At 50.8% G+C, this 134,819-nt stretch overlaps 10 protein-coding genes and 1 long non-coding RNA gene across 45 annotated transcripts; 5 read left to right on the top strand and 6 right to left on the bottom strand.

Annotated features, from left to right (window-relative positions):
- The first annotated feature begins 45,747 nt into the window (after positions 1 to 45,747).
- On the top strand, positions 45,748 to 60,073 carry LOC308056021 (uncharacterized protein). 7 transcript variants are annotated; one of them, XM_080370780.1, is made up of 7 exons: positions 45,748 to 46,123; positions 46,820 to 46,856; positions 47,781 to 47,900; positions 51,728 to 51,821; positions 52,951 to 53,107; positions 54,836 to 54,898; positions 59,890 to 60,073. In XM_080370780.1, the coding sequence occupies exons 1-7, from the start codon at positions 45,782 to 45,784 to the stop codon at positions 59,983 to 59,985; spliced, it is 909 nt and encodes a 302-aa protein (XP_080226906.1). In that variant the 5' UTR covers positions 45,748 to 45,781; the 3' UTR covers positions 59,986 to 60,073. The 7 variants fall into 7 exon arrangements, 1 of the variants encoding a protein (XP_080226906.1); XR_013924678.1 differs by lacking the exons at positions 51,728 to 51,821; positions 52,951 to 53,107; positions 59,890 to 60,073 and adding an exon at positions 55,824 to 58,296 and having other exon boundaries at positions 46,021 to 46,123; positions 46,820 to 46,984; XR_013924675.1 differs by lacking the exons at positions 51,728 to 51,821; positions 52,951 to 53,107; positions 54,836 to 54,898 and having other exon boundaries at positions 46,021 to 46,123; positions 46,820 to 46,984; positions 59,890 to 60,024.
- Positions 60,074 to 60,162: 89 nt separating this feature from the next.
- On the bottom strand, positions 60,163 to 61,740 carry LSM2 (LSM2 homolog, U6 small nuclear RNA and mRNA degradation associated). Of its 2 annotated transcripts, none has more exons than XM_080370782.1 (5): positions 61,636 to 61,740; positions 61,478 to 61,545; positions 61,212 to 61,242; positions 60,910 to 60,969; positions 60,163 to 60,456 (listed from the first exon to the last, which is right to left on the bottom strand). In XM_080370782.1, the coding sequence occupies exons 1-5, from the start codon at positions 61,636 to 61,638 to the stop codon at positions 60,382 to 60,384; spliced, it is 237 nt and encodes a 78-aa protein (XP_080226908.1). In that variant the 5' UTR covers positions 61,639 to 61,740; the 3' UTR covers positions 60,163 to 60,381. The 2 variants fall into 2 exon arrangements, with proteins under 2 accessions (XP_080226908.1, XP_080226907.1); XM_080370781.1 differs by having other exon boundaries at positions 60,163 to 60,507; positions 61,636 to 61,727.
- Positions 61,741 to 61,801: 61 nt separating this feature from the next.
- LOC308056023 lies at positions 61,802 to 63,956 on the top strand. Its single transcript, XR_013924681.1, has 3 exons — positions 61,802 to 62,677; positions 63,222 to 63,308; positions 63,799 to 63,956. It is a non-coding gene; the product is annotated as an uncharacterized lncRNA (long non-coding RNA).
- Positions 63,957 to 65,457: 1,501 nt separating this feature from the next.
- Positions 65,458 to 83,480, bottom strand: LOC308055980 (uncharacterized protein). Of its 4 annotated transcripts, none has more exons than XM_080370673.1 (3): positions 83,338 to 83,480; positions 67,119 to 67,922; positions 65,458 to 66,898 (listed from the first exon to the last, which is right to left on the bottom strand). In XM_080370673.1, the coding sequence occupies exons 2-3, from the start codon at positions 67,918 to 67,920 to the stop codon at positions 66,099 to 66,101; spliced, it is 1,602 nt and encodes a 533-aa protein (XP_080226799.1). In that variant the 5' UTR covers positions 67,921 to 67,922; positions 83,338 to 83,480; the 3' UTR covers positions 65,458 to 66,098. The 4 variants fall into 4 exon arrangements, with proteins under 4 accessions (XP_080226799.1, XP_080226800.1, XP_080226797.1 ...); XM_080370674.1 differs by lacking the exon at positions 83,338 to 83,480 and adding an exon at positions 69,589 to 69,657 and having other exon boundaries at positions 65,458 to 66,895; XM_080370671.1 differs by lacking the exon at positions 83,338 to 83,480 and adding an exon at positions 68,437 to 68,493.
- On the top strand, positions 68,527 to 82,981 carry LOC308055982 (uncharacterized protein). Of its 4 annotated transcripts, none has more exons than XR_013924668.1 (5): positions 68,527 to 68,658; positions 71,916 to 77,444; positions 77,788 to 79,094; positions 79,847 to 80,873; positions 81,027 to 82,981. XR_013924668.1 is itself a non-coding variant. In XM_080370678.1 (5 exons), exons 3-5 carry the CDS (start codon positions 77,255 to 77,257, stop codon positions 79,865 to 79,867), a joined length of 1,518 nt encoding a protein of 505 aa, XP_080226804.1. In that variant the 5' UTR covers positions 68,527 to 68,658; positions 71,916 to 72,103; positions 72,221 to 77,254; the 3' UTR covers positions 79,868 to 82,981. The 4 variants fall into 4 exon arrangements, 3 of the variants coding, with proteins under 3 accessions (XP_080226804.1, XP_080226805.1, XP_080226803.1); XM_080370678.1 differs by having other exon boundaries at positions 71,916 to 72,103; positions 72,221 to 77,444; positions 79,847 to 82,981; XM_080370679.1 differs by lacking the exon at positions 79,847 to 80,873.
- Positions 83,481 to 83,540: 60 nt separating the features above from the next.
- On the top strand, positions 83,541 to 86,480 carry LOC308055984 (uncharacterized protein). 3 transcript variants are annotated; one of them, XM_080370682.1, is made up of 3 exons: positions 83,541 to 83,627; positions 84,055 to 84,161; positions 84,379 to 86,480. In XM_080370682.1, the coding sequence occupies exons 2-3, from the start codon at positions 84,083 to 84,085 to the stop codon at positions 85,668 to 85,670; spliced, it is 1,371 nt and encodes a 456-aa protein (XP_080226808.1). In that variant the 5' UTR covers positions 83,541 to 83,627; positions 84,055 to 84,082; the 3' UTR covers positions 85,671 to 86,480. The 3 variants fall into 3 exon arrangements, with proteins under 3 accessions (XP_080226808.1, XP_080226809.1, XP_080226807.1); XM_080370683.1 differs by lacking the exon at positions 83,541 to 83,627 and adding an exon at positions 83,635 to 83,831 and having other exon boundaries at positions 84,382 to 86,480; XM_080370681.1 differs by lacking the exon at positions 83,541 to 83,627 and adding an exon at positions 83,635 to 83,831.
- A 3,499-nt stretch (positions 86,481 to 89,979) lies between these two features.
- On the bottom strand, positions 89,980 to 92,928 carry LOC308055976 (uncharacterized protein). The gene is made up of 3 exons (XM_080370665.1): positions 92,722 to 92,928; positions 92,254 to 92,371; positions 89,980 to 92,055 (listed from the first exon to the last, which is right to left on the bottom strand). Exons 2-3 carry the CDS (start codon positions 92,330 to 92,332, stop codon positions 90,467 to 90,469), a joined length of 1,668 nt encoding a protein of 555 aa, XP_080226791.1. The 5' UTR covers positions 92,333 to 92,371; positions 92,722 to 92,928; the 3' UTR covers positions 89,980 to 90,466.
- Positions 92,929 to 93,351: 423 nt separating this feature from the next.
- Positions 93,352 to 100,849, bottom strand: LOC308055987 (E3 ubiquitin-protein ligase TRIM7-like). The gene is made up of 8 exons (XM_080370689.1): positions 99,828 to 100,849; positions 98,687 to 99,148; positions 98,135 to 98,230; positions 97,819 to 98,049; positions 97,680 to 97,702; positions 97,160 to 97,275; positions 96,927 to 96,986; positions 93,352 to 96,617 (listed from the first exon to the last, which is right to left on the bottom strand). The coding sequence occupies exons 2-8, from the start codon at positions 99,101 to 99,103 to the stop codon at positions 96,103 to 96,105; spliced, it is 1,458 nt and encodes a 485-aa protein (XP_080226815.1). The 5' UTR covers positions 99,104 to 99,148; positions 99,828 to 100,849; the 3' UTR covers positions 93,352 to 96,102.
- A 131-nt stretch (positions 100,850 to 100,980) lies between these two features.
- LOC308055989 (uncharacterized protein) lies at positions 100,981 to 120,611 on the bottom strand. 20 transcript variants are annotated; one of them, XM_080370706.1, is made up of 46 exons: positions 120,472 to 120,611; positions 118,002 to 118,601; positions 116,618 to 116,675; positions 116,284 to 116,304; positions 116,000 to 116,020; positions 115,887 to 115,907; positions 115,754 to 115,774; positions 115,378 to 115,404; positions 114,695 to 114,715; positions 114,043 to 114,063; positions 113,758 to 113,778; positions 113,499 to 113,519; positions 113,174 to 113,194; positions 112,841 to 112,861; positions 112,631 to 112,651; positions 112,471 to 112,491; positions 112,016 to 112,036; positions 111,620 to 111,640; positions 111,494 to 111,514; positions 111,182 to 111,202; positions 110,830 to 110,850; positions 110,675 to 110,695; positions 110,556 to 110,576; positions 110,425 to 110,445; positions 110,095 to 110,115; positions 109,622 to 109,642; positions 108,990 to 109,010; positions 108,724 to 108,744; positions 108,166 to 108,186; positions 107,888 to 107,908; positions 107,578 to 107,601; positions 107,224 to 107,244; positions 106,860 to 106,880; positions 106,736 to 106,756; positions 106,084 to 106,104; positions 105,789 to 105,809; positions 105,483 to 105,503; positions 105,045 to 105,065; positions 104,749 to 104,769; positions 104,605 to 104,625; positions 104,445 to 104,465; positions 104,313 to 104,333; positions 103,840 to 103,860; positions 103,255 to 103,275; positions 103,135 to 103,155; positions 100,981 to 102,902 (listed from the first exon to the last, which is right to left on the bottom strand). In XM_080370706.1, the coding sequence occupies exons 3-46, from the start codon at positions 116,628 to 116,630 to the stop codon at positions 102,391 to 102,393; spliced, it is 1,416 nt and encodes a 471-aa protein (XP_080226832.1). In that variant the 5' UTR covers positions 116,631 to 116,675; positions 118,002 to 118,601; positions 120,472 to 120,611; the 3' UTR covers positions 100,981 to 102,390. The 20 variants fall into 20 exon arrangements, with proteins under 20 accessions (XP_080226832.1, XP_080226830.1, XP_080226828.1 ...); XM_080370704.1 differs by having other exon boundaries at positions 118,002 to 119,575; positions 120,472 to 120,588; XM_080370702.1 differs by having other exon boundaries at positions 118,002 to 120,260; positions 120,472 to 120,585.
- On the top strand, positions 120,584 to 124,656 carry RACK1 (receptor for activated C kinase 1). The gene is made up of 8 exons (XM_080370728.1): positions 120,584 to 120,800; positions 121,415 to 121,586; positions 122,176 to 122,323; positions 122,653 to 122,748; positions 122,941 to 123,051; positions 123,478 to 123,618; positions 124,066 to 124,176; positions 124,515 to 124,656. Exons 1-8 carry the CDS (start codon positions 120,692 to 120,694, stop codon positions 124,578 to 124,580), a joined length of 954 nt encoding a protein of 317 aa, XP_080226854.1. The 5' UTR covers positions 120,584 to 120,691; the 3' UTR covers positions 124,581 to 124,656.
- A 965-nt stretch (positions 124,657 to 125,621) lies between these two features.
- Positions 125,622 to 133,197, bottom strand: TRIM41 (tripartite motif containing 41). Its single transcript, XM_080370654.1, has 6 exons — positions 131,971 to 133,197; positions 130,097 to 130,192; positions 129,453 to 129,683; positions 128,740 to 128,762; positions 127,897 to 128,024; positions 125,622 to 127,255 (listed from the first exon to the last, which is right to left on the bottom strand). The coding sequence occupies exons 1-6, from the start codon at positions 132,898 to 132,900 to the stop codon at positions 126,738 to 126,740; spliced, it is 1,926 nt and encodes a 641-aa protein (XP_080226780.1). The 5' UTR covers positions 132,901 to 133,197; the 3' UTR covers positions 125,622 to 126,737.
- Between the last annotated feature and the right edge of the window lie 1,622 nt (positions 133,198 to 134,819).

Below are 134,819 nucleotides of genomic sequence, written 5' to 3'. Positions count from 1 at the left end.
TCTAACCCTAACCCTAAGAGCCTGAATCTAACCCTAACCCGAAGAGCCTGAGTCTAACCCTAACCCTAAGAGCCTGAGTCTAACCCTAACCCTAAGCGCCTGAGTCTAACCCTCACCCTAAGAGCCTGAGTCTAACCCTCACCCTAAGAGCCTGAGTCTAACCCTAACCCTAAGAGCCTGAGTCTAACCCTCACCCTAAGAGCCTGAGTCTAACCCTCACCCTAAGAGCCTGAGTCTAACCCTAACCCTAAGAGCCTGAGTCTAACCCTAACCCTAAGAGCCTGAGTCTAACCCTAACCCTAAGAGCCTGAGTCTAACCCTAACCCTAAGAGCCTGAGTCGAACCCTAACCCGAAGAGCCTGAGTCTAACCCTAACCCTAAGAGCCTGAGTCTAACCCTAACTCTAAGAGCCTGAGTCTAACCCTAACCCGAAGAGCCTGAGTCTAACCCTATACTCTAAGAGCCTGAGTCTAACCCTAACCCTAAGAGCCTGAGTCTAACCCTCACCCTAAGAGCCCGAGTCTAACCCTAACCCTAAGAGCCTGAGTCTAACCCTAACCCTAAGGGCCTGAGTCTAACCCTAACCCTAAGAGCCTGAGTCTAACCCTAACCCTAAGAGCCTGAGTCTAACCCTAAGCCTAAGAGCCTGAGTCTAACCCTAACCCTAAGAGCCTGAGTCTAACCCTCACCCTAAGAGCCTGAGTCTAACCCTAACCCTAAGAGCCTGAGTCTAACCCTAACCCTAAGAGCCTGAGTCTAACCCTAACCCGAAGAGCCTGAGTCTAACCCTAACCCTAAGAGCCTGAGTCTAACCCTCACCCTAAGAGCCTGAGTCTAACCCTAACCCGAAGAGCCTGAGTCTAACCCTAACCCGAAGAGCCTGAGTCTAACCCTCACCCTAAGAGCCTGAGTCTAACCCTAACCCTAAGAGCCTGAGTCTAACCCTAACCCTAAGAGCCTGAGTCTAACCCTAACCCGAAGAGCCTGAGTCTAACCCTAACCCTAAGAGTCTGAGTCTAACCCTAACCCTAAGAGCCTGAGTCTAACCCTAACCCTAAGAGCCTGAGTCTAACCCTAACCCTAAGAGCCTGAGTCTAACCCTCACCCTAAGAGCCTGAGTCTAACCCTCACCCTAAGAGCCTGAGTCTAACCCTCACCCTAAGAGCCTGAGTTTAACCCTAACCCTAAGAGCCTGAGTCTAACCCTCACCCTAAGAGCCTGAGTCTAACCCTAACCCTAAGAGCCTGAGTCTAACCCTAACCCTAAGAGCCTGAGTCTAACCCTCACCCTAAGAGCCTGAGTCGAACCCTAACCCGAAGAGCCTGAGTCTAACCCTAACCCTAAGAGCCTGAGTCTAACCCTCACCCTAAGAGCCTGAGTCTAACCCTAACCCGAAGAGCCTGAGTCTAACCCTAACCCTAAGAGCCTGAGTCTAACCCTAACCCTAAGAGCCTGAGTCTAACCCTCACCCTAAGAGCCTGAGTCTAACCCTAACCCTAAGAGCCTGAGTCTAACCCTAACCCTAAGAGCCTGAGTCTAACCCTCACCCGAAGAGCCTGAGTCTAACCCTAACCCTAAGAGCCTGAGTCTAACCCTAAGCCTAAGAGCCTGAGTCTAACCCTAACCCTAAGAGCCTGAGTCTAACCCTAACCCTAAGAGCCTGAGTCTAACCCTAACCCTAAGAGCCTGAGTCTAACCCTAACCCTAAGAGCCTGAGTCTAACCCTAACCCGAAGCGCCTGAGTCTAACCCTAACCCTAAGAGCCTGAGTCTAACCCTAAGCCTAAGAGCCTGAGTCTAACCCTAACCCTAAGAGCCTGAATCTAACCCTAACCCGAAGAGCCTGAGTCTAACCCTAACCCTAAGAGCCTGAGTCTAACCCTAACCCTAAGCGCCTGAGTCTAACCCTCACCCTAAGAGCCTGAGTCTAACCCTCACCCTAAGAGCCTGAGTCTAACCCTAACCCTAAGAGCCTGAGTCTAACCCTCACCCTAAGAGCCTGAGTCTAACCCTCACCCTAAGAGCCTGAGTCTAACCCTAACCCTAAGAGCCTGAGTCTAACCCTAACCCTAAGAGCCTGAGTCTAACCCTAACCCTAAGAGCCTGAGTCTAACCCTAACCCTAAGAGCCTGAGTCGAACCCTAACCCGAAGAGCCTGAGTCTAACCCTAACCCTAAGAGCCTGAGTCTAACCCTAACTCTAAGAGCCTGAGTCTAACCCTAACCCGAAGAGCCTGAGTCTAACCCTATACTCTAAGAGCCTGAGTCTAACCCTAACCCTAAGAGCCTGAGTCTAACCCTCACCCTAAGAGCCCGAGTCTAACCCTAACCCTAAGAGCCTGAGTCTAACCCTAACCCTAAGGGCCTGAGTCTAACCCTAACCCTAAGAGCCTGAGTCTAACCCTAACCCTAAGAGCCTGAGTCTAACCCTAAGCCTAAGAGCCTGAGTCTAACCCTAACCCTAAGAGCCTGAGTCTAACCCTCACCCTAAGAGCCTGAGTCTAACCCTAACCCTAAGAGCCTGAGTCTAACCCTAACCCTAAGAGCCTGAGTCTAACCCTAACCCGAAGAGCCTGAGTCTAACCCTAACCCTAAGAGCCTGAGTCTAACCCTCACCCTAAGAGCCTGAGTCTAACCCTAACCGGAAGAGCCTGAGTCTAACCCTCACCCTAAGAGCCTGAGTCTAACCCTAACCCGAAGAGCCTGAGTCTAACCCTAACCCTAAGAGCCTGAGTCTAACCCTCACCCTAAGAGCCTGAGTCGAACCCTAACCCGAAGAGCCTGAGTCTAACCCTAACCCTAAGAGCCTGAGTCTAACCCTAACCCTAAGAGCCTGAGTCTAACCCTAACCCGAAGAGCCTGAGTCTAACCCTAACCCGAAGAGCCTGAGTCTAACCCTAACCCTAAGAGCCTGAGTCTAACCCTAACCCGAAGAGCCTGAGTCTAACCCTAACCCGAAGAGCCTGAGTCTAACCCTAACCCGAAGAGCCTGAGTCTAACCCTAACCCTAAGAGCCTGAGTCTAACCCTAACCCGAAGAGCCTGAGTCTAACCCTAACCCTAAGAGCCTGAGTCTAACCCTAACCCTAAGAGCCTGAGTCTAACCCTCACCCTAAGAGCCTGAGTCTAACCCTCACCCTAAGAGCCTGAGTCTAACCCTAACCCTAAGAGCCTGAGTCTAACCCTCACCCTAAGAGCCTGAGTCTAACCCTCACCCTAAGAGCCTGAGTCTAACCCTCACCCTAAGAGCCTGAGTCTAACCCTAACCCTAAGAGCCTGAGTCTAACCCTAACCCTAAGAGCCTGAGTCTAACCCTAACCCTAAGAGCCTGAGTCTAACCCTAACCCGAAGAGCCTGAGTCTAACCCTAACCCTAAGAGCCTGAGTCTAACCCTAACTCTAAGAGCCTGAGTCTAACCCTAACCCTAAGAGCCTGAGTCTAACCCTAACTCTAAGAGCCTGAGTCTAACCCTAACCCTAAGAGCCTGAGTCTAACCCTCACCCTAAGAGCCTGAGTCTAACCCTAACCCTAAGAGCCTGAGTCTAACCCTAACCCTAAGGGCCTGAGTCTAACCCTAACCCGAAGAGCCTGAGTCTAACCCTAACCCTAAGAGCCTGAGTCTAACCCTCACCCTAAGAGCCTGAGTCTAACCCTAACCCGAAGAGCCTGAGTCTAACCCTAACCCTAAGAGCCTGAGTCTAACCCTAACCCTAAGAGCCTGAGTCTAACCCTCACCCTAAGAGCCTGAGTCTAACCCTCACCCTAAGAGCCTGAGTCTAACCCTAACCCTAAGAGCCTGAGTCTAACCCTAACCCTAAGAGCCTGAGTCTAACCCTAAGCCTAAGAGCCTGAGTCTAACCCTCACCCTAAGAGCCTGAGTCTAACCCTAACCCTAAGAGCCTGAGTCTAACCCTAACCCTAAGAGCCTGAGTCTAACCCTAACCCTAAGAGCCTGAGTCTAACCCTAACCCGAAGAGCCTGAGTCTAACCCTAACCCGAAGAGCCTGAGTCTAACCCTAACCCGAAGAGCCTGAGTCTAACCCTAACCCGAAGAGCCTGAGTGTAACCCTAACCCTAAGAGCCTGAGTGTAACCCTAACCCTAAGAGCCTGAGTCTAACCCTAACCCTAAGAGCCTGAGTCTAACCCTCACCCTAAGAGCCTGAGTCTAACCCTAACCCTAAGAGCCTGAGTCTAACCCTAACCCTAAGAGCCTGAGTCTAACCCTAACCCGAAGAGCCTGAGTCTAACCCTAACCCTAAGAGCCTGAGTCTAACCCTAACCCGAAGAGCCTGAGTCTAACCCTCACCCTAAGAGCCTGAGTCTAACCCTAACCCTAAGAGCCTGAGTCTAACCCTAACCCTAAGAGCCTGAGTCTAACCCTAAGCCTAAGAGCCTGAGTCTAACCCTAACCCTAAGAGCCTGAGTCTAACCCTCACCCTAAGAGCCTGAGTCTAACCCTAACCCTAAGAGCCTGAGTCTAACCCTAACCCTAAGAGCCTGAGTCTAACCCTAACCCGAAGAGCCTGAGTCTAACCCTAACCCTAAGAGCCTGAGTCTAACCCTAACCGGAAGAGCCTGAGTCTAACCCTCACCCTAAGAGCCTGAGTCTAACCCTAACCCTAAGAGCCTGAGTCTAACCCTCACCCTAAGAGCCTGAGTCTAACCCTAACCCGAAGAGCCTGAGTCTAACCCTAACCCGAAGAGCCTGAGTCTAACCCTAACCCTAAGAGCCTGAGTCTAACCCTAACCCTAAGAGCCTGAGTCTAACCCTAACCCGAAGAGCCTGAGTCTAACCCTAACTCTAAGAGCCTGAGTCTAACCCTAACCCTAAGAGCCTGAGTCTAACCCTAACCCTAAGAGCCTGAGTCTAACCCTCACCCTAAGAGCCTGAGTCTAACCCTCACCCTAAGAGCCTGAGTCTAACCCGCACCCTAAGAGCCTGAGTCTAACCCTAACCCTAAGAGCCTGAGTCTAACCCTAACCCTAAGAGCCTGAGTCTAACCCTCACCCTAAGAGCCTGAGTCTAACCCTAAGCCTAAGAGCCTGAGTCTAACCCTAACCCTAAGAGCCTGAGTCTAACCCTAACCCGAAGAGCCTGAGTCTAACCCTAACCCTAAGAGCCTGAGTCTAACCCTCACCCTAAGAGCCTGAGTCTAACCCTAACCCGAAGAGCCTGAGTCTAACCCTAACCCGAAGAGCCTGAGTCTAACCCTAACCCTAAGAGCCTGAGTCTAACCCTAACCCTAAGAGCCTGAGTCTAACCCTAACCCGAAGAGCCTGAGTCTAACCCTAACCCTAAGAGCCTGAGTCTAACCCTCACCCTAAGAGCCTGAGTCTAACCCTAAGCCTAAGAGCCTGAGTCTAACCCTAACCCTAAGAGCCTGAGTCTAACCCTAACCCGAAGAGCCTGAGTCTAACCCTAACCCGAAGAGCCTGAGTCTAACCCTAACCCGAAGAGCCTGAGTCTAACCCTCACCCTAAGAGCCTGAGTCTAACCCTAACCCGAAGAGCCTGAGTCTAACCCTAACCCGAAGAGCCTGAGTCTAACCCTAAGCCTAAGAGCCTGAGTCTAACCCTAACCCTAAGAGCCTGAGTCTAACCCTCACCCTAAGAGCCTGAGTCTAACCCTCACCCTAAGAGCCTGAGTCTAACCCTAACCCGAAGAGCCTGAGTCTAACCCTAACCCGAAGAGCCTGAGTCTAACCCTAACCCGAAGAGCCTGAGTCTAACCCTAACCCGAAGAGCCTGAGTCTAACCCTAACCCTAAGAGCCTGAGTCTAACCCTAAGCCTAAGAGCCTGAGTCTAAGCCTAACCCTAAGAGCCTGAGTCTAACCCTAACCCTAAGAGCCTGAGTCTAACCCTAAGCCTAAGAGCCTGAGTCTAACCCTAACCCTAAGAGCCTGAGTCTAACCCTAACCCTAAGAGCCTGAGTCTAACCCGAACCCTAAGAGCCTGAGTCTAACCCTAACCCTAAGAGCCTGAGTATAACCCTCACCCTAAGAGCCTGAGTCTAACCCTAACCCTAAGAGCCTGAGTCTAACCCTAACCCGAAGAGCCTGAGTCTAACCCTAACCCTAAGAGCCTGAGTCTAACCCTAACCCTAAGAGCCTGAGTCTAACCCTAACCCTAAGAGCCTGAGTCTAACCCTCACCCTAAGAGCCTGAGTCTAACCCTCACCCTAAGAGCCTGAGTCTAACCCTCACCCTAAGAGCCTGAGTCTAACCCTAAGCCTAAGAGCCTGAGTCTAACCCTAACCCTAAGAGCCTGAGTCTAACCCTAACCCGAAGAGCCTGAGTCTAACCCTAACCCTAAGAGCCTGAGTCTAACCCTCACCCTAAGAGCCTGAGTCTAACCCTAACCCGAAGAGCCTGAGTCTAACCCTAACCCGAAGAGCCTGAGTCTAACCCTAAGCCTAAGAGCCTGAGTCTAACCCTCACCCTAAGAGCCTGAGTCTAACCCTAACCCTAAGAGCCTGAGTCTAACCCGCACCCTAAGAGCCTGAGTCTAACCCTAACCCTAAGAGCCTGAGTCTAACCCTAACCCGAAGCGCCTGAGTCTAACCCTAACCCTAAGAGCCTGAGTCTAACCCTAAGCCTAAGAGCCTGAGTCTAACCCTAACCCTAAGAGCCTGAGTCTAACCCTAACCCGAAGAGCCTGAGTCTAACCCTAACCCGAAGAGCCTGAGTCTAACCCTAACCCTAAGAGCCTGAGTCTAACCCTAACCCGAAGAGCCTGAGTCTAACCCTAACCCGAAGAGCCTGAGTCTAACCCTCACCCGAAGAGCCTGAGTCTAACCCTAACCCGAAGAGCCTGAGTCTAACCCTAACCCTAAGAGCCTGAGTCTAACCCTAACCCTAAGAGCCTGAGTCTAACCCTCACCCTAAGAGCCTGAGTCTAACCCTAACCCTAAGAGCCTGAGTCTAACCCTCACCCTAAGAGCCTGAGTCTAACCCTAACCCTAAGAGCCTGAGTCTACCCCTCACCCTAAGAGCCTGAGTCTAACCCTAACCCGAAGAGCCTGAGTCTAACCCTAACCCTAAGAGCCTGAGTCTAACCCTAACCCGAAGAGCCTGAGTCTAACCCTAACCCGAAGAGCCTGCGTCTAACCCTCACCCTAAGAGCCTGAGTCTAACCCTCACCCTAAGAGCCTGAGTCTAACCCTAACCCTAAGAGCCTGAGTCTAATCCTAACCCTAAGAGCCTGAGTCTAACCCTAACCCGAAGAGCCTGAGTCTAACCCTAACCCTAAGAGCCTGAGTCTAACCCTAACCCGAAGAGCCTGAGTCTAACCCTAACCCGAAGAGCCTGAGTCTAACCCTAACCCTAAGAGCCTGAGTCTAACCCTAACCCTAAGAGCCTGAGTCTAACCCTAACCCGAAGAGCCTGAGTCTAACCCTAACTCTAAGAGCCTGAGTCTAACCCTAACCCTAAGAGCCTGAGTCTAACCCTAACCCTAAGAGCCTGAGTCTAACCCTCACCCTAAGAGCCTGAGTCTAACCCTCACCCTAAGAGCCTGAGTCTAACCCGCACCCTAAGAGCCTGAGTCTAACCCTAACCCTAAGAGCCTGAGTCTAACCCTCACCCTAAGAGCCTGAGTCTAACCCTCACCCTAAGAGCCTGAGTCTAACCCTAAGCCTAAGAGCCTGAGTCTAACCCTAACCCTAAGAGCCTGAGTCTAACCCTAACCCGAAGAGCCTGAGTCTAACCCTAACCCGAAGAGCCTGAGTCTAACCCTCACCCTAAGAGCCTGAGTCTAACCCTAACCCGAAGAGCCTGAGTCTAACCCTAACCCGAAGAGCCTGAGTCTAACCCTAACCCTAAGAGCCTGAGTCTAACCCTAACCCTAAGAGCCTGAGTCTAACCCTAACCCGAAGAGCCTGAGTCTAACCCTAACCCTAAGAGCCTGAGTCTAACCCTCACCCTAAGAGCCTGAGTCTAACCCTAAGCCTAAGAGCCTGAGTCTAACCCTAACCCTAAGAGCCTGAGTCTAACCCTAACCCGAAGAGCCTGAGTCTAACCCTAACCCGAAGAGCCTGAGTCTAACCCTAACCCGAAGAGCCTGAGTCTAACCCTCACCCTAAGAGCCTGAGTCTAACCCTCACCCTAAGAGCCTGAGTCTAACCCTAACCCGAAGAGCCTGAGTCTAACCCTAAGCCTAAGAGCCTGAGTCTAACCCTAACCCTAAGAGCCTGAGTCTAACCCTCACCCTAAGAGCCTGAGTCTAACCCTCACCCTAAGAGCCTGAGTCTAACCCTAACCCGAAGAGCCTGAGTCTAACCCTAACCCGAAGAGCCTGAGTCTAACCCTAACCCGAAGAGCCTGAGTCTAACCCTAACCCGAAGAGCCTGAGTCTAACCCTAACCCTAAGAGCCTGAGTCTAACCCTAAGCCTAAGAGCCTGAGTCTAAGCCTAACCCTAAGAGCCTGAGTCTAACCCTAACCCTAAGAGCCTGAGTCTAACCCTAAGCCTAAGAGCCTGAGTCTAACCCTAACCCTAAGAGCCTGAGTCTAACCCTAACCCTAAGAGCCTGAGTCTAACCCGAACCCTAAGAGCCTGAGTCTAACCCTAACCCTAAGAGCCTGAGTATAACCCTCACCCTAAGAGCCTGAGTCTAACCCTAACCCTAAGAGCCTGAGTCTAACCCTAACCCGAAGAGCCTGAGTCTAACCCTAACCCTAAGAGCCTGAGTCTAACCCTAACCCTAAGAGCCTGAGTCTAACCCTAACCCTAAGAGCCTGAGTCTAACCCTCACCCTAAGAGCCTGAGTCTAACCCTCACCCTAAGAGCCTGAGTCTAACCCTCACCCTAAGAGCCTGAGTCTAACCCTAAGCCTAAGAGCCTGAGTCTAACCCTAACCCTAAGAGCCTGAGTCTAACCCTAACCCGAAGAGCCTGAGTCTAACCCTAACCCTAAGAGCCTGAGTCTAACCCTCACCCTAAGAGCCTGAGTCTAACCCTAACCCGAAGAGCCTGAGTCTAACCCTCACCCTAAGAGCCTGAGTCTAACCCTAAGCCTAAGAGCCTGAGTCTAACCCTCACCCTAAGAGCCTGAGTCTAACCCTAAGCCTAAGAGCCTGAGTCTAACCCTAACCCTAAGAGCCTGAGTCTAACCCGCACCCTAAGAGCCTGAGTCTAACCCTAACCCTAAGAGCCTGAGTCTAACCCTAACCCGAAGCGCCTGAGTCTAACCCTAACCCTAAGAGCCTGAGTCTAACCCTAAGCCTAAGAGCCTGAGTCTAACCCTAACCCTAAGAGCCTGAGTCTAACCCTAACCCGAAGAGCCTGAGTCTAACCCTAACCCGAAGAGCCTGAGTCTAACCCTAACCCTAAGAGCCTGAGTCTAACCCTAACCCGAAGAGCCTGAGTCTAACCCTAACCCGAAGAGCCTGAGTCTAACCCTAACCCGAAGAGCCTGAGTCTAACCCTAACCCGAAGAGCCTGAGTCTAACCCTAACCCTAAGAGCCTGAGTCTAACCCTAACCCTAAGAGCCTGAGTCTAACCCTCACCCTAAGAGCCTGAGTCTAACCCTAACCCTAAGAGCCTGAGTCTAACCCTCACCCTAAGAGCCTGAGTCTAACCCTAACCCTAAGAGCCTGAGTCTACCCCTCACCCTAAGAGCCTGAGTCTAACCCTAACCCGAAGAGCCTGAGTCTAACCCTAACCCTAAGAGCCTGAGTCTAACCCTAACCCGAAGAGCCTGAGTCTAACCCTAACCCGAAGAGCCTGCGTCTAACCCTCACCCTAAGAGCCTGAGTCTAACCCTCACCCTAAGAGCCTGAGTCTAACCCTAACCCTAAGAGCCTGAGTCTAATCCTAACCCTAAGAGCCTGAGTCTAACCCTAACCCGAAGAGCCTGAGTCTAACCCTAACCCTAAGAGCCTGAGTCTAACCCTAACCCTAAGAGCCTGAGTCTAACCCTAACCCTAAGAGCCTGAGTCTAACCCAAACCCTAAGAGCCTGAGTCTAACCCTCACCCTAAGAGCCTGAGTCTAACCCTAACCCTAAGAGCCTGAGTCTAACCCTAACCCTAAGAGCCTGAGTCTAACCCTCACCCTAAGAGCCTGAGTCTAACCCTAACCCTAAGAGCCTGAGTCTAACCCTAACCCTAAGAGCCTGAGTCTAACCCTAACCCTAAGAGCCTGAGTCTAACCCTCACCCTAAGAGCCTGAGTCGAACCCTAACCCGAAGAGCCTGAGTCTAACCCTAACCCTAAGAGCCTGAGTCTAACCCTAACTCTAAGAGCCTGAGTCTAACCCTAACCCTAAGAGCCTGAGTCTAACCCTAACTCTAAGAGCCTGAGTCTAACCCTAACCCTAAGAGCCTGAGTCTAACCCTCACCCTAAGAGCCTGAGTCTAACCCTAACCCTAAGAGCCTGAGTCGAACCCTAACCCTAAGGGCCTGAGTCTAACCCTAACCCGAAGAGCCTGAGTCTAACCCTAACCCTAAGAGCCTGAGTCTAACCCTCACCCTAAGAGCCTGAGTCTAACCCTAACCCGAAGAGCCTGAGTCTAACCCTAACCCGAAGAGCCTGAGTCTAACCCTAACCCTAAGAGCCTGAGTCTAACCCTCACCCTAAGAGCCTGAGTCTAACCCTAACCCTAAGAGCCTGAGTCTAACCCTAACCCGAAGAGCCTGAGTCTAACCCTCACCCTAAGAGCCTGAGTCTAACCCTCACCCTAAGAGCCTGAGTCTAACCCTAACCCTAAGAGCCTGAGTCTAACCCTAACCCTAAGAGCCTGAGTCTAACCCTCACCCTAAGAGCCTGAGTCTAACCCTAACCCGAAGAGCCTGAGTCTAACCCTAACCCGAAGAGCCTGAGTCTAACCCTAACCCGAAGAGCCTGAGTCTAACCCTAACCCTAAGAGCCTGAGTCTAACCCTAACCCTAAGAGCCTGAGTCTAACCCTAACCCTAAGAGCCTGAGTCTAACCCTCACCCTAAGAGCCTGAGTCTAACCCTAAGCCTAAGAGCCTGAGTCTAACCCTAACCCTAAGAGCCTGAGTCTAACCCTAACCCGAAGAGCCTGAGTCTAACCCTAACCCGAAGAGCCTGAGTCTAACCCTAACCCGAAGAGCCTGAGTCTAACCCTCACCCTAAGAGCCTGAGTCTAACCCTAACCCGAAGAGCCTGAGTCTAACCCTAACCCTAAGAGCCTGAGTCTAACCCTAAGCCTAAGAGCCTGAGTCTAACCCTAACCCTAAGAGCCTGAGTCTAACCCTCACCCTAAGAGCCTGAGTCTAACCCTCACCCTAAGAGCCTGAGTCTAACCCTAACCCTAAGAGCCTGAGTCTAACCCTAACCCTAAGAGCCTGAGTCTAACCCTCACCCTAAGAGCCTGAGTCGAACCCTAACCCTAAGGGCCTGAGTCTAACCCTAACCCGAAGAGCCTGAGTCTAACCCTCACCCTAAGAGCCTGAGTCTAACCCTCACCCTAAGAGCCTGAGTCTAACCCTAACCCGAAGAGCCTGAGTCTAACCCTAACCCGAAGAGCCTGAGTCTAACCCTAACCCTAAGAGCCTGAGTCTAACCCTCACCCTAAGAGCCTGAGTCTAACCCTCACCCTAAGAGCCTGAGTCTAACCCTAACCCTAAGAGCCTGAGTCTAACCCTAACCCGAAGAGCCTGAGTCTAACCCTAACCCTAAGAGCCTGAGTCTAACCCTCACCCTAAGAGCCTGAGTCTAACCCTAACCCTAAGAGCCTGAGTCTAACCCTAACCCTAAGAGCCTGAGTCTAACCCTCACCCTAAGAGCCTGAGTCTAACCCTAACCCGAAGAGCCTGAGTCTAACCCTAACCCGAAGAGCCTGAGTCTAACCCTAACCCGAAGAGCCTGAGTCTAACCCTAACCCTAAGAGCCTGAGTCTAACCCTCACCCTAAGAGCCTGAGTCTAACCCTAACCCTAAGAGCCTGAGTCTAACCCTCACCCTAAGAGCCTGAGTCTAACCCTAAGCCTAAGAGCCTGAGTCTAACCCTAACCCTAAGAGCCTGAGTCTAACCCTAACCCGAAGAGCCTGAGTCTAACCCTAACCCTAAGAGCCTGAGTCTAACCCTAACCCGAAGAGCCTGAGTCTAACCCTCACCCTAAGAGCCTGAGTCTAACCCTAACCCGAAGAGCCTGAGTCTAACCCTAACCCTAAGAGCCTGAGTCTAACCCTAACCCTAAGAGCCTGAGTCTAACCCTAACCCTAAGAGCCTGAGTCTAACCCTAACCCTAAGAGCCTGAGTCTAACCCTCACCCTAAGAGCCTGAGTCTAACCCTAACCCTAAGAGCCTGAGTCTAACCCTAACCCTAAGAGCCTGAGTCTAACCCTAACCCTAAGAGCCTGAGTCTAACCCTCACCCTAAGAGCCTGAGTCTAACCCTAACCCTAAGAGCCTGAGTCTAACCCTAACCCTAAGAGCCTGAGTCTAACCCTAACCCTAAGAGCCTGAGTCTAACCCTCACCCTAAGAGCCTGAGTCTAACCCGATCCCTAAGAGCCTGAGTCTAACCCTAACCCTAAGAGCCTGAGTCTAACCCGATCCCTAAGAGCCTGAGTCTAACCCTAACCCTAAGAGCCTGAGTCTAACCCGAACCCTAAGAGCCTGAGTCTAACCCGAACCCTAAGAGCCTGAGTCTAACCCTAACCCTAAGAGCCTGAGTCTAACCCTAACCCTAAGAGCCTGAGTCTAACCCTCACCCTAAGAGCCTGAGTCTAACCCTAACCCTAAGAGCCTGAGTCTAACCCTAAGCCTAAGAGCCTGAGTCTAACCCTCACCCTAAGAGCCTGAGTCTAACCCTAACCCGAAGAGCCTGAGTCTAACCCTAACCCGAAGAGCCTGAGTCTAACCCTAACCCGAAGAGCCTGAGTCTAACCCTAACCCTAAGAGCCTGAGTCTAACCCTCACCCTAAGAGCCTGAGTCTAACCCTAACCCTAAGAGCCTGAGTCTAACCCTCACCCTAAGAGCCTGAGTCTAACCCTAAGCCTAAGAGCCTGAGTCTAACCCTAACCCTAAGAGCCTGAGTCTAACCCTAACCCGAAGAGCCTGAGTCTAACCCTAACCCTAAGAGCCTGAGTCTAACCCTAACCCGAAGAGCCTGAGTCTAACCCTCACCCTAAGAGCCTGAGTCTAACCCTAACCCTAAGAGCCTGAGTCTAACCCTAACCCTAAGAGCCTGAGTCTAACCCTAAGCCTAAGAGCCTGAGTCTAACCCTAACCCTAAGAGCCTGAGTCTAACCCTCACCCTAAGAGCCTGAGTCTAACCCTCACCCTAAGAGCCTGAGTCTAACCCTAACCCTAAGAGCCTGAGTCTAACCCTAACCCTAAGAGCCTGAGTCTAACCCTAACCCTAAGAGCCTGAGTCTAACCCTCACCCTAAGAGCCTGAGTCGAACCCTAACCCTAAGGGCCTGAGTCTAACCCTAACCCGAAGAGCCTGAGTCTAACCCTAACCCTAAGAGCCTGAGTCTAACCCTCACCCTAAGAGCCTGAGTCTAACCCTAACCCGAAGAGCCTGAGTCTAACCCTAACCCGAAGAGCCTGAGTCTAACCCTAACCCTAAGAGCCTGAGTCTAACCCTCACCCTAAGAGCCTGAGTCTAACCCTCACCCTAAGAGCCTGAGTCTAACCCTAACCCTAAGAGCCTGAGTCTAACCCTAACCCGAAGAGCCTGAGTCTAACCCTCACCCTAAGAGCCTGAGTCTAACCCTCACCCTAAGAGCCTGAGTCTAACCCTAACCCTAAGAGCCTGAGTCTAACCCTAACCCTAAGAGCCTGAGTCTAACCCTCACCCTAAGAGCCTGAGTCTAACCCTAACCCGAAGAGCCTGAGTCTAACCCTAACCCGAAGAGCCTGAGTCTAACCCTAACCCGAAGAGCCTGAGTCTAACCCTAACCCTAAGAGCCTGAGTCTAACCCTCACCCTAAGAGCCTGAGTCTAACCCTCACCCTAAGAGCCTGAGTCTAACCCTCACCCTAAGAGCCTGAGTCTAACCCTAAGCCTAAGAGCCTGAGTCAAACCCTAACCCTAAGAGCCTGAGTCTAACCCTAACCCGAAGAGCCTGAGTCTAACCCTAACCCTAAGAGCCTGAGTCTAACCCTAACCCGAAGAGCCTGAGTCTAACCCTCACCCTAAGAGCCTGAGTCTAACCCTAACCCGAAGAGCCTGAGTCTAACCCTAACCCTAAGAGCCTGAGTCTAACCCTAAGCCTAAGAGCCTGAGTCTAACCCTAACCCTAAGAGCCTGAGTCTAACCCTCACCCTAAGAGCCTGAGTCTAACCCTCACCCTAAGAGCCTGAGTCTAACCCTAACCCTAAGAGCCTGAGTCTAACCCTAACCCTAAGAGCCTGAGTCTAACCCTAACCCTAAGAGCCTGAGTCTAACCCTCACCCTAAGAGCCTGAGTCTAACCCTAACCCGTAGAGCCTGAGTCTAACCCTAACCCTAAGAGCCTGAGTCTAACCCTAACCCTAAGAGCCTGAGTCTAACCCTAACCCTAAGAGCCTGAGTCGAACCCTAACCCGAAGAGCCTGAGTCTAACCCTAACCCTAAGAGCCTGAGTCTAACCCTAACTCTAAGAGCCTGAGTCTAACCCTAACCCGAAGAGCCTGAGTCTAACCCTAAGCCTAAGAGCCTGAGTCTAACCCTAACCCTAAGAGCCTGAGTCTAACCCTCACCCTAAGAGCCTGAGTCTAACCCTAACCCTAAGAGCCTGAGTCGAACCCTAACCCTAAGGGCCTGACTCTAACCCTAACCCGAAGAGCCTGAGTCTAACCCTCACCCTAAGAGCCTGAGTCGAACCCTAACCCGAAGAGCCTGAGTCTAACCCTAACCCTAAGGGCCTGAGTCTAACCCTAACCCGAAGAGCCTGAGTCTAACCCTAACCCTAAGAGCCTGAGTCTAACCCTCACCCTAAGAGCCTGAGTCTAACCCTAACCCGAAGAGCCTGAGTCTAACCCTAACCCGAAGAGCCTGAGTCTAACCCTAACCCTAAGAGCCTGAGTCTAACCCTCACCCTAAGAGCCTGAGTCTAACCCTCACCCTAAGAGCCTGAGTCTAACCCTAACCCTAAGAGCCTGAGTCTAACCCTAACCCGAAGAGCCTGAGTCTAACCCTAACCCTAAGAGCCTGAGTCTAACCCTCACCCTAAGAGCCTGAGTCTAACCCTAACCCTAAGAGCCTGAGTCTAACCCTAACCCTAAGAGCCTGAGTCTAACCCTCACCCTAAGAGCCTGAGTCTAACCCTAACCCGAAGAGCCTGAGTCTAACCCTAAGCCTAAGAGCCTGAGTCTAACCCTAACCCGAAGAGCCTGAGTCTAACCCTAACCCTAAGAGCCTGAGTCTAACCCTAATCCGAAGAGCCTGAGTCTAACCCTAACCCTAAGAGCCTGAGTCTAACCCTAACCCGAAGAGCCTGAGTCTAACCCTAACCCGAAGAGCCTGAGTCTAACCCTCACCCTAAGAGCCTGAGTCTAACCCTAACCCTAAGAGCCTGAGTCTAACCCTAACCCTAAGAGCCTGAGTCTAACCCTAACCCGAAGAGCCTGAGTCTAACCCTCACCCTAAGAGCCTGAGTCTAACCCTAACCCGAAGAGCCTGAGTCTAACCCTCACCCTAAGAGCCTGAGTCTAACCCTAACCCTAAGAGCCTGAGTCTAACCCTAACCCTAAGAGCCTGAGTCTAACCCTCACCCTAAGAGCCTGAGTCTAACCCTCACCCTAAGAGCCTGAGTCTAACCCTAACCCTAAGAGCCTGAGTCTAACCCTAACCCTAAGAGCCTGAGTCTAACCCTAACCCTAAGAGCCTGAGTCTAACCCTCACCCTAAGAGCCTGAGTCTAACCCTAACCCTAAGAGCCTGAGTCTAACCCTAACCCTAAGAGCCTGAGTCTAACCCTAACCCTAAGAGCCTGAGTCTAACCCTCACCCTAAGAGCCTGAGTCGAACCCTCACCCTAAGAGCCTGAGTCTAACCCTAACCCTAAGAGCCTGAGTCTAACCCTAACTCTAAGAGCCTGAGTCTAACCCTAACCCGAAGAGCCTGAGTCTAACCCTAAGCCTAAGAGCCTGAGTCTAACCCTAACCCTAAGAGCCTGAGTCTAACCCTAACCCTAAGAGCCTGAGTCGAACCCTAACCCTAAGGGCCTGAGTCTAACCCTAACCCGAAGAGCCTGAGTCTAACCCTAACCCTAAGAGCCTGAGTCTAACCCTAACCCTAAGAGCCTGAGTCTAACCCTAACCCGAAGAGCCTGAGTCTAACCCTAACCCTAAGAGCCTGAGTCTAACCCAAACCCTAAGAGCCTGAGTCTAACCCAAACCCTAAGAGCCTGAGTCTAACCCTAACCCTAAGAGCCTGAGTCTAACCCTAACCCTAAGAGCCTGAGTCTAACCCTCACCCTAAGAGCCTGAGTCTAACCCTCACCCTAAGAGCCTGAGTCTAACCCTAAGCCTAAGAGCCTGAGTCTAACCCTAAGCCTAAGAGCCTGAGTCTAACCCTCACCCTAAGAGCCTGAGTCTAACCCTCACCCTAAGAGCCTGAGTCTAACCCTAACCCTAAGAGCCTGAGTCTAACCCTAACCCTAAGAGCCTGAGTCTAACCCTCACCCTAAGAGCCTGAGTCTAACCCTAACCCGAAGAGCCTGAGTCTAACCCTAACCCGAAGAGCCTGAGTCTAACCCTAACCCTAAGAGCCTGAGTCTAACCCTAAGCCTAAGAGCCTGAGTCTAACCCTAACCCTAAGAGCCTGAGTCTAACCCTAACCCTAAGAGCCTGAGTCTAACCCTCACCCTAAGAGCCTGAGTCTAACCCTAACCCTAAGAGCCTGAGTCTAACCCTAACCCTAAGAGCCTGAGTCTAACCCGAACCCTAAGAGCCTGAGTCTAACCCTAACCCTAAGAGCCTGAGTATAACCCTCACCCTAAGAGCCTGAGTCTAACCCTAACCCTAAGAGCCTGAGTCTAACCCTAACCCGAAGAGCCTGAGTCTAACCCTAACCCTAAGAGCCTGAGTCTAACCCTAACCCTAAGAGCCTGAGTCTAACCCTCACCCTAAGAGCCTGAGTCTAACCCTCACCCTAAGAGCCTGAGTCTAACCCTAAGCCTAAGAGCCTGAGTCTAACCCTAACCCTAAGAGCCTGAGTCTAACCCTAACCCGAAGAGCCTGAGTCTAACCCTAACCCTAAGAGCCTGAGTCTAACCCTCACCCTAAGAGCCTGAGTCTAACCCTAACCCGAAGAGCCTGAGTCTAACCCTAACCCTAAGAGCCTGAGTCTAACCCTAAGCCTAAGAGCCTGAGTCTAACCCTCACCCTAAGAGCCTGAGTCTAACCCTAACCCTAAGAGCCTGAGTCTAACCCTAACCCTAAGAGCCTGAGTCTAACCCGCACCCTAAGAGCCTGAGTCTAACCCTAACCCTAAGAGCCTGAGTCTAACCCTAACCCGAAGCGCCTGAGTCTAACCCTAACCCTAAGAGCCTGAGTCTAACCCTAAGCCTAAGAGCCTGAGTCTAACCCTAACCCTAAGAGCCTGAGTCTAACCCTAACCCGAAGAGCCTGAGTCTAACCCTAACCCGAAGAGCCTGAGTCTAACCCTAACCCTAAGAGCCTGAGTCTAACCCTAACCCGAAGAGCCTGAGTCTAACCCTAACCCGAAGAGCCTGAGTCTAACCCTAACCCGAAGAGCCTGAGTCTAACCCTAACCCTAAGAGCCTGAGTCTAACCCTAACCCTAAGAGCCTGAGTCTAACCCTCACCCTAAGAGCCTGAGTCTAACCCTAACCCTAAGAGCCTGAGTCTAACCCTAAGCCTAAGAGCCTGAGTCTAACCCTAACCCTAAGAGCCTGAGTCTACCCCTCACCCTAAGAGCCTGAGTCTAACCCTAACCCTAAGAGCCTGAGTCTAACCCTAACCCTAAGAGCCTGAGTCTAACCCTAACCCGAAGAGCCTGAGTCTAACCCTAACCCTAAGAGCCTGAGTCTAACCCTCACCCTAAGAGCCTGAGTCTAACCCTAACCCTAAGAGCCTGAGTCTAACCCTAACCCGAAGAGCCTGAGTCTAACCCTAACCCTAAGAGCCTGAGTCTAACCCTCACCCTAAGAGCCTGAGTCTAACCCTCACCCTAAGAGCCTGAGTCTAACCCTAACCCTAAGAGCCTGAGTCTAACCCTAACCCGAAGAGCCTGAGTCTAACCCTAAGCCTAAGAGCCTGAGTCTAACCCTCACCCTAAGAGCCTGAGTCTAACCCTAACCCTAAGAGCCTGAGTCTAACCCTAACCCTAAGAGCCTGAGTCTAACCCTCACCCTAAGAGCCTGAGTCTAACCCTAACCCGAAGAGCCTGAGTCTAACCCTAACCCGAAGAGCCTGAGTCTAACCCTAACCCGAAGAGCCTGAGTCTAACCCTAACCCTAAGAGCCTGAGTCTAACCCTCACCCTAAGAGCCTGAGTCTAACCCTAACCCTAAGAGCCTGAGTCTAACCCTCACCCTAAGAGCCTGAGTCTAACCCTAAGCCTAAGAGCCTGAGTCTAACCCTAACCCTAAGAGCCTGAGTCTAATCCTAACCCGAAGAGCCTGAGTCTAACCCTCACCCTAAGAGCCTGAGTCTAACCCTAACCCGAAGAGCCTGAGTCTAACCCTCACCCTAAGAGCCTGAGTCTAACCCTAACCCGAAGAGCCTGAGTCTAACCCTAACCCTAAGAGCCTGAGTCTAACCCTAAGCCTAAGAGCCTGAGTCTAACCCTAACCCTAAGAGCCTGAGTCTAACCCGATCCCTAAGAGCCTGAGTCTAACCCTAACCCTAAGAGCCTGAGTCTAACCCTAACCCTAAGAGCCTGAGTCTAACCCTCACCCTAAGAGCCTGAGTCTAACCCTCACCCTAAGAGCCTGAGTCTAACCCTAACCCTAAGAGCCTGAGTCTAACCCTAACCCTAAGAGCCTGAGTCTAACCCTAACCCTAAGAGCCTGAGTCTAACCCTCACCCTAAGAGCCTGAGTCTAACCCTAACCCTAAGAGCCTGAGTCTAACCCTAACCCTAAGAGCCTGAGTCTAACCCTAACCCTAAGAGCCTGAGTCTAACCCTCACCCTAAGAGCCTGAGTCGAACCCTCACCCTAAGAGCCTGAGTCTAACCCTAACCCTAAGAGCCTGAGTCTAACCCTAACTCTAAGAGCCTGAGTCTAACCCTAACCCGAAGAGCCTGAGTCTAACCCTAAGCCTAAGAGCCTGAGTCTAACCCTAACCCTAAGAGCCTGAGTCTAACCCTAACCCTAAGAGCCTGAGTCGAACCCTAACCCTAAGGGCCTGAGTCTAACCCTAACCCGAAGAGCCTGAGTCTAACCCTAACCCTAAGAGCCTGAGTCTAACCCTAACCCTAAGAGCCTGAGTCTAACCCTAACCCGAAGAGCCTGAGTCTAACCCTAACCCTAAGAGCCTGAGTCTAACCCTAACCCTAAGAGCCTGAGTCTAACCCTCACCCTAAGAGCCTGAGTCTAACCCTAACCCGAAGAGCCTGAGTCTAACCCTAACCCTAAGAGCCTGAGTCTAACCCAAACCCTAAGAGCCTGAGTCTAACCCAAACCCTAAGAGCCTGAGTCTAACCCTAACCCTAAGAGCCTGAGTCTAACCCTAACCCTAAGAGCCTGAGTCTAACCCTCACCCTAAGAGCCTGAGTCTAACCCTCACCCTAAGAGCCTGAGTCTAACCCTAAGCCTAAGAGCCTCAGTCTAACCCTAAGCCTAAGAGCCTGAGTCTAACCCTCACCCTAAGAGCCTGAGTCTAACCCTCACCCTAAGAGCCTGAGTCTAACCCTAACCCTAAGAGCCTGAGTCTAACCCTAACCCTAAGAGCCTGAGTCTAACCCTCACCCTAAGAGCCTGAGTCTAACCCTAACCCGAAGAGCCTGAGTCTAACCCTAACCCGAAGAGCCTGAGTCTAACCCTAACCCTAAGAGCCTGAGTCTAACCCTAAGCCTAAGAGCCTGAGTCTAACCCTAACCCTAAGAGCCTGAGTCTAACCCTAACCCTAAGAGCCTGAGTCTAACCCTCACCCTAAGAGCCTGAGTCTAACCCTAACCCTAAGAGCCTGAGTCTAACCCTAACCCTAAGAGCCTGAGTCTAACCCGAACCCTAAGAGCCTGAGTCTAACCCTAACCCTAAGAGCCTGAGTATAACCCTCACCCTAAGAGCCTGAGTCTAACCCTAACCCTAAGAGCCTGAGTCTAACCCTAACCCGAAGAGCCTGAGTCTAACCCTAACCCTAAGAGCCTGAGTCTAACCCTAACCCTAAGAGCCTGAGTCTAACCCTAACCCTAAGAGCCTGAGTCTAACCCTCACCCTAAGAGCCTGAGTCTAACCCTCACCCTAAGAGCCTGAGTCTAACCCTAAGCCTAAGAGCCTGAGTCTAACCCTAACCCTAAGAGCCTGAGTCTAACCCTAACCCGAAGAGCCTGAGTCTAACCCTAACCCTAAGAGCCTGAGTCTAACCCTCACCCTAAGAGCCTGAGTCTAACCCTAACCCGAAGAGCCTGAGTCTAACCCTAACCCTAAGAGCCTGAGTCTAACCCTAAGCCTAAGAGCCTGAGTCTAACCCTCACCCTAAGAGCCTGAGTCTAACCCTAACCCTAAGAGCCTGAGTCTAACCCTAACCCTAAGAGCCTGAGTCTAACCCGCACCCTAAGAGCCTGAGTCTAACCCTAACCCTAAGAGCCTGAGTCTAACCCTAACCCGAAGAGCCTGAGTCTAACCCTAACCCTAAGAGCCTGAGTCTAACCCTAAGCCTAAGAGCCTGAGTCTAACCCTAACCCTAAGAGCCTGAGTCTAACCCTAACCCGAAGAGCCTGAGTCTAACCCTAACCCGAAGAGCCTGAGTCTAACCCTAACCCTAAGAGCCTGAGTCTAACCCTAACCCGAAGAGCCTGAGTCTAACCCTAACCCTAAGAGCCTGAGTCTAACCCTAACCCGAAGAGCCTGAGTCTAACCCTAACCCGAAGAGCCTGAGTCTAACCCTAACCCTAAGAGCCTGAGTCTAACCCTCACCCTAAGAGCCTGAGTCTAACCCTAACCCTAAGAGCCTGAGTCTAACCCTAAGCCTAAGAGCCTGAGTCTAACCCTAACCCTAAGAGCCTGAGTCTACCCCTCACCCTAAGAGCCTGAGTCTAACCCTAACCCTAAGAGCCTGAGTCTAACCCTAACCCTAAGAGCCTGAGTCTAACCCTAACCCGAAGAGCCTGAGTCTAACCCTAACCCTAAGAGCCTGAGTCTAACCCTCACCCTAAGAGCCTGAGTCTAACCCTAACCCTAAGAGCCTGAGTCTAACCCTAACCCGAAGAGCCTGAGTCTAACCCTAACCCTAAGAGCCTGAGTCTAACCCTCACCCGAAGAGCCTGAGTCTAACCCTCACCCTAAGAGCCTGAGTCTAACCCTAACCCTAAGAGCCTGAGTCTAACCCTAACCCGAAGAGCCTGAGTCTAACCCTAAGCCTAAGAGCCTGAGTCTAACCCTAACCCGAAGAGCCTGAGTCTAACCCTAACCCTAAGAGCCTGAGTCTAACCCTAACCCTAAGAGCCTGAGTCTAACCCTCACCCTAAGAGCCTGAGTCTAACCCTAACCCGAAGAGCCTGAGTCTAACCCTAACCCGAAGAGCCTGAGTCTATCCCTAACCCGAAGAGCCTGAGTCTAACCCTAACCCTAAGAGCCTGAGTCTAACCCTCACCCTAAGAGCCTGAGTCTAACCCTAACCCTAAGAGCCTGAGTCTAACCCTCACCCTAAGAGCCTGAGTCTAACCCTAAGCCTAAGAGCCTGAGTCTAACCCTAACCCTAAGAGCCTGAGTCTAATCCTAACCCGAAGAGCCTGAGTCTAACCCTCACCCTAAGAGCCTGAGTCTAACCCTAACCCGAAGAGCCTGAGTCTAACCCTCACCCTAAGAGCCTGAGTCTAACCCTAACCCTAAGAGCCTGAGTCTAACCCTAACCCTAAGAGCCTGAGTCTAACCCTAACCCTAAGAGCCTGAGTCTAACCCTAACCCTAAGAGCCTGAGTCTAACCCTCACCCTAAGAGCCTGAGTCTAACCCTCACCCTAAGAGCCTGAGTCTAACCCTAACCCTAAGAGCCTGAGTCTAACCCTAACCCTAAGAGCCTGAGTCTAACCCTAACCCTAAGAGCCTGAGTCTAACCCTCACCCTAAGAGCCTGAGTCTAACCCTAACCCTAAGAGCCTGAGTCTAACCCTAACCCTAAGAGCCTGAGTCTAACCCTAAGAGCCTGAGTCTAACCCTCACCCTAAGAGCCTGAGTCGAACCCTAACCCGAAGAGCCTGAGTCTAACCCTAACCCTAAGAGCCTGAGTCTAACCCTAACTCTAAGAGCCTGAGTCTAACCCTAACCCGAAGAGCCTGAGTCTAACCCTAACCCTAAGAGCCTGAGTCTAACCCTAACCCTAAGAGCCTGAGTCTACCCCTCACCCTAAGAGCCTGAGTCTAACCCTAACCCTAAGAGCCTGAGTCGAACCCTAACCCTAAGGGCCTGAGTCTAACCCTAACCCGAAGAGCCTGAGTCTAACCCTAACCCTAAGAGCCTGAGTCTAACCCTAACCCTAAGAGCCTGAGTCTAACCCTAACCCGAAGAGCCTGAGTCTAACCCTAACCCTAAGAGCCTGAGTCTAACCCTCACCCTAAGAGCCTGAGTCTAACCCTCACCCTAAGAGCCTGAGTCTAACCCTAACCCTAAGAGCCTGAGTCTAACCCTAACCCGAAGAGCCTGAGTCTAACCCTAACCCTAAGAGCCTGAGTCTAACCCTCACCCTAAGAGCCTGAGTCTAACCCTCACCCTAAGAGCCTGAGTCTAACCCTAACCCTAAGAGCCTGAGTCTAACCCTCACCCTAAGAGCCTGAGTCTAACCCTCACCCTAAGAGCCTGAGTCTAACCCTAACCCGAAGAGCCTGAGTCTAACCCTAACCCGAAGAGCCTGAGTCTAACCCTAACCCGAAGAGCCTGAGTCTAACCCTCACCCTAAGAGCCTGAGTCTAACCCTAACCCTAAGAGCCTGAGTCTAACCCTCACCCTAAGAGCCTGAGTCTAACCCTAACCCTAAGAGCCTGAGTCTAACCCTAACCCTAAGAGCCTGAGTCTAACCCTAACCCGAAGAGCCTGAGTCTAACCCTAACCCTAAGAGCCTGAGTCTAACCCTAACCCGAAGAGCCTGAGTCTAACCCTAACCCTAAGAGCCTGAGTCTAACCCTCACCCGAAGAGCCTGAGTCTAACCCTAACCCTAAGAGCCTGAGTCTAACCCTAACCCTAAGAGCCTGAGTCTAACCCTAACCCGAAGAGCCTGAGTCTAACCCTCACCCTAAGAGCCTGAGTCTAACCCTAACCCTAAGAGCCTGAGTCTAACCCTAACCCTAAGAGCCTGAGTCTAACCCTAACCCGAAGAGCCTGAGTCTAACCCTAACCCTAAGAGCCTGAGTCTAACCCTCACCCTAAGAGCCTGAGTCTAACCCTAACCGGAAGAGCCTGAGTCTAACCCTCACCCTAAGAGCCTGAGTCTAACCCTAACCCGAAGAGCCTGAGTCTAACCCTAACCCTAAGAGCCTGAGTCTAACCCTAACCCTAAGAGCCTGAGTCTAACCCTCACCCTAAGAGCCTGAGTCGAACCCTAACCCGAAGAGCCTGAGTCTAACCCTAACCCTAAGAGCCTGAGTCTAACCCTAACCCTAAGAGCCTGAGTCTAACCCTAACCCGAAGAGCCTGAGTCTAACCCTAACTCTAAGAGCCTGAGTCTAACCCTAACCCTAAGAGCCTGAGTCTAACCCTAACCCTAAGAGCCTGAGTCTAACCCTCACCCTAAGAGCCTGAGTCTAACCCTAACCCTAAGAGCCTGAGTCTAACCCTAACCCTAAGAGCCTGAGTCTAACCCTAACCCGAAGAGCCTGAGTCTAACCCTAACCCTAAGAGCCTGAGTCTAACCCTCACCCTAAGAGCCTGAGTCTAACCCTAAGCCTAAGAGCCTGAGTCTAACCCTAACCCTAAGAGCCTGAGTCTAACCCTAACCCTAAGAGCCTGAGTCTAACCCTCACCCTAAGAGCCTGAGTCTAACCCTAACCCGAAGAGCCTGAGTCTAACCCTAACCCTAAGAGCCTGAGTCTAACCCTAACCCTAAGAGCCTGAGTCTAACCCTAACCCGAAGAGCCTGAGTCTAACCCTAACCCTAAGAGCCTGAGTCTAACCCAAACCCTAAGAGCCTGAGTCTAACCCTAACCCTAAGAGCCTGAGTCTAACCCTAACCCGAAGAGCCTGAGTCTAACCCTAACCCTAAGAGCCTGAGTCTAACCCTCACCCTAAGAGCCTGAGTCGAACCCTAACCCGAAGAGCCTGAGTCTAACCCTAACCCTAAGAGCCTGAGTCTAACCCTAACTCTAAGAGCCTGAGTCTAACCCTAACCCGAAGAGCCTGAGTCTAACCCTAACTCTAAGAGCCTGAGTCTAACCCTAACCCTAAGAGCCTGAGTCTAACCCTCACCCTAAGAGCCTGAGTCTAACCCTAACCCTAAGAGCCTGAGTCTAACCCTAACCCGAAGAGCCTGAGTCTAACCCTAACCCGAAGAGCCTGAGTCTAACCCTAACCCTAAGAGCCTGAGTCTAACCCTAAGCCTAAGAGCCTGAGTCTAACCCTCACCCTAAGAGCCTGAGTCTAACCCTAACCCTAAGAGCCTGAGTCTAACCCTCACCCTAAGAGCCTGAGTCTAACCCTAACCCGAAGAGCCTGAGTCTAACCCTAACCCGAAGAGCCTGAGTCTAACCCTAACCCGAAGAGCCTGAGTCTAACCCTAACCCTAAGAGCCTGAGTCTAACCCTCACCCTAAGAGCCTGAGTCTAACCCTAACCCTAAGAGCCTGAGTCTAACCCTAACCCTAAGAGCCTGAGTCTAACCCTAAGAGCCTGAGTCTAACCCTCACCCTAAGAGCCTGAGTCGAACCCTAACCCGAAGAGCCTGAGTCTAACCCTAACCCTAAGAGCCTGAGTCTAACCCTAACTCTAAGAGCCTGAGTCTAACCCTAAGCCTAAGAGCCTGAGTCTAACCCTAACCCTAAGAGCCTGAGTCTAACCCTCACCCTAAGAGCCTGAGTCTAACCCTAACCCTAAGAGCCTGAGTCGAACCCTAACCCTAAGGGCCTGAGTCTAACCCTAAGCCTAAGAGCCTGAGTCTAACCCTAACCCTAAGAGCCTGAGTCTAACCCTAACCCTAAGAGCCTGAGTCTAACCCTAACCCGAAGAGCCTGAGTCTAACCCTAACCCTAAGAGCCTGAGTCTAACCCTAACCCTAAGAGCCTGAGTCTAACCCTCACCCTAAGAGCCTGAGTCTAACCCTAACCCTAAGAGCCTGAGTCTAACCCTAACCCGAAGAGCCTGAGTCTAACCCTAACCCTAAGAGCCTGAGTCTAACCCTCACCCTAAGAGCCTGAGTCTAACCCTAACCCGAAGAGCCTGAGTCTAACCCTAACCCTAAGAGCCTGAGTCTAACCCTCACCCTAAGAGCCTGAGTCTAACCCTAACCCGAAGAGCCTGAGTCTAACCCTAACCCGAAGAGCCTGAGTCTAACCCTAACCCGAAGAGCCTGAGTCTAACCCTAACCCGAAGAGCCTGAGTCTAACCCTCACCCTAAGAGCCTGAGTCTAACCCTAACCCTAAGAGCCTGAGTCTAACCCTCACCCTAAGAGCCTGAGTCTAACCCTCACCCTAAGAGCCTGAGTCTAACCCTAACCCTAAGAGCCTGAGTCTAACCCTCACCCTAAGAGCCTGAGTCTAACCCTAACCCGAAGAGCCTGAGTCTAACCCTAACCCGAAGAGCCTGAGTCTAACCCTAACCCTAAGAGCCTGAGTCTACCCCTCACCCTAAGAGCCTGAGTCTAACCCTAACCCTAAGAGCCTGAGTCTAACCCTAACCCTAAGAGCCTGAGTCTAACCCTAACCCGAAGAGCCTGAGTCTAACCCTAACCCTAAGAGCCTGAGTCTAACCCTCACCCTAAGAGCCTGAGTCTAACCCTAACCCTAAGAGCCTGAGTCTAACCCTAACCCGAAGAGCCTGAGTCTAACCCTAACCCTAAGAGCCTGAGTCTAACCCTCACCCTAAGAGCCTGAGTCTAACCCTCACCCTAAGAGCCTGAGTCTAACCCTAACCCTAAGAGCCTGAGTCTAACCCTAACCCGAAGAGCCTGAGTCTAACCCTAAGCCTAAGAGCCTGAGTCTAACCCTCACCCTAAGAGCCTGAGTCTAACCCTAACCCTAAGAGCCTGAGTCTAACCCTAACCCTAAGAGCCTGAGTCTAACCCTCACCCTAAGAGCCTGAGTCTAACCCTAACCCGAAGAGCCTGAGTCTAACCCTAACCCGAAGAGCCTGAGTCTAACCCTAACCCGAAGAGCCTGAGTCTAACCCTAACCCTAAGAGCCTGAGTCTAACCCTCACCCTAAGAGCCTGAGTCTAACCCTAACCCTAAGAGCCTGAGTCTAACCCTCACCCTAAGAGCCTGAGTCTAACCCTAAGCCTAAGAGCCTGAGTCTAACCCTAACCCTAAGAGCCTGAGTCTAATCCTAACCCGAAGAGCCTGAGTCTAACCCTCACCCTAAGAGCCTGAGTCTAACCCTAACCCGAAGAGCCTGAGTCTAACCCTCACCCTAAGAGCCTGAGTCTAACCCTAACCCTAAGAGCCTGAGTCTAACCCTAACCCTAAGAGCCTGAGTCTAACCCTAACCCTAAGAGCCTGAGTCTAACCCTCACCCTAAGAGCCTGAGTCTAACCCTCACCCTAAGAGCCTGAGTCTAACCCTAACCCTAAGAGCCTGAGTCTAACCCTAACCCTAAGAGCCTGAGTCTAACCCTAACCCTAAGAGCCTGAGTCTAACCCTCACCCTAAGAGCCTGAGTCTAACCCTAACCCTAAGAGCCTGAGTCTAACCCTAACCCTAAGAGCCTGAGTCTAACCCTAAGAGCCTGAGTCTAACCCTCACCCTAAGAGCCTGAGTCGAACCCTAACCCGAAGAGCCTGAGTCTAACCCTAACCCTAAGAGCCTGAGTCTAACCCTAACTCTAAGAGCCTGAGTCTAACCCTAACCCGAAGAGCCTGAGTCTAACCCTAACCCTAAGAGCCTGAGTCTAACCCTAACCCTAAGAGCCTGAGTCTACCCCTCACCCTAAGAGCCTGAGTCTAACCCTAACCCTAAGAGCCTGAGTCGAACCCTAACCCTAAGGGCCTGAGTCTAACCCTAACCCGAAGAGCCTGAGTCTAACCCTAACCCTAAGAGCCTGAGTCTAACCCTAACCCTAAGAGCCTGAGTCTAACCCTAACCCGAAGAGCCTGAGTCTAACCCTAACCCTAAGAGCCTGAGTCTAACCCTCACCCTAAGAGCCTGAGTCTAACCCTCACCCTAAGAGCCTGAGTCTAACCCTAACCCTAAGAGCCTGAGTCTAACCCTAACCCGAAGAGCCTGAGTCTAACCCTAACCCTAAGAGCCTGAGTCTAACCCTCACCCTAAGAGCCTGAGTCTAACCCTAACCCTAAGAGCCTGAGTCTAACCCTAACCCTAAGAGCCTGAGTCTAACCCTCACCCTAAGAGCCTGAGTCTAACCCTCACCCTAAGAGCCTGAGTCTAACCCTAACCCGAAGAGCCTGAGTCTAACCCTAACCCGAAGAGCCTGAGTCTAACCCTAACCCGAAGAGCCTGAGTCTAACCCTCACCCTAAGAGCCTGAGTCTAACCCTAACCCTAAGAGCCTGAGTCTAACCCTCACCCTAAGAGCCTGAGTCTAACCCTAACCCTAAGAGCCTGAGTCTAACCCTAACCCTAAGAGCCTGAGTCTAACCCTAACCCGAAGAGCCTGAGTCTAACCCTAACCCTAAGAGCCTGAGTCTAACCCTAACCCGAAGAGCCTGAGTCTAACCCTAACCCTAAGAGCCTGAGTCTAACCCTCACCCGAAGAGCCTGAGTCTAACCCTAACCCTAAGAGCCTGAGTCTAACCCTAACCCTAAGAGCCTGAGTCTAACCCTAACCCGAAGAGCCTGAGTCTAACCCTCACCCTAAGAGCCTGAGTCTAACCCTAACCCTAAGAGCCTGAGTCTAACCCTAACCCTAAGAGCCTGAGTCTAACCCTAACCCGAAGAGCCTGAGTCTAACCCTAACCCTAAGAGCCTGAGTCTAACCCTCACCCTAAGAGCCTGAGTCTAACCCTAACCGGAAGAGCCTGAGTCTAACCCTCACCCTAAGAGCCTGAGTCTAACCCTAACCCGAAGAGCCTGAGTCTAACCCTAACCCTAAGAGCCTGAGTCTAACCCTAACCCTAAGAGCCTGAGTCTAACCCTCACCCTAAGAGCCTGAGTCGAACCCTAACCCGAAGAGCCTGAGTCTAACCCTAACCCTAAGAGCCTGAGTCTAACCCTAACCCTAAGAGCCTGAGTCTAACCCTAACCCGAAGAGCCTGAGTCTAACCCTAACTCTAAGAGCCTGAGTCTAACCCTAACCCTAAGAGCCTGAGTCTAACCCTAACCCTAAGAGCCTGAGTCTAACCCTCACCCTAAGAGCCTGAGTCTAACCCTAACCCTAAGAGCCTGAGTCTAACCCTAACCCTAAGAGCCTGAGTCTAACCCTAACCCGAAGAGCCTGAGTCTAACCCTAACCCTAAGAGCCTGAGTCTAACCCTCACCCTAAGAGCCTGAGTCTAACCCTAAGCCTAAGAGCCTGAGTCTAACCCTAACCCTAAGAGCCTGAGTCTAACCCTAACCCTAAGAGCCTGAGTCTAACCCTCACCCTAAGAGCCTGAGTCTAACCCTAACCCGAAGAGCCTGAGTCTAACCCTAACCCTAAGAGCCTGAGTCTAACCCTAAGCCTAAGAGCCTGAGTCTAACCCTAACCCTAAGAGCCTGAGTCTAACCCTAACCCGAAGAGCCTGAGTCTAACCCTAACCCTAAGAGCCTGAGTCTAACCCAAACCCTAAGAGCCTGAGTCTAACCCTAACCCTAAGAGCCTGAGTCTAACCCTAACCCGAAGAGCCTGAGTCTAACCCTAACCCTAAGAGCCTGAGTCTAACCCTCACCCTAAGAGCCTGAGTCGAACCCTAACCCGAAGAGCCTGAGTCTAACCCTAACCCTAAGAGCCTGAGTCTAACCCTAACTCTAAGAGCCTGAGTCTAACCCTAACCCGAAGAGCCTGAGTCTAACCCTAACTCTAAGAGCCTGAGTCTAACCCTAACCCTAAGAGCCTGAGTCTAACCCTCACCCTAAGAGCCTGAGTCTAACCCTAACCCTAAGAGCCTGAGTCTAACCCTAACCCGAAGAGCCTGAGTCTAACCCTAACCCGAAGAGCCTGAGTCTAACCCTAACCCTAAGAGCCTGAGTCTAACCCTAAGCCTAAGAGCCTGAGTCTAACCCTCACCCTAAGAGCCTGAGTCTAACCCTAACCCTAAGAGCCTGAGTCTAACCCTCACCCTAAGAGCCTGAGTCTAACCCTAACCCGAAGAGCCTGAGTCTAACCCTAACCCGAAGAGCCTGAGTCTAACCCTAACCCGAAGAGCCTGAGTCTAACCCTAACCCTAAGAGCCTGAGTCTAACCCTCACCCTAAGAGCCTGAGTCTAACCCTAACCCTAAGAGCCTGAGTCTAACCCTAACCCTAAGAGCCTGAGTCTAACCCTAAGAGCCTGAGTCTAACCCTCACCCTAAGAGCCTGAGTCGAACCCTAACCCGAAGAGCCTGAGTCTAACCCTAACCCTAAGAGCCTGAGTCTAACCCTAACTCTAAGAGCCTGAGTCTAACCCTAAGCCTAAGAGCCTGAGTCTAACCCTAACCCTAAGAGCCTGAGTCTAACCCTCACCCTAAGAGCCTGAGTCTAACCCTAACCCTAAGAGCCTGAGTCGAACCCTAACCCTAAGGGCCTGAGTCTAACCCTAAGCCTAAGAGCCTGAGTCTAACCCTAACCCTAAGAGCCTGAGTCTAACCCTAACCCTAAGAGCCTGAGTCTAACCCTAACCCGAAGAGCCTGAGTCTAACCCTAACCCTAAGAGCCTGAGTCTAACCCTAACCCTAAGAGCCTGAGTCTAACCCTCACCCTAAGAGCCTGAGTCTAACCCTAACCCTAAGAGCCTGAGTCTAACCCTAACCCGAAGAGCCTGAGTCTAACCCTAACCCTAAGAGCCTGAGTCTAACCCTCACCCTAAGAGCCTGAGTCTAACCCTAACCCGAAGAGCCTGAGTCTAACCCTAACCCTAAGAGCCTGAGTCTAACCCTCACCCTAAGAGCCTGAGTCTAACCCTAACCCGAAGAGCCTGAGTCTAACCCTAACCCGAAGAGCCTGAGTCTAACCCTAACCCGAAGAGCCTGAGTCTAACCCTAACCCGAAGAGCCTGAGTCTAACCCTCACCCTAAGAGCCTGAGTCTAACCCTAACCCTAAGAGCCTGAGTCTAACCCTCACCCTAAGAGCCTGAGTCTAACCCTCACCCTAAGAGCCTGAGTCTAACCCTAACCCTAAGAGCCTGAGTCTAACCCTCACCCTAAGAGCCTGAGTCTAACCCTAACCCGAAGAGCCTGAGTCTAACCCTAACCCGAAGAGCCTGAGTCTAACCCTAACCCTAAGAGCCTGAGTCTAACCCTAACCCTAAGAGCCTGAGTCTAACCCTAACCCTAAGAGCCTGAGTCTAACCCTAACCCGAAGAGCCTGAGTCTAACCCTAAGCCTAAGAGCCTGAGTCTAACCCTCACCCTAAGAGCCTGAGTCTAACCCTAACCCTAAGAGCCTGAGTCTAACCCTAACCCTAAGAGCCTGAGTCTAACCCTAAGCCTAAGAGCCTGAGTCTAACCCTCACCCTAAGAGCCTGAGTCTAACCCTAACCCTAAGAGCCTGAGTCTAACCCTAACCCTAAGAGCCTGAGTCTAACCCTAACCCTAAGAGCCTGAGTCTAAGCCTAACCCAAAGAGCCTGAGTCTAACCCTAAGAGCCTGAGTCTAACCCTAACTCTAACCCTAACCCTAACCCTAACAGTCTATCCCTAACCCTAAGAGTCTAACCCTAACCCTAACCCTAACCCTAAAAGTCTAACCCTAACCCTAACCCTAACCCTAACCCTAACCCTAAGAGTCTAACCCTAACCCTAAGAGTCTAACCCTAACCCTAACAGTCTAACCCTAACAGTCTAACCCTAACAGTCTAACCCTATCCCTAACCCTAAGAGTCTCAACCTAACCCTAAGAGTCTAATCCAAACCCTAACCATAACCCTAAGAGTCTAACCCTAACCCTAACCCTAAGAGTCTAACCCTAACCCTAAGAGTCTAACCCTAACCCTAAGAGTCTAACCCTAAGAGTCTAACCCTAACCCTAAGAGTCTAACCCTAACCCTAACCCTAACCCTAAGAGTCTAACCCTAACCCTAACAGTCTAACCCTAACCCTAACCCTAATATAATTGGGTACTGCAGCCGGCCCTTTTGGTGGAGCGCTGCTGCCATCTAGCGAAATATATTTGGGTACTGCAGCCGGCCCTGTTGGTGGAGCGCTGCTGCCGTCTAGCGAAATATATTTGGGTAGTGCAGCCGGCGCTTTTGGTGGAGCGCTGCTGCCATCTAGCGAAATATATTTGGGTACTGCAGCCGCCGGGTTGGTGGAGCGCTGCTGCTATGTAGCGAAATATATTTGGGTACTGCAGCCGGCCCTGTTGGTGGAGCGCTGCTGCCATCTAGCGAAATATACTTGGGTACTGCAGCCGGCCGGTTGGTGGAGCGCTGCTGCCATCTAGCGAAATGTAATTGGGTACTGCAGCCGCCCTTTTGGTGGAGCGCTGCTGCCATCTAGCGAAATATATTTGGGTACTGCAGCCGGCCCTGTTGGTGGAGCGCTGCTGCCATCTAGCGAAATATATTTCGGTACTGCAGCCGGCGCTGTTGGTGGAGCGCTGCTGCCATCTAGCGAAATATATTTGGGTACTGCAGCCGGCCCTGTTGGTGGAGCGCTGCTGCCATCTAGCGAAATGTAATTGGGTACTGCAGGCCGCCCGGTTGGTGGAGCACTGCTGCCATCTAGCGAAATATACTTGGGTACTGCAGCCGGCCCTGTTGGTGGAGCGCTGCTGCCATCTAGCGAAATATGTTTGGGTACTGCAGGCGGCGCTGTTGGTGGAGCGCTGCTGCCATCTAGCGAAATATATTTGGGTACTGCAGCCGGCGCTGTTGGTGGAGCGCTGCTGCCATCTAGCGAAATGTAATTGGGTACTGCAGCCGCCCTGTTGGTGGAGCGCTGCTGCCATCTAGCGAAATATATTTGGGTACTGCAGCCGGCGCTGTTGGTGGAGCGCTGCTGTCTTCTAGCGAAATATATTTGGGTACTGCAGCCGGCGCTGTTGGTGGAGCGCTGCTGCCATCTAGCGAAATATATTTGGGTACTGCAGCCGCCGCTGTTAGTGGAGCGCTGCTGCCATCTAGCGAAATATATTTGGGTACTGCAGCCGGCGCTGTTGGTGGAGCGCTGCTGTCTTCTAGCGAAATATATTTGGGTACGGCAGCCGGCCCTGTTGTTGGAGCGCTGCTGCCATCTAGCGAAATATACTTGGGTACTGCAGCCGCCGCTGTTGGTGGAGCACTGCTGCCATCTAGCGAAATGTAATTGGGTACTGCAGCCAGCCCTGTTGGTGGAGCACTGCTGCCATCTAGCGAAATGTACTTGGGTACTGCAGCCGGCCGGTTGGTGGAGCGCTGCTGCCATCTAGCGAAATATATTTGGGTACTGCAGCCGGCGCTGTTGGTGGAGCGCTGCTGCCATCTAGCGAAATGTAATTGGGTACTGCAGCCGCCCTTTTGGTGGAGCGCTGCTGCCATCTAGCGAAATATATTTGGGTACTGCAGCCGGCCCTGTTGGTGGAGCTCTGCTGCCATCTAGCGAAATATACTTGGGTACTGCAGCCGCCCTGTTGGTGCAGCGCTGCTGCCATCTAGCGAAATATATTTGGGTACTGCAACCGCCCGGTTGTTGCAGCGCTGCTGCCATCTAGCGAAATATATTTGGGTACTGCAGCCGGCGCTGTTGGTGGAGCGCTGCTGCCATCTAGCGAAATATATTTGGGTACTGTTGGTGGAGCGCTGTTGGTGGAGCGCTGCTGCCATCTAGCGAAATATATTTGGGTACTGCAGCCGCCCTTTTGGTGGAGCGCTGCTGCCATCTAGCGAAATATACTTGGGTACTGCAGCCGGCCCTGTTGGTGGAGCGCTGCTGCCATCTAGCGAAATGTAATTGGGTACTGCAGCCGCCCGGTTGGTGGAGCGCTGCTGCCATCTAGCATAATATACTTGGGTACTGCAGCCGCCGCTGTTGGTGGAGCGCTGCTGCCATCTAGCGAAATATAATTGGGTACTGCAGCCGGCGCTCTTGGAGCGCTGCTGTCATCTAGCGAAATATATTTGGGTACTGCAGCCGGCGCTGTTGGTGGAGCGCTGCTGCCATCTAGCGAAATGTAATTGGGTACTGCAGCCGCCCTTTTGGTGGAGCGCTGCTGCCATCTAGCGAAATTTATTTGGGTACTGCAGCCGGCGCTGTTGGTGGAGCGCTGCTACCATCTAGCGAAATATATTTGGGTACTGCAGCCGGCGCTGTTGGTGGAGCGCTGCTGCCATCTAGCGAAATATATTTGGGTACTGCAGCCGGCGCTGTTGGTGGAGCGCTGCTGCCATCTAGCGAAATATATTTGGGTACTGCAGCCGGCCCTTTTGGTGGAGCGCTGCTGCCATCTAGCGAAATATAATTGGGTACTGCAGCCGGCCCTGTTGGTGGAGCGCTGCTGCCATCTAGCGAAAAGTTTTTGGGTACTGCAGCCGGCCCTGTTGGTGGAGCGCTGCTGCCATCTAGCGAAATGTAATTGGGTACTGCAGCCGCCCTTTTGGTGGAGCGCTGCTGCCATCTTGCGAAATATACTTGGGTACTGCAGCCGGCCCTGTTGGTGGAGCGCTGCTGCCATCTAGCGAAATATATTTGGGTACTGCAGCCGGCGCTGTTGGTGGAGCGCTGCTGCCATCTAGCGAAATATATTTGGGTACTGCAGCCGCCCTTTTGGTGGAGCGCTGCTGCCATCTAGCGAAATATAATTGGGTACTGCAGCCGGCCCTGTTGGTGGAGCGCTGCTGCCATCTAGCGAAATGTAATTGGGTACTGCAGCCGCCCGGTTGGTGGAGCGCTGCTGCCATCTTGCGAAATATACTTGGGTACTGCAGCCGGCCCTGTTGGTGGAGCGCTGCTGCCATCTAGCGAAATATATTTGGGTACTGCAGGCGGCCGGTTGGTGGAGCGCTGCTGCCATCTAGCGAAATATATTTGGGTACTGCAGCCGCCCTTTTGGTGGAGCGCTGCTGCCATCTAGCGAAATGTAATTAGGTACTGCAGCCGGCCGGTTCGTGGAGCGCTGCTGCCATCTAGCGAAATATATTTGGGTACTGCAGCCGGCCCTGTTGGTGGAGCGCTGCTGCCGTCTAGCGAAATGTACTTGGGTAATGCAGGCGGCCTTTTGGTGGAGAGCTGCTGCCATCTAGCGAAATATATTTGGGTACTGCAGCCGGCGCTGTTGGTGGAGCGCTGCTGCCATCTAGCGAAATATACTTGGGTACTGCAGCCGGCGCTGTTGGTGGAGCGCTGCTGCCATCTAGCGAAATATATTTGGGTACTGCAGCCGGCGCTGTTGGTGGTGCGCTGCTGCCATCTTTCGAAATATATTTGGGTACTGCAGCCGGCCCTGTTGGTGGAGCTCTCCTGCCATTTAGCGAAATATACTTGGGTACTGCAGCCGGCCAGGTGGTGGAGCGGTACTGCCATCTAGCGAAATATAATTGGGTACTGCAGAAGGCCGGTTGCTGGAGCGCTGCTGCCGTCTAGCGAAATATCTTTGGGTACAGTACCCAAATATATTTCGCTAGATGGCAGCAGCGCTCCACCAAAAGGGCGGCTGCAGTACCCAATCACATTTCGCTAGATGGCAGCAGCGCTCCACCAACAGCGCCGGCTGCAGTACCCAAATATATTTCGCTAGATGGCAGCAGCGCTCCACCAACAGGGCCGGCTGCAGTACCCAATTATATTTCGCTAGACGGCAGCAGGGCTCCACCAACCGACCGCCTGCAGTACCCAATTACATTTCGCTAGATGGCAGCAGCGCTCCACCAAACGGGCGGCTGCAGTACCCAATTACATTTCGCTAGATGGCAGCAGCGCTCCACCAACAGCGCCGGCTGCCGTACCCAAATATATTTCGCTAGATGGCAGCAGCGCTCCACCAACAGCGGCGGCTGCAATACCCAAATATATTTCGCTAGATGGCAGCAGCGCTCCACCAACCGGGCGGCTGCAGTACCCAAATATATTTCGCTAGATGGCAGCAGCGCTCCACCAACAGCGCCGGCTGCAGTACCCAAATATATTTCGCTAGATGGCAGCAGCGCTCCACCAACAGGGCCGGCTGCAGTACCTAAGTATATTTCGCTAGATGGCAGCAGCACTCCACCAACAGCGCTGGCTGCAGTACCCAAATATATTTCGCTAGATGGCAGCAGCGCTCCACCAACAGGGCCGGCTGCAGTACCCAAAAATATTTCGCTAGATGGCAGCAGCGCTCCACCAACAGCGCCGGCTGCAGTACCCAAATATATTTCGCTAGATGGCAGCAGCGCTCCAACAACAGGGCCGGCTGCCGTACCCAAATATATTTCGCTAGAAGACAGCAGCGCTCCACCAACAGCGCCGGCTGCAGTACCCAAATATATTTCGCTAGATGGCAGCAGCGCTCCACTAACAGCGGCGGCTGCAGTACCCAAATATATTTCGCTAGATGGCAGCAGCGCTCCACCAACAGCGCCGCCTGCAGTACCCAAATATATTTCGCTAGAAGACAGCAGCGCTCCACCAACAGCGCCGGCTGCAGTACCCAAATATATTTCGCTAGATGGCAGCAGCGCTCCACCAACAGGGCGGCTGCAGTACCCAATTACATTTCGCTAGATGGCAGCAGCGCTCCACCAACAGCGCCGCCTGCAGTACCCAATTATATTTCGCTAGATGGCAGCAGCGCTCCACCAACAGCGCCGGCTGCAGTACCCAATTATATTTCGCTAGATGGCAGCAGCGCTCCACCAACAGGGTCGGCTGCAGTACCCAAATATATTTCGCTAGATGGCAGCAGCGCTCCACCAACAGCGCCGGCTGCAGTACCCAAATATATTTCGCTAGATGGCAGCAGCGCTCCACCAACCGGGCGGCTGCAGTACCCAATTACATTTCGCTAGATGGCAGCAGCGCTCCACCAACAGGGCCGGCTGCAGTACCCAAATATATTTCGCTAGATGGCAGCAGCGCTCCACCAAACGGGCGGCTGCAGTACCCAATTACATTTCGCTAGATGGCAGCAGCGCTCCACCAACAGCGCCGGCTGCAGTACCCAAGTATATTTCGCTAGATGGCAGCAGCGCTCCACCAACAGCGCCGCCTGCAGTACCCAATTACATTTCGCTAGATGGCAGCAGCGCTCCACCAACAGGGCCGGCTGCAGTACCCAAATATATTTCGCTAGATGGCAGCAGCGCTCCACCAACAGCGCCGGCTACAGTACCCAAATATATTTCGCTAGATGGCAGCAGTGCTCCACCAACAGGGCCGGCTGCAGTACCCAAAAATATTTCGCTAGATGGCAGCAGCGCTCCACCAACAGCGGCGGCTGCAGTACCCAAATATATTTCGCTAGATGGCAGCAGCGCTCCAACAACAGGGCCGGCTGCCGTACCCAAATATATTTCGCTAGAAGACAGCAGCGCTCCACCAACAGCGCCGGCTGCAGTACCCAAATATATTTCGCTAGATGGCAGCAGCGCTCCACCAACAGGGCCGGCTGCAGTACCCAAATATATTTCGCTAGATGGCAGCAGCGCTCCACCAACAGCGCCGGCTGCAGTACCCAATTACATTTCGCTAGATGGCAGCAGCGCTCCACCAACCGGCCGGCTGCAGTACCCAAGTATATTTCGCTAGATGGCAGCAGCGCTCCACCAACAGCGCCGCCTGCAGTACCCAAATATATTTCGCTAGATGGCAGCAGCGCTCCACCAACAGCGCCGGCTGCAATACCCAAATATATTTCGCTAGATGGCAGCAGCGCTCCACCAAAAGGGCGGCTGCAGTACCCAATCACATTTCGCTAGATGGCAGCAGCGCTCCACCAACAGCGCCGGCTGCAGTACCCAAATATATTTCGCTAGATGGCAGCAGCGCTCCACCAACCGGGCGGCTGCAGTACCCAATTACATTTCGCTAGATGGCAGCAGCGCTCCACCAACAGCGCCGGCTGCAGTACCCAAATATATTACGCTAGATGACAGCAGCGCTCCACCAACAGCGCCGGCTGCAGTACCCAAACATATTTCGCTAGATGGCAGCAGCGCTCCACCAACAGGGCCGGCTGCAGTACCCAAATATATTTCGCTAGATGGCAGCAGCGCTCCACCAACCGGGCGGCTGCAGTACCCAATTACATTTCGCTAGATGGCAGCAGCGCTCCACCAACCGGGCGGCTGCAGTACCCAATTACATTTCGCTAGATGGCAGCAGCGCTCCACCAACAGCGCCGGCTGCCGTACCCAAATATATTTCGCTAGATGGCAGCAGCGCTCCACCAACAGCGGCGGCTGCAATACCCAAATATATTTCGCTAGATGGCAGCAGCGCTCCACCAACCGGGCGGCTGCAGTACCCAAATATATTTCGCTAGATGGCAGCAGCGCTCCACCAACAGCGCCGGCTGCAGTACCCAAATATATTTCGCTAGATGGCAGCAGCGCTCCACCAACAGGGCCGGCTGCAGTACCTAAGTATATTTCGCTAGATGGCAGCAGCGCTCCACCAACAGCGCTGGCTGCAGTACCCAAATATATTTCGCTAGATGGCAGCAGCGCTCCACCAACAGGGCCGGCTGCAGTCCCCAAAAATATTTCGCTAGATGGCAGCAGCGCTCCACCAACAGCGCCGGCTGCAGTACCCAAATATATTTCGCTAGATGGCAGCAGCGCTCCAACAACAGGGCCGGCTGCCGTACCCAAATATATTTCGCTAGAAGACAGCAGCGCTCCACCAACAGCGCCGGCTGCAGTACCCAAATATATTTCGCTAGATGGCAGCAGCGCTCCACTAACAGCGGCGGCTGCAGTACCCAAATATATTTCGCTAGATGGCAGCAGCGCTCCACCAACAGCGCCGGCTGCAGTACCCAAATATATTTCGCTAGAAGACAGCAGCGCTCCACCAACAGCGCCGGCTGCAGTACCCAAATATATTTCGCTAGATTGCAGCAGCGCTCCACCAACAGGGCGGCTGCAGTACCCAATTACATTTCGCTAGATGGCAGCAGCGCTCCACCAACAGCGCCGGCTGCAGTACCCAAATATATTTCGCTAGATGACAGCAGCGCTCCACCAACAGCGCCGCCTGCAGTACCCAAACATATTTCGCTAGATGGCAGCAGCGCTCCACCAACAGGGCCGGCTGCAGTACCCAAATATATTTCGCTAGATGGCAGCAGCGCTCCACCAACCGGGCGGCTGCAGTACCCAATTACATTTCGCTAGATGGCAGCAGCGCTCCACCAACAGGGCCGGCTGCAGTACCCAAATATATTTCGCTAGATGGCAGCAGCGCTCCACCAACAGCGCCGGCTGCAGTACCCAAATATATTTCGCTAGATGGCAGCAGCGCTCCACCAACAGCGGCGGCTGCAATACCCAAATATATTTCGCTAGATGGCAGCAGCGCTCCACCAAAAGGGCGACTGCAGTACCCAATCACATTTCGCTAGATAGCAGCAGCGCTCCACCAACAGCGCCGGCTGCAGTACCCAAATATATTTCGCTAGATGGCAGCAGCGCTCCACCAACAGCGCCGGCTGCAGTACCCAATTATATTTCGCTAGATGGCAGCAGCGCTCCACCAACAGCGCCGGCTGCAGTACCCAATTATATTTCGCTAGATGGCAGCAGCGCTCCACCAACAGGGTCGGCTGCAGTACCCAAATATATTTCGCTAGATGGCAGCAGCGCTCCACCAACAGCGCCGGCTGCAGTACCCAAATATATTTCGCTAGATGGCAGCAGCGCTCCACCAACCGGGCGGCTGCAGTACCCAATTACATTTCGCTAGATGGCAGCAGCGCTCCACCAACAGCGCCGGCTGCCGTATCCAAATATATTTCGCTAGATGGCAGCAGCGCTCCACCAACAGCTCCGGCTGCAGTACCCAAATATATTTCGCTAGATGGCAGCAGCGCTCCACCAACAGGGCCGGCTGCAGTACCCAAATATATTTCGCTAGATGGCAGCAGCGCTCCACCAAACGGGCGGCTGCAGTACCCAATTACATTTCGCTAGATGGCAGCAGCGCTCCACCAACAGCGCCGGCTGCAGTACCCAAGTATATTTCGCTAGATGGCAGCAGCGCTCCACCAACAGCGCCGCCTGCAGTACCCAATTACATTTCGCTAGATGGCAGCAGCGCTCCACCAACAGCGCCGGCTGCAGTACCCAAATATATTTCGCTAGATGGCAGCAGCGCTCCACCAACAGCGCCGGCTGCAGTACCCAAATATATTTCGCTAGATGGCAGCAGCGCTCCACCAACAGGGCCGGCTGCAGTACCCAAAAATATTTCGCTAGATGGCAGCAGCGCTCCACCAACAGCGGCGGCTGCAGTACCCAAATATATTTCGCTAGATGGCAGCAGCGCTCCAACAACAGGGCCGGCTGCCGTACCCAAATATATTTCGCTAGAAGACAGCAGCGCTCCACCAACAGCGCCGGCTGCAGTACCCAAATATATTTCGCTAGATGGCAGCAGCGCTCCAACAACAGGGCCGGCTGCCGTACCCAAATATATTTCGCTAGAAGACAGCAGCGCTCCACCAACAGCGCCGCCTGCAGTACCCAAATATATTTCGCTAGATGGCAACAGCGCTCCACCAACAGGGCGGCTGCAGTACCCAATTACATTTCGCTAGATGGCAGCAGCGCTCCACCAACAGCGCCGGCTGCAGTACCCAAATATATTACGCTAGATGGCAGCAGCGCTCCACCAACAGCGCCGGCTGCAGTACCCAAACATATTTCGCTAGATGGCAGCAGCGCTCCACCAACAGGGCCGGCTGCAGTACCCAAATATATTTCGCTAGATGGCAGCAGCGCTCCACCAACCGGGCGGCTGCAGTACCCAATTACATTTCGCTAGATGGCAGCAGCGCTCCACCAACCGGCCGGCTGCAGTACCCAAGTATATTTCGCTAGATGGCAGCAGCGCTCCACCAACAGCGCCGCCTGCAGTACCCAAATATATTTCGCTAGATGGCAGCAGCGCTCCACCAACAGCGCCGGCTGCAATACCCAAATATATTTCGCTAGATGGCAGCAGCGCTCCACCAAAAGGGCGGCTGCAGTACCCAATCACATTTCGCTAGATGGCAGCAGCGCTCCACCAACAGCGCCGGCTGCAGTACCCAAATATATTTCGCTAGATGGCAGCAGCGCTCCACCAACCGGGCGGCTGCAGTACCCAATTACATTTCGCTAGATGGCAGCAGCGCTCCACCAACAGCGCCGGCTGCAGTACCCAAATATATTACGCTAGATGACAGCAGCGCTCCACCAACAGCGCCGGCTGCAGTACCCAAACATATTTCGCTAGATGGCAGCAGCGCTCCACCAACAGGGCCGGCTGCAGTACCCAAATATATTTCGCTAGATGGCAGCAGCGCTCCACCAACCGGGCGGCTGCAGTACCCAAATATATTTCGCTAGATGGCAGCAGCGCTCCACCAACAGCGCCGGCTGCAGTACCCAAATATATTTCGCTAGAAGACAGCAGCGCTCCACCAACAGCGCCGGCTGCAGTACCCAAATATATTTCGCTAGATTGCAGCAGCGCTCCACCAACAGGGCGGCTGCAGTACCCAATTACATTTCGCTAGATGGCAGCAGCGCTCCACCAACAGCGCCGGCTGCAGTACCCAAATATATTTCGCTAGATGACAGCAGCGCTCCACCAACAGCGCCGCCTGCAGTACCCAAACATATTTCGCTAGATGGCAGCAGCGCTCCACCAACAGGGCCGGCTGCAGTACCCAAATATATTTCGCTAGATGGCAGCAGCGCTCCACCAACCGGGCGGCTGCAGTACCCAATTACATTTCGCTAGATGGCAGCAGCGCTCCACCAACAGGGCCGGCTGCAGTACCCAAGTATATTTCGCTAGATGGCAGCAGCGCTCCACCAACAGCGCCGGCTGCAGTACCCAAATATATTTCGCTAGATGGCAGCAGCGCTCCACCAACAGCGGCGGCTGCAATACCCAAATATATTTCGCTAGATGGCAGCAGCGCTCCACCAACCGGGCGGCTGCAGTACCCAATTATATTTCGCTAGATGGCAGCAGCGCTCCACCAACAGCGCCGCCTGCAGTACCCAAATATATTTCGCTAGATGGCAGCAGCGCTCCACCAACAGGGCCGGCTGCAGTACCCAAGTATATTTCGCTAGATGGCAGCAGCGCTCCACCAACAGCGCCGGCTGCAGTACCCAATTATATTTCGCTAGATGGCAGCAGCGCTCCACCAACAGGGCCGGCTGCAGTACCCAAGTATATTTCGCTAGATGGCAGCAGCGCTCCACCAACAGCGCCGGCTGCAGTACCCAAATATATTTCGCTAGATGGCAGCAGCGCTCCACCAACAGGGCCGGCTGCAGTACCCAAAAATATTTCGCTAGATGGCAGCAGCGCTCCACCAACAGCGCCGGCTGCAGTACCCAAATATATTTCGCTAGATGGCAGCAGCGCTCCAACAACAGGGCCGGCTGCCGTACCCAAATATATTTCGCTAGAAGACAGCAGCGCTCCACCAACAGCGCCGGCTGCAGTACCCAAATATATTTCGCTAGATGGCAGCAGCGCTCCACCAACAGCGCCGGCTGCAGTACCCAAATATATTTCGCTAGATGGCAGCAGCGCTCCACCAACAGCGCCGCCTGCAGTACCCAAATATATTTCGCTAGAAGACAGCAGCGCTCCACCAACAGCGCCGGCTGCAGTACCCAAATATATTTCGCTAGATGGCAGCAGCGCTCCACCAACAGGGCGGCTGCAGTACCCAATTACATTTCGCTAGATGGCAGCAGCGCTCCACCAACAGCGCCGGCTGCAGTACCCAAATATATTTCGCTAGATGACAGCAGCGCTCCACCAACAGCGCCGGCTGCAGTACCCAAACATATTTCGCTAGATGGCAGCAGCGTTCCACCAACAGGGCCGGCTGCAGTACCCAAATATATTTCGCTAGATGGCAGCAGCGCTCCACCAACCGGGCGGCTGCAGTACCCAATTACATTTCGCTAGATGGCAGCAGCGCTCCACCAACCGGCCGGCTGCAGTACCCAAGTATATTTCGCTAGATGGCAGCAGCGCTCCACCAACCGGGCCGGCTGCAGTACCCAAATATATTTCGCTAGATGGCAGCAGCGCTCCACCAACAGCGGCGGCTGCAATACCCTAATATATTTCGCTAGATGGCAGCAGCGCTCCACCAAAAGGGCGGCTGCATTACCCAATCACATTTCGCTAGATGGCAGCAGCGCTCCACCAACAGCGCCGGCTGCAGTACCCAAATATATTTCGCTAGATGGCAGCAGCGCTCCACCAACAGCGCCGCCTGCAGTACCCAATTATATTTCGCTAGATGGCAGCAGGGCTCCACCAACAGCGCCGGCAGCAGTACCCAATTATATTTCGCTAGATGGCAGCAGCGCTCCACCAACAGGGTCGGCTGCAGTACCCAAATATATTTCGCTAGATGGCAGCAGCGCTCCACCAACAGCGCCGGCTGCAGTACCCAAATATATTTCGCTAGATGGCAGCAGCGCTCCACCAACAGGGCGGCTGCAGTACCCAATTACATTTCGCTAGATGGCAGCAGCGCTCCATCAACAGGGCCGGCTGCAGTACCCAAATATATTTCGCTAGATGGCAGCAGCGCTCCACCAACAGCGCCGGCTGCAGTACCCAAATATATTTCGCTAGATGGCAGCAGCGCTCCACCAACAGCGCCGGCTGCAGTACCCAAATATATTTCGCTAGATGGCAGCAGCGCTCCACCAAAAGGGCGGCTGCAGTACCCAAGTATATTTCGCTAGATGGCAGCAGCGCTCCACCAACCGGGCGGCTGCAGTACCCAATCACATTTCGCTAGATGGCAGCAGCGCTCCACCAACCGGCCGGCTGCAGTACCCAAGTATATTTCGCTAGATGGCAGCAGCGCTCCACCAACAGCGCCGGCTGCAGTACCCAAATATATTTCGCTAGATGGCAGCAGCGCTCCACCAACAGCGCCGGCTGCAGTACCCAAATATATTTCGCTAGATGGCAGCAGCGCTCCACCAACAGCGCCGCCTGCAGTACCCAAATATATTTCGCTAGACGTCAGCAGCGCTCCACCAACCGGCCGCCTGCAGTACCCAATTACATTTCGCTAGATGGCAGCAGCGCTCCACCAACAGCGGCGGCTGCAGTACCCAAGTATATTTCGCTAGATGGCAGCAGCGCTCCACCAACAGCGCCGGCTGCAGTACCCAAATATATTTCGCTAGATGGCAGCAGCGCTCCACCAACAGGGCCGGCTGCAGTACCCAAAAATATTTCGCTAGATGGCAGCAGCGCTCCACCAACAGCGGCGGCTGCAGTACCCAAATATATTTCGCTAGATGGCAGCAGCGCTCCAACAACAGGGCCGGCTGCCGTACCCAAATATATTTCGCTAGAAGACAGCAGCGCTCCACCAACAGCGCCGGCTGCAGTACCCAAATATATTTCGCTAGATGGCAGCAGCGCTCCACTAACAGCGGCGGCTGCAGTACCCAAATATATTTCGCTAGATGGCAGCAGCGCTCCACCAACAGCGCCGGCTGCAGTACCCAAATATATTTCGCTAGAAGACAGCAGCGCTCCACCAACAGCGCCGGCTGCAGTACCCAAATATATTTCGCTAGATGGCAGCAGCGCTCCACCAACAGGGCGGCTGCAGTACCCAATTACACTTCGCTAGATGGCAGCAGCGCTCCACCAACAGCGCCGGCTGCAGTACCCAAATATATTTCGCTAGATGACAGCAGCGCTCCACCAACAGCACCGGCTGCAGTACCCAAACATATTTCGCTAGATGGCAGCAGCGCTCCACCAACCGGGCGGCTGCAGTACCCAATTACATTTCGCTAGATGGCAGCAGCGCTCCACCAACCGGCCGGCTGCAGTACCCAAGTATATTTCGCTAGATGGCAGCAGCGCTCCACCAACAGCGCCGCCTGCAGTACCCAAATATATTTCGCTAGATGGCAGCAGCGCTCCACCAACAGCGCCGGCTGCAATACCCAAATATATTTCGCTAGATGGCAGCAGCGCTCCACCAAAAGGGCGGCTGCAGTACCCAATCACATTTCGCTAGATGGCAGCAGCGCTCCACCAACAGCGCCGGCTGCAGTACCCAAATATATTTCGCTAGATGGCAGCAGCGCTCCACCAACCGGGCGACTGCAGTACCCAATTATATTTCGCTAGACGGCAGCAGGGCTCCACCAACCGGCCGCCTGTAGTACCCAATTACATTTCGCTAGATGGCAGCAGCGCTCCACCAACCGGGCGGCTGCAGTACCCAATCACATTTCGCTAGATGGCAGCAGCGCTCCACCAACAGCGCCGGCTGCCGTACCCAAATATATTTCGCTAGATGGCAGCAGCGCTCCACTAACAGCGGCGGCTGCAGTACCCAAATATATTTCGCTAGATGGCAGCAGCGCTCCACCAACAGCGCCGGCTGCAGTACCCAAATATATTTCGCTAGAAGACAGCAGCGCTCCACCAACAGCGCCGGCTGCAGTACCCAAATATATTTCGCTAGATGGCAGCAGCGCTCCACCAACAGGGCGGCTGCAGTACCCAATTACATTTCGCTAGATGGCAGCAGCGCTCCACCAACAGCGCCGGCTGCAGTACCCAAATATATTTCGCTAGATGGCAGCAGCGCTCCACCAACAGGGCCGGCTGCAGTACCCAAATATATTTCGCTAGATGGCAGCAGCGCTCCACCAACCGGGCGGCTGCAGTACCCAATTACATTTCGCTAGATGGCAGCAGCGCTCCACCAACCGGCCGGCTGCAGTACCCAAATATATTTCGCTAGATGGCAGCAGCGCTCCACCAACAGCGCCGGCTGCAGTACCCAAATATATTTCGCTAGATGGCAGCAGCGCTCCACCAACAGCGCCGGCTGCAGTACCCAAATATATTTCGCTAGATGGCAGCAGCGCTCCACCAAAAGGGCGGCTGCAGTACCCAATCACATTTCGCTAGATGGCAGCAGCGCTCCACCAACAGCGCCGGCTGCAGTACCCAAATATATTTCGCTAGATGGCAGCAGCGCTCCACCAACCGGGCCGGCTGCAGTACCCAATTATATTTCGCTAGACGGCAGCAGGGCTCCACCAACAGCTCCGGCTGCAGTACCCAATTACATTTCGCTAGATGGCAGCAGCGCTCCACCAACAGCGCCGGCTGCAGTACCCAAATATATTTCGCTAGATGGCAGCAGCGCTCCGCCAACAGCGCCGGCTGCAGTACCCAAATACATTTCGCTAGATGGCAGCAGCGCTCCACCAACAGGGCCGGCTGCAGTACCCAAGTATATTTCGCTAGATGGCAGCAGCGCTCCACCAACCGGGCGGCTGCAGTAGCCAAATATATTTCGCTAGATGGCAGCAGCGCTCCAGCAACCCGGCGGCTGCATTACGCAATTTTTTCTCGCCAGATGGCAGAAGCGCTCCACCAACCCCAGAGAGACACGGGGGCGACCTCAGAGGAGCCCGCGGCGGCACCGAGCCCCTTCCCGGCCCGACGCAGAAGGGGAGCGCCAGCTCCTCCTCGGCCGGCTCCGCCCACGCCCGCCGGGCCCGCCCACGCCCGCCGGTCCCGGCCCGGCCCCGGAAAGTGGGCTCATTTCCTGTCCGCGCGGCGCGCCGGTGTGGCTGTGGCGGTGCGGGGATTACCCGGCAGCCTGGAAGACTTTGGGGCCGGGACGTGCGGCGGCGCGCTGGGTGAGCGCTCGGGCTGAGGGCGGGCGGCCGGGCGGGGGCCGGCGGGCAGCGGCCGAGAGGGGGGGGTGGGGATGTGGCGGGCCGGCGCTCGGCCGCGGCGGGGAGCGCCTGGTGCCGGCGGCGGGCGGGCTGAGGCGGGCGGCCCGGCCCGGCCCGGCCCGGGACCGGCGGGGCTGCCGGCCGTTCTCGTCTCCCCGGCAGCGACGGTGGTCAGCGGGCTCCTCACGGTGCTGCCTATTTTGGGCTGGGTTTTTTTTTTTTTTTTTTTTCTCTCGGGGCTGCGCCGCTACCTCAGCGAGGAGGCGAGGAGCGGCGGCGGGGCGGCCCCGGTGCTCGCCGCTTGTGGCGGCCTGGCGGGGCCCGGGAGAGGGAGGGGTCGGCCCGCGGCGACCTGCCGCCCCCCCCCCGCCGCCTCTGGGCTGCCCGGGCAGCCGCCGCAGCTCTGCGCGGGGCTTTGTCTTTCCCCCAGCCGCCGGCCTGAGCCGCGGCAGCGGGCTGGGACTGGAAGCGCCCTGCAAGTCTGACGGGGGTATCGCTGCCGTGCATGTGGTCTGCCTGTCTACCGATCGTTCCTGCCTCTTGTTCTGCTGGGGTAATTCCTTTGGGTAACGCGTCGGGCTCCGAATGGAGTGCATCCTGACTTCCTCCTGACCCCTGCGAGACGTTACCGGTGTCTGCCTTCCTCGTGTTTCACAGGGCCTCGGCTGTCGCGTGCGGAGAAGCTGTCAGCCTTGTCAGAAGAGAGCGTGTAGCCAGCAAGCGCGTCGTGGTGCTTCGGGACCAAGCTGATACCGCAGGCGTCCGTCTTTTGTTTGCGAAAAGGGATCGCGAGGAAACGTGCCGGTGTCGGAGGGGGAAGAGGTAGGAGGCAGCTTTCAACCGCTTTTAGGCTTGACTCCTGCGTTCCTGAGAACGGTTCTGGGCTTTGAGGGGTTTGCTTTTGGCTTTTTGCCTTAAGCTCGTCCTCCGTCACCGCTGTCGGCGTGCGCCGAGCCGCTGCTTAGGGAGCGGTGGCGGTACAGGCTGTGTGCGTGCCGACCGTCCTCGAGGCTGTAGCTGTATCCTACCCTAAAAAAAGCTCTCCGTAATACCCTGCTTCCGTTAGGACGCAATTTTCTCAAGTTCCCCCCCCACCTCAGGGTGATTTTCCCACACGCCTGCAGGCAGCAGGACTAACGTCATCTCCTTTTGCCCGCCTGGGCTCGGACTAAAATCCCTTCCCTGGCTGTTCTTTAGCTTGTACAGCCTTTGAGCCTTCCCTCGGGCCTGGCTGATGGTCCTTTGCCATTTCACCCCGTTCACAGCCAGCGTGAGTTTCGGTACCGACTATGTCAACGAATTTCAGCTGCACGACAAACCTCAGCTTTTGGCTTTTTGCCTTAAGCGCGTCTACCTTTCAAGGTAACGCTTTCTTGGAAGTTGGAAACTGTCCTTCTTGAACACCAAAACCAAACCCCGTACCTGGGAGGGCCGTTTAGTGTGCTGCACCGTGTGTTTTATTCCTTGTCGGTCACTTGACACTAGCTGTACATGCTCTCCCGGTTTGGCACATTCTTACCCTGCTGGCTGAAAGATTCTGTCTTTTCACTTCCTCGGCTTGCCACAGGCCATAACAAATGTGTGATCATAGACCGCTTTCCTTGCTCGCTGCTTTCAGATTTGAGCATCGATGCCATGGACGGAGCAGAAGAGCCTCAGCAGGACGTAGAGCACAAGCCGTTTAAACAGCGCTTGGATAAAGCTGCCAATCGTGTGACTCCAGAAGCAGAGAGACGCGGTAAGATGCTATCCTGTCATTCTTGGATGGATGCTCGCATAGTCTTTCCATTACCGTATGGCTGCTATGAGATTCATGGGAACAAGGGATGGCTGAATTCACAGCGTTTTAAACACCACAAACTATTGAAAAGTTTATAGGACACAAGTCTATTACACTGGCAGATCAGACAAGCTCCTCTGTGTGTGTATACACATTATACTCGGTACTTTTGCGAGGCAAGTCTTTGCCTGGTCCCTCTGAAGTTGGGACAAGGACTCATTGGTGCATTTCAGGAGCAAAGCTGCTGAGTGAATAGGCTTTTCCTACTAGAAATCAAGCAGCTGCTCTGGCAAAACTTTGGTTGCATTTTTAAATCCTAGGAGGCTGAGAAATGGGATGTGCTGGTTAGAGGAAAGAGCCTCTCTCCAGGGAAGGCTCCGCTGACTTGACCCTTAAGCCTAAACTTGTGTCTTACTATGTTTGCTTTGTGTGTGTTAATGCATACCTGATTAATAGATTTCAGTTGATTTATCAGTTACAAGTTGGAGTAAGTGGTCCTTGGCTACATAAACCTCTCCTCTGTATTTTTTGACATGTTATGGCTTACTGTTCTACTTCAATACAAACCGGGAACAATTCTGGTAGCGTTGCAGTCTAACGGTAATACTGCAAGACTTTGTCTTTCTAAAACGTGAGGTCCTTGCTATCTGTTCTGGGAGATAGTGTAGTTTTGTGTATTGGCATGAACTAAACTTGCTAATTTGTTGTAACTCAGATTTAGCTTTTCTGTTCTTAAAGCTGAAAGGCTAAACTAAGCCAAGAACTGAACAGTGGGTAGGTACGAGACCTTCTGGTGTCACAGAAGTGAGGTGATAGCGTTCTTACTGTTGTGTCATTTAGCAGCCTTTCTGTATTCAGAGGCTGTGGCGTGACAAATGTAACGTCTGGGGTCAAACCCTACTTTTTTGTACCCAATTCTCTGTTTCCACATATGGGCCTCCTGCCTTACTTGTGTTGCCAGTCTCCACTGGGATTACTAGGTCTGAACCGGTTGCTCTCGCTCATTATATTATCAACGGAGAGGAAGAGAAACTTGCAGGGAGCAAAGTGTCTCATCCAGGAGAGGCTTTTTGAAAGCGATCAAATTACATTGCATGCAACGAGCAATTTCTTCTGCTGTCTGGAAAAAGGATATGGCGAGTTTGATTTCCACCACCTGTGTGGCAAGTTAGATTGGAAGTGTCCACCCACCTTTGTGAAACTCTATCAGTTTCTGTTAGTAACACTTGATGTTCAGTCAGTTATTTAAATGGCAACTATAGCAGTATTGACTGGTAAAGGAAAAATCCACACAGACATGGTTACCGCTGGGCTGGCTTTAGTCATGACTCAGAGCTGGGCCACCACCCCAGTGGGTGACAGAGAACCAAGGGATACAGCGTAGGTTATATACGCTTATCAGATCATCAGTCAATGTCTGAAGTTTTTAGGAGTTTCTTTAGGTCCTGTCAGTTCTGTGAATCCATCACCTGACCCTGTCCCAGTTGATTCACCTGCTCGGTTCCAGTCTCTGCCTCGGTTCCAAGCTCCTCCTTGGATCGTGATCTTCTTTCTGCCTGCTTTAACTCACACGCTCCTTCAAGCGTGCTTAGTCTTTGAAAGAGCAGTTCCTATTCACATGCACCAATTTTTCCAAAACCACCTGTGTTTCTGAAAGCACCTGTGTCCACAGATTGATCATCTGTTGCTTCTCTATTCTCCCACTGATTAACTGGACTGGGTTTTAAACCAGCCTTGGATTAGGGCTATGCTAGGGACGGGGCCTGGTTCTGCCACGTAGCTGCTTCGGCACTTTAAATTTCTTAGTTAAAAATACATTTTATCTAACATTAACCTTAAATTTAGTAAAGCATACCTAAATATTATGGAGTAGTATGTGGAGGTTTTTCCTGATCATAGTTACATTGAAATAGTTAATAGCTTAATGATTTCTATGGTAGATTGCATTCTGTGCTGGGGTGTCATCTCATTAATTTCCACTGGATGGCGATAGAGGACTGAATTTTTTTTATTTTTATTTTTATTTACTGGTTCGTTTCCTTTTAACATGGACCGAGTTTTCCAGCATCATGTGTCATATCTGCGTGCAAGTCGAGGACCATGTTAACAGCACGAAACTTTGCATGTGGGGTTTTATGTGCTGCGGTTTCTTTATAGTATCCAAGCTGTGTGCAGTACCTCTGGGTGCTCTCTGAGAGAACTCGACAGGCAGCTACCGATTGCATTCAGAAAGCTGTTACTAGTTGCTGGATCTTGAAAGACTCCATGTGTTGTACAGGTGTTCTTCTTCAAATGGCAGGAACCATGGCTTTGACAAAGCAAAGGAATTACTAAGCTGCATTCTTGCTGACGCTATCTTTTAGTGTAATTACAGGATCAAAACCCATACTGGTTGAATTCTTAAGTGTACTTTCAACTTGTTTGAATGTTGTAAGCTGTAGAAAGTAAGTCTCATACAGTGGTTTAAGAATGGGTATATTTTCCTGAAAGTTTTTATTGGCTTGATCATAACTACCATAAAGTATTTGATTAAAGAAGCAAGGTTAATGATTGATTTTCATGCACGTTTCAGTCTTTCTAATTAAAATCTCTTTTTTTTTTTTTTTTTTTTTCTGTGGCTAATACAGATGTCTTTAATACTCATTTCTGTCCACCTGGTATACCTCCCAATCTCAGCAGAGAGGGTCCCGATAACATTTTGTCCCCTCAGCAGTGTCTGACTTATCACCTGCCCTGGCCTTAGTTATCCAAGAATCCACCTTTTCAAGGCTCGTAGGAGGGTGGTGCGGCGGTGCCTAGACAGTGAGCCTTAGAGGGCTTCCGTAACCCAGCAGACTTGGTCCTGTCCTTCAGGATTTGGGTGAAACAGCCTGTTTTTAAGGGGCCTCTTCTAATAAGAACCCATGTTTCTGAAAATTTTAGACATGCAGTTCCTTGGCTCACTTATTCTGAACTCCAAAGTTTGCAGACCTTTCATATTTGTGTTGGTTTTTGGGAAAACAAAGGTCCTGTTTGAGTTTTCTGGAGGCATGTCTTGCCCTTTGGCAGGTTTCAGCTGTCACCAGCTCTCATCTCCTCTGTTACGAGTTCCTCTGCAGCCTTCTGCATTTAAGAACATAAAACTCCATGAGTTTGTGCCCCAGCTGTACTGCAGCTGTGCATTCAACACACAGGTGGCACAGACACTTGCAGAATTGTAAAATCGTGACAAAGATAGAAATTCCTTGGAGATTTCTAGTAAGCCAGTGGTTAATGTGTGTGCATTGTCAGCATCGTTGTACTGGAGATGTACTGGAGAACTGAGTGTCAGTTTTCCGCTTGGGAGATTCCCGCTGTGATCTAGTTTCACAGCAATATATAACTGTGTTCCCTACATATCTTGGGACAGGATTATGCGCTATGCGCTGCTGTCTCCTATTTAAAATGTTGTTTGTCTAACAGGTCCTGTATCAGTAGCAATTTGCTGTTTGGGTCTGCTTTAGACAAAGTTTTAACAAAGCCTTTGTGCAAGTAACATCTGATTGGCGCTCCAGCAAGGCTTACAGGTGGCTGGTTCTTTCTGTGGAGGGTGTTCTTCAGACGACAAACGCTACTCTGCTTCTTGATCTTACTTTGCAGCTCAACAGGCTCTGTGCATTCTTTCAGGTGAACTTTGGGTGCAGGATGCGCAGATTCTGACACAAAATCATTTTATTCGTGTGTAGAACAGTTTCTGTGCGTAGAGCAGAAATACAAGATAGTGTTTCTGGACGTGCATCGTCACTTTGAATCCTCTTTTGTCTTAGAACTGGGGAAAGAAGAAGAAAAGGTGTTTGATCCAAGTGCTTTGGATGCCGATCGCTGTGAAAGCTGTTACGGGGCAGAGTCAGAGGACATTCGGTAACCTTTACATCTTCTTAGTGCTTGAATCGGTACAGTCAATGTGGCATATGTGTTGGGGTTTTTTTTCCAAAATGTCTGTGAAGGTCCGTGCAGTGAAATCCTCCTGGGCACCTGTTGGTGAGAGCTGTTGTGTTTTAGTACGCCTGTGCTGCGCTCATGATTGTTAAGAGCATGCAGAGTTAGGTTGTTTTGTCTGCATGCCTGTTTAAGGGCAGTAGCACAAAGATTGTATCTTAGCAAACAGAACATTTTCTGGGATTACTTGGTGTCCAGAGGGGAGCTGTGTAAGTTATTTCACAGTTCTGTGAGCTGTCTTGGAATAAAACCTGGTTATGACTTTGCCTTCTCACTTCTGCTGCAGGCTTTGCATCCTTATGGGAGCAAAGACCAGACACCCATCACTCACACAAATGACGGGTGTCATTCGGTGTTTTTCATTCCTTCTACCTGCAAATTTGTGCAAGAATGGATTCGTGATAGTCCACAGGTTCTGGACTATCCTTTGCTATTATTGTCTCTGTAGTAACTTAGTTTGTCACATCTGTCAAGTTGCATCCTTCCCCAGAGATGTTTCCATCTTGAGGATGAATGCCAACCTTCAACTTTTTGTTTTGTCCAGCACAACACGGAACAGAGATAGACAATTGTTTTTTTCTGGTGACCGAGATGTTGTCCAGAGGTAGAAGAGCAACGAAGAAAGTTTGCCGTTAACCCTGCCTCTGACGTTGGCAGTCTTGCCCTAAAAACAGGAAGAGGGAGGAATAGAAACAGGTGGATGCTTTGTTCACATGAGGAAGTTCCAAGCTGCTCAGAACTGTGGGACACTGATGTTGTTTCTGTAGCAAGTTTCTTTGCTGAGGATTGACTTGGCTGTCTGAATGGACAGCTAAAGCCCTCTTCAGATTTAAGGGCTGCATTAAAACAGCTTGTATCCTCGTGCCAAAATCTCAGCAAGTACTTCAGGAAGCTTAAGCTCCTTCAGGAGCATTAGACCACCTTTCAGTGTCAGTCCCTTATGTTTGCTTCATTGATTTGTTAAAATAAGATCCACCAGGGATTCAAATCCTGAGCTGGAGTGTCTCTGTATCGCTGTAAAGATGATAAGGTGATGTTTGTGCTTTTGCAGGTGGTGTAATACTTGTGACGATGTCAGAGAAGCATACAGGCGACGAGGCTGGGCCTTCGAGAACCTGGATAGCGTAAAGCTGTGCAAGAGGGAGGGATTTAGCCAGAAAATGCAAGAGCGGAAGAACGAGGGCTGCCAAGTGTATGGTTCCCTAGAGGTCAACAAGGCGAGAGCTGGGTTTTACCAAGAGCCTGTTGCATGGTGGTGATGAGCGTCAGAAGGCACAGTCGGGGCATTCCGCTCCTTTTCCAGCTTTAGGTGTTCACAGGACTGTAATAACCTCCGAGCTCAGCAAGGTACTTGTGCCTGTAGGGGGGTTCAGTAGGAGGGTCAGGAAAAGGGTGGGAAGGGGCAAATTCTTTGTTTCATGAGGTGGGTTGGCTGGAGAAGCTTAGCTTTTTCTACCATCTAGCTAGTGAGTCTTTTTACCGAGGTTTCTGGAGGAGGAGAGGCAGCTTCTTTGAGGTTAGGTCATCCCATCTGCCCGTCTAGTCTCAAAACAGAGACCACCTGTGGGTGCTGGAGTTAACAGTAGCCAGCAACTTGTCAGCAGAGGTGCTGGAGGGAGTGAAATGTTCCCTTCTTTAGAAAACCAGTGGAAGCAAGACTTGGAGTTGATTATCAAGGTTGAAGATGCTCAAAGAGATAGTTTTTGCAACTGGTGCATGAAAATGTAGTACAAGATACACCAGATGACTATGTAACTACCCTGTCATTTGGCAGGTTACCGAGCTCAAAACACTTGCATGTGCAGGTTACGTACCCAAGTACATTCTAGCACTCAGGCCCAGGCTAATTTTTTTAATTTTATTTTTTTATTTCAAAATCTGGAGGTTTTTTTACATCTTTGTGTACTATTCCTGGAGGCAATATTCTTTATTTCTGGGAAGAAAACACAAAACAAAACAAAAAAAAAAAACCCAAAACAAAACAAAAAAAACAAAACCCAAACAAAAAAAAAACCAAACAAAAAAAACCAAAACACACCCCACCCTTTCACTCATGAAGCCAGACATTGTGCTTTGAGTATCATCATGGGTGCTGAACCATTACAGGACCCTTTGTCACAAAGCATGATGAGCAGGAAAGATTCAAGGGGGAGTGCTGTGGGTAGCAAGGGTCCAAGGGTGGGTGGGCGTCACTAGGGAAATTTCTGGGGGCCATTGTTAGGCACTTGGACTTTTGCGCATCTCCATTCTCATCGGGTCCGCAGTTAACATACGCGATAGGTTTGCACGGACATGTAACGTAGCGTGTGAGCTTGATGCGTTGAAATCTTCCAGGGGAGGATGTGTATGATTGCTAGTAAGTGTCAGGGAGGGCTGACACCTAATATCCATATCCTTTTCATATTCAAGGTTAAAATTTTAATAACCTTTGTCTTTGGGGGGTTTTGGGTGGTTTTTTGGGGTGTAGTAAGTTTAGTGCTTTATTTTTGAACACAGCTTGTTTTCATGGATGCATACATAGGACCACTCTTGTTTTTATTGCATTAAGGGTTTTCTTACCCTGCCAGCTCACCCTCTCAGTTACTTTCTCCCCTCCTTTCCTGTGATACCTTTTTGTATTTCCTACAGCAGCAGTTAGTTCCTTCCCAGTAGACTTAATTCCTCCTTCTTCCCATTTTTATGTCTACTAAAATACTCTGCATAGAACAGTTATTATCAACATCGGTATGTGATTATGGCTTTCCACGACTGCCTGTGTGTGAGGAAGAGGGGAAATTCATATCTCTTTTAGGACAAAGTTTGCTGGTATTGTCACCCATGACAATGAGTTGCTTATTGTCTATCTTATTTAAACTAAAATTTGAAAATCCAACCACCGGTATGACTGCTTTATTTATACAGATTCAGGCCTTTTAATGAAAGATTACTGTCTCCAGCAGGTAGCTGGAAATTTCCACTTTGCACTGGGAAAAAGTTTCCAACAGTCTCATGTATACATGGTAAAGTATTTTCTTTTCCTGCTTATTGTGACCTTTAGATTCCAAGTGTTTGTGGCCATTTTCTCTGAATATCTTTGCATTGCTATCCGTGATAACAGCAGCACTGCTTCAGGGGGGAGGATGTTGGTGAAATTTTGTTAGAGAGGTTTAGAACCATCATGAACAAAGAGGAAAGTGTTTTCTGAAGGTGCTGCCACGTGGGTGTGGGAGAACATGGAGGAGAATGTGTCTGGGCAGTCTCTCGGCCTCACTTGTTCTACAAAACTTTGCTGCCCTGCTGTAAAACAACCTCAAGTACCGTGTTCAGTCCAGGACCTGAATATCTGTATGTCTGGAAGGGATATCTTTGAGCAAACCTCTTGAGAATTTTAAAGCAATTCAGAACTTTCGTAGTAGAATTTCCGTTGTGAAGGACTTCCTCAAGTATATATAAATAGACAGTGGCCAGAATAGAAGTGGTATGGGAACATATTGGCGATTCACAAAAATTTAACAAAAACATATTCCCCACATACATTTGGTTGTGCACTGTGTTCAATCAGACTTTCCCGTGCAAGCTTTTTAAATAAGGTTTTACAGGATTCATAACAGATGATTTTAAAATTCCAGGGCGATTGTGGGCTTGATGTGGGCCTGTCACCAACATCAGGAATAAATCCCTTAACTCCAGTCTAGTATTCAGAAACAGACATCCTCTTTATTGCAGTGCTGGATGCACAGGGGTTCACTTCACCCAACGTGCACACCAAGTTACTTGAGGGTTTACGTTATATGCAGTAGAGTACTTGCATATTCATCGTGCGTTACACACATTTTCATTCAGACACAGGATTGGTTACAAGTTTCTTGCTTCTAATGCAAACTAGCATGCATCCTTAGACAGCACTGGTGAAGTATTTACTAACTCCACATGCTCCCCAAGCAGGGGCTTGCCCTTTCTTGGAGGGGCTGTTTTGAATTGCAGGTCGTGATCTCCCACTACCACAGTTACCTTTGTCCTACTCTCAACTAACTTGCTGTGGACTATGACACCTTATCAGCTCGTCTCCTCTTGTGGCCAGAACTTCCTTGCTTGAATGTTTTCCAGCCACATTGTCTGGCCAAATGTTCATCCGTATCTTCCTTGTTAACATACCAGGCCCTCCTTCTCAAGGTTAGTATAGCTAGCATATCCCTTAAGCATTGCTAAATGTTCAGAGTTTTGACCACATATTTACATATGGGTGACTTTGACTTGTAACAGTTCCCCTCTTTGAGACTTCCAAAGTAAGATTTCTTTGGGAGCCTCACCTAAATTGCCTAATTCTGATAGTATCTTCAGCTTTGCAGTATGTGCAGTTGGGTACAACCTGACACAATTAAAGGTAGACAATTTGCTTTTCCATATGATACCTCATAAGGGCTAATTATACTCCTCGACCTTGGTTGTATTCTGATTCTCAAAAGGGCTAGTGGGAGGGCCCGTGGCCACTTTAAAGAAGTTTCTTGACATATTTTAATAATCTGCTGTTCAGGGTTTGGTTCATTTTTTTTTCTACCTTCCTACTCAACTGAGGCCTCTAGGGAATATGTAAATACCACTTCATGCCAAGGATTTTACTTAACTGTTGGACTAAATCTGCCACAATATGCAGGCCCGTATCAGGACATTCCTATGGGTACCCCAGACCCTGGTATTGCTTCTTTGAGTAGTAGCTTAGTTACTTCCCTGGCTTTGTTGGTACGACAGAGAAAAGCTTGTGGCCATCCAGAGAAGGTGTCAACCAATACCAGGAGATACCTATAACCATTTTGTGTTGGCAATTCAGAAAAATTAATTTCTCTGTAATCTCTGGGGGAATTTCTTTGCCTAGCGGCCCCTGGGGGCAATCTTTCCATGTTCATGGGATTATTTTTTAAACAAATGGGGCATTTTGTTATTACAGACCTTACTGCTCCAGTCATCCCTACACATATAATCAAATTCTGAAGACTAGAAATCATAGCCTCACTACCGCAGTGTTTACTCATGCCTCTTTTCTACAATCTCAGGCATTACCTGTGGTGGAACAATGACTCGTTCCGTGGGAGTTACTAACCAACCCTCTCTGTGGTTGCTTTAACAGTGATGCCAAATGTTGATCTGCCTCACTATAATTAGGTTTCAGAACGGGGAGCTTCACCTGGTTTAGTGGTACCAATGCAAGGATGCTTTGTTCAGCCACCTCTTTAGCAGTTTTATAAGCCAATCGATTACCCACGTTTACTGTGGTTTGCCCGAACTGATGTGTTTTGCAATGCATTACTGCCACCTCCTTAAGTTTTTTAATATGCTGTAGAAGTTGGAGAATTTCTTCCTTGTATTTAATAGCTGAACCCTGAGCCGACAATAATCCTCTCTTCTTTCAGATAGCCCCATGTGCATGGACTATTCCGAATGTATACTTTGAATTGGTCCATATATTTACTTTTTTCCCTTCAGCTAACTTCAGGGCTTGTCTCAGTGCTACCAGTTCCAGCTTCTGGGCTGATGTGTCAATGGATAGGGCTCCAGCCTCTAGTATCTGTGTAGCTGTAACTGCTGCATACACAGCCATCTCTTTCCCATCTTGAAGAAAGCTGCTACCATCTGTAAATAGCTCCAAATCAGGATTAGTTAATGTTTCACCTCTTGGATCCTGTCTGCTCAAATACAAGTCTTTGATAGTTTGCAGACAGTCACAGTACAAGGGTTCGGAGTCCCTCACTTCTGAATTCAAAAACATCACTGGGTTGATGGCTGTGCTGGTTTGAAGTTCCACATCTTCCTGCTCCAACAAGATAACTTGATATTTAAGCGTGTGACTTGGAGACAGCTAATGCCCTCCCTTTTGCTCTAAAGACAGAAATCCCCATATGCAGAACACGCGCCACGATTCTCTGTCCTATTTTTAATTTTCAGGCTTCTTGGATTAAAAGAACAGTTGTGCTTACAGCCTGCAAACATCCTGGCCATCCTCTTCTCACGTTGCCCAGTTGTTTGGAGAAAGACCCCACAGCTGTTCTCTATGTTCCCAGTCTTTGAGTGTTCAAACCCAGGGCAAAGTGTTGTCATTCAGGTACAAACAGCTCAGAGGGCTTAGACAAACTGAGCAGTCCCAATGCAGATGCAGGCATCGGAGCCTTTTTTAAGTCCTTAAAGGCTACTTGGCATTTAGGGTTCTCTTTTGACCCCTTTGAGGTTTCACAAAGGGGTTTTACCAATGATCCATAGTTAAGAATTCAGCCTGCGCCACCCAACCACACCCCAAAATGCCCTCTGCTCTTGTTCAGTTCTTGCTTCTGGAGTTTGGCAGATCACATATTTTCTGTCAGCTCCCTGTCTCTGTTGTCCACGTGAAATCTCAAAATCTAAATAAATCAGTATTTTTACCACCTGAGCTTTGCTTTTTAATACACAAGATCCTTCTTGTCCTAAGAAATTTTAACAGCCTTATAGTCACCTGTAGACACTCCCCAGAGTCTCTGCAGCCAACTAAATGTCATCTACTTATTGCTGTATCGTTCCTTGTGGGTTTTCCTTTTTCCGTAATTCCAGCTCTTCTGCCAACTGGTTGCCAAATATTGATGGACTATTTTTGTACCCTAGAGGTAGCACCATTCAGGTAAGTTGTATTTTGCGTCCAGTGGTGGGGCTTTCCCATTCAAAGTTGGCTACTGCCTGTCTTTGTCTACAGGTATGCAGAAAAAAAAAGCATCCTTTAGATCAAGTACAGTAAACCATTTATGCTTTTCCTTCAAGAATGTCAGCAATATATATGGGTTAGCCTCTGTTGGGTTGGTATCTTGAACAATCTGACCCATGGCTCTTAAATCCTGAACTAATCTATATTCCTTGCCATGTTGCTTTTTCACTGCTACTATCAGGGTGTTCATATTCTGATTCGCACTCTACAACCCATAATTCAAAAACGTCTGTTATTAATTCTTGCAATCCCTTTCAAGCCTCCCACTTAATAGGCTACTGGTTTTGTCCTAACAGTTTAGTTCCAGATTTTGGAACAGCTTTGCTGGTTTCACCAATTTAAACCAAGCTGGGATTCCACTAGCCTGTACCAAGGGTGTTACTGCATCCTCTGCATCTGCAGGAATCTGGTTTTTGTGTGTTCTGTAACAAAAATTCTCGCTTCCACAGCTTTTGGTTCAGGTATTAGGGGTTGCACCTCTCTGTTATAAGTTATCTGCACGTCTAATTTACACAATAAATCCCTTCCCATCAAGGGTATCAGACATGCAGGCATATATAAAAATTGGTAAAGTTGCCCATTGTTTCCATAGCTTAAAATTTAATGGCTGTAAAAAGGGCTGATTTTCTCACTTCCCTTAGTTTCATGGCTGAGGTTTTCTCTACAAGCATTACGTACAGAGTAAGTGACTCCTCTATCAACTAGAAATTCTACCTCCTTGTTTCCCAGCCTTTGTGTAACCAGGGGTTCTACCAGGGTAGATTTCCCCAGTCCCTTCCAGGTTTCATTGTCCTGTGTTCATCAGCTTGATGGCTGCAGGGCCAGTTCCAAGGTTCCAGCCTGAGTACATTCCCTTTTCCAATGCCCCCTCTCTGCAGGTAAGACAGGGCTGCACAGAAGTGGGTCATTTTCCCCTGCCCCCGCTTTTTTCCCACTCCTCAGTACCCCCATCCTGTGCCACCGTAGGTTCCCCCAGGAGCCCTTGTGAAAGCAGTGATCCATCTCCCCTCTTAGGTTTTCCCTTCAGAGGCGTCATGTCTCCTTTTCCTTTTCCCTGGCATTAAAAACAGTCCACGCTACCTCTAATGTCTTTCCCCAATCCCTTGAGTCCACCCCTTTTAACTTTTGAAGTTTCTTCTGTCTGGGACTGAGTCCCGTAAAGATGGGAGCTAACTGAACAGATGCTTCTGGCTTTTCAGGGTCCAGATTACCATGTTTCCTGGCAGTAACTTTTAAATGCTGCGTGCAGGCAGATGGGGATTCATTGGTTCTTGTTTGACCTCACAGAATGCGGACAATTCACTTCAGGGACAGACCCAGAGCAAGGGCAAGGACTTTAGGGATGAACCTGGCACATCAAGGCTTGGGCTACCTGGCTCCTGAGCTGAGGGAGCGGCCGCAGTGTGTTCTTGGCTCTACCAGAGACCCTCAGCCACAAATGCAAACACCTCAGCTCCCACAGGCAAGGCGCCAGGCGTTTGGGCCCCCCAACCCCTCCCAGCCCCCCAAGTTCCGTCCGCCACCCCACCCCCCTTCCCCCATTGAAAGGGAACTCAAGCATCCGGCACAGCACAGGGGCCATTGGGTTTATTGAGTCCCCTAGACACGGATATCGGGGGCCAGGGGGATCCCATGGGTCACTGCAGGTCCCCTGTGGGTCCTGGGGGGTAGCATGGGTCCCTGTGGGTCACTAGGTGTCCTGTTGGGGTCCCTGGTGGGTACTGTGGGGGTCCCAGGGGTCCCCATATGTGCTGTGGGTGACTGCAGGGGTTCCATGGGTCACTGCTTCTGCTGCAGGGCCTCCTTGCGTGCTGCATCCTGTAGCAGCTGCGTGTCCACCTCGTCGGCTGGCAGCTGGACGTAGCGCACCACCGAACCCCGGATGAAGCAGTTCTTCACCGACAGCTGTGCCCCGCGTCAGCATGCCCCATGGGGGGCCTGGACCCACACCTGACACACTTCCCCCACCCCGACTCCAAGGGACTGCCCCAGACCCACATCCAACCCTCCCAGGGACCCTCCAGGACCCGTGTCAGACCCCCCCAAGAACCCCCCAGACCTGTATCCAACCCCCAGGGACCCTCCAGAACCCACATCACACCCCCCAAGAACACCACCCCCACCACCTCCAGACCCACATCTGACCCTCCCTCCTGACCCACATCCTGATCCAAACCTCCAGGACCCTCAAGTCCAGGTAAGCCACCCCCAAGACCCACATCGGACCCACATCCGTGTCCAGGTGGGACCCCCGACCCCCCCCCCCCCCCAAGTCTGCCCTCCAAATGTGCGTTGGGGGGGCCATACCATGTGGGGGTACTTCTCAGGGTCAGTGACGCTGATGTCTGTCAGTTTGATATTCAGGTACTGGGAGGGCACAGGGAAGGGGGGGGCCGTCAGAGCCCCCACAGAACCCCTGACCCCATAGATATCCCGCAGAGCCCCGCTCCCCCCAGTCGTCCCCCCCGGCCCCGTAGATGCCACACAAAGCCCCATGCCCAACAGATCCAAAAGCCTCCCTGACACCCCCCAGCCCCACAGACCCCTCTCCCTACCTCACAGAGCCCACTCAGCCCCACAGATGCCCCACAGCCCCCTGCCCCCCTCACCTGATCCACCGAGTGCAGAGTCCCGCAGATGCTGGAGAGAGAAATGGGGCTCATGGTGGGGGGGGCTGGGGGGGTCCCAGGGGGAGTTCATGGCGGGGAGTGGGTGGGAGGGGAGTCTTAAAGGGGGGATCCATAGGGGGTCCACGGAGTGAATCCCTGGCGGGTCTGTGAGCCCCATGGGGGATCCTGGGGCGGGGGGGGGGGGGTCTTTGGAGGAGCCCCTGGGGGCGACCCACGGGGTGAGGGGGTTCCGGGGGGGCCCTCACCTGAGGTCGTTCTTCAGCTCCACCACCACGTCCTTCCCCACCAGGGATTTAAAGAAGGAGTAGAACAGCTGGGGGCAGACAGGGGGGTCAGAGGCCACGGGGGGGGTCAGGGGACCCCGTATCACCCCCACCCCCCCCTCCCTCCCTCCCGCTCTCACCATTGCGGCAGCCCGGAGCGCGCGCGCTGGACGCCTCGCCCCTTCCGCCGCGTGACCTCAATCCCGCCCACCCCGCCCGGAGACACCGCCGAGGCCCCGCCCACCCCGCGGGGGCAGCGGGGCGGAAGTGACTCACCCGCCCTCGCGCTGGGCCAAAGGTCAAGAGGCGGGGCCAGGGGCAGCACTGTGCTGCGTGCCCCGTGTGTGTCCCCCCCCCCCCCCGTCCGTCACATGGCCGTCCGTGTCCTCTCGTCTCCTTGTCCCCACATCCCCCGTCTCATGTCTCCCTGTGCCCACCTCCCGCTGTCCCCACATTCCCACTTCATGTGCTCGTGTCCCGCTAGCCCCACATCCCTGCGTCCCCGCATTGCCCTAGCCCCGCTGTCCCCATGTCCCCTCATCTCCTGTCCCATTCCTTCTAGCCCCACGTCCACGCGTCCCCTCGTTTGGCTGTCCCCATACCCCTATCCCATGTGCTCTGTGTCCCCGTCCCCACATCCCCGTCTCCACATCCACATGTCCCCGCATCCACATCCCACTGTCCTCGTGTCCCCACATCACCCTGTCCCCACATCCACACATCCCCACTGTCCCCATGTCCGCCTAGTCCCACATCCCCCTGTCCCATGTCCTCCATGTCCCCTCATCTCCCTGTCCCCACATCCCCATCCCATATGCTCCGTGTCCCCCTAGCCCCACATCCGTATGTCCTCACATCCCCATGTCCCCACATCCACATCCCCATGTCCCCCATCCCCAGATCCCCCTGTACCCTTATCGCTGTGTCCCCACAACCCCCTGTCCCCATGCCCCACAGGCACCCGTGTCCCTACAGCCCATGTGTCCCCTGTGTCCCGTGTCCCCCATCCCTGTGTCCCCTCCCAGGCCACCACCACCCACGCTGGGCTGGGGCCGGGTGGGGACCGGGCAGACCGGCCATGCAGCCCCATGACGACAGTGTCACCTGTCCCTGTCACCGTCCCCCCATCCCTGGGGATTTAAGGGCAGTTCCGCAGCCCCACAGCACTGACAGGAGCGTGTGGTGAGTGGGGACATGGGGACAGGGATGGGGACATGGGGATGGGGACAGGGATGAGGGGACAGGAGGGGGACATGGGCACAGGGATGGGGATGTGGGGACAGGGGCAGGGACACGGGGACAGGGATGGGGACACAGGGACAGGGATGCAGGGACGGGGGGGGGCACAGGGACAGGGATGGGGACTCGGGGACAGAAGACGACATGGGGGGACAGGGACATGGAGGGGGACAGGGATGTGGGAAGAGGACAAGGATGAGTATGCAGGGACAGAGGTATTGGGATGCGAGTCGGGGGGGGACATGGGGGGAACAGGGATCTGGAGACAGGAGGAGGGAGGCACAGGGACAGGGATGGGGACTCCGGGACAGAAGAGACCGTGGGCGGGACAGACACAGGGACAGGGATGTGGGGACAGGACAAGGATGGGGATGTGGGGATAGGGACATGGTGGGGGGACATGTGGACACCGGGATATGGAGAAGGGACGGGGGGGCTGGGGCCTGTTGCCCCACCCCGTGTGTCCCTGACCCTGACCCCACTCCAGGCAGGATGTGTGCGGGTGCCCAGTGTCTGCTGAACCTGCTGCGCTGGGCCTGGGGGGTCCTGCGGGGCCTCTTTGGGGGGCACAGCGGTAAGGAGCACCCCAGGGGCATGTGGGGGGGCACGGAACCCATGGGGAGTATGGGGACATGGGGTGGTGTGGCACCCATGGAGGGGGGTATGGGTCCCACAGTGGGGGGGCACCTGGGACCTACGCAGGGGGCACAGCACCCACGGGGGGGGCACAGGGACACGGGGGGATCGCCGCACCCACAAGGGCCACCTGGGTCTGATGGCGGGGCACATGGAGGGTGCGCAGGACCCACAGGTGGGGGGTGGGGGGGCTGCAGGGAAGCCGTTTGTGGCGAGGAGGGGGTGACACCCATGTCCCCAGGGGGACAATGGGGGTGTGGGCAGGGCCAGGACACCTGGGTCCCCGCTTCCTGCCCACACCAGCTGCCCGACCCGCCCAGCTGGGGGGGGGGTGTATGTGTGTGTCAAAGGTCACCAATGATACACACCTCGCTGGGGGGCAGGGGTCAAAGGTCACCAATGGTACACACCTCCCCTCCCCCCCGCAGTGAGCCCCCCGCCCCCACCAGCTGAGAGGACAACACTGGTTCCTGGCAAAGAGGACTGAGACCCCCAAACATCCTCCTGGACACCCCGAGGACCCTCAATACCGGCTCCCCAGACCCCCACCCCACTCCCCAGCTGAATAAACGACCTTGACACCGTGGCCATGTCTGTCTTTGGGGAGGGTCAATCTGCCTTTTTTTGGGACGGGGGAGTGTGTCTGTCTTTGCGGGGGGGTTGAGACTCCACTCCGGGGATCCAGGCGTCTGCCCCCCCTCCTCCCTTTTCACCCCCCTTCCCCCCTCTGCCCCCCCCCGGGGGTGGCCAGTGGGGGTGGGCACGCCCCACACCCCCACACGCTGTTCCCCTGAGCCAAGCGGTGCCCGCTGAGGATCCCCCACCACCACCCCCCTCCCATGCCTCAGTTTACTCCCAGTTTCGGTGGTATTTGAGGGGACAGGGCAGGCAGGCAAGGGGTTACAGCCCCCCCCGCGGGGGTCGCCTCCCCAGACCTTATTTATGCGCCATTCCGGCACTGGCACTGCCCCCTCAGCCTGACAACAACAAGGAGCCTACGGGGGTCCCCCCCACTACCCCCTCATCGGACACAGGGACCCCCTATGGACGCCTGGAGCCCCCCGCACCCCACCTTGGACACTCAGACAAAGGGAAACCCACCAGGCCTCGACCCCCTCCCACGGCACCCTACTTTGGACACGGGGACTCCCATGCAACACCCCCAGACTCTTCCCCACTGCCTGGAGCGCAAAGACCCACACACACGCCTCTCCCCTCATGGGACACAGGGACACCCCAAGCCCCTCTCACCAACCCCTTCGTGCCCCGTGACTGGGGTCCCGCCCAGAGACCCCTGGGCCCGGCAGCACCCGCAGCCCCATGGCGATTGGCGATGGAGAGGTACAGAGGGTCCCAGCAAGTGAGGGGTCCTTAGATGGAAGCAGGGGGTCTCGGACACCAGGGGGTCTTGGACATGGGCAAATCCCAGTAACATGGGGGTCCTGCTGGGGGTCCCCAACATGCAGGGGTACTGGCGGGAGGGCTGTGGGTGTGGCAGGGCTCCTGGAAAAAGGGGGTCCCGGGGTGGGTGGGGTCTCAGGTGGGGAGTGGGTGTCCGGACACAAGAGTGGTCTCAGACACAGGGAAGTGCCAGGGAGGGATCCCCAGGGCCAGACCACCCTGACCATGGCCCCTGAGCTCAGGACAGACATTCAGCCAGACCCCCTGACTGTGACCCCTGACCCCAGGACAGAAGTTCAGCCAGAACTGGGTGGTTGAGGGGGGGGGGGCACCCCAAGGTCACCTGCGTTGCTGCCAAGACTGGTGCTGGACAAGGGTAAGGGGGGGCACAGGTGGGGCTGGAAGGGGCATGGGAGGAAATTAGGAGGCAAAGAAGCTGGACAAAGATATGGCAGGAACCTGGGGCTGGACAAAAAAAAAGTTCTCAGGTTTTTCCACCCAAGAAATTCCCCTCCTCATCCCATCCCAATCCTCATCCTATCCTGCTCATCATCATCATCCCAATCTCCATCCCATCCTCATTCCATCCTAATCCTCATCCTTATCCCATCCCCATCCCAATTCCCAGCAGGTCTTGGAGAGCTTCAACTCCCTCCGGGCACAGGAGCCATGCCAACACCTATGGATGCTCTTGGTGATTTTTATTAAATGTAAAAAACATGTAAAATGATCAAGGAAAAAGAAGGAAAGAAAAAAAAATCAGTGAGCCTTCCCCTCTGAGCACTGTTGAGGGTGTGGGACCTGGCTTCTGCCGGGGAGCAAGAGGAAAATTGCCCCCAGTGCCCAGGATTTCCAGAATTAGCCGTACCTGTGAGGTTTTGTCTCGGTCAGAGGATGGGAAGAGGAGAATGTTACTCAAATCTGCCGGGTTTTTTTTTTTGGCCCAGAAATGCCCCAAAGAAAGGTGAGGAAGATGTGCCAGTGAACGTGATTCTTCTGCAACATCCTCGTTGGGTGGCCATGGCTTCTGTGGGAGGACTGGCATCCTGGGGTGGGATGGGGACAGCATGGCCATGGCAGTGAGGACCACATCGATGAAGACATGCTCTTTGCCTTGCAAAGCAGCTCAGACCCTTGGTCAGGATGAAAAATGTCTTCTCTCTGTGTGGAACTCTCTGAGGTTTCTCCAGCCCTTCTCCCGTCTCATGGAAGGAAAGCAAGATGGGTGTCCACCTCTGCGTCTGGATACCTCAGCCAGAACCTTGCAGCCTGTCTTCAGGTGGAGCAAGCAGGCATTGGTCTCAGCAGGTCCCAACCCTCCCACCTCCTAATCCATGTGCATCTTCATGTGGGACATCAAGGAGACCTTGGTCCTGTAGCAATTCCCACACTCAGAGCATCGGTACGGAGCTTCACCTGTGTGGGTCCTCTCATGTTCCAGGCATTTGGAGCTCATGGTGAAGCCCTTCCCACATACGTGGCATCTATAGGGTCTTTCCCCAGTGTGGATCCGCTGGTGGACGATCAGGTGGGAGGTGTTCGTGAAACTCAAGCCACACTCAGGGCATTTGTGGGGTCGCTCCCCGGTGTGGAGCTTCTTGTGGAGCTTGAGGTTGAACCTCCGTGTGAAGCTCTTCCCACACTCGGAGCAGAGGTGAGACTTCTCAGACTTGTGCGGGCCCTGGTGGAAGAGCTCTGCGCTTATCATGAATGTGCTGGGTTGCTCGCTGGGCTTCTCCAGCTGGTGAATCTGCTGGTGGGACGTGAGGGCAGAGCAGTTGCTGAAGCTCTTCCCGCAGTCAGGGCACTTGCGGGGCTGCTCCTGGGCATGGAGCTGCTGGTATTGGCTCAGGCTGTTCCTACAATCAAAGGTTTTCTGGAATTCATACACCCGCTCTTTGGCACAGACCGTCTCCTTGGGGTCCTCCAAGATGTCCTCATGAGGACACCACTGCTCCTGCCTCTCCTCGGGCCAAGACTCTGCTCTTGACTGCTCTTTTAGGACTTTGCCCTCCTCAAGAGCCCAACAGCCCCCACATTTCTCCATCCTCAAGCTGGATCTGTTTGGTTCTCCTTGCCAGGAGTCTCCAGGCTGGGGATTCTCCTCTTGGTAGCCACCATCACCTGCTGATAGACAAGAGGGCCAATATGTGACAGCCCCAACAGAAAACGGGGAGAGCAACAACTGTGGGGGATGTCTCCAGATGGAAAAATAGGGGCCTCCACACCCCAAGGACCTTCCTATCCCATGCCCGGCACAGCTTTAACCCAACACAACCCATGGATGTTTTCACGGATGGACCCAAACCAGGGGATGGAGCAAGGACCTAGAGTAAGTCAAGGTTACCTGGTGGGGCTGTGGTCCCACAGCTGCTCTGCTGGGTGTCCTGGGATGGAGGTGTTGGCTGGTTGACCTCCTTGCTGTGAGCCTTTTTATGGGCGTTACAGCGGAAGTTTTGGGTGAAACCCTTCCCACAGATGGGACACTTGAAGGGCTTCTCGCCTGTATGGACTGTCTTGTGTCTGACCAGGTCAGAGCTCTTCCGGAAGCTTTTCCCACAATCCCGGCACTCGTAGGGTCTCTCACCCGTATGGACCCGGCGATGCATGAGGAGATATTGCTGCCGGGCGAAGCTCTTTCCGCAGTCAGGACAGACATAGGGTTTCTCATTGGTGTGGACCACTTGGTGGGAGATGAGGTGGGAACTTTGGCTGAAGCTCTTCCCGCAATCCAAACACTTGTAGGGCTTCTCACCCCGATGGAGCATCTCGTGGATGAGCAATGGTGAGCCATCGTTGAAGCCCTTCCCACAGATGGAACACTTGTAGGGCCTCTCACCCGTGTGCAGGCGTTGGTGGCGGATGAGGTGGTTCCTCCAGTTGAAAATCCGGCCACAGTCCTCGCACTTGTGGGGCTTCCTCTTGGATTTCAGTTTCGGCTGGGACTCACTCTCACTCAGATCATCCAGATTTCCATGGCTGGTGGCTTCTCCCCAGTGCTCCCCAGCTCTGTGTCCTTCCAGCCTCCAGTTCTGGCAGCCTTTGTCTCGTGTTGCCTCCTCATCGTCATCATCCGCCGCCCCTGTGTCTTGCTCCACCTTCACCTGGACCTTCTCGGGGTCCTCCTTCTCCTTGCTTGCCCACCCCATACCTGTGGGGACAATGTGGGGAGGGGGAGGAGGGTCATCAGTACCGTCACAGCCACTCTTCAACACCCCACACGCGCGGGGGATAATCCAACCTGCCCCATCGTGAGGCGGATGCCACCATGGGATGGATGGAACCGCAATGATGGAAGGCCTACCCCTATGGGGGGGGAGAGGGCACATCCCTAAGGAAACCCCTGGCTCTAGAGACCACTGGGCAGAAGGGACCTTCCCACCGTTTCACATTTCCCTGCCCATGCTGCTGCCCGACCCCCGCTGCCTGCACACAACCCACCCCCCAACAACCCACCCACTCCACCTTAGCGCTTGCTTCTAAGGTGCCTTCAGCTTTGCGCCCACCCCCCAAAAAAAAGGGGTAAAAGGATTTTTCCACGCCAGGTGGGGGGGCTGCGCATTCACCACCACCACCACCACATCCCCTGCCGCGCTAGGGGGCATGCGGACCCCGGGTGCTGGGCGCCCCCCGCCCCAGCCCCCAGCCCACGGGCCGGTCCTCACCGCCCTGCGCAGCCCGGGGGGGTCCCCAGCGCTGCCACCGCCACCCCCTCCCACCGCCGGCACTTGTCCCAGCCCCTTCCTGTGTCTCCGCACAGGCAGCCGGGCTGCAACCGGCCCCGAGCCGCGGCGGGGGCCGGGGCCGGGCGGGGGGGTCTCCAGCTGAAGAGGGGAAGGTTGGAGCATCCCCCCTTCCTCGCTCTGCTCTCCACCCCCGGAACGAAGGTAGGCGGGATGCGGGGGGAGCAGTAGCAGCATCCCCCCACCCCGAGCAGAGCAGCAGCAGCCTCCGGGAGAGCTGCATCCCTGCATCCCCGGAGGGGCATCGTCCCCAGGAAAGCGTCATCCCTGGGGGAGCATCAGCCCCGGGAGAACATCATCCCCCGGGAGAGCATCACCCCCTCCCCGGGCGTGCAGCATCCCTCGGGGAGCATCACCCCTGGGCGTGCAGCATCCCCGGGGGAGCATCCCACAGCCAGAGTGGAGCATCTCCCACGGGCGCAGCGAGCCCACTGAGGATGCAGCCCACGGCTGGGTGTCTTGATCCATTTTTGGGTCCCCAGGAGAGCATCACTCCCGCCCCGGGCGTGCAGCGTCCCTGAGGGATCCCACTTGGGGTAAAGCATCTTTGGTGCCTCCATCCCCAAAACACCCTTTGCTGGTCACATCTCCCATCCATGTCCTGCTGACAGGAGGCAGCCAGACCCCTAGGGCATCCCAGAAAAAAAATAATTGCTAAAACCAGGAAAAATAGAGATACTTTTTTTTCTCCAGCCTGATGGAAATAAACTTGTCTCCTGGACAATAAACCCCAGAAGCAAAGCCACCACAAGCGAGGTATTTGAAGATTTAAGCGCAAGAACTTGAGAGTCTCACCCTGCACCTGAGCATCAGACCTATGTTTTGGTGTAAAATCAGGGGGAAATGGTCTAATCCAAAGGGGGGTGCACAGGTTCTTCGGCCTCTCAGTTGAGGAGTCTCGCTTTCTTTTGTAGAGCCCAGGTATTTCCTTGGCTGCCAACCATGAGCAGGGCAGGTTTGGGGCTCAGGCAGGTATCCCCCACTTTGTGGAAGGAAACTGGTTTGTGGTTTTGTTTTTTTTTTTACCTTTTAACTCAAGTATTTCGTATTTCAAATGAATGTGCTGGAACCCACCTGCAGGCCTGCAGTTAATGTTGAGGATCCTCAATTCTTATGGAAATATCCTTCTCATCTCTGTTAACCCCATCCTCCTCAACAGGAAGATGAAATCTAAGTATGTAGGAAAAGCTTTTAATAACACATAAAAACGTTTCAATAGCTGTGAAGCCATCGTGTAAAGATAAATTGTAAAATCTTTCATATTATTGCTGCCTGAGAAAATGTAATTTCACTTTATAATAAAGGTCTGAAGTAGATGATTAAGTCTTTTGAAGTTATTTTAGGGAATGCTTTTTTTCTGCCTAGTTAATTGCTGAAAAGAATGCGCTTAGGAGGGATAAATAATAAAACAGAATATTCCATCAGCTTTCAAACTTTTGATTCCCAAGTTGTGTTAAATCCCATTCCAGCCTTGGCTGCAGAAGAGGATTCTCATGGTCAAGTGCGGATTTCTGTTGCAGGGAAAATAAACCTGCTGCCTCTATAAATTGAAAGAATCGAGACTTTTTTTCCCTCTTCAGGACTTGGAAACCTCCTTCCATCCCTATTTATTTCTCCTTCCATCCCTATTTCTCTCTCCATCTCCATGCTTGTTCGTTCTTGGCTCCATCTCCTACTAGAGGGACAAATCCCTGCATGCCAGGAGAGGGGCAGTGGGGACAGGCCAAAATATAGCTATTTGGGCAAATAATTTTATATATATTGGAAATGGGAGAGGGTAAAAGGATGGAGGGGAGTAATTAAATTTATAGGTTTATCTCCAGATTCGTTTTTCCCAGCCATGTCAGGTGAATACCTTTGTGCCAAGGGGATGAGATTAAGGTTAGTTTGGGGAGAGGAGGGTTTGTCTTTGGGGTAGGGGCTGCATCTGGGACTCATTTTGAAAAATGCATTTAAAAGCAGCTTTTTTTTTTTTTTTTTTTGAGGAGCAGAAAGATATTCACATTTGATTGCTGTTGCAATGATGTTTTCCTACCATCCTGGCTGGGAGGAAAGGGGTTAAGGCCATTCCCTCCCGGAGGGACTACTGGGAGGGTTAATGGGGCTCTTGCTTGGCACAATGGGCAGGAATATCCCAGATGGATGGCAGATTTACCCCCTGTGGGGTAATGACCCCCACCAAGAGGGGGTAGAAACCGCCTGTGATCCCAACCCCACAACTCTTGAGGTGTTGGGGTCCCTGGGATGCTTTGGGGATTTGGCAGAGACATCACCACCCGCCAAAAAAAAAGAAAAAAAAAAATCCCAGGGGGTTGATCATCCCAGGTTTTCTTCCAAATAAATCATTCAGCTCCATCAACCCTGTTCTAGAGGGTGAGCATGTTCATTTTGGGAGATGGGGAAGGGATTTTAGGGGTGCAGATGCTCTGCAGCCCCAACTTCTCACCCTGATGCAGGTAAACATCCCTGTCCCCCCTGTCCCCCCTGCTGCTTGTCCTTAAATTGCAACCAAAGCAAGGGGATTAAGCCTCTGCGAACATGGGAGTGTGGGTTTATCTCATGGGGGAGTATCATGGTTTGGAGACCCCGTGCTACGCTCCATAAAGGGCTAACGCATCCCATAGCCCATCCTGAAATAGTCAAACCCCAGCTCTGGTAGGTGGGAGAGGGGTTTCTCTGCTGCTTTACTACTAATTAATTAATAGTCATCAGGGAAGGGATGTAGTTATGAGGATTTTCCTTGTGCATTGGGTGAAGATCTCACCCCAACATCTTGTGATGATGATGAATATGCTGATAAATAATGTTAAATAAGAGTTACAGTGTCTGTAAGGGCCTCCTTAAGGAATTAAATTAACCTTATTTAAAGGTAATCAAGATGCTTGTTGCTCTGGGGTAGTTGATGGTGGAAAATAATCTAACCAGGAGGGATTTTGTACACTTTACCTTAACTGGAGGCGAGGTGGGGAAGAGCAGGTGCAGATCCCTCCCCTTGGCCCTGGAATAAGCCTCAGGAGACTTTCCAGCTGAATGGCTGAATTAGGGATGCATCAGATGGGTGATCTCGGGAAGAAAGGGTAGTTGGCACCTGCAGGGTGGTCCTGGATACCAGGGGTGATAAGGTGGATACATTTGTTTTCCTCCCCTCAGGGAAAAGGAGGAGGTTTTCCAGCAAGATACAGGAGAAGGGACATCTTACAGAGCTCAGATTTCCTTTTTGTTTTTGACTCCTATTCTCTGGGTGTTTATTCCTTTAGGTGGACCCATCCTGGGTCATCTCTCATGGCCTACACCCTGATGAGGAGGGTCTTGCTTCATCGTGTCCCATCTCTAGCCTCCCAAACCAGTTCCCCTCTTCCCTGTGGCTTTGATTTCCATGTTGACTGGTCCTGTTTCCCCAGGGATGAGCATCTCCAGGGCAGGCTCTTGCACCATCAGCTCTCCACCTGTGGATATGAGGAGATGATGAGTGGAGCAATGTGGCATGGATTGACTTTCCCACGCATGAGAACCCGGTTATGCATAGACTCCATCTCCCATGCTTTTAGCAAGAAGTGTCTCTATCGGGATGTGTTCTCCACAAATGAAGGTCTCCAGCCCTGTTACAGAGATGATAATGCCTCAAACCATCCCAGAGAAGGACAGGATGGAGTCGGGTCTGATTTTCAGTCCTGGGAAGCCTTATTCTGCTTTGCTCCTCTTTCAGGTTTACCTCCTCCATCACCTCAAACACAGATCTGCTCCTGGCTTTTCTCCTCCCTCATCCCACCAGGGATGGCTTGGTGGTTTGACGGTCCTTTGTGGACTCTTTTTGATCCAGGAGGCCAACCTAAAGACATATAATGAGTGCAGTCGTGATGCCATGATGATCTAAGGTCTGGATGGGGGAGAAATGTTCCATAAATAGTTACAGCTGGAAAAGGATGAGGAGAAACCAATCTGGACCATGGGCAACGAATCCAAACCACTTTATTTGGGTAAATAAATTTATTCAATTAGTAAAGGGTGGGCTTTGAAAATTAAACAGAGGTGTTCTTTTCTAATTTGATTTTGGGGTAAATAATGGAAAAGCTTCTCATATGGTGAATAAAGAATTTATTGACATGAATGTAGGATGATGAAAAGTTATTTATTATTTTGTTATATACTTAAGTTTATATATTACATATTTAATATTACTTTTATTATTGTATTATAATCTTAGGTTTTATAATTAATTATATCCTTATATTTCAATTATACTTGTATGATATATTAATATTTATTATTACATTATTGGATTCTTATAGTGTCATATTATTATTTGTTAGTCTTTCTGCGTCTGCAATACTTTTATGCAGTTTGAGGTGGATGAGGTCTGATTAAGCCTCTAAGGAACATACATGTCTGATTAAGCCTCTATCTAAGGAACATACATGTCTCTAGAAATATATTTCTTTCTAAGCAGTTTTCTTCATTGTTGGAAATGCATGGGGATGTTTTGTTCCTAAATTTGAGTGAAAATCTAAAGATCGGCCCTTTTTTTTTTTTTTCAGGTGGTGGGGGAGGAAATGGAGCTGGGGGGGAAACCACAGCTCCCATTCATCAAAGGGGATAAAGAAATTACCGCATTTCCCGATGACAAACATTTGTCGGGGATTTTCTTTCTTTTTTCAGGGAAAAAAAGGGTAGGCCCTGCTGCAGAAGGTGTTAAAAAAGGGGGGGGGGGGGGGGGGCGGGGGCGGGCGGGTGAAGGAAGATCCCAAATAACCCTTTAACTCCACAATGCAATTTAAAATCTCCCTCTGCAGACCTAAATTTAATTTTTTTCAACCAACTTTCAGCAATGTGCATTTATTTTCTTGGAGAAAAGATTTGGAGCAGAACAGTTACACATTTTTTAAAGATTTTTTTTTTTCTTGCATGGGATAAATAAATTTCCTTTGGTAATTTCTTTAGGGAGTTTTTGCTGCTTGCAGCTGCATCACATCCCATCCTGCACTGCGAATCCCAGGTGAAATAAAAAATCGCTGTAAACCCAAAATTTTGTTTTTTTCCTCCACAATTTCTTTGGATCCTGCACTGAGTATCCCACAGGGACATGAAAAAATTGCTTGAGAAACAGATTATTTTGTTTTCAATTTCTTTTCTTTTCTTTGGATATTTTCATTGTCAGAACAGAAGTGTGGGAACAAAACCCCATTTTAGCTTTAAAATAACTGCAATCTATCCCCAGGCTGACACTTTTTTTTTTTTTTTTAGCTGCAAAATAATAATTTCTCAATTTTTATTTCTTCCCTCCTTGGCCACGGGTGGATTTTGGGCTCGAATTGGGTTTCTTAGCCCCAGATTTCTTATTTCTGAAGAGAAACTTCAGGCGCTGCAGTTACAAAAGAAGAAAAAAGGGAGAGGAGAAAAAAAAAGGAAAAAAGTAGGGAAAAAAGGGGGAGAAAGGGAAAAAAGAAAAAGAGGGAAGGAAACAGGAAAAAAGATAAAAGGGAAAAAGGAATAATTAAAAAAAGAGCGAAAGTTAAAAGAGAAAAAGGGGAGAAAGGGAAAAAAGGAAAAACACAGGAAAAAGGGGGGGGGGGAAGGAAAAGAAAAAAGAAAAAAGGTAAAAGACAGGAGCAAAAAGGTGGAAAAAAGCGAAAAAAAAGTTAGAAAGAGGAGCCAAAAAAGGGAGAAAAGGATAAAGGCGGGGGGGGGGGGGGGGGGGGAAGGAAAAAAGGGGGCAAAAGGACAAAAGCGGGAATAGGTGGAAAAGGCGTTTTTCTCCCTAAAAGGGGTGCCGGGGGGGCGCGGGCCGACTCCATCCCCGCCCACCCCGCGGTGCCGGGGTTGGCTCGGGCCGACCCTCCCCGCCCGCGGGAGGCAGCGGCGGGCGCGCAGGTACCGCCGGGGATGCGCAGGGCCAGGGATCTCCGCGGGGCACCGGCCATGGCCGCGCTGGAGCCGGCCCAGGTAGCGCTGGGATCTCGCACGGGGCGGGGGCTGCTCACCTTCCACTGCTTTTTTAAAGTAGTTTTGTAGAATTTATTTCTCACTTTGCTTTTTGAAATTTTTCCTTGCTTTGTTTGAGTTTCATGTCTTACTTTGTGTTTTTTAAAGTTTTATTTCTTACTTTGGTTTTTAGTTTTTAATTTCTTACATTAGTTTTTAAAATTTTATTTATTTGGCTTATTTGTATGGGGGTTTGTGTCTGTGTTTTTGTTTATTTCTTTGTTCTTCTTAATTTGTTTTTTTAATGAGTTTTTATTTTATTACTTTATTTTATGTCTTTTTTAGTTTATTTCTTACTTTTTATGTCTGCGGTTTTAAAGATCGTATTTCTTTGGGGGGTTATGTGCTTCTTTGGGGTTTTTTATTTTATTTCTTTGGTTTTTATGTTATCTCTTACTTTTTATTTCTTTCTAAATTTTTATTTCTTTTGTAAGATTTTCTTTCTTACCTTGCTTTCTTTAGTTCCTACTTGATTTTTTTTATTTTAGTTCTTCGGTTTTTTTAAAAAATATTATTTAGTTCTTACTGTTTTTTGGATTTTTAATTCTTCATTTTTACTTTGTGATTCTTTGTTTCTCTGTGATTTTCTTATTTTGGTTCTTTGTGTTTGTTTTTTTTTTAATTTGGGTTCTTTTATATTTTGGGGTTTGGGGTCTTTTTTTAAATTTTGGTTCTTAACTTTATTTTAGATTTTTGTTTTTTAAAACGTAGCTGCTTTGTTGCCCATTTAATTCCTTTCACAAAAACACACACAACCCTCCCAGGTGCCCGAGGCTCTCCAGGAGGTGACTGTCACCACCACTGGGAAGCCGTGGCCATTCTCCAACCAACCCCCTGCCCTCCCAGCAGGTAAGGACGTCACCCCCCACCCATAGTTTCTGGGACATCATGGTGGTCTGCCCCGTAGCTCTTCATGGGCCGTGGGGCAGGAGGACCCCTCCAGCCCCTCTCCCAGCACTGGCGTTCCCTGCATGCCTTTTCCAGGAGCTCCTGCTTTCAACCAACAAGACTCCTTTTAAAAGAAACTAATCCTTTTCTCCTCATTTCTCATGTTTCAGAGGTCGTGTGTCTCTATCAGAGAGTCATGGTGGGCTTCCAGGTTTCATGCCACTTCACATGCCCAAGATAATTGCTTGTGTTTGCTCTTCCCACCTCAATTCCTGGGATAAATGTAATTTTCCCCGGGATATGATGTATATGAACACCAGTGAAAGGGAAGGTAATGCTAGTGGTCATGGGAGTGGTGGGACCAACCTCAAATCCTGTCAGGTTTTCCTTGTTCTGCCCTGGGAGGCAACTCATGGAGCTTTCTTGACTTTTTCAGTGCTTTGATGCTCTATAATTAGGTGGTTTTAATTAATACTGTCCAAGAAATTTAGCTGAGAACTTAGTTTAAATGCCCAAGCCTTGTCTTCATCCTCAACAGGAGATGAACGAGATCACGGGGTACTCTCCTCAACACCCACGTCCCTCAAGACACCCACTGAGGTGCTCCAAGCATCCCAACCTGGGCAGATGGATGCTCTTCTCCCACCTACGCCACGAGTAAAACTGCCAGTAATTAGTTAAAATACAGGAGGCAACTTGATAGAGGGATGTCTTGCTGGGAGGTGGGGCTCGGCAGCTCCTTCAGGCTCACAGTGCCCTCTCCTGATGGCTGCTGCCCATCTGAAAAGGGACATCCACGGGGATGGAGAACTACCCAGGTCTCCTCCAGCCCTGAGATGGTGAGTTGTGGATCCAGGAGGGGAGCAGGCAAGATGGAACGTTGACTCTCCAGTTGAGTTTTTAGGGTGCTTCGGGGGGGGGGGGGGGAATGCTTTGGGGGTCTGGTTCATACAACCTTGAGTGGCTTGATCGTAAGATGAATTTATATCAACTTAATCTCACTGTACCACAGGTTTCCCATTTTTTTTAATGGTCCTTCTTGCTCTTTTCTAATCTGATTTAATTCTGGGTCTGGGTAGCACCAGTATTTAACCTTTTCAGCTTAACCTTTCAGGTTAGTGCTGATTTCCTAGAGGATGCCTGTGAGAAGACCATGCCATCCTCGGGCATGCTGCACCACTCCATCTAAGAAATAATTAATGCCAACGATTCAGCCTTGAAGGGCACTAATAAAAGTCGTGCTTTGACATGCAGCTTGGTCCTTGAGCATAATCTCCTCCTTCACATGCTCCTTCTCCAACATCCTGCTCTTGGAGTAGATGTTCCAATGGACCCAAGTGTCTGATTTACCAGGTTGCAACCCCTTAATCTGAGAGCATGGCTTGCGCACTGTGCCCCGAACTAAGATTTTTCTGAAAGTAAAATCAGGGAGCAGGTCACTTGGGCCAGACACATCCAAGCTGTACAGTTGGCATGTGTGGTTTTACTTCTGAGTTTTTCCAGCCTTCCTTTTTTTCCTCCTGCTCCATATTCCCTGAGTCTTTCCAGATGGACAATCTCTGCCTTTCTCAAATGCTCCTCATCTCACTGGGCTTTTCTGTCTTCTCAAAGTGGTCTTGGGGCTGATTCCTCTCTGGTTCAAGCCACTTATTCCCTGGGATGACTTCTCCATCACCTGGAAAGCTCCTGTAGATACCCTCAGGAAACCCTGCTAGGACTTCCCTCCTCAGGAGACCTGAGCACCTGGATTTTCTTTCTCTTTTTGAAGAGGGATGAGTTTTGAGGTCACACCTCTGTCTCCTGTGATGAAGCATCACAGACTGGTCATTATCTACCCAGTAATCCAACACTGTCTACCTGAGCAGGCTTCCCCATGTATAATAAGCCTGACCTGCTCACTCAGCTGAAGCAAGAGGAGGAGGCTTGGATCCCCGACATACAGAGCTCAGAGGAGGAGGAACAACTGGTGAGACCCCTCTTGAGGTTACAGACAAGGAGGAAGAAATGGTGGAGAAGCTGCCAAGACTCCGGGAGCTCCTCTGGCTCCAACTTCTCTCACTCAGGTAAGGGACTTGTTTTACACCCCAAAATGGAGATGCCAGTCATAGCTCCTTGCCTCCACCAAGCAAGGTGCTACTGCAAACTGGTGTGACTGGGAGGAGGGTGGTTCAGGGCTGCAAGGACACATTTGGGCATCAGCAGCCAGAGGTAACAAACGCTTCTCCTGGCAGGAGGGTGCTGTTTCTTGTGGATCCAGGTAGGACTGAGGGATGAAATCAGTCACTTTTTTGGGTCCTTCTCTCCAGCCCTCCTCATGCTCCCTCCCCAGCACATTCAGGGTGGAGGCAGAGGTGGATTCCCTTTCATTTTGGGTTGTTTGGGTTTGGTTTTTTTTCCCCTTGGCAGCCAATGGATGGACTAGTGAGACAGAGGAGAGTTCCCAGGAGGAAGACAAAGAGCTGCAGGGTGGCTTGGTGAGGAAACCCAAAGGTGACATCTCCCTGGGCTACAAGTACCACAAGAGCAACTCGCGAAGGAGATCTGCTTCTTCCAGCCACAATGAGAGAAAACCCAACACCAAGAGCCCCTCAGGAAGACAGCTGGGGCACCACAAGCACGCTTGCAGCAAGTGTGGGAAGAACTTCAGCCGTAGTTCGTCCCTCAGCCGGCATCAAAGGGTCCATGTGGGGGAGAAACCTTTCACCTGCTCCAACTGCAGGAGAAGTTTCACGTGCAGCTCCACACTAAAGGACCATCAGAAGACCCCCTGCCAGGAGAAACCCTACAAATGCCCCAGCTGCGAGAAACACTTTGTTTCTGCCAAGTCTCTTGGAAAACATCGCAAGCTCCACCTGGAGAATGGGCTGCACCGGTGCTCTGACTGTGGGAAAAATCTCACTTCCAACTCAACTCTTATCATCCACCGGAGGATACACACCGGGGAGAGACCCTACAAGTGCCCCGACTGTGGGAAAACCTTCATGGCCAACAAATCCCTCAACAAGCATCGCAAGATACACACAGAAGATGCAGTCTTCATCTGTCCAGACTGTGGGAAGAAACTCAATTCCAAGTCCACTCTCATCATCCACCAGAGGATACACACTGGGGAGAGACCCTATGAATGCCCCGACTGTGGGAAAAGCTTCATGGCCAACAAATCCCTCAACAAGCATCGCAAGACTCATACAGAGGAGAGGATCTATAAGTGTCCTGAGTGTGGGGAAACCTTCCCCAAACACTCAGTCTTCATAGCCCATCTCAGTACCCACAGGGACAACAAGCCTGGCTATGTGTGCTCCGACTGTGGTGAAGCCTTCTTTGAAAGCTCAGCTCTAAAACAACACCAGAGAAAACACTTGGTAAAGAAACCCTACCAGTGCTCTGACTGTGGGATCAGCTTCACTGTCCAGTCGGCCCTCCTCCTCCATCAGAAGAGCCATGTAGGACCTAGGCCCTATGTCTGCTCCGACTGTGGGAAAGCTTTTCGAGAGAACACCACACTCCGTAGGCACCAGCGTATTCATACGGGTGAGAAACCCTACCACTGTTCTTACTGTGAGAAGAGCTTTCGGGCCAGGTCCACCCTCATCATCCACCAAAGGATCCACACCGGAGAGAAACCTTATAAATGCACCAAATGCACCAAGTGCTTCGTGTCCAGCTCTTCCCTCATGAAGCATCTGCAGACGCATCTCCGCAAGGAGCTGCTGGTGAGTCCGAATCAATGAGTTGTTTTTCCCAATCTCTTCAAGGAGCCTTTGGGTGCCCACCTCAGCGATGGATAGATGGACGGGTGTATACGCCTTCCCACAGCTCATCAATCCCAGAAATGCATTTCGGCATAATTTCCACACCCTTCTTCCACACACGTTTAGTGGCAGTGGGTGTTCTCTGGACCAGGCATGCAGCAGTGGGTCGAGGCACAGCGCTGGGCTGCTCAGTCCCCAACCCCTGGGCTGGCTGCAGGGACGTAGATGCCCTGATGGTATGGAGCCTGGGGTTTAGGGACCACTTGACATGGCTCACCTGCTGGAGTAGAAATCTAGGTCCTCCTATAAAGGCTAAAAAGCCTCTTTTTGGCCTCCCACCTTCAAAGACATTTAAATATGTTAAGAAAAGGCCCACCCTGAAAGCGAGGGGTTGCCATACCCAGAAGGTTTGGTCTGTTTGGATCATTGTTTTTGTCGGATAGAGCATTTTCCAAAAACACAGTTTCTTCCCCGATTTCCCCCTTGTGCTCACTGTCTCTCACCTGACTTTTCTACTGCCACCTTCAAAATACACCACAATGAATTTGGCCTGGCTGTGACACGTTGTTTGTGGGTACCTGCTTTCAAATGAGGTACATTAAAGTGGAACTGGGTTTCAGGGATTGCAGGACCATAATTTGACTGCTCAGTTGGGAAACTGGAGGCAGGGGTGAGGGACCCCCATGCATGTTCCCTGCTCCCCACATCTCCAGGTGGTCCTGGCACTGTCCTGAGCACGTAAGATGCTCTCAGCTGGCAAAAAGATGAGCTGCACTGGAGGCTGAGCATGCACAAGGGGTACGTGCATGGGGGCATCGTCCTGGGGAGCCACCTGCACGCCAGCCAAAAGCTGGAGAACCTGGTGGAGCTGGGACTGGAGGGCTGGACGCCCCTGACAGTGGAGCTGGAGGGGATGTGCCTGCAGGTGGGGTGGCCTTGGGGTGTTCCTGCATGTGGGGAGAGCTGTGATGGGTCCGAATTCCCATGTATCCCTGCATCAAGGGCACGTTGGGTTTGCAGGATGGTGGGGATGGGCTCTGGGATGGCTTCTGCACTGCTGTGGGTCCCACCGTGTGGGACCAGGCACCGAGTCTGTTGTGCTTCCCTTCTCCAGGACATCGGGAGCACCATGAGTGAGTACGTCCCATCCTGGGCACCCTTACTGTGGGATGCCATGGGTGGGCTCCCGGGGAGGTCTTAAAGGGACCCCAGGGTGGGCAGAGGCAGGGTGGTAGGCACCGCGCTGTGGGGATGGGCAAGGGGGGTTTGGGGAAGGTGGGATCTGCTGCGTGGGGTGGTGTGACAACCACCCATCGTGGTGCCCTGGAGTGTTGCACCCCACCATTGGCAGAGCTCAAAATGAGTTCCCCTAAAATCCTCTGGAGCCAGAAGAACATGGAGGAAGTGAGGAAGACTGGGGCAGAGGCAAGAGATGGATCTGGGCTGGATCCTTCCCCTGGATGTCAGTGGGAAGAGTGGCTGGGTCCAACATTCCACCGGGATTCAGCATGCCAGTGCTGGTCTGGTACTGGGCTGCCCAGAAGTGGTCAGAGCTCTCCAGATGTGGCCTCACCCCTCCACACACTCCAGATACGGCAACACGCAACATCCAAGATGTCACCTCAACCCCAGGTCACTCCAGATGTGGCATGACATTGTGCTCTAGATGTATCCTGCAAAGCTCCAGATGTGCTTTCACCTGTATGGTGCTCCAGATGTGCTTCCACTCATCTGGACCAGGTAAGGGTTGCAGCTGCACAACCATTTGTGGGGATGTCCCCATCAAGGTAGTTTCGTGTTGTCTCGCAGGATTTTGGACGAGCGTGGCACATGGTGCTGGGCATTACATAGCATCAATATACCCTAACTGTGACCACCTTCTCTTCCTTCCAGTGGACTTGACCTTGGACCTAGCCTCTGTTTATCCCAGCTTCCTCCTGTATGAGGATGAGTGGAGATCTACCTGGATTGCAAAGGTGGATAAATGAACTTCTGCAATGCCACCGACCAGACCCACCTCTACACCAACAGTGGGGCCTCCGCTGGCATCCTGTGATCCTTCTTCATCCTTGGCTTGACCCAGGGAGGGAGCGATGCTGAGCCCCCCATGGTCTGCCTAGCCATGGAGTGGGGATGAGGGCAGCCAGCTGCCTGTCCCCACCTGCAAATCCAAATCCAAATCAAAGTCCATCGTTGGGGGAATTTGAGGGTTAGAGCAATTGTATATCCCCAAAAAGGATGACAGCTGGACCACTGCAGAAAATAATGGCTTTTTACCCTGGGAGTGTCAATGGAATTTTGATTCACCTGTATTTGAGGAAAAAAAAAACCCAACCCATGGGTGTTTGGGATAAATTTCTACAAACATCCACTATCTTTCTTTGGAAATTCCAGGTTTTTTATTGATTAAAAAAAAAAAAAAAAAAAAAAAAAAAAAAAGGCTGCCAGGGTTTGTGTAAGCTGCAGCAGTGAAGCTGGGCAGAAAACTGGGGACAAGACCAAAACCAGGAGGTTCTGGGCATCTGGGAACTGTCCCCAAGCTCCCTTGTTCGTGTTACCTACCCAGAGCTCTGTCCTTTGGCTTCCAAAGGGACAAGGAGCTGAGCGGGACCCCCAGGGTGGCAGGACAGGGCTGAGACCCCATTTCCCAACTCGCTTTAAAACACCCCATGACGAATTTTGCAGAATTCCCGATTTCTTTTCGTATTATTTTCCATAATGAACCCAAGGATAGCGTGACCCCCGGGGTGGCAGGAAAGGGCTGAGAACTCATTCCCATCTCACAACCCCCTAAGAATTTTGTGGGATTCACCAATTTTTGTCTTCCTGTTTCATGTAATGAGTTGAACTTTTTGCAGCAGGGTAGTGTGGCCGAGCGGTCTAAGGCGCTGGATTAAGGCTCCAGTCTCTTCGGGGGCGTGGGTTCGAATCCCACCGCTGCCAGATGCTTTTTTGGGCTCCACAGGGAGCACAGCTGCAGCACGGGGTGGTGCCACATCTGCAGGAACCTGTGTGTGGAGGGGGGAGCTGACATCTGGAGGAGCACTGTATGCTAGTTTTGGGCTTTCCCAGTACCAGAGAGGCACCGGTGTGCTGGGCCTTCCCCTCTTTGCTCCCCCCACGTTCATTCTTCTGGCTCCAGAGGATTTTAGGGGAACTCATTTTGAGCTCTGCCAATGGTGGGGTGCAACACTCCAGGGCATCACGATGGGTGGTTGTCACACCACCCCACGCAGCAGATCCCACCTTCCCCAAACCCCCCTTGCCCATCCCCACAGCGCGGTGCCTACCACCCTGCCTCTGCCCACCCTGGGGTCCCTTTAAGACCTCCCCGGGAGCCCACCCATGGCATCCCACAGTAAGGGTGCCCAGGATGGGACGTACTCACTCATGGTGCTCCCGATGTCCTGGAGAAGGGAAGCACAACAGACTCGGTGCCTGGTCCCACACGGTGGGACCCACAGCAGTGCAGAAGCCATCCCAGAGCCCATCCCCACCATCCTGCAAACCCAACGTGCCCTTGATGCAGGGATACATGGGAATTCGGACCCATCACAGCTCTCCCCACATGCAGGAACACCCCAAGGCCACCCCACCTGCAGGCACATCCCCTCCAGCTCCACTGTCAGGGGCGTCCAGCCCTCCAGTCCCAGCTCCACCAGGTTCTCCAGCTTTTGGCTGGCGTGCAGGTGGCTCCCCAGGACGATGCCCCCATGCACGTACCCCTTGTGCATGCTCAGCCTCCAGTGCAGCTCATCTTTTTGCCAGCTGAGAGCATCTTACGTGCTCAGGACAGTGCCAGGACCACCTGGAGATGTGGGGAGCAGGGAACATGCCGGGGAGGTCCCCTGCAATGGGAGCAGCCATAAAAACAACATGGTTATAATGGGGAAAAATACTGACAGGAGATGTCTGCTGGTTCAGGAGCCCTGAGCATTTTTGATAAGCACAGGCAGGAGCCTGGGTCATCCTAAATAAGTGCAAAACAAAGCAAGTGCTATAAAAAACTGGCCTCTGGAGAGAGCAGAAGCCAACAGCAGCCATGTCCTGCACACACATATTTAGACGTAAAACGGGTGCAGCGATGCTTTTGGTCCTGCCTCTCCTCGATGGCATGCCTCTGGGAGAGGAGTTACAGAAATCCACTCATTACCAGCCCAGTCGGTGGACTGCACGCTGGGAATCGAGCAAGCTACCACTGTACCTTGATCCAAGCCTCAGGGTCTGGGACAGGGGTCTTCATCACTTCCAGAAAACCAAGGGTCCCGGAGAAAGCCCATACGGTTTATCCGTGAACAAAAGCCCTGTTGCACGGCACACACCCCCACGCTGCAGCAAGGAAGAGGAAGAGCCTTTACCATGTTTCCACCCCCCACCCCCTCTTACCCCCCAATTTATTTTTTTAAATTTTTTCAGGCTTCCGTCTTGACGGTCCTCATTTCCTCTCACATCTGCCACCAAGGGATCGAGATCAGCCAGGCATGAAGGGAGCCGGTAAATAAACACAGGCATCTCCCAAACAGCCTCAGCACAGCCGGAACTCTCTCCCCTCCCCCGCACCTCCCCCTCGGCTTTTTCCTGTGCCTCAGCACAGCAACCCGGCCAGCAACGCAGAGCGGCTGCGGCTGCTGCGGGCAGAGCTGAGCGGAGCATCCTGGGGACCCTGGCGGGACAGGACCGCATCGCCCAGCCCCAGGGGTCAGGCGACCCCACAGCATCGCTTACCCCAAGGGGAGGATAAGGAGTGGCCCAGGGGTGCTGTGCTGTGTGATTTCGGGTGTGGGGGAGACGACATCGCAATCAAAGGGGTCGTGGAAAACCATCCTCCCACCCTGGGGAAGAGCGGGTGTCCCACCCGTGATTTGGCTGTGCACTCCTGGGGAAGGGAGCACTGACAGCAGTGTATCTGCCCCCAAAATAGGGCTTTCTGGCCCCAAATCGGCCTCTGGATGGAAGAAGGGGGAGAGACGGTGGCACCTGGTCCCATGGTGAGAGAGGAGATGGGCGGCTCTGGGCGCATCCATGCAGGTGAGAAATTGGGGTACGGGAGAGGAGCCACCAGGTGTTCCTTTCATTTCACTCCATCAGTGGGTGAGGGGCATATTGGTGGGGTGCTCCTTTGAAAATCATCCCTCTGCAGTCATCCTCCAGCCCACAACTCAGTGGTCCCTGGAAACAGCCACCAATGTATTTGGGTACTGTTCCATCCTGGGGCAAAACATAACTCAATTTCCATCTAACCCAGCAGGAGACAGGATGCAGATGGAGGGTGAAGGGCACCGTGCAGACCAGGGATGTCCTGGTGGAGCTGAAGAGGGTGAAACTGTGGTAAAATCTAAAGGGAATAACCATGGAAGAGCTTCTGAGAGCAACCAGGGGATGGAGGGATGCCTGGGGATGGAGCAGAAGGATGAATTCACCCGTGGCAAGGGAGATCAGCAGCTTTTTGCAGAAGAAAGTCTCTATGAATGTTCCCACTGCAAGAAATGCTTCCAGGACAGGTCAGAGCTCATTTGCCATCAGAGGTTGCACAGAGGAGTAAAGACTTTTAAATGCCAAGAGTGCAGAAAGGAGTTTGGGGAAAGCTCAGACCTTAGTTCCCATCAGAAAAGTCACATGGTGGAAAAGCCCTACCAGTGCTCAACATGTGAGAAGTTCTTCAAGGACAGGTCAACCCTCATCAGACACGAGAGAGTGCACACAGGAGAGAAGCCCTACAAGTGTCTAGAGTGTGGGAAGAGGTTCACCCGCAGCTCGGACATCATTGTCCATCAGCGGATTCACACAGGAGAGAAACCCTTTGAGTGCTCTGAGTGCGGGAAGAGGTTCAGCCAACGGTCCAACCTCTTCACCCATCAGATTGTACATACTGGGGAGAAACCCTTCACCTGCCACGAGTGCGGGAAAACCTTCGCCCGGAGATCAGAGCTCACCATCCACCAGCGAACGCACACTGAGGAGAAGCCCTACCAGTGCTCCCAGTGTGAAAAATCCTTCCGGGGGAGGTATGGGCTCTTCAGGCATGAGCGGTTACACACAGGAGAGAAACCCTATGAGTGCTCTGAGTGCGGGAAGAGCTTTGGCCAGAGTGGGGACCTTATCACCCACCAACGTTTTCACACAGGAGAGAAGCCCTACCACTGCTCACAGTGTGGAAAGTTCTTCTGCAATAAATCCAGCCTCGTTAAACACCAGAAATGGCATCTGGGGGAGAAGCCCTACAAATGCCACGACTGTGGGAAGAGCTTCGGGCAGAGCTCAGACCTCATCGCTCACCAGCGGACCCACACAGGTGAGAAGCCCTACCCCTGTGCTGAGTGCGGGAAGAGATTCACCAGGAAATCCAGCCTCATCGTTCATCAGCAGGGACACAGAAGACACAGAACTGGAGAACGCTCAAAATGTGGGAAGAGCTCAGAGGAAGACTCTAGCACTGGTGCTGCCAGGAAGGTGGGCATGGAGGACAGCTTGTCCCTGTGCTCCGAGTGTACAAAGCCCCTCGAGGAGGCATCAGGCCTCCTTGATCAGCAGAGGTGATGCAGAGGAGAAAAAAATCCTCCCAAGTGCCTGGAAGAGGAGAAATGGCTTGGCTTATCTTGGCTTGGCTTGGCGCCAAGATCACACAAAAGAAGAAATGAGAGGAGCGTGGGACATCTTCCTGTGTGAAATTTAACCTTTTTTTTTTTTTTTTTTTTTTTTTTTTTTAAGTCAGAGACTACTCAGGGGAAGAAAAAAAGAGTTCAACACTACAGCATGGGTTCATCAGTGATGGAAAAAGGCCAGTTCCTCCTAATTCCTCACATTATCATGTAGATCATTCAGTAGCCTTCACTTAGCTCCCCCAGAAGCTTCATCCAAACTGTTTTCTCCATGGTGAGAGCCCTTCTATCATCCTCTTCCTTCTTTTTTTTCCCTAACATCTTGCTGTTGCATTTTTTTAAGGTTAGCTGAGACATGGTCCCTGCTCCTGTCCAAGTGTCTGTCACACATCCAGCCTTGATGCATTAAACCTCAACTTAAAAAAAATGGGTTGGCTGTTCCTAAGGAGATTTTTATTTTCATACTAGATATTTGTGCATATGATAAAAATATAAGGAAAGTTTATATTGCTAGAGGAGTATTAGAGGAATAAGCATTTTTCCTCTGGCAGGTGTAGATGTTTTAAATGGTGGAGAAAATTAAAACAACTGTCATTGCTGGGGACAGGAGAGAGCATCCTCCAGGCAATCCAAGGGATGAGAGTGAGATTTCAGTGAAAAGAGCACAAACTAAAAGGATTAGTGGCCCAAAAGGAAACCATTGGAGGCAATTTATATCAAATATTCAATAAATAACCTGTTTCTTGCCTTTGGTGGCATGCTCTGGGTCATCATTGTGGCTTGCAGGAGGGTGTTCATCTGTGCTGGTGCCATGGGTGGGATAACCGTGCCACCATGAGAAACACCAGTGAGAGCTCTGTGTTGGGGCTGGTGGTTTTTACTGGGAGGATGTGGCAGTCTCGGGATGCAGGTCTCCACTCTCCCCATCCCAGGCACCCTCTGTGCCTGCCTCTTGTCACCTTGGGGTCAAACTGGTCCCAGTACTGGTGTTATGGCTGGAGTGTGCAACCAGCTTCAGCTTCTGGTGATGTGAAGCTGCTCTGTGGCACAGCCCAGAGACCACAGTGATGGTACCGGTCCAAAAACTTCCATGCCTGTGCCCAAAATTCTGGGTGGACCCTCACCTACATCTCCAGACCCACAGTGCAGGTTGGTTTTTCCCTTGACTTTGGTGGGCATCCAACATCTCCAATCCCACTGATACCGAAGGATTATATGGTGGGGAAGAAGCCGGGAGGGCAGCCCATGGGGTGGGGGGACATCTAGGGTTGAGCTGGACCCTGGTGCTGCTCCAGCAGAACCAGGCTGGTGGGCCTGCAGCAGGCTTGAAGGCTTTTGGAGTGGGGAGTGTCCAAGGGATGCGCCGACATCCTAGTACTGTCCCCATCCAGCAGCAGGTCGCGGCAAGAGGATAGGGTGGATCCCCCTGCTCTGTAGATGCTCCATGATGGTAAAAGGGTCACCATGGAGGGATGGTAAGGTCCTGCTAAGGCCACATGCAGTCCCTGAGCCACATGGCAGCAGGTGAAGGGTGGTCCCAGGTGGGGTGGGGTACACCGACCCCTTCAAAACCCACCCCCCTGTGACCACAGAGGTCCACACCTGGGTTGCCATGAGCTGGGATGGGAGCTGGGATGGGGACTCAGGTGTTTGGGGTGGGGGGCACCCAGATGTCTGGGTGGAGATCCAGAGATCCAGTGGTGGGGACCCAGGCATCCAAGGGGGGGGACCCAGGGATGTGAAGGGGGGTAGCCAGGTGGCTGGGGAGGTGGCAGACAGGAAGGTGCAGAAGCATCCATGGAGCTGTTGTGGGCCCAGGTAGAGAAGGACCAAGGCAGCGCCAGAGCTGCCTGGGCATCGCTGCCTGCTCTGGTACCGGGGAGGGTGTGTGTGTGGAGAGGGCCGTCTTCGGCACTGCTCCTAGGACACTTAGCACCAGTGGTCCCGCTCACCCCGGCCCGGGATAGAGCCGGGAAAAGTTCCCCTTGCAAAAAAATGAAACCTTTTCCAGGGTGTTTTTTTTGTTAAAAAAAAAAATATTGGGAGGTGGGTGGTTTTTTAGCTTCTTATGGCTGTTTTACAGCCTGGAGAGAAGACGAAAGTGGGGGGGGGGCAACACTTTTTGCATCCACTCGGGGGAAGGGGCCGGGGGGGGGGGGGGACGACACATGGATGGATCCCTCACCCTTCACCAAGGGAAAATTATGGCAAAGGGGAAAAATTATCATCATGTATGAGACCTCCCCAGATTTTGGGGAGGGGGTGTCTCTGTCCTTGGAGAGGTTCAACCCTCACCTGGACACAGCTCGGAGCGAAGCAAAGGTGTTGGCTCTGCCTTTGAGCATGGGGATGGTCCAGGGATGCCCTCCAGGTTGAACTACTCCAGGATTTCCTACTGCTGCAAGAAATCCACCTCTTAATTGTCCCTATTTGTGTGGTGGGTACGATGATGTGGAGTGTTACCACACAGCAGCATCTCATGTGTGAGAAGGATTTATCATATATTTGTTTTCTCTCCCCTTAGAGAAGCAGTTTTCTTCCTCCCAAGGACGGCAGCGACCCTGCCCACTCTAGCCAGCTGCTCCAGAGCCAGACTGAGCTGAGGGGGTGGAGTAACGGAAAGGCAATCCCCAACAGAGGAACCGGAGACCTCAGGAGACCCTTGCAGAGGTGAGAGCTGCACCCCAGGGTCCCATCTTTTATCTTCTGTCTTTTCCCCTTTCTGCTGCACTGTCTGCTTGTAAATGATATTATTACTTCTAACCCTGCAGGACATGGGATGGAGAGTAGGAATGAGAGCAGGAACACCCTGATCTCCTTGTCTGCATCCAGGAGGGCTGTGGCTGGACAACCCTGTCCTCTTGCTTTTGGCTAGGTGACCATATTCCATTGCTATATGGAATGGTCCCATCACCTTGTCAGCTGGTGCCCAGGAGATGGGGAGATCCCTACTGGGAAGGTGCCTGGGCTTGCCAGAGACCACTTTAAGGTCTTGGGTGGCCGTGATGACACATAAGTAGCCACAGACCTGAATTTGGCCAAGAAGTGATAGTGATACTCTCACTTCTCTATCCAAACCCTAGATAAACCTTTTCTGGACCATCTATCCATTCACAACATTCAGAAACTGTGTGATGTGACCCTCACCACCAGTTCACAGCCAGGACATTATTAATGCAACTCCAACCCAACCCTGCAGAGTGGCATGGGAGAAACCAACTACCATCTCATATTAAAGCAGCACTGTGGTGTAACAATTACAGCTTAGATACTCAGTTTTGGCTATCAGTGATAGATTGACTGCCCCAACAGACCACCTGGGTTCTAAATGCATTGGAGATTAGTGCTGGTTTAAGGTCAGAAAGTTATAGGGCAGCTACATCAACAGAAAAGGTGGCAACAACCACGCCAGCAAGCAGCGGTGATACCATTTCTATGGTGTTCCTGCAGATCTTTGCTGTGGTGGCCACCACGGGCAGCTCTAAGTATTTCGGAGGAAAGCAGGAGATAAGGAGAGAAAAGGGAATGGGAAGTAGGTCCCACTGCACAAAGAAGAGGAAAGGGAAGAGGAAGATGAAACCAAAGAACCAAGCTCTTCATAAAATACCTGGAGCACCCCAATGGCTATGGACTGTCTCTCACACTAGGTCATGAAAGCCTGGTAAAGGACTTGAAGGTGGTCTTCATCCCTGTGAGCCTGTGTCTGGCACAGCAAAGCCAAGCAGCTGCTGGCTTTTCTGGAAACCAAGGCAGAAATAGTCTGGCCGAAGAGACCAGATTTCCCAGTCGTGGTCAGGCTTTAGTTGGAGCTTCCTGCACCGAGGCTTGTTTTGGCTCCACTAACCAAATCTGAGCAGCTTCCAAGCTCAACCCCAGCTCAGGAACAAGAGAAACCCACCTGACTCCTTCACGTACCCCCACACCCACACACCCCCAACTCCCCCAAAACCTGTTGGGAAAGTGCGATTTCCCCAAAGCTTGCTTTCCTCCAGGATGCAAAACTGGAAGGGACAAGGACCAGCCCCAGGCCAGTTCCCAGACACTGGGTTTCACCAAGATCTCACTGTTTTCTCCCACGTTATAAACAAGCAGCTCCTATCCCCTGGTCACCAACATCTTTACGAAGCTCTTTGCAGTTTTCCCCTCTTCGCTTTTTAACAGCAGCAACTTCTCCCTGCTGTGAAGAGCAAATAAAAATGTAATATCTAGCAATTTAGCTAGCAGAAAAATACAAGGAAAAGATGATATTCCTTAGGAACAGAGGGCTCTTTTTTATTGAGGTGCATACATACAAAGGCGAGGGAAGGATGTGCAGAGGAAGATGGATTTCTACAGTATCTTTGAGGTGCTGAAAGGTACCCAGCCTGGAAAATGTCAAAGGATTTAAGGAAGGGTGATTTAAAGGCTTTAAAGACAGATGATGGGATGACATAAAGCCTGAAACAGGAGATGGTTTGACTGAGGAGTGATGGGAGTGAGTGGATCATGGACCTACTGAGTAAACTCAATAATAAGAGGAAATAATTAGCATTAAAAAAAAGTATATTATTTAGTCATCAGCCTACTTTAGATCATTTGCATGGGGTGGGGTTATTTTTTTTCCCCACATTTGCAGTCTTTGAAGAGTTTTATTTAGGAGAAGCGCTGATTTTTTCTCTTTCATGTACAGCATCTCAACGCTTCCCAAAACTCCTTCACTGCTTGGAGCACTCACAAAGCTGTTTCTCCCTGGTGTTATCTCTGGTGTTCGATGGGGTTTGATCCCTTCTCAAAACCCTCTGCACACTGGGGGCACTGGCGAGAGTCCTTCCCCACTGTCATGCCAAAATGTGAGTTGGGCTGGAAGCTTCTCCCGCATTTCTGGCACTTGCAAAGCCCTCTGTGCACCCTCTGATGCACGATGAGGTTGGATTTCCTGCTGAAGCTCTTCCCACAGGCCGGGCAGGGGTAGGGCTTCTCCCCAGTGTGAGTCCGCAGATGGGCAATGAGGTCTGAGCTCTGCCCAAAGCTCTTCTCGCACTCGTGGCACTTGTAGGGCTTCTCACCAGCATGGAGCCGCTGGTGCCGCACGAGGCTGGACCTGTTGCTGAAGAACTTTTGGCACTGGGAGCACTGGTAGGGCTTCTCACCTGTATGGAAGCGCTGGTGTGCGATGAGGTCTCCGCTCTGCCCGAAGCTTTTCCCGCACTCACTGCATTCGTATGGCTTGATTCCTGTGTGCAGCCTCTCATGCCTGAAGAGGGTTGACCTTCCTCTGAAGAACTTCTCGCACTCAGAGCAGTGGTAGGGCTTCTCCCCGGTGTGGGTCCGCTGGTGGACGATAAGCTCTGAGCTTTGCCCGAATCGCTTCCCGCACTCTTCGCACTTATACGGCTTCTCCCCTGTGTGCATCCTCTGGTGTCGGAAAAGATTTGACCGGTGGCTGAAACTCTTCCCGCACTCGGGACACTGGAAGGGTTTCTCCCCAGTGTGTGTCCGCTGGTGGACAATGATGTCCGAGCTGCGGGTGAACCTCTTCCCACACTCGTGGCATTTGTAGGGCTTTTCCCCTGTGTGCACCGTCTCATGCCTGATGAGGGTGGACCTGTCCTTGAAGCACTTCTTGCACGTGGAGCACTGGTAGAGCTTCTCCTCCACGTGGATCCTCTGATGGAGGTTGAGGTCCGAGCTCTGCCCAAACTCCTCCCCGCACTCATAGCACTTGTAGCGTCGCTCTCCCATGTGCTGCCGCTGATGCTGCAGCAACTTGGATTTTTCCCTGAAGTGTTTCCCGCACTCAGGACACTGGCAGAGTTGTTCTCCTACATGCACCTTCTCGTGGACAAGAAGTCTCGACTGGTGAAGGAAGCTTTTCCTGCACTGCTGGCATTTAAAAGGTTTTTCTCCTGTGTGGACCCTCTTGTGCCTGATAAGCAGTGACCTGTCTGGGAAGCACTTCTGGCACTTGGGGCACTCGTAGAGCTTTTCTCCTGTGTGAGTCTTCTGGTGGACGATGAGGTTTGAGCTCTGCCTGAAGCACTTCCCACATTCGTGGCATTTATAAGGTTTCTCTCCGGTGTGGATCCGCTGATGCACAATAAGGTTGGAGCTCTGCCCGAAGCTTTTTCCACACTCGTTGCACATGTACTTCTTATCCCTGGTTGCGGTTCTGTACTGGGCTTTGGAATCTTTGGTGATTTTTTGGTTTCCTCCGTGAGTGATGAGTTTATCCTCTCCCAGCCTCGTCTTGCTCTCATTTCCTTCCCGTTTTGCAACTCCGTGCCCTCGCTCAGAACTTTCTCGGTTCAGGTTCAGCTCTTCCTTCATTCTGGTGGCACATGCTGCTATGGGTTGCAAACAAGAGCAATGTCTCGATTTCTTGAAGGGAAACCATGTCATGGCAGGGGACGGTGGAAGGGCAGGCGCGGAGCTCTGCACTTCGTCACCCTCAACGCCAGCAGATTCAGGGAGGATGAAAGTGGGGGGAGAGACATGGTGGTGGGGCTTGGGTGGTCCTTCCACCATGGGAATGAGCTCCTCACCTGCAAGGGGGTCTCCCAGGGTCTCCCCTTCTTTCCCTGGCTGAGGACTGGGGTCTGGCAGCTCGTTGGCTCGCTCCATCCAAGGCAGCTTCAGGAAAGGGAACCCCTGCTCCAAGGGCTAGAATCAACAGAGACCCCCCCAGCCCTGGTATCACCGCAGCAGCAAGCACCCAGCCCACCTTGGCCCTTGGCAGGCAGAGGCCCCCCACAGCCCCTGGCACCGACCCACAGCGATGCCCCGCTACCTACCCCTGGTGCTGCTCCCACCCATGCCTTCATGGCCCCGGTGCCCCCCAGGCTGCCCCTCCGCATCTCCCCGTGTCCCGTCCGTCCCCGTCCCCCCCCCCAGTTTCTACTCCTGGCTGCCCCCAGTTGCCCCTCCACGGTCCCAGTGTCGCCCACCCAACCGTCCCCGGTGGCCTTTGGGCCGCCCCTCCGCATCCCCTCCGTGCTACCCCCTGCCCCAACCCCGGCACGGTCCCCGCTGCTGCTCCTGACAGTCGCTCCGCATGTCCCCGTGCCCGGGTTCCGTTCCCGGCTGCCTCCGGTGCTGCCCCCGGTACCGCCCTGGTACCGCCCCCAGCGCTGCTCCCGGTGCTGCCCCGGCCTCTGCTCCGCGATCCCGCTGCTCCCCGGGCCGTGTTGTCCCCGGTCCCCGCCCCGGTCCCGTCCCTCTCCTACCCCGGTCCCTCCGCCGGCGCTGCCCGCGGCCGCTCCGCGCTGCTCCCGCCCCTTCCTGCGCACCGCCCCCCCCCCCCCCCCCCCCCCCCCCCCGGTACTCGCTCCCGGAGCATCACCGGCCGGGCGTCCACGGGGGGAAAATTCGCGTGGGGCTGAAGGTGGGGCGGAGGGAGCGGGAAACTGGGGAAGGAAGCTCCAGAGGCCACCAGCAGCCCCGGGTAGGCTTCGGGGCTTTTTTTAAAAAACATTATATTCTCCCCACCCCCTTCTCATTAATATTCTCCGGAAGGGATTTCGTGGCTGAGCAGCAGCGCGGGGTGGGGTGGAGGGTTAGGGTTGTGCTTTCGCTGTTTCTTCCCACCCGCTCCTGGAGGAGGGATAGAAGTTACCACCCAAGCAGGGTTGATGCTCACCAACCTTCTGGTGTCCACGCCACAGGGGTCCGACGTGATGCAGTGTGTCAATCCTGTACAACTGGGACTCCCACCCAGGTTGCCCATACAAAGCTTCAGCTGGTCTTCTTCATGCGTGGTGGCTGCTGGAGACATGCCAGCACCCCACAGGCCCACCACAGTGGAAGGTGGGACCCCGTGAGATAAGGAAAGCGTTAGAAGTCATCTTGAAGTTGCTATGAATGGAACCAGAGAATAAATTCAGGCTGGATAGGAATATGGGGTAGCTGTAGCCCTGCTCTGAGCATCCACAGGGTTCCCTGCACTGCAGAGCCCTAAACTGGACCCAGTGCCCAGATGTGGTCTCGCCCATGCTGTGAAAACCCTTCTATCTTTGAGATGCTCAGCGATGCAAGACAACACACACCTGCAGAAAGGCAGGGATCTGTACTGGAGGAAATAACCTTCTTTTGTGCTTTCTGGGAATTTTTGGGGGGGAATCCAGAGGAAAATAACAAACAGCTGCATGGTGCAACCTCAGATGTTCCCGGAGGTCTTTGTTCTTGCCCTTGGATGGTGTGGTTGTCCTCCTGCCTGGCCCATAGCAAACGCCTCCTCCTCTAACCCTCGCAGGGGGGGGCGCAGCATCTGGACATACCAGGACTGCTCCTTCCCTAGGGAGATGCTGGGGCTACACCTGCTTAGGAGCTCCCCACCATTCATTATCCTGGTTTTCAACCAAAAAAGGTCTTTCCAAGACATTTCTGATACAACAAGAGCTACAACAGCCTAAGGAGCACAGGCACGAGCCTGCGTGTTTCATTTCCTCCTGCATCACACTTGCACCTCGGACCATGGTGAGGGTGCTGCCCGCCTGAGGCTTCCTGCAGTGAAAAAACAGGAAACACACACGGTTTTTTCCAGCTCTGCAGCTCCTGAGTCACACGTAGGCTGCAGATCGTGGTTTCTTGGGTTTTTTCCCCTGTCTTTTGTTAGTTCACCCCAAATCCATCTCCCTACCAGCATCACTCAGAGGGGTTCAGATGCAAGAGGAGATGCATCAACTAGCCAAACCATTGTGAGGAATGTGATGAAGACCACCAAAAAGAGCTGGTTTTCCACAGGTCATCTGGCTTATTTCCGTATGAAATCCACACAGGTTGTACAAAACCCACTGCACTTTGTGAGCCCAGCTGCTCTACACATGGCAATTAGCAACTCCGCTTCCTCGGTGACCTACCTCTGAGGTATTTAATAGCTCCGCTTGTGTGCAGACCAGCTCATTTTTGGCAGGGTATAATTTTTATTGAATGATTTTCCCAGCTTTCATAGGTGCAAACACACCTACAAAAGGTTCTTCGTACATTTGAACGTGTGTGCTTTCGGGTATCCTATACATCTGCATCCCACACATGACTTCCAACATTTAACTAGGCAGGATCTGATGCTGAATGACCTTCCACACCTGCAGTCAGTCCGTCCCCTGGGTGGGGGCTTGTCTGGGTGCTTCAGGGTGGTCTGTAACAGAATGTGGCAGCCTGTCGGTCCTGGGGGACAAAGCAAGAAAAGGAGAAAAGGGAGGAAGGAGAGAAGAAAGAAGGAGGAAGAAAGGAAAGGAGGAAGAAAAGAGGAAGAAAGGAAAGGAGGAAAACAGGAGGGAGGAAGGAGGAAGAAAGGAAGGAGGTAGGAAAGAGGAAGGAAAGAGGAAGGAAGGAAGGAATGAGGATGTCCGTGTGGGTGACCCCGTACAACTCAGAGGTTCGTTACGGTTCCTGGAGGTCGGAGAGGAGCTGGCGGCGTCCCTGGCCGCCGTGCCACAGCCGGGGGCTTTGGGGAGGGACGGGGACACCCCCCCACACACTCCCTGTCACCCGCGGGGTGGGGCTGTCTCCAGCGCCCCGGCCTCCGGCAGGAGGCGCCGCTCCCGACAGAAGGGGCGCGGGACGGGGCGCACCGGGGGCGCCCCCCCCAGTAGAAGGGGGGCGGGGGGCGGGGGGCTGGAGCTATAGCAAGGTCTGAGTACCAGTGGGGGCCGCAGCCAGACCTGAGGAGGGGGACCAGGAGGACAACCCTATCTCTCCCGCGAGGGCTGTCGGGGAGCCGGTACCCAGCCCCGGGGGGTGGGGCATGATGTCCCGTACCCAGCCCGGAGCATCCTCCGCCTCTTACCCGGGTTTCGTTTTCCGCTCGCTTTGCGCAGCCCCAGCTCCTTCTTGCGCGTCCCCCACCCCTTCCCGCGTCCCTCTGGGCTCGGCCACTCCCGGCCCCAGCAGCATCCCAGCAGCCGGTTAGGAAGGAGATTATAGAAATAAAATTAAAAAATAAAAATAAAATCGGTGTTGGTCAGAAAGGAACTGTGTGGTCTGGAGGGATGCTCAGGGAGCAGGGGCATCCCAGGGGACGCATGGTGCTGGCAAAGTTTAGGGCTCTCCAGAATGAAGGCAGAGGTGTGCCCGAGTTCTGAGCGCCCCCAGGCTCCTGCTCCCAACCTGCTGCGAAACCCCTGTTACAGGCAGCAAGGAGTCAGGATGAAAAAGGCCCCAGGAACCACAGTGGCCAGACCCCACATTTGCTTACAAACCATTATTGAACCCTTCCCACAGCCCCAGGAGCTGCTGGACAACATTAAAGAAGGAAAGAAAATTGCTTTTTTTTTTTTTTTTTTTTTTTTTTAGCGCATTCTGCTGGAAGAGATTCTTTTGCAACATCATAGAAAAGGGAAAAGGTGCACAATGAGCAGAAGAACAGCTGGACTGGGGGTGAGGGCAGGGAAAGCTCATGGGCAGAGACGGAGATGGGAGCCTCTCCCCACCCAGAAGAAAGGGAAGATGCTCTCCCCACCAAATGAGACTTGTTGAAAGGTAAAGATGGGGGGCTCATGCTTGGCGAGGTAAAATGCCACTTTCCCCTCTCCGCAGTCCAGAGTCACCCACACCCTCCCAGTTTTCCCAGTGGCAGGGAAAGTGGTGATGGGGGAAGTGAAGACGCGGTACTGACTCCCACACCGCCCCATTACCCAGATTCCCTTCTCTGGTTGAAACTCAAGCCAACCCTTCCTGGACACAGAACGTTGGGCCACCCCCAGTGCCCAGGTCCTGCCTCCGGCCACCTCCACCTCCCAGCAGTGTCTCCCCATGGTGAAGCCTTGACAGCCCAGTACACAGGAGGAGATGTCGAATCGCTGCGGGGTGGTGGGCAGATCCTGCCCTGCATCTGTCCATCTCACCCCCCGCCGGTCCCGGGAGAGGACAAGCTGGGCGTTTGCAGTGTCAGGGTCCAGAGTCACAAACACTATCGGGGATGGAGAAGAAAGTGGTGTTGGAGGACACCCCCCCCCCAAAAAAGCCCTGCTCTGGGCTGGGACAAGCCCCAGCATCACACGTCTGCCTGTGTCTTGAGCTTGGGAGCAGAGATGTCTCTACATCTTCCTGCTTGGGAAAGCCTTGCCTCATGCTGGAGAACTGGGCAGAGCTCCTTTGTACATTCAGGAACCCCAAAGCAAGCTCAGCTCATCATTTCCCAACCATTTTAAACACTATTTGGGTTAAAACTGACTTTGCTGGAGCCTTCCCTTGCAGCTGCTCCTCCAAAGAGCCTCACCTTTTCCATCTCCTCCTGGAGATGGTCCTTGCTCTTTCTCCAGTTCAGATGGCAAAATGTCTAGGAAGATAAAGAACAAAGGTTGGACATCATGCTCTCTGGCTGGTAATTCTGCTCACTCATGCCCCTGTCATGTTTTTCCTGGGAAGAAAGGAAAGACAGCAGCACGTAGAGCTGCCCCCTTCCCATAATGGGGGCATAACCCCCATCAGCCCAGCCATGCTCCACCGTACCTTGAAATCTCCCCAGCGTCTCTCTGAGGACAGAGTTTTGTCGAGAAATAACATGGAGCGTCCTTTCCAGGTCCAAGAAGGTCTCAGTCATCCTCCGGGCACTGCCCATCTCCCACCTGGATGCAAACCTTTTCCCCTTAGATATGGGACTTGTAATGGCAGGAGATGCTGGGACCATTCCTCCAACCCCTGCCCCCAAGGCAATTTGGGGATGGTGGATGAGCTGGCTGTCCCCTCTGTCCCAGGCTCAGAGATGCCAACCCGCTCTGTACAGGAGGACACGTGGTCCCTGATGCCTTAATGGCCAAGAAGACCTGCAGTCTTAGGGTGCTTCTTCTTGGGGCATCCCCACACTGGGGTTCAAGGCACCTTCTTGTCTCCGTACCTCTCCAAGCCTCACTTCAAGCCCTGCCTGAACAGCCAAAATTTCCATCTCTGTTGTAGAAACCATGGGGATGCTGCCTGTGAGCCCTCCTCCCCCCCCTTCCCCCCCGGCCCCCGCCCCTTGAAGAACACGTACCTGTCCACAGTGCTTCGGGCATTCTGGAATAGAAAAAGAGAGAGAGAAATAGCCTCAGCCTCCTGTTCCAAAATTGGGGGAAGACTCCAGCCAAGGCGACATGGGACCCTCTTCCATCTTGCCTGGTAGAACACCTGACCTGCAGGAATCTGCTCACAGGTTGCTCAAGTTTCTTCTCCATCTCGCAGATCAGGACATCAAGGAGAGCAATCTCACCAGACATCTTGGTCTCCTCTTCCTCCTGCCTTCTCATCACCTCTCTGTCCAGCTCTCCCAACCGAGCCAGGAAGACAAGCTCTTGGTCCTTCAGAAACCGGCGCAGCTGCCGAAATTCAGACACAATCTTCTGCCTCTCGACCTCTGTCTGTGTCTGCAGAACATGGAAAGACAACAGCATGGACCACACTGGTCCAACACTTTTATATTTTTTCTGGGTGATGGCAACAGCTACTTACCAAATAGTCCTGGCATCGCCTCTCTCCACTTATTTTCCATTCCAAAATCTCTTTCCTTTGTTTCTTGAGCTTCTCCAGGTCACTGCGTATTTGGTCCTGGAAGAAGAAAAATTATTTGGAAGGGTATTCAGGGGGGAGTGGGGAAGGGCTGGGGGATGATTAGAAATATTCCTCCCCCAATTTGGGGGAAAAAAAAAATTGCAGCATGGGCATGAGGATGGAGCAGATGCAGGAGGACAGAGCAGCCAGCTTCATTCTCATATGAAATAAATTGGAAAATACCTGTTGACTGATTTGGGGCAAAGGGTTTAGTCTCAAAATTAATATTTTCATATTTTTAGCCAAAAGGAGTTACACGTTGTTTTTATTTAGCTCTCCCCAGTTATTTCCATTTATTTATTTTCATGGACGAAGAAAACCCCAGCCAAGAGAACTTCAAAGCTGGCTTGAAGCCCATGATCCTGAGAAGCTCAAAGAAACCAGAGCAGCCCTTCAGGGGGTCAGAAAAAAAATTGAGAAAAGGACTAATGCAAGCTCAGTCATGGATCTGACCCTGTCCTCCTGGGTAGATTCCTCTACACAGGCTGTAGCGGGACCTCCATGAGCCCTTGGTCCATCACAGCTGGAGCCAGATGCTTTTGCATCACCCTTGAAGGTGATTGTCCTCTTGCTCCACACACAGAGTTGCTCCTTCTCCTCCCTGCCTCCTTCCAAACCCAAGAGCTTCAGCTTCTCCGCTAAATGCTCCAAATGCTGTTTTGGCTGGAAATTTCCTTTCCTGAGCCGGCTTCGGTGGCTGGCTGCCTGGGCATCTCCAAGCCTTCCTTGCTCCAGCTGGGATTGGGCTGTGCTTCCTCTGCAGCTGGTGGGGTCACAGCCCAGATGGCCACCATCCAGCCAATGCTGTAGGACAGTGTGGTGAGTGCTTTCTTTTCCCCCTTCCCTTGCTCTAGATGAACCAGAAGCCATGGCAACATGTTCTCCAGTCTCCCTGCTTCCTCTTCCCCTTGCTGCCTGCAGTGGAGTGAAGACATAAAAGGTCTCAGCATGGGTGGAGGAAGGAGAAGCAGTGGAGGAGACCTCTAATCTCTTTTAGATGTTAATTTTAGGAAGGGATGAGTTGCCGTCTAGCCAGCCTTGGACTTTAACACCCATCTCTTAGGCATCAAGGTTTGTCTTGCTTACGTTCAAGTCTACATTATGGGCACTGCCACCTCAGGTTGGCACCTCCACTCCTGGGATGGCCAAAGGAGACGGAGCCAACCTTCCCACCTGGTAGGAACTGACATTTCGTCCCCAAAGCTCAGGCTGTAACCTGCTCCCTTGCCGGTACATGACCTGACATCCCCCCACATCTGCTTCCTACCCTTCAAAGCATGGACCAAAGCTTAAGGGCCAACGCAGAAACCCTCCGATGGTGCAGATGTGCTCAGAAACTGTGCTGGAAGGCAGCTCTTGTGTCTTCTTGCTGCTTTCCTTTTATTTGGAACCGATTTTAATCAATTAACACAGGAGATGCAGAACCTAAAAACATTCCTGAAGCAGGCTCCACAACACGACTCCCCCTTGACAACTTGCATTTCAAGGACAGACCACAGCAACCCCAAATTTAATAGCCCTTCATCTTTACACTTGGAAAAAACATCTCTGCAGTGCCAGGAAGTCCCCCGACTGTCCCCAAAGAGACACTTACCCATTAGGCAGCAGCACAGGGTCCCTGCAGGCTTTTTTTAAGAGTTGGGTAATTCAGTCCACAGGGCTCCTTCTCCAGCCACCCCGGGGCTGTTTGAACTTGAAGTTGGATCACATGGAAGACAGAGAGAAAATACCAGCCCTATTTAAGGAAACATGCAGAGGAATGTGCTGCCTGGTGTCTCCCTGCCAGGGACAGGCTCATTTACATCCTGCTGCAGATTAGTGTCCTGAACTGGGATTTTTCAATATAAGATAAAGCTTTGGTTGAAAATACTTTCTCATTTCCAGCTATAGTATAGGATAAATTATTTTTTGGCTACTGGGCAAGATGGGGCATCTCCCACCATGCAACACAGGGCTCATCCCAGCACAGATACTTCCCAGGGGTTCATGACCTGCCTTGGCCATCACCAGGGCAAAAAATAAGCACAGTGGTCATCCAATTGCTTTAAATAAAGAGCTGGGCAGCTTTCTCATCTTCCGTCCAGCCTCTTTCATGGGTTAAAAGCAGCACAGGAACACCTTCCTGATCACTACTTTTAATTATAGCAAAAACAGCTTTATAAACTTGTGCTTCAAAGTCACTGGTGGCGATTTCCAACATGGAGGAAGGGCAGTTTCTCGTCTGTGGTGCTTCCCACCTTGATAGGTACTTAAAAAAGAGGATTAAAAAAAATTAATATATTATTATATATTTCCCCCTGCAATTTCTGTCTGCTGACGGAAGGAATGGTACTTTGAACTGCTACAGCAAGCGTGCGTTCTTAGCTGGTATCATCTTGAGGCCCTCGGACATGAATGATCTGTCCCTTTCCTCCCTCTTCCCCCTGCTTGGGTCTTCTCCTGCCTACCCTGCACCAGTGTCACCACAAATACGGGTTACAAGGGCAGTAACAAAGGTTTCTGGTCCAATAAACTGCAGGAAGAAAACCTTAAAATCACAGGGCTGAGACGCTGAGATGCTCCGACCATTGCTCATGGGTGGGAGATGACAGCATCCCTCCCCAGTGGGATCACACACTGGGATCCACCTCAACTATCCCTCATTTTTAGGAGAGTAAGTGGGGCAAGATGCTGCAAGGAGAGATCTGAAAGGGCCAGGATGACCCCATGTTGAATGACCTGGCTGGAAAAAGAAATCAAATACTCTGTAAGAGTCTCAAGTGGTTTATTGTCAGCTGGAAACTACCAGCTGTCCATCCCATGGTGGGGCGAAAGACAAGATTTAAGGCTTTACAGGTGGCTAAGAGCAAGCAGGGATGAAAGAGGAATTCACCAATGCTATTAAAGCAGAGTGAGATGTCGTGAAAGGTGAAGACCATGGTGTCCATCCCCTCGAGCAGCTTCAGTGATGTCCTTAATCACCCACCTTCCAGCATGGCTGGCCCCATGCTGATCTCAAGCACTGGCGTGATCCCCTCCATTAATCTATTTAGAGCTCCCAGTACCCTCACTGGAAGCTTTATGGCAACATGATGCAGAGCTCCTTGCTGGTGTTAGCATCTTCAAACCTTTAAGCCACATGGTCTGGATGTTTGTCACCTCAATTTTCACCCGAGGGCATCATGCCAGCTTGGTCTTGAATCCAGGCTTATCTCTTCTCCCAAAGGCTGAGCAAAACTCATGGACTCTGGCTAACACATCTGGAAAAAGATCATCTGCCCAGGCCAGATTTGAGTCAAATTTAGTCCTGCCAAAGGACCTGGCTGCATGCAGCTCCAGTATAAAGGATTATGGCACCAATACTTTGACCAGCAGCACGGTGGCTGGAGTATCTTCACCTGTGGAGCTGTTGGTGTATTGATGTGGTGCTTGGGAGCTCTGTGGACAGTCATGGAGGGTTTGCCACATTCTTTCTCTGGCCAAGGGAAAAGGGCCTGAATTTGTATGCAGGTTGGGCAAAGGGGAGTTTTGTAATCTCTTCCAAGTGTAGAGTCCTCCAACAGTTGGTGATGAGAGATAGGCACACAGAAAGCATGATTTGCCTGTCCTATTTTGATGTCTATGTCTGGATGAGTTGGCCATGAAAAATGTTTCTTTCCATCTGCCTGCTATCCAAGTGGTGCAAATGATTGAAATCTACACATCAACCACCATCTGATGAGAAGAAAACGCTGGTGGGAGCCTGCGCTCCCACTCGGGTGATGCAGGCAGCATGAACAGTGACATATGCTGGTGCCCACCTCTTTCCATCAGCTGAAGGAGGAACCTAGGTCTCTCTGCAGGTCATTTGATGTTCTTCTACACTGGAACTGCAACCATGAGACAACCGAGCCAAGGGCTGAGGCTGGGCAGACCTTCTGCCACCTAATGTTAAGGACACTCAGGATGGGCTGTCTTTCCTTTGCACGATGATGGCTAAGGCACTCGATTGGGAATGGGGGCGAACGAGATGCTGCTTTTCCCGAGAGCGTTTTCTATTCTGGTCTCTACCCTGCTGCAGTTAACCACCTAGCTGTTGGTGTCTGGATGGAGTAATGTGCTTCCACCGCTCCTCCTGCCCCTCAAGCCACCTGCTCACCACCAGTGCTGAGCTCTCTGTGCAAGGAGGCACGCAAGGGTCATCGGACCAGAGACAGTGAGCCCAGCTCCACCCAGAACCACGGCCGGATCCGCTCCCCAGCAAAGGAAGCCGAAGGAAAGGTGAAGATCGGTATTTTGTTCTCCACATCAAAAAATGCCACCTCTCCCCATTCATAGTCAAGAGAGATCCGGATCTTTCTGGGGACCCGTGGCAGGTTAAGGAGGGTTGGAGGAGAAGTGAGGGCACGGTTCTTAAATCCCCATTGCTGCACTGCCCAGATCCCTTCCTCGGGATTAAAGTTGATGGGTCCCTTCCTCCGCAGAGACTCTTTGCTAACCCCAACAGCGCAGTACTGTCCCTCAGCCAGATCCACCACCCAGTAGTGTCTTCCAGAGGTGAAGGCTTCACAACCCAGCACGCAAGGATCGGCGTCAAACCGCTCAGGGCTGTCGGGAGACTCCTGCAGCATGTATTCCCATCTCACGCTCTTCTGGTCCTTGGAGAGGATGAGGCGGGGGTGTGCTGTCTCTGGGTCCAGTGTCACACTTGCTGTGGAAGAAGAAAAAGAGGGTGAGAATGAGAATTAAATTTATTTAACACTCCTTTTGCCTGGGGACTGATACTCTTGGAAATCTAATAAGGGTGTTTTGTCATTCTGTAGTTCAAGGCTCAATAACTTGGTATGGAGCTTTCACTACGCATAGACACGACACCATTCAGCAAACCAGAGTACAAAATTACTTACCAATTTTTTTCCTTCATCTTTCTCTAAATTACTTACCCATTTTTTCTTCCTCTTTCCCTAAAAATGCACAATAATAATAAAAAAATATTAGCAATGATGTAAACTTAAATCCAAAAGCCAAAGGGGTATTTGTAGAAGGGAGAAAAATGCACTTACTGTGCTCTTTGATGCATTTTCCTTAAAAAAAAATAATTAAAAATTTAAAAGCCATTTTAATGAGGGTTTTTTTTATTCCAAAGATGGCTCCAGTTCATGCTAATTTTTTAATTTCCTTTCTTCCCCAAAAAAGGTGTTTTGGTTTTTTTCTAGCATGAAATTCAACTGTTGCAAAATAAGACCTCCTTGAGACTTGGGTCTGTAACTTGACCAGATAAAATGTTAACCTAATAAACAAATGATGAGATAGATAACTTAAATAATTCAGATTAAACTTCAGGAAAAAACCACAGATGCTTAAAACTAACAGGGAGGTCACCACACAGAAAAAAAAGCTCTAATAGGTCATACAGGAATTTCTGCTACAATTAGAGGGCATCGCTTGTATACTTTGCATGGGGAGGAAGGTGCATGGGTGCTCTGGGAAATCATGACCAATATTTTCACCTTTTGTGGGTGATCTCTGTGATGCTGAAGCCCATGGGGGTTAAAGAGACAAAAATCTCACAGCCCACCTATTCCAAAAGACCCCTAAAAGCTCATAGGTGCTTTACTGCTCCAGAAGGTGAGGAGAAGAACACTCACGCATTTTTGCTTTGTATTCCTCTGAAAAGAGAAATGATAGAAATGGTTAGTGCACATTTCTCTTCCTTTTTGTGTTACAGCTTGCTAAGACTTTCTTGGCTCCCAAAGCAAAAAATATGTATTTCTGTGCCTAGTGATTATTATTGTTAGCACTGATTATTATTATGATATTAAATACTTATAAAAATATTTTGAAATATGTAGATATACACATATATAATATATTAAAATATAAAACAGATATATACAATTGCTATATATAACATACAATACATATAATTTACTATATATTTGTGTGCATGTATATATAAAAAATTATAATGCATGTATCTTTTATACTTCATCCTCTTTAGACCAAGTTTCCATAAAACTCCCAAAGTAGCTCAGAAAAAGGCTTAATAAATACATACTTATATCTAGGAGACAAACATAAGACTTTTATATCTTTCTTTCTTGCAATTAAAGTGACTTACCAAGCTCTGCAGTGAGTTCATCTGAAAAGAGAAAAAAAAGAAAGGATTTCCATCCCAGTTCACACCAAGGTGGATCTTACTGATATTACAAACAGACGAAGTTCATGTCTCGGGAAGAAGTTTGATACTCACCAATTTTTCTATTGCGTTTTTCTAGATAAAGGAAAAGAAGAAAAAAAGAAAATCAAAGTTGTTATAATCTATTTTTTCCTTTCATATAAAAAATAAAACCAAAATACAGACCATAAACTTTGTATATTTGTTTTGCTGGAAGTAAAGAAAAAACACTTACCAATTTCTGCAGACAGTTCATCTTAAAAGGAAAAAAAAAAAAACCACAACCAAAACCAACTGATTTTCATTATAATAATTAAAACAAAAGTTGTTATTCCATGCACCAAGTTCCATGGGATTCAGGAAGGAGGTGGACACATACCAATTTTGGTATCACGTTCTCCTAAGAAAGGAAAAATAGAAAGGAAAGTGGAAAAAAAAAGTTATTCCTAAGTACTCCCCCTTCTCTGTGTGCGTTCATCATCTAGAGATAAATCTGATATTTTTCCATTCCATATAGAGAATTATAATTGTAATGTCCATTTTGCCTCAGATTTTGTATAGATTAACCCATCCCCTATTTGACTTTCCAAATCTTACAGCAAAGATCACAACCAAACCTCAAACTAAATAGAAACAAGATATTCACACACATTTTATTTTTTTAAAAGGACTTACCCAGCTCTGTATTGAGTTCATCTAGAAAGAGTGAAAGGAAAACTGGGTTTAATTATGAGTATTTTTTTACCCTTATAGAGACACACTTAAGGGTTCATTGGGGGTTTCTACATTTCTTTTCAAGAACACATGTGTAGATTTTTAATTTTAATTGCTCTCAGTGGAGTTAAGCATCACTGATTTGAAGAGAGACCTTGGCAACAGAAAACCAAACCAAAACAGCTCCTTATTATCCAAAATGTAATACAGAAGGGCATCTGGGCTGCCCAGGGAGAACAGAGAGAAGCAAACAAGTAGCATCCAAGGACGTGAAGTTTTTGAACAGGCCTTTTCTCTCATCTTAAATAAGATGACCTCTATTTCTGAGAAATATTTGCACCTCTACATGCTTTCCCATCCTATGAAAGTCAGAAGGCTCAGAGAGAAAAAAATGCTTACCAATCTGTGCAGTCCGTTCCGCTGAAAAAGGAAAAAAAAAAAAAAGAAGGAAAAAAATCTTTAAATTTCAATATCCCAGAAGTGTCCTCCATAGGCTTTTGTCACTTTGCATCACCTACAGATTGCAACTTGACAATTTCCCAGTAAGCTTTACTGTTGGTTATTACTATTTTTTTTTTCACTTTGCCCATGATTTTTTTCCCACTAAACTGAGATAAAGAAGAAAAGACAAAACTTAAAAAGTATGTAGAAGAGTAAGAAGGGGGGCGGAAATAAATGAGGGGGGAAAGGAAAGAAATTACTTACCAAGCTCTTCAGTGATTTCCTCTTAAAGGAAGGAAATAAATGAAATAATTAAGATTACTTTGCTCAACTGGTACCTCAGGAGGGCTGAAAAAATACGAGATCTCAACAGAAATCTCATGAACTCTCCCAGTATTCAAAGAACTGTAGGGAAATTTGGTATTTATGGGTGGAAAAGCCACTCCCTGAGCTCTTCTGGGGACTGGGATAACACAGCCACCACTCCTCCACTCTGAGAAGAGCACCAGAGCACCCAAAATATGCCCAAAAGGACCTGGAAAATGAGAACAAAACCTACCTATTTTTCTGTCACGTTCCCCTAAAAACAAGGAAGGAAAAACCAAGATTAAAATAATTTAAAAGTATCTGCTGATACTGTATCAGAGATAGGACTTTTCCCAAATGGATTTTTTTGTTAGTTGTTTATTATATGAAATTACATTGCCTGTGGGCACTCATTACCCTCTATCCAAGCCTCTATTTTCTTGTTGTGTTAAAGTTAGTATCTGGGCAACAAAAAACCTTCAGAAAGCTTTAGAAAAGCTTTTGTTAAAGGTTAAAAAGCAAAAAAAAACCCAACCAAAACCCCCACATATCAAGTCCTTCAGCGACTTCATCTTAAGAGAGAGAAAAACATAGATTTCCATTAGGATCTGTTTATTCCCCACATATTTTCTCCATTTCTACTATTATCCATCTCCTTCATTATTAGAAGACCCAAATTTCCTCCACTTCTGCAGTTAAAACATGGAGAAATGCAAAAAAATGCTTCTGATGATGAAGTAAAATCAGTTTCTTTTTTAAATTTTCAGTAGCTAATTTTGCTGACGTTTGCCTCATTTATTTGTTGTGACAACAGACTACAAAGCTTCTGACCAAACTCAACAAAATTCAACAGAAAAATTGAAATGTTGGGTATTTGGTGTTGGCAAAGGAAGGAAGTGACTTACCAAGTTCTTTGTTGAGTTCATCTTAAAAGAGAAAAATAAAAAATTGTCACAGTGGCACACTGAAGGGGGATTTCTTCAAATCAAAAGGTTTTTCTGCCTTGGCAGGAAGGAAAACAATGCTTACCCCTTTCCAGAGCACTCTCCCCTGCGGGGAGGGGGTGGGGCAGAGCAGGGGAGTTAGGGAAGAGAGAAAGAAAGGGAAGAGGAAAAGAAAGGAGGAAAAAAAAGGCAGAAAAGGGGGGGCGAAGAGAAGAAAAAAACCCAGAACTTTTACTCGTCTCTATCCTTTAAGCTGCATCCTTCTGACAGGTATTATTTCCATTTATTACTAAGTTGCAAACTCATTTCAAATTAAACACACCCCATTTATTTTTTTATAAAGAGAAAATAGTCCAGCCACACCAACCTAACATGCATGTAACAAGATTTATAACCCAAAACCTGATCCATCCCTTTTTTATCAAATTAAAAGGAAAACAAAGGTTTACCAGGCTCCTCAGAAGATTCATCTGCAAAAGGAATGAGACGAATGAATTTGGCATCACCAGCCCTGGACACACACCTTCCTTCGAGCGTCCTAACACTTAGTAGGCATTTAAAAAAAACACAATAATCATGACTCCTACAGTTTTTGCTTCAGTCCCATAACTACATTAGATTTTAGTCTCGAAACTTATATATATGTGTGTGTGTATATAGATAAATACACACATACTTTTAAAATACATATACATATACATACATAATAAATATTATAAATATTAATAAATTTTAAAATACATAATTACAAACTCCCTTGAACTTTCTAAATTTTTTGAGAAGGGAAGGAAAACATCACTTACCAGCTTCCTGATCATTGAATTCCTCTAAGAAAAGGAAAAAAGAAAAAGGTGGAACACAGGTTTTCCTATTGTACCCCAGATTTTCTTGTATTCGGATACAAGCTCATTTCTATTCCATTGCTATTTTTTTTTCTGTGCCTTACTGTTATCTGTTATTATTTTAGAAGTCACCTGCACTAGTCCTTTTTCCGTCTGCTTCTACAGTTATCTTAAAAACTATATACAACCAGTTAACCGGAATTCTGGGAAAAAACAAAAAAACCCACCAAAACCCTAGATCAGTTTTGCAAAAGGAATAAAAGTAGCTTACCAAGCCTTGTCGTCAATTTTCCTTAAAAAGGAGAAAATAAAATTTGTTTTAATCAGGGCTTTTCCTTCCCAAAGATATGCGAGAGACTTGATGGGTACTCAAGGTACTCAGATCCTCTAAGATGGGCAGATACTTTATGCTTAATTAATTTTTTTTAAACAATTTGATTAATTTACAGTATTTTGACTAAAATACTAAGCCAAAACCACAGCAGCAACATCATCCTGCTTATGACCCCCAAGAGATTACATTCCTCAGAAAATAAGAATGACACTTACTAATGACAGCATCCTGTTTTCCTAAAAATAAAACAAAAAAAGGAATAGAAGTGAATAACAAATATAGAAATAAAACACTGTTTTGCTTCAATATTAGATTTTCACTACATAGGAGCTCTGCAGAAGAAAGTCACCCAGTTTAGCAAAACAAAGTCTAAACCAAACCAAAACAAAACCAAAGTACTGGTTCCGCACATGCAACTACAAGTGTTTCTCTTTTTCTTTTAGCATCCAGGGCATTTGTGGGGGGAGACTTGTGCATATCACTCCATGGAAGGGCAAGAAAAAAAATTTCCGAGATAAAAGTCTTGCAAGTGAAAAACAAATAGAAACTCTTACAGTGATTTAGGACAGAGAATCAGATCTCCAGGACATTTTCCTCTAACACCCAATGTATTTCATGGAGTGTTTTCTCCAAATGTATATATATTTTTTTTTTTAATTAGTAATTAAATTGAACATACTTCTTTGGTGAAAGTGAGCACCAGCACAACTTGTTTTAGGGGATCCTGCTTCCCTTGGAGGATTCACTTCTCCAAGGTGCACAAATAGACTTACGAACTTCCGAATCCCGGTCCTCTGCAAACAGAAAACAGAAATTATTTCACCATTTTTTTCTGTGGGTTTGTGCTAAAGCACCTTTCTTAAAGCCCTGACTCCCACCATCTTGTATTTCCTAGCTGTTATTTTTTCCAAATTACATTTTAATAAATTATAGCTGCTTTTGAGCGTAGCAGTACTTCAAAAAAGGGGTGCAACCAAATAACCCAGGGCACCACCTGTGCTGCCTACACGCTGGATTTCTTGACAGGGAATGCACTCACCAAGCAGCTCAGTAAGGCGCCCTTTAAGCAGAAAAACATGTATTAGTTCCAAGCAGAACTTTTTAACACCAGAATTATATATATTATACAATTTGTAATATAAAAGTGTTATTGTGTATGTATATATATATAAAATATAAAAATATATTGTGAGAACCATACATTTATAACAGAAACAATATATTTATAGTATAGAAATAATAATATAAACAGCAACACAAATATATTCTATAAAATATAAATATGATTTTTATATAATATAGATTAAAAAGGTCTCGGACATAGTGGAGTTGTTCCTCAGCTGAGCCCGAAGGCAATCTGACAGCGGCAGAATTTGGGGTCCCACTTGTAGCCCCAACCCCATCCCATGACACGGTCATGGAAAAACTGGAATTTTTATTCCCCCCCCCCTTCCATTCACTTTTACTCTTCAGCAAGGAACTGAAACAGCTTGGACCATTAAAGCCCCAAATTCTTGCTTTCTTCACTCTTATATATGGGTTTCTAGGGGAATTTCTGCAGGGAAAATCCTTTTCTATTCTGTATACAGGATTTTAAATCAACAGCTTGTTCAGCATTTGGGTTAAGCAAGAGACTCCCCAAACTGTGGGGTATGGAAAAATGACACTTACTTATCTCTGCTTCATTTTCCCCTAAAAGGAAAAATAAAAAGGGAATAAATAACAGAATCACTGATTTTGTCTTCACATCATATCCCTGTATTGTCAGTGCAACATCTTTGGGTCTTTATTTTATTTCCATTACCACCTGCTGTTTAAAAGTGCCTCTAGCCTTGGTGAAATTAGTATTTGCAGCAGAAAAATAGGCTCAAGCAATCCCACAAATCCAAATATGATGCAATAAGCATCCAAATGTGTTTTTTTACAGGAGGAAAGAAAATGCCATATCTAGGAAAAAAAGCAAGTATTGATTGGCTCTTGGGTTTTTCTGCTCTGCAGATCTGATTGTTGCTTTCTGCAGTCAGTATTTTATATTTATTCCCTTCCTGCTGGGCAGTTACATCTTGTATTGCCTATGAGCTCATCCATAAAAATAGCAAACATCAAGCCTGGCTGCATGGCTTGCAAAGCAGGGGGATACTTACTGATTTTCACATCCCGTTCCTCTAAAAATGGTAAAGAGATAAAAATAAATTAGCATGTAGTTGCATTCTACAAGTGTTGAAGTCAAGCTCTGCCTAGGGTTCATTCTGGAGCTGTTTTACTATCTATAATTGCTTGGAAGTCGTATTTTGTGAAATATGTATTATATATTTAATGTATTATGGAATCTATCATATTATAATATATATCTTAGCTTTCGCATACATGCTGCTAACCTTAAACAAAATAGTCATTATCCCCTTAAAAACTTCAGCTATTCAGAGATAACTGTAAAAAAAAATCATTTTGAGCAAAACAGAGAAATTCCTTACCAAGTTCTGCTGCATGCATTCCTTAAAATAAAGAAAAACAAAACAAAACAGGAATTTTGCGACATTTCACAATGACAAAACAGATGACAAAATTCTCGAGTTAATTCTCAGGATTTAAAAAAGGCACTTACGAAGTTTTCTGTTGCAGTCCCCTGAAAATAAACAGAAATAAATGATTATTGCATCGCTCAGTTCCTGTCTGCATGTATCATTTCCACCTCAATTGAGATTAACATGAAAAATGACTTACCGATGTCTGCAGTAAGTTCACCTGAAAAAAAGAAGGGAGGGAAGTTAACTTTTTAATTTTCCAGCAAAAAATGGAACGGACGGTTATTTCCGAGTCAGATTTCCTCCCCAGAAATTAATTCAGAGATTTTCAGGGCAGAGGAACAGAAAACCTACCTATTTTTGTGTGCCGCTCTCCTAAAAATGAGTGAAAAAAACCCACAAGTGTTATTTCTCATGGTTTCTGCCTTTCACATCTTTACCTGTCTGCATAGTTTGGAATACGAAATAAGCCCATGTAGCCCATCTTATTCTTGTTTCTAATTATTTTGGGGTTTAAAACTTCTCTACTACCTTTAAGACACTGGTTTTCACCAGGGAAACAGGCAGAAACAACTTCTGAGTTTCGCTTCTATAACTGCATTTTAAAAATACAATCTAACGATTTATTTGCAATTTAATAGTTATTAAAAATTTAATAATTAAAAATAATTCATTAAAAAATGCAGAAGAAAGAAAATGGACTCACCAAGCTCTACTGTAAATAATCCTTAAAGCAGAAAATAACATTTGTTCCCGTTAGATTTCCCAAACACCGCAACACAAATCAAACCTTCACCTCTCCAACCCATCCCAGTTCTTCCTATGGCAGTTTTCCTGCCCATTATATTTTCCTTTTTCCCCTTGAACTTTGGCTTCAGGCTCCCCCAACCCTGGCAAACCAAGGGATCATTTCTTCCCACAACCCACATTTAGTTTAATTAAGAAATTCTTGCATGCCTTCAACGCTGAAATGCCAACCAAACCATCCTGAGGTGTATGAAGAGGAAATGCCACTTACTAATCGTTGTATCACATTTTGCTAAAAACAATAATAATAGAAAAAAATAGATACCAATCAGTTTTCAGTGCCTCTGGCTACCCTTTCCCCCTTCTTCCCTCTAATACAGGAAAGAAATTTACTTACCAAGTTCTGCAGTGAGTTTCCCTAAAAAGAGAGAAATATAAGTTTATTTTAAAAGAGATGTTTCTCTCTCCTCCCCGGACACAATGTAAATAATTCTCCAGTTTAAGCTTACACAGTGTTTTATAAAATAATATAATGTGTACTATAGTAGTATAACAAAATTAATATGTATTTTAATAGTGAATGTAAGGAATTTTATTATATAATATAATAGGGGAAACCACCAATTTGGACAATACATATATTTAGGAGAGATATAAGGTGTTGAATTCAGAAATGCAGGAAAAAGGAGAAAACGGGTGCCCAGGATGAAAGACACTTTTGGAAACACACCAGCCCACTGAGGAAGATCCACTTTTAGACCAAGATTTTATGTGTCAGGAGAACACTACTTACGAAGCCTTGAGTCGCAGTCCCCTGAATGAAAAAAATAAAGAAAAAGAAGAAAAGTCAGCATTTGTTTTGTTGTTTGTTGGTTTTTTTGTCCTCTTCCCCAGGACAATAGGTCCTGAAGCCAAAACTCAAAAAGTTTCTGCTGCAAAACTGATTTTGCTCACTTTTCTAATTATACTTTATTTTAAAAAACAAACAAACAAACAAAAATCTGCATGTTGAGTTCACATTTTTTAAGGAACAACAGAAACACACAGCCCAGGTTGGGGAGAAACTGGAGACGTCCAGCTGAGGTTGTCCCCCAAGGAATGTGGTCTTACCCTGCCAGGAGCCCTGGTGAGCACCAGGAGGCTGGACCTAGGACCTCTAGAGGTTCCTCCAACGTAATTGCATAAAATCATGCAAAGATTTAATTAAAACAAACTTCACAGAAGGTTCTGTACAAAAATCAGACTTACCAAGCAGTGCAGTGAGTCTACCTTTTAAAGTAAGGGGGGGGGGGGGGGGGGGAAGAGAGGTATTAATTGAAGTGAAGCGACAAAAATTTACCCTAGAAAAGAGGTTTCTAAAGCCCCAAACCCATTGGTTTGGTTTTGAAAAGCAAGAAAAAGGACTTACGTGTTTCTGCTGCAAGCTTGGCTGCAAAGAGAAAAAATATTTGTGTTTATTTGGGTGGTTTTTCTCTGCAGGAAATGCAGAAGCCCAGGCCGCAGCTTGGGGGAAAAACGTTTTATTTGCCACTTTTCAAGGATAGGGCATCAGAGAGGCTTCTCCTCCCCCAAAACAAGGGATTTTTACCCCAAAAGCACAATGAAGAATGACACTTACTAATTTTTCTATCACGTTCCTCTGGAAAGAAAAGGAGGGGAGAAAAAAAAACCAACCAGAAAAATTATTATTAAATATTTCCTTCTTTCCTCTGTATGGCTCTACAGCATCCCTAGAGTGCTCAGATCAGAAATGTTGGGTTTTTCCCGCCCAACACTGCCTCTATACTGATGATTATACTTTGAAATTACACTTTGTTGTGAACGTTATTCAATCTAGGAAAAAAAACCTCTAAGGTTTTCAGCAGGAAACTCCCTCTCTGCTCCCATTTTCAAAGACAAAACTGCAGGCACGTATGCTCCTCAGCACCCATCCAAAGAGGAATTTACTTACTGATTTTTGCATCGCATTCACCTAAAAAACATGAAATAATCAATAAATACAGAGAAATGCAAAGCAACTCCTCCTGCACCCCATCCCCTCCTGCAGCGCTTTGCCTTCACACCATAAAATGTAAACCTGATGGAAATTTTATTCCACCTTCCCCTATAATATTTTAAAAATAAGGTTTGTTGAGGAAGAAATCCCCCATAAGCCATCCATTCTTAAAAACTCACAAAACCTCAAAATTTTCTATTTTTTAATTTATTTTTTTTTATAGCCAGCACTGTTGCATAATTACGGATAATTTCCATTTTAAGGAAATAAAACTTCTTACCAAGGTCTGATGTAAGCTTGCCTTAAATAAAAAGAAATAAATGAATATTAGCTTTAAATCGACCTTTATTTCTCCATGAACATCACCTAGCTGATAACGTGGTTTGAGCTTCAAATTCTGCAGCTTGGTGCAAACCCCAAACCTCCCACATATTCCAAAAACAATTTAATAACTGGATCTGAAACACACAAGCGCCCTCAGGGCGATCTGGCATTGTCCAAGGCTTTTACTTCTACCAGAAAAGGAAAATTACACTTACTAATTCTTCTGTCACGTTCCTCTAAAAGAAAAAAATAAAGAGAAAACATTTATGGTCAACAAGTGCTTGCCCGTTCTCCATCACGCTTGTGAACCTCACATCACTCTCTGCCTCCAAATTGTGTTTTTACTGGTGATTATAATTTGAAAATAAACTTTTTTCTTTAATTCATTGACTTTATTTCTAGCCCAGATTGGATGTATGTGCCTTTTGAGGGGGGAATAACCACCTCTTCCCCCTAAATCCCACAGTGAAATAAAGACAAAAAGGAAGGAAGCCACTTACCAAGCTCCCCAGTCAGATTGTCTGAAAGAAAACAAAAAAGGAAACAAGAGAAAAATAAATATTGGTTTTCACAAGGACCTCTTGGCACCAGGGATGTACCATACCTGATTTCACCCTCACTTGCTCAGAAAATAAAGCTATCCTGCATCCAACACTTGACACATTTCCCCCATTTGCAACACCTACCATGAAAGACGGGACAACCGGAACTGGAAAAGGCATTTTTGCAAAATTTAAGTATCTTGAGAGGGATTAAATCCTATATTCTGCACATGCTGGATCTCAACAGCCCCAAATCCAGCACGGCTCTCTCTTATGTTGCAGGGCTGCACACTAGATGGTGCTCATACATGGCTTGGCTTAGAAATTCCCTTTATTCTCTTTATTATTATTCATTGTTATATTTATTTTCATTATTTAAAGTTATTTTTATTTATTCATTATTTATTCTCTTCCTAGCCAGAGCAACCTGCAAGCCCCCTGTTTTCTGTAAATCTGTTGTTTTAAAATATTAGTTCTTGTAAAAAATGAATACATCTCCTGCTTTTTTAAAAACAGGCAAGAGAAAGGGAAGAAACCCAAGGCAAATCAGCTAAAACATGACCCAAAGCTATACAGAAATACATCTGATGGGAGGTAAATCGTGACTTACCAATTTCTGCTGTAAGTTCACCTTAAAAACAGAGAAATAAACCGGGATGCATGTTAAAGGATTGCTTGAATCTGTTCTCTGGCTGGCCTTCAGCTTGCCATTTACAGATTTGGCATTAACTAACAACACAGGGTCAAGGGGAGACCCTAGAGCAGAGCTGATGGGATTGCAGATATACGTGGCATCCTGGGTATTCACGCAGGGTTTGTTAAACAAGAAATTCCCTTATTGGAACCAATTTGAAAAAGGTAAGAAAGCGATACTTACCTATTTCTGCATTTTATCCCCCCCCAAAAAGAAGAGAAAGAGAAGGGAAATGGCTTTAAGTTATTTTTCATCACTTCCATCTATTTATTTTGTTCTTACTCATCTCTGTCTGGGCATATTCTCTTTATAATGGGCACTGCCAATCAGTTTTATCTTTTAAGACCTTCCACAATGAAGCCAAAATGAAAAAATGCAAACAAACTGCAACTTTCGATCAGCAGCCCTGCCCAAAGAACTTTGGGGAAGGAATATGACTCATGGAGCATCACAGGAAAAATTCCCAAATACAGAGAAAAGTATTTATTTAAAACCAAAAAGAGTATGTATTGTAAAAAATATTTCATTCCAACAATGTGTGATTGAGGCTGATTTGAGGGGCACTATTATTTAGAATAATTTTTAAATTGTAGAAAGACACTTACCATTTTCTGTGTCACATTCCTCTAAAAATAAGAGAGAAATAAATACAGGTCAGTCATAAGAGCTCTCCACCTCTGACATGCTTCTACAAGCGACCAGGAGCCTGAAGAAGAGATTAGAGAATGCTGCTGGATTGCAGGGAGACGGCGTGCCTCCTCCAAAGTGGGATGCCTTGCGTAACAGGGATAGATTATACTGCGTGAGTGTTTTGGGCCCCTTCTTAAATTGTGTGCCTTGACTGTATCTGGGTATAAATTTAAGATCTGAAGAATCACATCTGCTTCAATAAGTCCACCCTCTATACAAACGAACTTTTTCCATCTTCAGCAGCAGCAAAAAACCACACCCGAACAAGCCTAAAACACCACTTACCAAGTTCTGTGTCGCTTTCTTCTAAATGGAACAGAAAAATAATAGACAGACATGTTGGTCACAGCTAATGCTACAACTGCAGAAACACACACATTCAAACTCAGGCATGAGTAAGGAAGGTAAAATGACTTACCAAATTCTTCTGTTAACTTCCCTTAAAATAAATTAATATTAGTTCAAGCCTTAAGCACCAAAGTTTTACCATCAGGAGGAAGGGGAAGGAAAAAAGAAACAGATGACACTTACTGATTTTTGCATTCCATCCTTCTAAAAGAGAGACAGAGAGAGAATTTAGCCCCTAGTGGGTCCTTTGGTGGTATTTTTGGTTTGTACTATAGGAGGTGTATTAAAACATGATTATGTACTGACTTTTTTTTGATCATAACATTCAAAAAATTATACTGGTTATGAGTTTATCTAATGTGGTCTAGAATATAAGATAATATTAATAAGCCTACACATCCAGCTAAGAAAGGCCATAGGAGTTGCATATTAATGAAACTTGTTTTGACAGAAGGAAAATCACTTACCAAGATCTGCATTACTTCTCCCTTAAAAAGAAGAAAAGGGGAAAAAGAAAGGGTAAATTTTTTTCTGCACTGGTTACAACTGAAGTGGCTCTCTAGCCTAGCTGCATCCCTCTGAGACTAAACATTAATATTGCTTTCTTGAATGAGCACAACCCATTGACAGCCACGAAGAGCGTCGAACTAGAAATGCTGGCTTTGGGAAACAATCACAAACCAGCCCAAAAGCAAGCAGAGCATGGACTGAACACACTCAAGCACGGCAAAGCTGGGGTTTTGGGTGCCAAAGGAGCCAGGACTTGGCACATGCTTTGTTAATAAAGATGTTCTCACGTACCTGACTCCATCATCACGTTTGCTTCCTAACTGGAACCTCCTTCAAGAGCTCTGGCAACCTGATGGGACAAGAGGGAACAGTGTTGAAACATCACGTCCAGGGAAACCCAGGCCTTCACAGTGATGCAGCATGAAGGAAAAAGTGTTTTCTAAGGAAACCTGCTGATCCGGGAATATTTTTGCCCATGTGAGTAAACACAATAAGGGAGAAATGTGTGGAGTCACAGAGGCTATTTCTCATTTTCCCCCAGTTATTAGACTGCGTGACTTGAGATATTTTCTGGGCGAATGGTAGGAAAGAAGGATCTACTATAGGTGTGATGAACCTCCCTTGGCATCTGTCACCCCAATGATCACAGAAGGGGTCCAGGGCAAATAGCTCAGTCTTAAAAACATCTAACTTTAGTTGTCTGAAGTAGTGTGAGTTTCATTTCCCCTCTCTGTCTCATATATTATTTGATGATGACGTTTATCACTGCTATAGGCAGCCCCATATGTGGAGAACTTGGCGTTACCATCTCTTTTGGCCAAAACCACAGAAACTGTTTTGAACTGAATTTTATACTAAGAGCTTCTCTCCTCTGTTGTGTTACTGCTCTGTTTCTTGTCACTGTACATGTGGTGATTTCTAGTCCACGCTAATGTTTTGAACTGATTCTTATTAATTAAAAAACAAAAAAAGGATTAGATTGCCACAGGAGATGGCATAGGCTGAGTGAAGGGATGCAGATTTTGTGCCATTGTCTTGCTCATTATTGATACACCGAAGAGGGCAGACTGCATAATGTAATTTTTCTTCCCCGAAATCACTCATACTGGCCAGGGATATCATTATAATTTCATTTTCATGTTCATAATCCAATGTGCTGAATACAGTAAGCCTTGCTGGAGGAACTGAGCTGCAGCTGTGGAAAGGCAAAAAGGACCAGTCCAAAACCAGCACGGGAAAAGGCATCGGATTGTATTGGAAAGGAAATTATCGAATGCTTCTCCTGTGCTATATTAACACCTTCCATAAACTGCAGGTGGTATTAGGAGCTAAGTTAGAAAAACACTGTTATAAGGACATAAATTTATGGAGAACTGGATAAACAGAGCAAGGAAAGTGGCACCAATCGTTTCTGTACAATATTTTCCTAAGAGGAAAAAAAGTTGAATACAATTCATTCTTTTAATCCTTTTCCTGTTTTTCAGTATTGTCAGATTCACATATAGGAATAAAAAAAAAATCATTTCGTTCTAGGCTTCTTCCAGCTATCACAAACATATCATGTTTCTTCTGCTTTCTAAAGGCATCTCCCAGCCTTTCCTATCCAGGAATAGGATACCCACAAATTACGTTTTCCCCACCTCTCTGGTGCTTGTGGAAAGAAAAAAAGGCTTACCGAGACCTGCAGTTGATTTTCTGTAATGCTGAAGTTGGCCTAACTGGGGCTGTTCTGCTCCCAGGGCACACGAGCTGCGATGGTTGCGTATGTGGGGGTTGTCCGTGCTAAAAATTTTGGCAGGTCCAAGCTCGTCCTGGGACTGTGGTGCCCTGGGAAGCAGGAACCCAGACGCGCTGGAGGCTTTGTGGGTCTGCACTGAGCTGGAAGAGCCGTTGCGGGTACGACAGCTGTGCTAGCAGCGGGGAGGGGACCTTCCCACTGCCTAATTTTAGCCAGTTTAAATGCCGAGATGGAAGTGGGGGGTGGTGAATCCCTATATAGTCAATGTAGGAACGGGATCCTTCAGGAGAGGAATAGAAACAGAGGTGTGACCTGGTCACACTTGGCCACCCTCCAGAGGTGCCAGCATCTCACATGGGTTCTTTAGAGGACGTGGTAGCTGGGTCTGCGAGCAATGACCTGTGGGTTCAGCATCTTGAGATAGTGTGTGAACAACACTGAGCATTTTGGATGCACAGCGATCCTGAGAAGCTTCTGTTTGTGCAGAAATCCTCCCTCTCTGAAGGGAGACAGCATTGATTTCTGGTTTGTATTGCCCTAAAATAAAAAGAGACTTGAAATAAGCTTGTACGTTTCTCCCTCCTTTCTGTCGCTGCTGCTCACCAGGACCAAGCAAGAGCAAGTCTTCTCCTGAGGCCAGGATTTCTCATCACTTTGGGTTATTTTAAAAAAGAAAACAAAAAGCCAGCTCATCAAATGCCTCTCCCCATACTCTCTCATTTGCTTCAAAGACACAGCTCCCCACAGCTACAAGAGACAGATTTGAATGTTTTTTTTTTTACAAAAGCTCTGCAATGATTTTTCCTTAAACCAGACAAATAAGCATTAAAACACAGACCACTCCCATAGATATATCCCTAGAAGACTCATTTTTGCCAGGTAACTGGCTTAAAGCAGCAGGAAGTTAGTGAAAGACATCTAAAATTGTTGATCTCTCCCCGAATTAGTCACCCGGCACTTCTTTTTAATAGTCAACAGAGAGAAAATAGTTTTAGATGGTGCTGTTCATGTGATCTCTCTCAGATCTGAGTCAGTTGCCTAAACTCTCAGGATGGTTAACGAAGAGAAATAAGATACTTCAATGGTATTACGACACAGACTGGGGCAGATGTCTAACTAGGAAGGAGCATTCTGGGCTTGGCTTCTGCCAAGTTGTATTTCCCACCAGAAATGCTGAGAAAATGCGCTAAACTAAAAGAAAAACCCCACCCCGCTCAGAGGCTTGGAGAAGTAAAAGCCAGTTCTCGAACCTTAAGGGCATAGTATCTTTGCCGGGAGCTCTGTCTGCCAAGACACGCAGGCTGGCAGCTTCTTTTCCAAAGCTTGAAAATGAAGGAGGTAAGAAGACATGAACAACACGTGAAATTCAGAGAGGTCTCCTTGATCTCCAAACCCCGTCAAAGGCCACGGGCTGATGGCAAAAGGCTTGCAATGATGCTAAGAAGGGAACTGTAGGAGAGCTCCCCCCTGGAAAAACGGGGCATCACCACATCGGCCACCCTGGTTTCCAGCTGTGAAAAGTGCAGGCAATGCTGAGGATGGGAGAGGCTGAGGGTTAAGGTTAAAGCTGAAGATAAGAGACCATGACCTGACACCAAACTCCAGTGACTAAATCCTCTGGATTTGCAAGAAGAAAAAAACCCACAAATACAGCCACAGGGTAAAGAAACAGACAGTGCTTGTCTCAGGAAACCTGAGCAAGGGAAAAGGGGATCATGGTGAAGGAGATGCCATTCTTTCTTGGCATCAGAGGTCTGGTATTTGGAGAAGACAAAATAACCAGTGTGCTCCTGAGGGTTCTGCCAAAAGAGAAACCTTGCAACACGACAACGGTACATCCAGGAAGGTCAGCAGCACCTCCAAGACATTTTGAAGTTGTTCACCAGCTGCACCTTGGCAAAGGCTCCTAAACTGCTCACTGGCGTCGATAAGCAAATCCTCCAAAGGCGATCCATGCGATGTGCCAGGAAGCATTTCTTTGGCATGAAGAGCTGAAGCGCCTGCAGCTTTAGCATTTCAGGCCTCTGAACGACACCAGTTAGGAATGTCTGGGCTGAAACTTAAGATGCCAGGCTGAGGGGTCCATGAGAACCAGTGGCGGAGGGCTTTTTATCGCCGGTGTTACCTAGCCAAAGTATTCCCCCCGGGGTGTTTGTACTTGTAGAGTAGTATTTTATAGGCAATTTTCTCGCATGCCTGGATTTTAAAGCACGTAGCAACATAAAATCACTTTATTTCCTTAATTCTCTGCCGCAGTGCCAGTCCCCCAAGGCCTTCCCCGTCCCCCACAGCCCCCCTACCCCACTACCAGTCCCCCAAGGCCTTCCCTGTCCCCCACAACTCCCCTACCCCATTGCCAGCAACCCCCCCGGATCCTCCCTATGCCCCCCCCATTACCAGCACTCACCGCTACCCCTCTTTCCGTACAGGTCCCCGGGCGCCGCCATGTTGCCCAGCATCCCTGGGCGCCGCCATGCTGCCGTACCCCTCCAACGCTATTTCCGCTTCCGCCGGAAGCCGCCTCGGTCTCTTTCTCTCGCTGTGTTGGTGGCCGCCGTTTGCGGCCGGGCGGGACCGGGCCGTGGCCTCCATTGAATCCGCCACCATCCTCCCATCCCGCCGCCGCCATGACAGAGCAGATGACCCTGCGGGGCACCCTGAAGGGCCACAACGGCTGGGTGACCCAGATCGCCACCACGCCGCAGTTCCCGGACATGATTCTCTCCGCCTCGCGCGGTGAGGGCCGCATCCCGCCCGGGTCGGGGGAGAGAGGGTCGGGAGAGACCATCGGAAGGGGGACGTAGGTGTCGGGAAGAGACCGTCGGACCGGGGTAGGGGTAGACCGTTGGCCTGGGTGAGGAGGGGAGCAGGGAGAGACCACATAGGTCGAGGCGGAGGGGTGCCGGGGGAGACGGTCGGGGGGAGAAGGGGCACGGGGAGACTGAGGCCGGAGGGGAGTGGGGCAGGGAAGGCCGTGGGGCCTGGGAGGAGAGAGGAGTGAGGCGAGACCGTGATTTAGGGGACCCAGGGAGAGTGCAGAGGGAGAGGGACAAGGGGAAACCATGGGCCTAGAGGGGGGGACAGGCCAGAGCCCCCTCGTTTAGGGCAGTCTGGCCTAGGGATGGGACTGGGGTGTAGCAGGGCAAGGAAGAGGCAGGGCCCTGCGCTGTGCGATGAGGACAGAGGGATGGGGAGGAGGGGGCAGAGGAGCAGAGACCTGATCTGTTTAGAGACACCCCCCCCCTTTTCTCTGGTAGCCCCCCCATTCGTGCGGGTTAGAAGGATGGGCTGGGTGTGGGCAGAAGGCTGCGGTTCCCTCCACCTTATCCCTCTCTCTGCATCCTCCACAGACAAAACCATCATCATGTGGAAGCTGACCCGTGACGAGACCAACTACGGGATCCCACAGCGAGCTTTGCGCGGTCACTCGCACTTTGTCAGTGACGTGGTCATCTCTTCCGATGGACAGTTTGCTCTCTCTGGTTCCTGGGATGGCACCCTGAGGCTCTGGGACCTCACAACGTGAGCTGTGGGAATGAGGGTGTTTTGGGTGGGAGGGCTGTAGCATGTCTTCCTGCTTTGTTTGGGTGCTGGGAGGGGGGTTGAGGTCACCCGTGCACCTTGGAACTTAAACGATTTTGGGTTTGGGTTGGAAGATAAATCCCAGTGCAGCAGGGGCAGTTTTGTGTGGCCAGTGCCACAGTTTTGGATGGAGGTGTTCGGCTGCTCTTCCTTGGCTCCCTCTTCCGATGATTAGATCTGACACAGTCTGCTGATCCTCTGGGATCTGAAGACACGTCCTGCAATTATGATGGGAGAGAAGCAGGAGGGGGGGATCAAACTGTTTTCTGGGGGTCATTTTGGGCTGAACCAGGGGGGGTACAGCCAGGAGAAGAAGGTTGGGATCTGTAGAGCCAGGCATGTATGCGGGCTAAACTCATCCTGATTTCCCCCCATCCTTCTACCTTTGTAGAATCTCCTTTTGAAGGAGAAATGAAATGATCACTCCTTACCCTTTTGTAGACCACACTGTGGGTTTTCCTCCAAATATTTGATTATTCCCCCCCTCCTTGGAATTTGTGAGATCTGCTATTGTCTCATCTTCCTTTAGTGGCACCACCACCCGTCGCTTCGTGGGTCACACCAAGGACGTGCTGAGTGTGGCCTTCTCCTCCGACAACCGTCAGATAGTTTCAGGCTCCAGGGACAAGACCATCAAGCTCTGGAATACCTTGGGTGTCTGCAAGTACACCGTGCAGGTGAGCGCCAGGGAAGGTGGGCTTCCAGATCACACCTCTGTGAGAAAGGAACTCCGTGAACTTGCTTTTCGATCTGTTCCCACCGCTTTTATTGGGGATCCAGGTCTCCCAGCCCTGTCCTAATGATTAGAAGCAAGACGTTGCCTGACAGTCTCTCCCTGGGGGGTTTCTGAGGAGAAGTCCTGCAATTATGAGGGATGGGGGAGGCCTGGGAAAGCTGTGGAACAACAGGATGCAGCAGGTCTGATCTTGCAGTGCCCTGTGGATGGGGCAGGAAAGACTCGTCCGTGTTTCCTCGCCATGAACCCGGCATCGTTCCTCTTCCCCAGGATGAGAGTCACTCGGAGTGGGTGTCGTGTGTGCGTTTCTCCCCGAACAGCAGCAACCCCATCATAGTCTCCTGCGGCTGGGACAAGCTGGTGAAGGTGAGGTGGGATCAAAGGCTTCCCAAACGGCAAGCATCCTTCTCTGGGGTCCCCGTGATGGCAGTGGGAGGATCAGAGCAGCCAGAGTGCTCTGGGGAAGGGTTTTTTCCTCTTCTCTGTATCCCCAGAGTTGGGGTGCAGTAGCAGTGTTTAACCCCTTTTTCTTCTGCCCCCGTTTTTTTCCTCACCCAGGTTTGGAATTTGGCTAACTGCAAGCTGAAGACTAACCACATCGGGCACACAGGCTACCTGAACACAGTGACCGTCTCCCCTGATGGCTCCCTCTGTGCCTCCGGTGGCAAGGTATCTGTCATGCGGTGGAGGGAAAGCTGAGACACCCCCACCCCACCCCCACCCCCCCCCCGAGACGAGATCTTGGCATCCTACCAGCATTTCTGTCTCCCACCATGCGAATGGGCTCATCTTGGTCACAGCTTGAGTGGAGTGGTAACAGCCTAAAAATGGGGCCTGGTGGCAGATGTCAAGTGAGAGCAGGGAAGACCATGGCAAAGATGCTCCCCCAGTTCCAGGGACTTCTCTTTAGCTCTTCCGTTTTAGCCCTTGATGTGTTTTCTTTCTGTGTCCTTTAATTTTTCCGTATCCACCTTGGCTTGTAGCAAAGTACTCCAGCTTAACTGTGGTTGTGGAAAAGGGGCCTTGCCAGGGCAGGACAAATCAAGGCACAGGTGACAAGCGCTGGGGTTTGTTCCAACTCCTTCTGCTCTGCAGGACGGCCAGGCCATGCTGTGGGACCTGAATGAAGGCAAACACCTCTACACCTTGGATGGAGGAGACATCATCAATGCTCTCTGCTTCAGCCCCAACCGCTACTGGCTCTGTGCTGCCACCGGACCCAGCATCAAGATCTGGGTATGTCACCACTCCAGTCCTCAGCCCCCTCTCTGTCCCCATCTGGGCAGGGTGCCTACAGAAGATGCAAATACCTTCAGTTTCTGGGTTGTGCTGGGTTTGGAGTCACCTTCATGGGTGGAGATCCTCACCTTAGCCCACAGATCATGGAGGAAAAGCTCTCCTGGAGGAGTGTTCTCTGGGTTACACAGCAGCGACCGGTGCCTGTGGCCTCATCCCTTGGTCATGGAGGGTTGCGGTGGCCATAGGGCAGAGCCACCATGCCATGATGAAACATTTCAATGCCATCTGACTGCATCTCTGTGTGGAAATCCAGAGGCTGTTTCTGAGCAACCCTCTGCTCCCTTGTGCTGTTCCCAGAGTTGGGATTTGGTTGTGGGAATCTTTGTGCTGGACCCCTCATTCCTTCACGTTTTTTTGTTTTTTTTTCCTTTTTTCCTCTTGCAGGACCTGGAAGGCAAAATCATTGTGGACGAACTGAAGCAGGAGGTGATCAGCACCAGCAGCAAAGCTGAACCACCCCAGTGCACTTCCCTGGCCTGGTCTGCAGATGGGCAGGTAAAAACCATTCCCTCCTTGCTGTCCCAGGATCCCAGCCCTGGGGAATGAGGATTGGAGGGATCTTCCTGCTGCTTTTGGGGCACAGGAACCATGAAGAGACACTTGTGCCACACTCCTCGAGCTCTCTGCCAGCAAGGGAAAGAACTTCCTTGGGTTCCTTCCATCCCTGGGTCCCTTCTCAACCCCTGAGCTTGTCTCCTTCATCTTCCTAACCCCTGGGGCTGGTAGTTGTCCCTCTCTGCTTTGGGATTTGCGTTCTGAGGACCATAGGCCCTCGTGTCCTGAGGCTGGACCCATCCAGCCCTTCCTGTGACCCAACTCCTTTCTCTCCACAGACACTGTTTGCTGGCTACACAGATAACCTTGTCCGGGTGTGGCAAGTCACCATTGGGACCAGATGAAGATGCGGTAGTGAGAAACCATAGATTTTTGTGTACAAAAAAAAAAAATAAAGTCAATGAAATAATGCTCTGTTGAGCTTGCAGCCACCTCGTGTCCACTGTTGGGTCATCCCACAACCTGGAGATTCATGGAAGATGTGGCGTTGGGGCTTTACTCTGGCAGGTGCCACATCAGGAACGTCAGAGGGGCAAAAGCCCAGTGTTCCTGATGCAGAGAGCTTTATGTCTGCAAGTAATTGTCCCCACACCTTCAAGGTTGGAGATGTCGCAGTAGGACAGGGCCTGGCAATGAGGATGGGGTGACTGGCAGAACTTTGAGAGCCCTGAGCAGTACTCACCTCGGTACTCACCACGTGAGTTAAAACCCCCTGAGGGCAGAATAATTATAGCAGATGGAGATACTCTACTGCAGGCAGTGTGGTGGGACATGAAAGATGTTCTCTGTCCTGGCTAATGAGGGAATCGTGGGGTTTTTTTTTCTCCTACATGTGTCGCTGCAGATCTGGGAAAACTTAAGACTATTCCGAAGAGAACCCAGAAAGTAGATACATTTAAGCAGCAGCCATGGTTAGCCTTGTTGCCCACCAGTGGTGCTGTTGATGAAGGAGAGGTTTTAACGTGAAACTTGGTAACCCAGCAGCCTCCAGGCACTGAGTCCACATACAAACTGCCATTTTCTACAGATCTGAGAGGTGGTGGGGGCTCTTTCCTGGCTGGTAGACTTGTGAGCCACCCCTGCCACCAAACTGGAAGGGACTTCAGCCCCTCAGTGACGCTGGATGATGCTGGCAACAGCCTCTTGCAGATAAAAAGCTTTGGGAAGGGATATGGACACGTGGCTCTGGGTCTGACCTAATCTAATTAGGAAGGATTAGGTCAAGATTAACAAGGCAAGATTTAAAACACATCTGTTTAACAGGAGGTGATGCAGTGACAGCAAGGCCAGGCAGGCTGTGAGGGATCTGGACCCTGATGTGTGATTTAAGCCAGACTCATTTGGAAGTAGCTCCCAGACCTTTCAAGCCTCAATAACCTAGAGACTCAGGTTTACAACCTTATTCTTTATTATTATTTCTTGACATTTCATAAAACTAAATCTCCATTTAATTCTCATTTTACCCAAAAATATTTTGAACTAGCTCTGTAATGCCAACAGGAAAAAACAAAAAAAAACAATCCACCAACCAAAAATAAACAAACAAAAAAAACCCACGACCGGTGCAGTCAGAGTCTCTCGAGTGGGACAGGATTCAGCTGGAAACTTAGCAGCTGAGGAAAAAAGAAAAAAGGGGAGAAAAAATAAATATCCCCCATCTCTGAGAGCTCTCAAGCTGTGAGGGGAAAACAGGAGGCTGCTTCCTGCCACTGCAGCCAGGTTGTGCTGGCTCTGGGGGGAGGAAACTGGCTCTTGCACCCTCCTCTGCCCCCGGTAAAGTGCCAGGCCCACAAGCAATGGTTACGAAGGGAAGGGGCGGGGGTCAGGAAAGCTCAGACGTGGCCCCACCCCCCAAAAAAATGATGGGGAAAGCAAGGAAAAAACAACACGGGCCATTAAAGCAGGTTTGACTCTGGGTCCGAACACCAGCTGGGGTCTTGAAGATGGTCAGGTGAATTCCAAGAGATCCAGGCACCTTGGTGCAACTGGGATACGCAAGCCAGTGATTTTTGGAAGGGTGACGATGGGGATTTCAAAAAGCCAAGAGCACTTGCTCCCCACTGTGCAGACCCCTGAGATGCCCCCAAGGCATCAAGCTCTGCATCCAAAGAGAGCAGATGCACTTCAAAATGCAGTCCAGGAGTGGAGAGCATGCCAGAAAGCTTTTAGGCATTGACTGGGAGAGAGGAGCTCCAAAAAGACATAAAACGCTAAAAAAAACCCCTACACCTCTGAGGTGGATCCTTCCCTATTCCAAACAAAACCAGATTCAGATCAGCATGGTGGCAGCAGTGGGATCCTGGGGAGGAGCAGACAGGAGGCTGAAGGAAGAGGCATTGTGAGCAAGCAGGTGCAAGAAGACAAGTGCAGCGTTGGATCCCAAGATGGGATCTGCAGGATTAAGGGGGAAAGAGCATGGCTGTGTGCAAGGCCGGATCCCGGGGCGATGCCGGATCTGGCACAGGTAGAGGTGGCTGGCAGGGAGGGTGAGGGATGGCTGGTCAGGCGCAGATTTTGATGCGCGTACCCTTGGCTAAGATGCGAAAAAAAGGGAAGATGCGCTCGTGGAAGGAGGCGTTGAAGGTGTGGATGTGGGTCATGCTCTCGGCATTGTAAAAGCAGAGCTGGCCTCGCTCGTAGTCCAGGTAGACGCCAAAGCGCCGGGGCCGTTCACTGGGCAACAGGGCTGTCTGCTCTGTGGCTGTCAATGCCTGGTACTTCTTCCCATTGGTGCCCACGCACCAGATTTCTCGTTTTTGGTGAGGACCCATGGTTTTCTCTTTGCGTCGAGCTGTTTCACGGGCTGCACCCACTGCCCAGCCTCGTCGGCCTCCCACCTCTACCTCCCAGTAGTGGCGGCCAGTGGTGAAGCCCTGGGAACCCAAGACGCAGTAATCCGAATCGAAACGTTTGGGGTTGTCGGGCAGGTCCTGGCGGCGTTCGCCCAGCTTGACGCTGCGTCGGTCAAGGGAGAGGCTTAGGCGAGGGTGGGCTGTGTCAGGGTCCAGAGTCACGTCGGCTGGAAGGGAGACGGCAACATTACAGGGTGTGTGTGTCACTGGTCACCCCGGTCTCTTGGGCTCCCAATCCCAGGGTTTGTTGGTCTGTTTCCCCCCCCCCCCCCTCCTTTTAGTTTCCAACCCCAAATCCTCAACCATGTCCATACCCGCAGCATCAGTGGGTGACAGCCCCCACTGTGGGCCTGCTTTTGACTGCAACAGAGCTCAACCCTTTTAACCCCTCCCCAAACCCCTTTAACCCCCCAAACTCCCTTTAAACCCCAAATTCCTTTAACCCCAATTCCATTTTAACCCCTTTAATCCCCCAGTTCCCTTTTAACCCTGGAGCAGGTCTGGCTTCAGCCCCCACAGAGCTGTCAGCAACTCTGGATCGAGCTCTGCTTTTAGGGTGGAAAGAGGTGACAGCCGTGTTAGGGGAAAATGAAGACCAACGGACAGAGCAAGGCGTGGGAAGAAGGGAAGAGGCTGGTATTAAGGGGACTGGCAGACTTTAAAAGGGGGCATGAAATCTGGGAAGGCAGAGGTAAAGAGGGAAACCCAAGACAGCTGGGGATATGCAAGACATCCCAGTGTCCATTCCCTAGGACCACGACAAGAAGCTGCTGTGTCCCCTTGGGCAGAGGACCTAGGTCTCACTCACCTTGAGGGACTTTACTGAAGACTTTCTCCATCTTTCTCATCACCACATCCTGCAGAAAGTAGTTGCGATATTTTTTCCCCACGTCCACCGGCACCATCTCGGGCTCCTGAAATTTGATGTTCTCGCATCTGCCAGGGGAAAAAAAAAAAAAAAAATGGGGATTCAGCACGCTCAGGGGGAGGCAATGACACAACAGGAGAAACAAGATGCCCTGCACACAGCCAAAAAACGCAGAGCAGGGCAGAGATCAGCCCAACCGGTTACACTGGCACAGCTGCAGTCCCCACCCCGTCTCAGCCGCAGGAAGCAGCCAAACTCCTGGCAGAGATGCAGCCGCATCCACCCAGCGCTGGTGACAGCCAGGCCCTGCTCCGGCACAGCCCTGTTACCTGCCAACGAGCAGCTGGGGGCTGATGTAGAAGAGCAGCCGCTTGTTTGATTTAAAGATGACTGGAAACAAAATGATCCCTCCATATTTACCAGCAGCTCCTGCTTCCTCGGGGCAGGAGGTCTGCGCAGGCACACCCAGCTCTGCTCCCAAAAAGCAGCTGCCAGGTGCTGCAAGGGACTCTTGAGATCTTTTCCCAGCTTTTCTCTTCTCCTGTACACCCCCAGTTATTCCATGTATACCCCACTAAGCCATCAGGCAGGAGTTCCCACCATCACATTCGTTTTGGCACCAGCCACAACCGAGCTGTCCCTTGTCATTACCCAACCCCAGCCTGGAAAAATGCCCACCACACGAGGCTTGAAACAAAAGCCCAAGGTTTTCTGGTTTTGTGTTGCCCTCTCCTCCCGCCGAAGCTGTTTACAGTGAGAAGATGCCAATGGAAAGTCACTGACCTGATAAAAGTGCCTTTGATGTCCTGCGGAAAAGGAAGCAGCCAGGTTGGAAGCGAGGAAGAACGAGAAAGAAAAGATTAGGGAGGATGGGGGCTGATCACACTGTGGCTCGCACTAAATTCCCTTAGCAGCCAAGGCTCAGCACCGTGCTGATCTACATCAAGCCAACCACCCCAATGGCCAGGATGAGTCCCCTCCCATGAGTCTGCTGAGGGGAATATTCCACAGAGAGGCACATTCCATGGATTCACCCCTCGGTAGAGGCTTTTCCCACTAATACAGACACCCTATCAACCCCCAAATCTCTTGTGGCATCCCGATTTCCCCCCCGTGGTCCCACAGACGATGCGGGATAGGGAAGGATCTAGTCATCGGGTAAGGATGCTTTCCCGTGAGGAATACCCTTTTTGAAGTAAGGTCCGCTCCCCTCTTGGCAGCTCTGCTTAATTCTCGCCGCTAACATTCTCTCCTTGCTATAAAACAGGGCCAGAGCTCCTCAGCTGCCAGCAGAGAGCTTGAGCGAGGGTTCATGGTCCAGAGATAAACTACGTGAATCATCTGAGCTTACAGCTCTTTGGGAAGATTCAAAAACATATGCAAGAGGCCTTGCCTGGCAGGGCACCTGGGCTCTGCCCTCCTGCTGGGATCCCCAATTGCGACTGTCCCTCTTCCCACCCCAGGAATGGGGGTGGGGTGAGTGGGTTGGGAAAGACCTTGAGCAGTTGCAGCCCATCCTGTTTGCTCTTGTCCTCTGCCTCAGCGATGAGCCGGCTGAGGGCAGCGCTCTGCTCTTCCAGCTGGCTGATGTTGCTGCTCTGACGGGCCAACAAGCTCTCATAGCGTTCCTCCAGCTGGTGTAAGAGCAGGACTTGCTCCCCAATGAGGAACTGGTGCAGCAGCTCGAAGTCAGACTCGAATTCCTTGATCTCCAGCTTCATCTTGTCCTGCGGAGTGGTGAAGAGGGAGGAGAGGTATCCTTAGCTCAAGTAGCAGACCCAAAGGACACAAATTTGTTCTCTCTCCCAGGCTACCAATTCCCACAACACATTCAGGTACAAAACCCCCTTAATTAAGCTCTAATTCAACAGGGAAATAGCTTCCAGCCCTTGTGATCCTGACAACTGCAGCAAAGGGACTGCAACGCCTCCATGAGAGCTCAAATCTGCAAGGCAGAGGGGGAAAAGTTTCCCTGCTCATCCCCCTCACCAGACTTCGGGCCAAGAAACACTCTTTAGCAGAGGGCTGATTATTTTTTGGCAGCGTGAAAGGTGGAAGACAGAGAAATGGGGAAATAAATAAGTGTGGAAAGGAATCATGCACAGGACGATCTGCTGTGCCGGAGGCAGCCAGCTCTTACCCTCAGCTCTGTGATCTTCTCCTCCTCGTTGGATTTCTGCTTCAGGACCATATCCAGCTTCTTCTTCAGTGGCTCCAGATGGCTCTGGAGCTTATTCTGCGAAAGAAATGCATCTCTGTCATCCCTGCCTCAGGTAATGCCTGCCTGCCTGCCTTCCCCTCCTCTCTCAGTCCTCCAGTCCCCAACTCCACAGCAGGGCTGAAAACAAAACCTCCTGCCCAGATCTCAGACCATTTCCCTTCCGCTTTCCGTAACTGCTCATTCTGGGAGCCACTTTTAATTAGAAAGTGAAAAACCCTGCCCTGCTCGGATCAGGGAACATCTGCAAAGGCCAGATACACAGTCACCAAGCACAGACTGTTACTGTCTGTTGCACGGCTGCGGCCATCACGCACGTGTCCCACTGGGTGGGGATCAGGACCCAGAGAGGGATCTGTGCTCCTAAACTCAGTGCAGACCTAGGACAGACTTAGGCCATCCTTTCAGGCTGGGCCTTTCGGTAGCGGCATGGTCCTAGATCAGCTTAAGCCAATGACAAAACCAGTACCTGCTTCATTGGTCATGACTCCCTGTGCTGAATAAGCTTTGGCATTTCCAAAAAAACACACAACCAAACCACCAACCCACAAACCAACTGTTTCTGCCTTGCTGTCCTCCCGGGACACTCCCTCTGCCCTTCACAAAGAGCTCTCCCTTTAGCAATTAATTTTTCTGCCTCCTTGAGTGTTTGCAGCAGCTTTCCTACTGCCAAGAAAAAGCGAAAACGGACTGAGCCAACCCAAAAGCAAAAAGTGCTGCTGGCCACGCTCCGACAGCCCACCACGAAACAGCCTGACACAGGGGTGAGACACCCCATCACTGTCCTTTCCCCTCCAAACCACCTCCACCTCTCCAAGCCTCCTCCTGGCTACCAAACCCCACCCAAAAGTCTCCAGGGGCTCAAAGGGTGTTGACTCTGATGGGAGCAGCCAAGACCAGAGCACCAGAGAGCTTCCAGTGAGGGAAGACAAAAGCAAGACATGACCTCGCAGCAGCAACTCCTCCAAGACACCTTTGGATATTACAGGAACCGAAACCCCAACTCCTTGCTTCCAGAAGGCCCCAAAAAGCAAGACATGACCTTGCAGAGAAACCAGAGCGACAAGCAGCAGGGCAAGTAGCAGCCTGAAGGGCTCAGCGACCACCATCCCCTGTCTACCCGCCATGTTTTTTGGGGGGGTTCTCCAGTCATGTCCAAGTGGGAAGCGACACCTTTGAGACAGCAAAGCTATTCAGTCAAAACCCCTAATGAAGGGCCTCCACCACTGGATGCTTGGGGTCAGGCTCTGCAGACCCTCAGGCAGGTATCACCCAAGCTGAGGGAGGCCAGAGAGACCCTGGGAAGAGCTTTCTAAATTGTGGAGCCACCATGACATGGGTGCTCATTTCAACTCGCCACAGCCCAGAGGGGTTTCACCCAAACCCAGGCCAGCAGGACCAGCTGAGCTCACCCACTCCTCACCAGGATAATGTCTCCACGATCCCTCACTACCATTGCTGCCTGATCCCCAAATCTCCTTCCCTGTGGTTAACCAGACTCTTCCCATCCAAGCCAAGCCAGCCACCAGCTTTGTGGCTTCCCAGCCTCCTGCACCCCAACCCACACAGCCCGTTCATCTCCTTCCCCCTCTCCGCTCACTGAACCAGCCCAGCGAGACCCACCTGTATGCCGCCTCCAACCACCCAACGCCATCTGCCTGCCGCCAGCAGGACCCAGCCTGTGCCACTGGCTCCTGATGGTGCTGACAGCTGTTTCCCACCCCACTTTCCTCCCCACTCCCCCATCAAAAAAAACCCCAAACCACTCCATTACCCTGACACCGAAACCCTCATACCTTGTAATCCTGCACGACCTCCTCGAGAGGGACAACACTGTGATGCTTGTGGCTCCGTGACTCCCTGCACACCACGCAGATGGCTTGTTCGTCCACCTCACAGAACAGCTTGAGAGGCTCCTGATGCTTCTCACACAAATTTGGTGGCCCCTGACCTCCCACTGCTACCAGGGCCCCTGGGACACCCACTGTGGCTCCTGAAACTGAGGGACCAGCAGCAGGTGGTGCAAGGCGCTGGGGGTGTGGGTGGAGCTGGCGGATGATTTGCACCATGTTGGCCAGCTGAAGGTTGGGGCGGAAATTCCTCTGGAAAAAGGTTTTTCGGCATTGTGGGCAGGTGAAGGTCTGGAGGCGTCGAGGCCGTGTGGCCAGAACAGGGGGAGGAGGTGTCTGCACCTCTTCTTCCTCCTCTTCCACCTCCTCCTCTTCCTCCACATCTTCCTCCATCACATCCTCATCATAGTCCTCATCCCCAAAGTAAAGTTCTCCCCCGACCCCACCGTCCCACATGTCCTCCTCCACGGGATCTTCCCACAGGTCAGTGTCATCTTCTTCTTCGCTCCACATATCATCTTCCTCCTCCTCTGCACCACCATCCTCCTCCTCCTCCTCCTGCTCCACATCCAGCTCGTCCTCATCCAGCTCATCCTCCTCATCCTCCAGATCCTCTTCCAGCACATCGCCCATCCCCACCTCTCCGCCACCCACTGCTGCAGCCCCCGGGGCCACCTCGTACTCAGCCTCACCACCCCACAGCTGCGAGATGCAGACACGGCAGAAATTGTGTCCACAACCGATGGAAACGGGATCTACAAAATAGTCCAAGCAGATGGCGCAGATGGCTTCCTCCTGCAGTGTCTCCACTGGGTTCAGTTGCCCACTGGAGCCCCCTGAAGGGTCCCCATCTCCTAAAACAGCTGTGGCTGCCATGGGGAGAGTGGGGAGGAGAGTCACTTCTTCCTCACAGGACCCTAAGCTCCTTGTCGACCCCTTAAGTTCTCCTATGCTTGGGTGGGCACCAGCTCGAACCCAGAAGGGTGGCCGGTCCCCACCCAGATGTCACTTCCTCCTTCACCCCCTCCAATTTTTCCCCACCTTCCAGGGCCAGCACTGCTCTAACCCTCGCTATTGCTTCCCTTCAGCACCCCCTCGTCCCCCCAAAACCAGGGGCTGGCCCCGATCCTGCCCTGCCCCGGCCCCCTGAAGCCGGGCCTGACCCTCCTGCCCACCCCACAACACCCCCAAGGCCCAACTGGGACCCGGCAGAGGCCTGGCTCCTGCCCCAAGCACCCCGTTCTCCCCAGCAGGGCCAGGCTCTAGGCCTCACTACACCTTACAGCGCTCCCCGCCGCGGGGCCCGGCCCCAGCCTCAGCCCAACCGGGCCCGCAGGTGCCTCCCGCGCTAGGCCGCTGCCCCGCCACCCGCCCCGCTGCTCGCGGGCCCCGGCCCGAGCCCGGAGAAGACGCTCTATCCCCTCTCCCGCCCCCGCCGCCGCTGCTCTCTATAGTGCGGGCTTCGCCAACAGACGGGAAACGCCGCAACGCTTCCGCTTTCCGGCCTCCCACCGCAACACCCACCCCTTTAGCGCCACATGACCGGAAGTGGCGCTCTAGGCACGGGCAGTCGGTTGCTAAGGTACCGGGAGGCCGGCAGCAGACCGGGAGGCCGTCGCTGTCACCGTCACCGTCACCCGCGTTGCCGCGGGGCTCCGAGGGCCCCGTTGTCCGTGCAGCTAGCGCGGAGGGAAGCGGCGACAGAGGCTACGGCGACCCAGCGCTCTCTGTGGTTTCCGCCCGGCGTCGGGCTTGTGTGCCCACCCATCTCGTTGCTCTTGGAGGTCTGGAAGGGGGGGACGAATCGGCGCTGAGGGTGTGGGTAGGGCCTCCGCGGGAGGAGGCGTGGCTGCTTGGGGCAGTACCTGTGGTGCGAGCGCGTAATGCTTGCGGAGCCCGGCTAGCTCAGTCGGTAGAGCATGAGACTCTTAATCTCAGGGTCGTGGGTTCGAGCCCCACGTTGGGCGGCCCGAAAGCTTTTTACATTTCCCCCCCCCTCCCCGTATCACTTTTTTTTGTTGCCACACTGCACTCTTCCCTCCGACGGAGCCGCGGAGTCCCCGGCGAGACCCACAACCCTCGGTTGCCCCCGCACCAGAAGTAGGCTGCACGGTCGCGATGCAGCCTTCACCGTGTTTCTGTAGTGTAGCGGTTATCACGTTCGCCTCACACGCGAAAGGTCCCCGGTTCGAAACCGGGCAGAAACAGTGAAATTTTTATTTTTCTCCCGCTTCCTTTTTATTCTCTCTTCCCCACCTTCACACAAGCACTTTTAACGATTACACACACCCTGCTCTCGCGGCTTGCAGCAGGGCTGGGCGGTAGCCGCTGGGTGACACACGGCTATTCCCCCCGCACCGGGGAGCGGCTGTGCTCCGGGGCCCTGAGGGTTCCCGGTACCGGCTCCCGGTGCCATTACATCCCCGCGATTGCTGCAGCGTTATGGAAGTGTCAGGGCGGTTTATGAGGAATCCTGCTCAGTAGCAGCCCGGCTAGCTCAGTCGGTAGAGCATGAGACTCTTAATCTCAGGGTCGTGGGTTCGAGCCCCACGTTGGGCGCTTGAGTTTTTTTCTCCCCTCCTAGGGCACCAAATTACTCCTCTTCCATCCTTTTTCCTTTATATGTTTTAATCACAGCTCTTCTTCCACCATTTCCCCATTGTATACATTTTAATCACAGTCCTTCTTCCATCATTTTTCCTTTATATAAGTTTTCCGAGCCCAATTCCCATCACACAGGGAATCAGGGCCCCATCACAGCCCGTTTCTTATTCCCTTTTGAAGCAGAAAGGACT

This window comes from Falco punctatus (assembly GCF_963210335.1).
Source record: "Falco punctatus genome assembly, chromosome: 21".
Lineage (NCBI taxonomy): Eukaryota > Metazoa > Chordata > Aves > Falconiformes > Falconidae > Falco > Falco punctatus.
Note: the sequence above shows the minus strand (reverse complement) of the source record. Positions and strands in the feature narration are given on the sequence as shown.

What these genes read in the sequence shown, in the direction of transcription:
- TRIM41 (XM_080370654.1), bottom strand. Translation starts at nt 132,900, where the DNA reads ATGGCAGCCACAGCTGTTTTAGGAGATGGGGACCCTTCAGGGGGCTCC. An exon ending in AGGTCGTGCAGGATTACAAG is followed by an intron (nt 130,193 to 131,970) that starts GTATGAGGGTTT and finishes TTTCTTTCGCAG; the next exon opens with AATAAGCTCCAGAGCCATCT. An exon ending in ATGGGCTGCAACTGCTCAAG is followed by an intron (nt 128,763 to 129,452) that starts GTCTTTCCCAAC and finishes CCTTTTCCGCAG; the next exon opens with GACATCAAAGGCACTTTTAT.
- LOC308055980 (XM_080370673.1), bottom strand. Translation starts at nt 67,920, where the DNA reads ATGGGGTGGGCAAGCAAGGAGAAGGAGGACCCCGAGAAGGTCCAGGTG. An exon ending in TGGGACCACAGCCCCACCAG is followed by an intron (nt 66,899 to 67,118) that starts GTAACCTTGACT and finishes CTTGTCTATCAG; the next exon opens with CAGGTGATGGTGGCTACCAA.
- LOC308056021 (XM_080370780.1), top strand. Translation starts at nt 45,782, where the DNA reads ATGGCAGCAGCGCTCCAGCAACCCGGCGGCTGCATTACGCAATTTTTT. An exon ending in GACGTGCGGCGGCGCGCTGG is followed by an intron (nt 46,124 to 46,819) that starts GTGAGCGCTCGG and finishes CGTGTTTCACAG; the next exon opens with GGCCTCGGCTGTCGCGTGCG. An exon ending in TCCAGAAGCAGAGAGACGCG is followed by an intron (nt 47,901 to 51,727) that starts GTAAGATGCTAT and finishes CTTTTGTCTTAG; the next exon opens with AACTGGGGAAAGAAGAAGAA.
- LSM2 (XM_080370781.1), bottom strand. An exon ending in CTCTGCACTCGGTGGATCAG is followed by an intron (nt 60,970 to 61,211) that starts GTGAGGGGGGCA and finishes GTGCCCTCCCAG; the next exon opens with TACCTGAATATCAAACTGAC. An exon ending in CTGAGAAGTACCCCCACATG is followed by an intron (nt 60,508 to 60,909) that starts GTATGGCCCCCC and finishes CGCGGGGCACAG; the next exon opens with CTGTCGGTGAAGAACTGCTT.
- RACK1 (XM_080370728.1), top strand. Translation starts at nt 120,692, where the DNA reads ATGACAGAGCAGATGACCCTGCGGGGCACCCTGAAGGGCCACAACGGC. An exon ending in AGGCTCTGGGACCTCACAAC is followed by an intron (nt 121,587 to 122,175) that starts GTGAGCTGTGGG and finishes ATCTTCCTTTAG; the next exon opens with TGGCACCACCACCCGTCGCT. An exon ending in GACCCAGCATCAAGATCTGG is followed by an intron (nt 123,619 to 124,065) that starts GTATGTCACCAC and finishes TTCCTCTTGCAG; the next exon opens with GACCTGGAAGGCAAAATCAT.
- LOC308055987 (XM_080370689.1), bottom strand. Translation starts at nt 99,103, where the DNA reads ATGGCTTCTGGTTCATCTAGAGCAAGGGAAGGGGGAAAAGAAAGCACT. An exon ending in AATCTACCCAGGAGGACAGG is followed by an intron (nt 98,231 to 98,686) that starts GTCAGATCCATG and finishes TTCTTCTTCCAG; the next exon opens with GACCAAATACGCAGTGACCT. An exon ending in GGCGATGCCAGGACTATTTG is followed by an intron (nt 98,050 to 98,134) that starts GTAAGTAGCTGT and finishes CATGTTCTGCAG; the next exon opens with ACACAGACAGAGGTCGAGAG.
- LOC308055976 (XM_080370665.1), bottom strand. Translation starts at nt 92,332, where the DNA reads ATGGAGCGAGCCAACGAGCTGCCAGACCCCAGTCCTCAGCCAGGGAAA. An exon ending in CCTGGGAGACCCCCTTGCAG is followed by an intron (nt 92,056 to 92,253) that starts GTGAGGAGCTCA and finishes TGCAACCCATAG; the next exon opens with CAGCATGTGCCACCAGAATG.
- LOC308055984 (XM_080370682.1), top strand. Translation starts at nt 84,083, where the DNA reads ATGGAAGAAGGGGGAGAGACGGTGGCACCTGGTCCCATGGTGAGAGAG. An exon ending in CTCTGGGCGCATCCATGCAG is followed by an intron (nt 84,162 to 84,378) that starts GTGAGAAATTGG and finishes CATCTAACCCAG; the next exon opens with CAGGAGACAGGATGCAGATG.
- LOC308055982 (XM_080370678.1), top strand. Translation starts at nt 77,255, where the DNA reads ATGTATAATAAGCCTGACCTGCTCACTCAGCTGAAGCAAGAGGAGGAG. An exon ending in CTCCAACTTCTCTCACTCAG is followed by an intron (nt 77,445 to 77,787) that starts GTAAGGGACTTG and finishes TCCCCTTGGCAG; the next exon opens with CCAATGGATGGACTAGTGAG. An exon ending in ATCTCCGCAAGGAGCTGCTG is followed by an intron (nt 79,095 to 79,846) that starts GTGAGTCCGAAT and finishes CCACATCTCCAG; the next exon opens with GTGGTCCTGGCACTGTCCTG.
- LOC308055989 (XM_080370706.1), bottom strand. An exon ending in GGAACGTGATAGAAAAATTA is followed by an intron (nt 112,652 to 112,840) that starts GTAAGTGTCATT and finishes TTCTCTTTGCAG; the next exon opens with CCAAGCTTGCAGCAGAAACA. An exon ending in GAAAGAGGAAGAAAAAATGG is followed by an intron (nt 102,903 to 103,134) that starts GTAAGTAATTTA and finishes CTTCTTCCACAG; the next exon opens with CAAGTGTGACACTGGACCCA.